The sequence below is a fragment of the Patagioenas fasciata genome, chromosome 18 (genome assembly GCF_037038585.1).
Source record: "Patagioenas fasciata isolate bPatFas1 chromosome 18, bPatFas1.hap1, whole genome shotgun sequence".
NCBI lineage: Eukaryota > Metazoa > Chordata > Aves > Columbiformes > Columbidae > Patagioenas > Patagioenas fasciata.
Genome location: NC_092537.1, coordinates 14,407,089 through 14,546,701, shown reverse-complemented (window position 1 = coordinate 14,546,701; position 139,613 = coordinate 14,407,089). Strand labels below are relative to the sequence as shown.

Genomic DNA, 139,613 nt, shown 5'->3' with positions numbered 1-139,613 from the left:
CCAAAATACCCTGGGACTGTCCCCGCGGGGCAGCCACCCCCCTTGCTCAGCACCGCCTTGTCCTCTTAGTCCCTGCAGCAGGACGAGCAGCTCAAGTGCCTCCAGGCCAGCATCATGCAGCTCCAAAAGGACTACGAGAAGTTCAGCTCGGCCCTTGCAAACCTCCAGCAGGATCGCCAGCAGGAGCAGAAGGACATCAAGGTGGGTGGCTGTAACCCGCAGGCAGAGCCCAGGCTGGGACCCCAAGGGATCTGTCCCCCTGCCACCCTGCTCGCAGCCCTGCACAGCTTCCCGATGCCTTTCCTGGAGGTTTCTGATGGGCTGGGGAGGCAGGGGGTGCTCGGCTGGCCGGGGGGCAGCTCCGACCCTGCCGTGGCGTCACGGGCTGCTGTCTGCCTTGGAAGGCTCTGTCCCAGGCCCTGGAGCGGCTCAAGAAGCAGAAAGCAGACAAGGAGCAGCTGCTGGTGCTGGAAATCGATGAGGTAGGGGCTCGAGGGACGCTGGTGCCAGCCAAGGGTGTCCCGAGCACGGTGACAAACGCCCCTTGTCCCTTGGGTGCCGGCTGGCAGAAGCATCCGGGGGGAGGGAGGATTTCCAGCCCTGCTGCGGGTCCCTTGCCAGGTCCCTCTGTGACCCCGAGTCCCTTTGGCTGGTGGGAGCAACCCCACGGGGGTGATGGGGTGAACAGGGCCACGCAGCCACTTCTCCCTCTCGCGTTGTCCCTGCATCCTGTCCCCACCGCTCTCCTGCCTTTCCCCGTTGCTAGAAAGCAGACAAAGCCGCCCTGGCTGACAAAGTCAGTCGCAGGCAGTTTGAGGCGTGCGAGGAGCGGCTGAACAAGGCGGTGGAGGAGGTGACGAGCCGGGTGACGGGCCAGGAGGAGGGCTGGCACCGGTTCCAGAAAGAGCTGCAGAGACAGATGGACTGCAAGGTGAGGGCTCGTCCCCTCCACGCAGAACTGGCACCTTGGGGGCCTGGCAGCCTGAGGCAGCATCCTTGCGAGGGTGCCCCCTCCCGGCTGTCCCCCTGGGGACCGCCATGTCCCATCGTGGGGTAGATGGCTGAGGGTGTCACCCGTCCACAGCTGGACCGCCGGGAGCTGGGGGCGTTCCGGGAGCAGCAGGAGGAGCGGTGGAAGAGCCTCAGCGGGCAGCTCCAGAAGGAGCTGCAGCCAGAGCGTGACGATGCCGCTGGGATTAGGAAGTGAGTGCGATGGGGACAGCGGTGGCTTTGGCAGTGCCGGCCCTGTTCCTGCTGGCTGTCCCAGCTCGTGCCGCTGTGGTACCCTGGCGTGGGAGCCGAGTGGGCAGCGCCCCTGGGGATGCTGAGCAAGTGGCTGTGCCTTGTGCTCCTGCCAGCTGCAGCTTCCCAGCGATGGAGGCGGCACAATGAGGGGGCACGTGTGGGAGGAGCCCTCCTGAACCAATCTTGGGGGGTGGGTGCAGAGGCTTTTTGTGGCAGGGGACGGTGTGCAGGTGGGGCTGTGCCCCCCAGGAGCTCCCCAGCCCTTTTCTCCCCCCTCCAGGCAGCTGCTGCCTGGTTTCCATTGCCTGTCCTGCGACCGGCCCCTCCACATGCTGGCGCCTGGACCGTGAGTAACTGCCCCCTGACCCCTCCCTGGCGTCGAGTGACACATGGGGTGCCACCTGCCGGGCACTGAGCACCCCGTGTCCTGTCCCACAGGGAGCGGACGGGCGAGTGCAGGTACCCCACTGTTCCGCGGAGCTGCGGGGGCCCACACACCCTCACGCCCCCGCGCTTCCAGCCCCAACCGCCCAGCACCCCACGGCCGTCCCCACCCAGCGCCCGCAGCCCCAACAAGGTAGGGATGACGGAGGTGGGGAGGGGGATGCTGAGCCTGCGGGGGGAATCCATCCGTGCCTCAGTTTCCCCAGGGAGAGCTGGCTGGGGGAGGGTTGCTGGGGGATGCGGAACGGGGCCCCGTGTTTGGCTCACACGCTCTCCCCTTCCCAGAAGGACGCGATGCAGCTGTCGGGCCAGGACGGCACTGATGGGAACCGGCAGGACGAGCAGCTCGCCATGATGGGGGGCTCTCAGCTGCCCCCAGCGCCAAGGGCCACCCCAGACACCTCGACCTCGCTGCTCTCGGCCGTGCTGCTGCACCGACCAGTCCCGTCTCCCAGACGCTTCACCCTGGCACCGAGTCTGCTGCCGCCCATCCAGCCCCCCCGCGGTGAATCACCCCCTGACAGCCGCGCAGGACAGGGGTCCCGGCCCCGGTCCCACCGCCCCGGGCGCTGAGCAGGCAGCGGCTGCAATAAACGGTGATGAGCAACCAAGCGCCGGTGTGGTCTGAGTGGGGGTCCCTGGGGCAGGATGGCAGAAAGCCCCGCCGTGTTTGCTTTTTCAGGAGAAAAATAAGAGCTCAAAAGGCACTTTGGGGGTGCCCAGGTGGATCCGGTGGTACCCGGGGCCCCCCAGAGGGAGCACGGGGAGCAAACCAGTGGGCACCAAGGCAGAGCCAGCAAAGGCCCATCCTTTGGTGCCTTTGGAATTGTCATTCAAAGGGTAGATGAGCACAGCTCGGCTTCAGCCAGAACACCTCCATGCCCTTATTTTTTGTTATACCCCCACGTTCTCTTTCCTGCCCGGCGGCCGGGGTGTGTGGGGTGTGTGTGCTTAGGGAACCCCTCGTACCCGGCAGCTGCCTGCATGCTGCTGCTGCTTCTCTCTGCATTTAAACACATTACCTAAACATATTAAAAAAAACACAGAACAAAATAACAGGGGGTCTGCGGGGCAGGAAAGGCTGGAGGCTCATGGGCTGGGGCCGGGCCCGATGCCTCCAGCCCCACGCACCTTCGCACGAGGCTCGAGCGCTGCCACGCCGCTCCCATAGGGCCCGCAGCAGCTGCCGTCTTGGACACGGGCAGCGAAGCCACCGCACTGAGGCCGCGCCTGGTACCGCCAGGGAGAAGGGGGAACGGGTTGTGGTGCGAGCCACCCTCGGGGTGCGGGTGGTGCACCCCCTGAGGAGGGAGAGTTTCCGCCCTTTGAGGCCCCCTTCTCAGGTACCAGCGCCCTTCAGGCAGTGGCTGATAGCATCTTTTGCTGTGCACAGACAGCGCGGCTGCTGTGCCTTTACCTACGATGGCAGTGGGGGTGGTCTGTGTCCCGTTGGGCCAGCTCACAGTCCCATCCCAGCTCTGGGCCGTGTTTCCAGCTGTGCCCAGGATGGCACACACTGCCCCGCGTGCCGTGGAGCTGTCCTGGATGGACACAGCTCCACGAGTTCCCCCTGCTCCTTGATCCTGCCTTCACTCCCCTTCATTTCTCCTGGTTCCAGACAAACCACCTCCTCCAGCGGAGCTGGCACAGCTGCAGGTTCAGACTTGTGCCGTCCCAATGGGGCTCAGAAGGGAATTGCAGCCCCCGTGCCTGGAGCGGTGGGCAGGGGGTGTGAGCTGGGGGTGCCCGGGGAAGGGGGCGGATGCAGCCAGGGGAGCACCAGGGACGGAGCTGTTGGGGTCTCTGCTCCCTCGGCAGCCAAAAGGCTGAATCCTGCCTTTTGCCTGCGAGGCAGGCACTGGCGCTGGGGAGGGATCTTGTCTTTCGTGGCCTCCTCGGCTTGACCGCATCGGGTGCTTTGTGCCTGCAGCCAGCTGGCCGCCTCCCCAGCAGCATCCGACTGTCGGGCAGAGCTGCTGAGCGCCCAGGCCCGTGTGGCAGAGCTGGAGAGCCAGGTGAGCCCCAGCGCCTGCTGGATGGGGCCCACGGGTGACCCAGGGGGAGCAGAAGGGGCCAGGTCTGCTCCAAAGGGCATCAGGGTGACAGCAGAGAGCAGGAACCTCCCTGTGCAGAGATGCCAGCAACGGCCACCGAGTGCTGCTGTGGGGGTTCTGTCCCCGGGGCAGCACAAGAACCTTCTCCCCGGTCCTGGCAGGGCCGGATGCTGGAGGAGGAGTGGGCGCGGCAGAAACTGTTATTGGAGAGTGCCCAGCGGCAGCACCAGGAGCACCTGGATGTCCAGGAGAGCAGCCACAGGTACCGGGCTCTGGGCTGTGCTCCCCTCCTGCGGCAGGGCCTTGCCCACAGCCCCGTCCATCTCCCCTGGGGGGACAGCGCTGGGGCGCGGCCCAAATCCAGCCCTGGGTGGGTGACAAGAGGAGGGGCCTGTCCCTTTGCCAGCACGTCCCAACCAGGGCACCGCACTGGGCAGCAGCAGAGGGCTCAGGGCTCAGAACGCAGAGAGCGAAGCGGCCCCTGCCTCAGTTTCCCCACGCACACAGCAACACCCATCTGCTGCTAAATCCCCGTGTGCTCTCTGGGCAGGACCTCAGCGAACATAACGAAGGAGAACTACGGGCAGCAGGTGCAGACGCTGCGGGCGCAGGACGAGCAGCTGGCGGCTCAGCTGCGGCAGGAGCGGCAGGACACGGCGCGGGATCGGGCAGAGCTGCTGGCGCAGCACCGGCTGGAGCTCCAGCAGCTGCGGGAGCTGCAGAGGCGAGAGCGGCACGAGCGGCACGTGGTGCCGGTGGCCCCGGTGTGGGTGAAGGAGCCAGGGAACGGTTTGGGGAGACGGTGAAAGGAGAATGGAGAGTCCAGAAGCGCTGGCTTCAGGGCAGCTCCGTGGCTTTTGGAGTGGGGATTTGCTTTGCCGGTGGAGACAGGCAGATCTGGCTGGAGACGTCATTCCGAGGGAATGCATTGCATTTTGAACGACGCTGAACCCCATGTTTTCTCTCCCCCGGATCCCTTTTATTCAGAACAATGAGTTGCTGATGTCCGCACAGTTTGGGTCAATGAGAAGTCTGTTGTTGGTAGAGAAGCCCATAACCCCCAGATGTGGTCCATCCCAGATGGGGAAGGCAGCCCGTGGGACGCCCCGTGACAGACCAGCTCCTGGGACCTGGTGCTCAGCCCCACGACCGAGCCTCTTCCACGGTGCCCGTGATGTCCCACGGGACCGTGGCACGAGGGCGGCTTTGCCATGCTTTCCTTGCTCATGATCGACACCCTGGGTTGTGACCCATTTTCTGACAACACTTCCCTCTCTTTCAGGATCCCGTCTGTCTGTCTGTCTGTCCTTCTCCAGACTACAATTGCTTTGAGGTTACGCAGTTATTTCTGGCGATCCCGGGGAAAGTGCCCTACTGCGCTTCACCTCTCCCAGCGCCCCGGCCGTCCTCCCTGCTCCCGACCACCATTTCTGAGAGGCTTTCGTAGAGAAAGGGCTTTAAAAGCCCAAGGCTCTTTCGCCTGAGAGGCCCCCAGCCTGGACTGTTTCTGTGCTGTACCTTTTAAGTTGTTTTTTATCTCCTAATTAAAGTATCTTTTTAAAGCGCAAACCTCTGAGACTCTGATACAGGAAACCTGGGGTCAAGAACGTTCCTGTGACAGTTTGCGCACGTGAATCCGCGTGTGGCACTGCTTTGCTGATGGAGCTGGGAAGGAAATACTCGTCCTTCTCTGGAGCCGAAAACCACACGCGGTGGTTGGAGAAACTGCCAGTTTGACCTGGAAGGATGGAGCCAGAATTTGAGGGCAGAAATCAGCTGCCCCGGGTCCTTGGGTCTGGAGATTGTTCCGGGATGTTCTTCTGGTTTTTAAAGGCCGTCTTCCAGAAAACAACAATCCAAGTGAAGGGTCCAGGCTGTGTTTTCCTCCCCGCGCATTTCCCTGTGTGATCTGCTCCGTGACCCCGCGTGAGCAGGGCTTGGGCTGGGGGATCTGCAGAGGTCCCTTCAGCCCCACCAGGCTGGGATTCTGTGACTCTGCCCTGCGGTTCCCCAGCACCCCCAGGATGTTCCACAGCCCACGGGCAACCGCAGCTTTTCCTTGTTGGGCCGATTTCTGAAAAGCCCCTGGCTCTGGTGCTGGGCTTCACCTCCCGCCCGGGTACCCCGGGGTGACAGCGGGGCCTCTCCGGTGCCTTCCGCGGGCTCTGCCCGGTCGGAGCAGCAAGGCCGGCGATGGGGAGGGGTTCCCGGGGAGGGCAGAGCCCGTCCCGCGGGGCTGTGGGGACGCTTCTAGGCAGGCTCCGCGCTAACCAGCCCCGTCGCTGCGGCAGCGGGGCATTCCCAGCCCGGCGCTGCGGTAGACAGACCCGTTGCTACGGCTGCGGGGCCTTGCGGGCCGGACCCCGCGCGGCGCAGCCCCCGTCGCTATGGGAACGGGGCCCTTCCAGTGCGGGCGGCGCGCAGCATGGCGGTGCCGCTGGCGAGCGCGGCGCTGAGCGGCGTCCGGAGCGGGCGGGCGTTCGGCACGGCCGGTGAGTCCCGGGCCGGGGAGCCCCGGTTCCCCTGCGCGGGCAGCGGGAGCCGCTTGCGGCGTGGCGGGGAGAGCGCTCGGGCGGCTGAATTCCTGGCGTGGCCGGCTCGGGGAGGCGGGGGTGGCTCCGGCTCTTCCCGGGCTCTCTCGGGAATTTGTGTCCAGTTGTGGCCCCTCAGCTCCAGAAGGACAGGGAACTGCTGGAGAGAGTCCAGCGCAGCACCAAGATGCTGAAGGGAGTGGAGCATCTCCCGTGTGAGGAAAGGCTGAGGGAGCTGGGGCTCTGGAGCTGGAGAAGAGGACACTGAGGGGGGACTCATTCCTGGGGATCAATATGGAAAGGGGAGTGTCAGGAGGATGGAGCCAGGCTCTTCTGGGTGACAACCAGTGACAGGACAAGGGGCAATGGGTGCAAACTGGAACGCAGGAGGTTCCACTGAAATCTGAGAAGAAACTTGTTCCTGGTGAGGGTGGCAGAGCCTGGCCCAGGCTGCCCAGGGAGGCTGTGGAGTCTCCTTCTCTGCAGCCATTCAAACCCGCCTGGACCCCTTCCTGTGGAACCTCAGCTGGGTGTTCGGCTCCATGGGGGGATTGACCTGGATGAGCTTTCCAGGGCCCTTCAACCCCTGACATTCTGGGATTCTATGGCCCATCCTCCCCTCGTTTTGCAGGTGCTCAGAAAGCATTTACCGTGTCATTGGTTAACGATGGGTGCGTGTTTTGTAAGTGAATCACGGTGTACATGAATTGAGCAGCTTCTCTTCACTCTCCATTCCCAGCGGCTGGGGCCGCTGCCCAACGAGGGCATTGACGTCGGCAACTTAGAAGTGCTGGAAAAACGCTGCAGTTTCAGTCGGTGCTGGAGGCTGGTGGAGGAGGAGAGCAGGGAGCCGCGCTGGGGGCAGACGGCCCGGCAGCACAGCAGCCCCAGCCGTGGAAATCATGACCTGGTCTTAATGGAATCTGTGGTTTCAGTGATTGACGTTCTGTTTGTGTTCCTCATTCAGGCTTCCAGTTCCCCCGCGGTGTCATCCGCGGCAGATAAAGGCTCCCTGCGGACTGTGCTGCTCACAAATCCAGGTGAGTAGCAGGTTCTTTACAAAGAACGTGTTTAAACGGGATCTTTTCCCTCTGCTGTTGGTTCGCTCCTGTTTCTTTTGGCTGCACAGGCAGAGACGATGCCGTAGCATCTGAGTAGGGATGTGTTACATATGCAGGAAAGATTGTAGCCTCCCCAAAGCTCTGGCGGTTGAGAGATGAGACAGGACCGGTGTGGCAGTGTAGTGGAAGCAATTCCCTGACTCCCGCCTTTTGTTTCCCCCCAGACTCCTCTCCCTCGGCAGTCTGCCTGGCAGGTGCATTAGCTGCCACTGCTCGCTCTGGGAAACCGAGGCACGGTGAAGCAGCTGACTGAGAAGTCCCTTTAATCTTGGAATTTCATCTGTTGAGTTCTTTGCTCCTCATTTGAAGCTCCGCTCCGTCCTATAAGAATGAGTTACTCTTGTGCTAGGAAAGGATTGCTGGGTGGTCTTGAGCTGCCCCGTTGGTTCAAAGCAGGTCTGGGGGTTCTCACTTTGGGGTTGATGCTGGGCGGTTCACGCTCTCTTGGCCAGGCTGTTCTTGCGTGTTCTGATGACAAGGTCCTTACTGCTGGAGGAGAGCAAGTTCCTTGGAGTCTGCAGCGTTGTTCAGGGCTGCTCTGAGTTTGTGTGTCGCCTGAAGCCACAATCCCAGCCCTGCAAGCACTGTGCTGTCCTGTTGCTTTAAACCAGGCTGTTAAGAAAGTGGGGTTTTTTTCCTGCCTGGAGCAGAAATGTGCAGAGGGCTGGGGAAGCTGGGAGAAGTTTTGGTGTGCCTTGGTTTTCCACCTCTGTTTCACAGACTCTGGGGTGCTGTGGGGAAGTAGCTGCCTGCCAGAGTGCTGCAAGAAAAGAGAATCGCCTCAGCTCTTGTGCTTGTGTCTTGTTTCCAGCCACAGGCTCAAGGTGTGAACCTTGAGCACGTTTGAGTTGTACAGAAAGCACGAGGATGCCGTGACCCCGGCAGGGCTGGCGTCTCAACAGTGCCAGCGGGACAGCTGCGTTACCTGGGTCTCCCATCAGCTCCTCAGTGAGAAATGGCCCGTGCGGGGGGCTGGGGGAGCCGTGACGCAGCCCTGGGCTGAGGCACAGGGCCGGTGCACGAGCTGTGCCCGTGGGCTCCTGCTTGGTCCCGGCACTTGTCTGGGAGCTGTTACAGCACAGACTGGGCGCTTCCGGAGCCATCCTCCCGCAAACTAACAGCAGCCTGAGGAGACAACCTCTTAAAAGCCCATTCTGAATGAGCATTTTAAAATAACACTGAGGGCCTTCACCAGGGCGTGCTCGACCAGCCCTGGTGGGTGGGGGGGGGCCTTGTTAGCGACGGCAGGCCCTGGGGTTCGGGTCTGCGCCATCTCGCTAACGCTCTGTGTCACCCCTTGACAGACAGGACAGAGCCCGTGGTTGAATTTGTGCGGCCGCCCGTTTACCATCCTCCCCAGGTGAAGTTCCCGCGCCACCAGCCCCTGAGGACCTGGACAGATAGCGAGACAGCAAGGAGCCCACGTACGGCATTTACTGGGGCCGGGCCTCCCCTCGAGGTGCTCTGCTCTGCACTGGTGGGAAGGGCTGGGCTTATCCTTCCGTGTTTTGACTCTGGGGACTGTGGCCCCCGCAGGGTGGCGGGACGGGTGGACGGACCCTCCTGCCTCGTGCTGGCATCTCGGGGCAGAGGCGCTTTGTGCCGAGCGTCCTTTCCGTCACCCACTTGGGATTCTCTGGTCCAGGGTGGTGGGGCGGCTCCACCTGCAGACTCTGCGCACAGCACCGTGCCAACTGCATGGCTGTAAGATCCTGGAAAAATCATTAAATGAACTCAAATCAAGGATTCAGGGTTTCTGTGTATGTGTTCCCCAGAATAAGGCTCAAAGGAGCTGCCTGGTAAAATGGCAGCCGGAGGGGATGATGTCCCAATGCCCGGCAGCCTTTTCTGTTAAGGAATTGTTCCCCACATCCAACCTCAACCTCCCCTGGCGCTACTTGAGGCCATTTCCTCTTGTCCCGTCGCTTGTTCCTGGGGAGCAGAGCCCGCCCCCCCGGCTCCAGGCTCCTTTCAGGCAGTTCAGAGATCAGAAGGTCTCCCCTCAGCTCCCATTCTCCAGCTGAACCCCCCAGGTCCTGGTGTCACCTCCAGCATTTCCCTCCTCGCAGGGCTGATCCCCCTCGACCACATCAGAGCTGAGCGGGAGAAGAGCAGCACTTGTCACTGGCCCCAGCTGGAGGTTTCCTGGTCAGCAGCCGCTGGCTCGTGCCAGCAGTCGAGAGGCAGAAGAAATCCCTTCAGAACAGCTCCCTCTCCAAAGACATCCGTCTGCCTTGACCAACCGCAGGGAAAGGCATCCTAAACCAGGCACTTTGGCCTTGTGTTCAGCCCAGGTTCCCAGGTGCTGGTGCACTCGTGAGCCAGTCACTGCACATCTGCCACGAAGGGGAATCGCCTCCGAGGCCACTGTGCCGTGGGGAAAGGAAAGGATTAAACGTCGGGAGAGTTTGATTGAGTACACAACACGGATAAAGCCACTCTCTCTGCAATTAAAACTGAGGGTATTTAATTCAGTGAAATGAGATTTCATTCCCTGTGACCTGTCCGATTGTATTTTGCATCTGGGCAGGCTCTGCAGCGACTACCACAACATTTGAGGTGTCACCAGCTGCACTGTAGGTGGTAAAGTGGGAAAGGCAGGAGGGACCCTCAGCACCTCCCATCCTGTGGATAACTTCATCACAATGGCCAGGGCGGCGCCCGCTGGCTGCTGGGGCGGCTGTTGCCGGGCAACAGAGACACTATATTGTCCCCTGTCACCTGTGCCCCTCGCCCATTTGGTCACTGGCCGTGGTGGGATCACTTGCCGTGGTGGGATCACTGTGGTGGTGGACTCATTTTGGCAGTTGGATCGCTTTTGGTGGTGGGATCGCTGTTGGTGGTTGCATCACTTTTGGTGGTGGGATCGCTATTGGTGGTTGAACCACTTCTGGTGGTTGAACCGCTTTCGGTGGTTTGATCACTTTCGGAACTTCTATCGCTTTGGTGACTGGATCACTTTCATCACTCGGATTGCTTTTGACACTTGGATCTGTTCAGTGACTGGATCACTTTCATCACTCGGATTGCTTTTGGCACTTGGATCTGTTCGGTGACTGCATCACTTTCTGTGGCAAGAAGGAGGAGGAGAAAGGCTGCTGGCTGCCATTCCCTCCAACATCACCTCCGGACAGAAAAGCTCCCGTCTTCCCACATCAGGCTCCGTGTTTTCTGTCAGAGCAGCAGCGATGGCCACACTCGGTCTGTTGGAGCTGCTGAACGCCGCCATCGGGACACCCCATTTGGGGGTTGTCGACTTGGTGGCCCTGCACAAGTTGCTCGAGGCCATCATCGGGCAGCTGGGCCAGCAGGAGCCGTCTGTCCTGGAGCCAGGGCAGAGCCCGACCCCCAGCCTGGCAAAGGAGCAGGACAGCAAGGACCAGCCTGGCCAGGAGAAGGAGGAGGACGGAGCCCTGGGCACCGCGCAGCAGCTCTGGAAACCAGCAGAGCAGCTGGATGAGAAGGACACGCTGGAGGGGACAGGGAGCGACTCCGACGTCTCCTCCATGGCCAAGGAGGCCACTGCAAAAACAAGAGAAGAGAAGGAGAGAGCTGTCTCCAAGGTAGATGCTCTTGCTGGTCCCTGGGTGCTCCCCCACGAGACGCCCCCTCCTCTGGGCTCCGCGCTGCCCTCGTGCCGCCCTCAGCCCAAGGGCTGGGTTAAGCCCGAGCTCCCGCAGCAGAGCACAGCGGGGTCCAGGTCCCCAGGGACCCTCCCCTGCGCTCACCCCCCACCCGCTCTCCCAGGAAAGGGCTTCGCTCCAGGATCTCTGGGAGGAGATCAACAAGTTTAAGGAGGTGCAGTCCGGCCTGGCAGAGGACGTGCGGGAGATGAAGGAGGAGATGCAGAAGGCGCATTCTGGCCTGGCAGAGGACATCCAGGAGATGAAGGAGGCACATGTCGGCCTGACAGAGGACATGCGGGCCATGCAGGAGGCGCATTCTGGCCTGGCAGAGGACATCCAGGAGATACAGGAGACCCTTGGCCTGGTGAGTGTCCCCTGGTGCCCCAGGAGGGAGCCGGGCCCTCGTCCCTCCCCGCTCCCGCTGCCCTGTCACACTGTGCCCGTGCCCCACGGCCATCGGTGTCACCAGCGTGAAGGGCAGCAGGAGGGAAGAGTGGGAAGGGTGTCCCAGGGGTTGCTAAGGCACTTCTGAACTAGAGAGCCATCCAAACAGAACCATGGGAGGGGAAGGAGGGGAGATAAAGCTGTGGGTTGGGGGTGCTGGGCAGTGATGCTGGGGCTCCCATCCCTGGGGGTCCAATCCCCCGGGTTCCATAGCCGGGCTGAGCCCGTGATCCCTTTGCATTTGGGCTCTCATGTTCAACACGAGTTTGGCCCCGCGAGGTGGTGGTTTGGGGACAGGGGCTGGGGACACGGCGGGGGGTTCTGGGGTCTGTCCTCACGGCTGCCCAGCTGCCAGTAACCCTGCTGCCCTTTGCCTCTTCTTCCCAGGAGGGCGCTGGGGGCCAGTCTGCCCCCGCCGAGCCCACCCAGGTGGCCACGGACACCCAGGCCAGGAAGAGCTCAGCACCGGGGCCAAAGGGACGTGGGACACAGCCTGGGATGGAGACCAGCAAGGGGGCTGCAGGGTCTGGCTCCCCGGGGATGCAAGCAGGGACACAGGGGGAACCAGTGACCCCTGTGAAGTTGTCAGGTGCTCCCGCAGATCACGCAGGATCTTGTGGTGCCGGTGCCACCACCCCGGGGCTGGAGCCAGGATCCCCGGGCACCCAGGCCACCACCTCCCTGGGGACACAGCCAGGGGCCCCTGATGCCCAGGCCAGCACCTCGGGGCTGGAGCCAGGATCCCCGGGCACCCAGGCCACCACCGCCCTGGGGACACAGCCAGGGGCCCCTGATGCCCAGGCCAGCACCTCGGGGGTGCAGCCACGATCACCTGGGACCCACACCACCACCCCTGGGGTGCAGCCTGGCTCCTCCACCTCCCAAGCCACCATCCCAGGGGATGCCCAAGAGCCGGCCAAGCCCTGGGGCACCACCAGCACCTCCAGCTACGAGTCGGAGATGCGGGAGGTTCTCTCCCAGGTTGGGCAGCTCGGCCACCTCTGCGCTGGTCTGAAGGAGCAGGTGGAGCAGCTTAAATCTACCAAAGCTGAACATGCAGATCTTGAGAACGTGCGCCGGCTCTTCCCGGAGGGAGGTGAGAGCACGGGGGGGCTGGCGGGGGTTGTTTGGCGTGGGGACACCCTGGCTCAGGGGCTCGTCATGCTCAGAGCCTGGCCCCAAGGCTGAGACCCCCTCACCGACAGCACATCCCCTTGCACCATGTCCCTCTAGGCCGGCAGAGCATCACCAGCATCCTGGCCGACCTCAAGTGCCAGATGTCGTTCCTGCAAGACATGGCCGGGGCCCTCCACGGGCAGGAGGAGAAGGTGAGCCGGCAGCAGTCCCCGAGGGGCTGCGGGGATGCCAGTTTGGGCAGGGAGGGGGCAGCCGAAGGGTCCCCTGCCGGAATGACACAGGGGGCTGTGCCCTCACCGCCCCCACTGCCGTTGGCAGATCAGGAAGGTGGAGGATGCTCCCAGAAAGATGAGGGGGGCTGGAGCCGGCAGGAAAGCAGACGGCAGCGCCCAGATGACCCAACAGCCGCGGTAAAAGGATGGGAGAGGGTTTCCTACCCCGCAGGGCTGCGAGGGAGCCTGGGGTCTGGGAGCATCCCAGTTTGGGGGCCATTGGACACCCCAACGAAGGCTAAGCCTGCCCCTGCCCCCATCTCGCTGGCCAGGCCCAAGGGACAGAAGGTCAAGGCAGAGCGGAAGGAGTTGGGGAAGCAGCAGGAGCCGACCCAGGCCGAACTGGAGAAGTTTGCGGCCGAGTACGTGAATCAGTTGGTGATGGAGACAGCACAGCAGCTGCAGGCAGAGGTGAGGCCCGGGGGCAGCGCTCCCAGCCCCCGCTGGCTCGGGGGCAGTCCTGGCGGGGTCCCGGCCACGTCCCCTGGCTGGATGGGGCCATGGAGCCTCCACGGCACCTGGGCTTGTGGGCGGCATCCAGCCCGGCTCAGAGCTGATTCCTCCTCCCCTGCCAGCAGCTGGACGAGCCGAGGGCGACGGCGCAGAGCGGGGGACACGAGCACGCGGGGTGCCCCGGCTGCAACTGGGACACCAGGGCGCTGCTGGGGAAGCTCCTCCAGCGCTGCGAGAAGCTCGAGGCGCAGCTGGAGTCCCTGGCCCAGAAGGCGGGCGGCAAGGTGGAGAGTTACCCAAAGTGGAGGAGACAGGTAAGGAGACGCGGTGTAGGGGGCTTGAGCTGCCAGGAGCCCCCAGGCATTTCTGCTTTGCTGTAACGTGGGGGAGCCCCTCACTGCCCTCCTAACCGGCTTGTGGGAGTCAGCAGCATGGAAGGGAGTTAAAGCCTTGGAGCAAATGTCCTGCTTGCCCTGAGAGCCCGCGGCCACCAGCCAAAATACCCTGGGACTGTCCCCGCGGGGCAGCCACCCCCCTTGCTCAGCACCGCCTTGTCCTCTTAGTCCCTGCAGCAGGACGAGCAGCTCAAGTGCCTCCAGGCCAGCATCATGCAGCTCCAAAAGGACTACGAGAAGTTCAGCTCGGCCCTTGCAAACCTCCAGCAGGATCGCCAGCAGGAGCAGAAGGACATCAAGGTGGGTGGCTGTAACCCGCAGGCAGAGCCCAGGCTGGGACCCCAAGGGATCTGTCCCCCTGCCACCCTGCTCGCAGCCCTGCACAGCTTCCCGATGCCTTTCCTGGAGGTTTCTGATGGGCTGGGGAGGCAGGGGGTGCTCGGCTGGCCGGGGGGCAGCTCCGACCCTGCCGTGGCGTCACGGGCTGCTGTCTGCCTTGGAAGGCTCTGTCCCAGGCCCTGGAGCGGCTCAAGAAGCAGAAAGCAGACAAGGAGCAGCTGCTGGTGCTGGAAATCGATGAGGTAGGGGCTCGAGGGACGCTGGTGCCAGCCAAGGGTGTCCCGAGCACGGTGACAAACGCCCCTTGTCCCTTGGGTGCCGGCTGGCAGAAGCATCCGGGGGGAGGGAGGATTTCCAGCCCTGCTGCGGGTCCCTTGCCAGGTCCCTCTGTGACCCCGAGTCCCTTTGGCTGGTGGGAGCAACCCCACGGGGGTGATGGGGTGAACAGGGCCACGCAGCCACTTCTCCCTCTCGCGTTGTCCCTGCATCCTGTCCCCACCGCTCTCCTGCCTTTCCCCGTTGCTAGAAAGCAGACAAAGCCGCCCTGGCTGACAAAGTCAGTCGCAGGCAGTTTGAGGCGTGCGAGGAGCGGCTGAACAAGGCGGTGGAGGAGGTGACGAGCCGGGTGACGGGCCAGGAGGAGGGCTGGCACCAGTTCCAGAAAGAGCTGCAGAGACAGATGGACTGCAAGGTGAGGGCTCGTCCCCTCCACACAGAACTGGCACCTTGGGGGCCTGGCAGCCTGAGGCAGCATCCTTGCGAGGGTGCCCCCTCCCGGCTGTCCCCCTGGGGACCGCCATGTCCCATCGTGGGGTAGATGGCTGAGGGTGTCACCCGTCCACAGCTGGACCGCCGGGAGCTGGGGGCGTTCCGGGAGCAGCAGGAGGAGCGGTGGAAGAGCCTCAGCGGGCAGCTCCAGAAGGAGCTGCAGCCAGAGCGTGACGATGCCGCTGGGATTAGGAAGTGAGTGCGATGGGGACAGCGGTGGCTTTGGCAGTGCCGGCCCTGTTCCTGCTGGCTGTCCCAGCTCGTGCTGCTGTGGTACCCTGGCGTGGGAGCCGAGTGGGCAGCGCCCCTGGGGATGCTGAGCAAGTGGCTGTGCCTTGTGCTCCTGCCAGCTGCAGCTTCCCAGCGATGGAGGCGGCACAATGAGGGGGCACGTGTGGGAGGAGCCCTCCCGAACCAATCTTGGGGGGTGGGTGCAGAGGCTTTTTGTGGCAGGGGACGGTGTGCAGGTGGGGCTGTGCCCCCCAGGAGCTCCCCAGCCCTTTTCTCCCCCCTCCAGGCAGCTGCTGCCTGGTTTCCATTGCCTGTCCTGCGACCGGCCCCTCCACATGCTGGCGCCTGGACCGTGAGTAACTGCCCCCTGACCCCTCCCTGGCGTCGAGTGACACATGGGGTGCCACCTGCCGGGCACTGAGCACCCCGTGTCCTGTCCCACAGGGAGCGGACGGGCGAGTGCAGGTACCCCACTGTTCCGCGGAGCTGCGGGGGCCCACACACCCTCACGCCCCCGCGCTTCCAGCCCCAACCGCCCAGCACCCCACGGCCGTCCCCACCCAGCGCCCGCAGCCCCAACAAGGTAGGGATGACGGAGGTGGGGAGGGGGATGCTGAGCCTGCGGGGGGAATCCATCCGTGCCTCAGTTTCCCCAGGGAGAGCTGGCTGGGGGAGGGTTGCTGGGGGATGCGGAACGGGGCCCCGTGTTTGGCTCACACGCTCTCCCCTTCCCAGAAGGACGCGATGCAGCTGTCGGGCCAGGACGGCACTGATGGGAACCAGCAGGACGAGCAGCTCGCCATGATGGGGGGCTCTCAGCTGCCCCCAGCGCCAAGGGCCACCCCAGACACCTCGACCTCGCTGCTCTCGGCCGTGCTGCTGCACCGACCAGTCCCGTCTCCCAGACGCTTCACCCTGGCACCGAGTCTGCTGCCGCCCATCCAGCCCCCCCGCGGTGAATCACCCCCTGACAGCCGCGCAGGACAGGGGTCCCGGCCCCGGTCCCACCGCCCCGGGCGCTGAGCAGGCAGCGGCTGCAATAAACGGTGATGAGCAACCAAGCGCCGGTGTGGTCTGAGTGGGGGTCCCTGGGGCAGGATGGCAGAAAGCCCCGCCGTGTTTGCTTTTTCAGGAGAAAAATAAGAGCTCAAAAGGCACTTTGGGGGTGCCCAGGTGGATCCGGTGGTACCCGGGGCCCCCCAGAGGGAGCACGGGGAGCAAACCAGTGGGCACCAAGGCAGAGCCAGCAAAGGCCCATCCTTTGGTGCCTTTGGAATTGTCATTCAAAGGGTAGATGAGCACAGCTCGGCTTCAGCCAGGACGCCTCTGTGCCCTTATTTTTTGTTATACCCCCACGTTCTCTTTCCTGCCCGGCGGCCGGGGGGTGTGGGGTGTGTGTGCTTAGGGAACCCCTCGTACCCAGCAGCTGCCTGCATGCTGCTGCTGCTTCTCTCTGCATTTAAACACATTACCCAAACATATTAAAAAAACCACAAAACAAAACAACAGGGGGTCTGTGGGGCAGGAAAGGCTGGAGGCTCATGGGCTGGGGCCGGGCCCGATGCCTCCAGCCCCACGCACCTTCGCACGAGGCTCGAGCGCTGCCACGCCGCTCCCATAGGGCCCGCAGCAGCTGCCGTCTTGGACACGGGCAGCGAAGCCACCACACTGAGGCCGCGCCTGGTACCGCCAGGGAGAAGGGGGAACGGGTTGTGGTGCGAGCCACCCTCGGGGTGCGGGTGGTGCACCCCCTGAGGAGGGAGAGTTTCCGCCCTTTGAGGCCCCCTTCTCAGGTACCAGCGCCCTTCAGGCAGTGGCTGATAGCATCTTTTGCTGTGCACAGAGAGCGTGGCTGCTGCGCCTTTACCTACGATGGTGGTGGGGGTGGTCTGTGTCCCGTTGGGCCAGCTCACAGTCCCATCCCAGCTCTGGGCCGTGTTTCCAGCTGTGCCCAGGATGGCACACACTGCCCCGCGTGCCGTGGAGCTGTCCTGGATGGACACAGCTCCACGAGTTCCCCCTGCTCCTTGATCCTGCCTTCACTCCCCTTCATTTCTCCTGGTTCCAGACAAACCACCTCCTCCAGCGGAGCTGGCACAGCTGCAGGTTCAGACTTGTGCCGTCCCAATGGGGCTCAGAAGGGAATTGCAGCCCCCGTGCCTGGAGCGGTGGGCAGGGGGTGTGAGCTGGGGGTGCCCGGGGAAGGGGGCGGATGCAGCCAGGGGAGCACCAGGGACGGAGCTGTTGGGGTCTCTGCTCCCTCGGCAGCCAAAAGGCTGAATCCTGCCTTTCGCCTGCGAGGCAGGCACTGGCGCTGGGGAGGGATCTTGTCTTTCGTGGCCTCCTCGGCTTGACCGCATCGGGTGCTTTGTGCTTGCAGCCAGCTGGCCGCCTCCCCAGCAGCATCCGACTGTCGGGCAGAGCTGCTGAGCGCCCAGGCCCGTGTGGCAGAGCTGGAGAGCCAGGTGAGCCCCAGCGCCTGCTGGATGGGGCCCACGGGTGACCCAGGGGGAGCAGAAGGGGCCAGGTCTGCTCCAAAGGGCATCAGGGTGACAGCAGAGAGCAGGAACCTCCCTGTGCAGAGATGCCAGCAACGGCCACCGAGTGCTGCTGTGGGGGTTCTGTCCCCGGGGCAGCACAAGAACCTTCTCCCCGGTCCTGGCAGGGCCGGATGCTGGAGGAGGAGTGGGCGCGGCAGAAACTGTTATTGGAGAGTGCCCAGCGGCAGCACCAGGAGCACCTGGATGTCCAGGAGAGCAGCCACAGGTACCGGGCTCTGGGCTGTGCTCCCCTCCTGCGGCAGGGCCTTGCCCACAGCCCCGTCCATCTCCCCTGGGGGGACAGCGCTGGGGCGCGGCCCAAATCCAGCCCTGGGTGGGTGACAAGAGGAGGGGCCTGTCCCTTTGCCAGCACGTCCCAACCAGGGCACCGCACTGGGCAGCAGCAGAGGGCTCAGGGCTCAGAACGCAGAGAGCGAAGCGGCCCCTGCCTCAGTTTCCCCACGCCCACAGCAACACCCATCTGCTGCTAAATCCCCGTGTGCTCTCTGGGCAGGACCTCAGCGAACATAACGAAGGAGAACTACGGGCAGCAGGTGCAGACGCTGCGGGCGCAGGACGAGCAGCTGGCGGCTCAGCTGCGGCAGGAGCGGCAGGACACGGCGCGGGATCGGGCAGAGCTGCTGGCGCAGCGCCGGCTGGAGCTGCAGCAGCTGCGGGAGCTGCAGAGGCGAGAGCGGCACGAGCGGCACGTGGTGCCGGTGGCCCCGGTGTGGGTGAAGGAGCCAGGGAACGGTTTGGGGAGACGGTGAAAGGAGAATGGAGAGTCCAGAAGCGCTGGCTTGAGGGCAGCTCCGTGGCTTTTGGAGTGGGGATTTGCTTTGCCGGTGGAGACAGGCAGATCTGGCTGGAGACGTCATTCCGAGGGAAGGCATTGCATTTTGAACGACGCTGAACCCCATGTTTTCTCTCCCCTGGATCCCTTTTATTCAGAACAATGAGTTGCTGATGTCCGCACAGTTTGGGTCAATGAGAAGTCTGTTGTTGGTAGAGAAGCCAATAACCCCCAGATGTGGTCCATCCCAGATGGGGATGGCAGCCCGTGGGACGCCCCGTGACAGACCAGCTCCTGGGACCTGGTGCTCAGCCCCACGACCGAGCCTCTTCCACGGTGCCCGTGATGTCCCACGGGACCGTGGCACGAGGGCGGCTTTGCCATGCTTTCCTTGCTCATGATCGACACCCTGGGTTGTGACCCATTTTCTGACAACACTTCCCTCTCTTTCAGGATCCCGTCTGTCTGTCTGTCTGTCCTTCTCCAGACTACAATTGCTTTGAGGTTACGCAGTTATTTCTGGCGATCCCGGGGAAAGTGCCCTACTGTGCTTCACCTCTCCCAGCGCCCCGGCCGTCCTCCCTGCTCCCGACCACCATTTCTGAGAGGCTTTCGTAGAGAAAGGGCTTTAAAAGCCCAAGGCTCTTTCGCCTGAGAGGCCCCCAGCCTGGACTGTTTCTGTGCTGTACCTTTTAAGTTGTTTTTTATCTCCTAATTAAAGTATCTTTTTAAAGCGCAAACCTCTGAGACTCTGATACAGGAAACCTGGGGTCAAGAACGTTCCTGTGACAGTTTGCGCACGTGAATCCGCGTGTGGCACTGCTTTGCTGATGGAGCTGGGAAGGAAATACTCGTCCTTCTCTGGAGCCGAAAACCACACGCGGTGGTTGGAGAAACTGCCAGTTTGACCTGGAAGGATGGAGCCAGAATTTGAGGGCAGAAATCAGCTGCCCCGGGTCCTTGGGTCTGGAGATTGTTCCGGGATGTTCTTCTGGTTTTTAAAGGCCGTCTTCCAGAAAACAACAATCCAAGTGAAGGGTCCAGGCTGTGTTTTCCTCCCCGCGCATTTCCCTGTGTGATCTGCTCCGTGACCCCGCGTGAGCAGGGCTTGGGCTGGGGGATCTGCAGAGGTCCCTTCAGCCCCACCAGGCTGGGATTCTGTGACTCTGCCCTGCGGTTCCCCAGCACCCCCAGGATGTTCCACAGCCCACGGGCAACCGCAGCTTTTCCTTGTTGGGCCGATTTCTGAAAAGCCCCTGGCTCTGGTGCTGGGCTTCACCTCCCGCCCGGGTACCCCGGGGTGACAGCGGGGCCTCTCCGGTGCCTTCCGCGGGCTCTGCCCGGTCGGAGCAGCAAGGCCGGCGATGGGGAGGGGTTCCCGGGGAGGGCAGAGCCCGTCCCGCGGGGCTGTGGGGACGCTTCTAGGCAGGCTCCGCGCTAACCAGCCCCGTCGCTGCGGCAGCGGGGCATTCCCAGCCCGGCGCTGCGGTAGACAGACCCGTTGCTACGGCTGCGGGGCCTTGCGGGCCGGACCCCGCGCGGCGCAGCCCCCGTCGCTATGGGAACGGGGCCCTTCCAGTGCGGGCGGCGCGCAGCATGGCGGTGCCGCTGGCGAGCGCGGCGCTGAGCGGCGTCCGGAGCGGGCGGGCGTTCGGCACGGCCGGTGAGTCCCGGGCCGGGGAGCCCCGGTTCCCCTGCGCGGGCAGCGGGAGCCGCTTGCGGCGTGGCGGGGAGAGCGCTCGGGCGGCTGAATTCCTGGCGTGGCCGGCTCGGGGAGGCGGGGGTGGCTCCGGCTCTTCCCGGGCTCTCTCGGGAATTTGTGTCCAGTTGTGGCCCCTCAGCTCCAGAAGGACAGGGAACTGCTGGAGAGAGTCCAGCGCAGCACCAAGATGCTGAAGGGAGTGGAGCATCTCCCGTGTGAGGAAAGGCTGAGGGAGCTGGGGCTCTGGAGCTGGAGAAGAGGACACTGAGGGGGGACTCATTCCTGGGGATCAATATGGAAAGGGGAGTGTCAGGAGGATGGAGCCAGGCTCTTCTGGGTGACAACCAGTGACAGGACAAGGGGCAATGGGTGCAAACTGGAACGCAGGAGGTTCCACTGAAATCTGAGAAGAAACTTGTTCCTGGTGAGGGTGGCAGAGCCTGGCCCAGGCTGCCCAGGGAGGCTGTGGAGTCTCCTTCTCTGCAGACATTCAAACCCGCCTGGACCCCTTCCTGTGGAACCTCAGCTGGGTGTTCGGCTCCATGGGGGGATTGCACTGGATGAGCTTTCCAGGGCCCTTCAACCTCTGACATTCTGGGATTCTATGGCCCATCCTCCCCTCGTTTTGCAGGTGCTCAGAAAGCATTTACCGTGTCATTGGTTAACGATGGGTGCGTGTTTTGTAAGTGAATCACGGTGTACATGAATTGAGCAGCTTCTCTTCACTCTCCATTCCCAGCGGCTGGGGCCGCTGCCCAACGAGGGCATTGACGTCGGCAACTTAGAAGTGCTGGAAAAACGCTGCAGTTTCAGTCGGTGCTGGAGGCTGGTGGAGGAGGAGAGCAGGGAGCCGCGCTGGGGGCAGACGGCCCGGCAGCACAGCAGCCCCAGCCGTGGAAATCATGACCTGGTCTTAATGGAATCCGTGGTTTCAGTGATTGACGTTCTGTTTGTGTTCCTCATTCAGGCTTCCAGTTCCCCCGCGGTGTCATCCGCGGCAGATAAAGGCTCCCTGCGGACTGTGCTGCTCACAAATCCAGGTGAGTAGCAGGTTCTTTACAAAGAACGTGTTTAAACGGGATCTTTTCCCTCTGCTGTTGGTTCGCTCCTGTTTCTTTTGGCTGCACAGGCAGAGACGATGCCGTAGCATCTGAGTAGGGATGTGTTACATATGCAGGAAAGATTGTAGCCTCCCCAAAGCTCTGGCGGTTGAGAGATGAGACAGGACCGGTGTGGCAGTGTAGTGGAAGCAATTCCCTGACTCCCGCCTTTTGTTTCCCCCCAGACTCCTCTCCCTCGGCAGTCTGCCTGGCAGGTGCATTAGCTGCCACTGCTCGCTCTGGGAAACCGAGGCACGGTGAAGCAGCTGACTGAGAAGTCCCTTTAATCTTGGAATTTCATCTGTTGAGTTCTTTGCTCCTCATTTGAAGCTCCGCTCCGTCCTATAAGAATGAGTTACTCTTGTGCTAGGAAAGGATTGCTGGGTGGTCTTGAGCTGCCCCGTTGGTTCAAAGCAGGTCTGGGGGTTCTCACTTTGGGGTTGATGCTGGGCGGTTCACGCTCTCTTGGCCAGGCTGTTCTTGCGTGTTCTGATGACAAGGTCCTTACTGCTGGAGGAGAGCAAGTTCCTTGGAGTCTGCAGGGTTGTTCAGGGCTGCTCTGAGTTTGTGTGTCGCCTGAAGCCACAATCCCAGCCCTGCAAGCACTGTGCTGTCCTGTTGCTTTAAACCAGGCTGTTAAGAAAGTGGGGTTTTTTTCCTGCCTGGAGCAGAAATGTGCAGAGGGCTGGGGAAGCTGGGAGAAGTTTTGGTGTGCCTTGGTTTTCCACCTCTGTTTCACAGACTCTGGGGTGCTGTGGGGAAGTAGCTGCCTGCCAGAGTGCTGCAAGAAAAGAGAATCGCCTCAGCTCTTGTGCTTGTGTCTTGTTTCCAGCCACAGGCTCAAGGTGTGAACCTTGAGCACGTTTGAGTTGTACAGAAAGCACGAGGATGCCGTGACCCCGGCAGGGCTGGCGTCTCAACAGTGCCAGCGGGACAGCTGCGTTACCTGGGTCTCCCATCAGCTCCTCAGTGAGAAATGGCCCGTGCGGGGGGCTGGGGGAGCCGTGACGCAGCCCTGGGCTGAGGCACAGGGCCGGTGCACGAGCTGTGCCCGTGGGCTCCTGCTTGGTCCCGGCACTTGTCTGGGAGCTGTTACAGCACAGACTGGGCGCTTCCGGAGCCATCCTCCCCCAAACTAACAGCAGCCTGAGGAGACAACCTCTTAAAAGCCCATTCTGAATGAGCATTTTAAAATAACACTGAGGGCCTTCACCAGGGCGTGCTCGACCAGCCCTGGTGGGTGGGGGGGGGCCTTGTTAGCGACGGCAGGCCCTGGGGTTCGGGTCTGCGCCATCTCGCTAACGCTCTGTGTCACCCCTTGACAGACAGGACAGAGCCCGTGGTTGAATTTGTGCGGCCGCCCGTTTACCATCCTCCCCAGGTGAAGTTCCCGCGCCACCAGCCCCTGAGGACCTGGACAGATAGCGAGACAGCAAGGAGCCCACGTATGGCATTTACTGGGGCCGGGCCTCCCCTCGAGGTGCTCTGCTCTGCACTGGTGGGAAGGGCTGGGCTTATCCTTCCGTGTTTTGACTCTGGGGACTGTGGCCCCCGCAGGGTGGCGGGACGGGTGGACGGACCCTCCTGCCTCGTGCTGGCATCTCGGGGCAGAGGCGCTTTGTGCCGAGCGTCCTCTCCGTCACCCGCTTGGGATTCTCTGGTCCAGGGTGGTGGGGCGGCTCCACCTGCAGACTCTGCGCACAGCACCGTGCCAACTGCATGGCTGTAAGATCCTGGAAAAATCATTAAATGAACTCAAATCAAGGATTCAGGGTTTCTGTGTATGTGTTCCCCAGAATAAGGCTCAAAGGAGCTGCCTGGTAAAATGGCAGCCGGAGGGGATGATGTCCCAATGCCCGGCAGCCTTTTCTTTTAAGGAATTGTTCCCCACATCCAACCTCAACCTCCCCTGGCGCTACTTGAGGCCATTTCCTCTTGTCCCGTCGCTTGTTCCTGGGGAGCAGAGCCCGCCCCCCCGGCTCCAGGCTCCTTTCAGGCAGTTCAGAGATCAGAAGGTCTCCCCTCAGCTCCCGTTCTCCAGCTGAACCCCCCAGGTCCTGGTGTCACCTCCAGCATTTCCCTCCTCGCAGGGCTGATCCCCCTCGACCACATCAGAGCTGAGCGGGAGAAGAGCAGCACTTGTCACTGGCCCCAGCTGGAGGTTTCCTGGTCAGCAGCCGCTGGCTCGTGCCAGCAGTCGAGAGAGGCAGAAGAAATCCCTTCAGAACAGCTCCCTCTCCAAAGACATCCGTCTGCCTTGATCAACCGCAGGGAAAGGCATCCTAAACCAGGCACTTTGGCCTTGTTTTCAGCCCAGGTTCCCAGGTGCTGGTGCACTCGTGAGCCAGTCACTGCACATCTGCCACGAAGGGGAATCGCCTCCGAGGCCACTGTGCCGTGGGGAAAGGAAAGGATTAAACGTCGGGAGAGTTTGATTGAGTACACAACACGGATAAAGCCACTCTCTCTGCAATTAAAACTGAGGGTATTTAATTCAGTGAAATGAGATTTCATTCCCTGTGACCTGTCCGATTGTATTTTGCATCTGGGCAGGCTCTGCAGCGACTACCACAACATTTGAGGTGTCACCAGCTGCACTGTAGGTGGTAAAGTGGGAAAGGCAGGAGGGACCCTCAGCACCTCCCATCCCGTGGATAACTTCATCACAATGGCCAGGGCGGCGCCCGCTGGCTGCTGGGGCGGCTGTTGCCGGGCAACAGAGACACTATATTGTCCCCTGTCACCTGTGCCCCTCGCCCATTTGGTCACTGGCCGTGGTGGGATCACTTGCCGTGGTGGGATCACTGTGGTGGTGGACTCATTTTGGCAGTTGGATCGCTTTTGGTGGTGGGATCGCTGTTGGTGGTTGCATCACTTTTGGTGGTGGGATCGCTATTGGTGGTTGAACCACTTCTGGTGGTTGAACCGCTTTCGGTGGTTTGATCACTTTCGGAACTTCTATCGCTTTGGTGACTGGATCACTTTCATCACTCGGATTGCTTTTGACACTTGGATCTGTTCGGTGACTGCATCACTTTCTGTGGCAAGAAGGAGGAGGAGAAAGGCTGCTGGCTGCCATTCCCTCCAACATCACCTCCGGACAGAAAAGCTCCCGTCTTCCCACATCAGGCTCCGTGTTTTCTGGCAGAGCAGCAGCGATGGCCACACTCGGACTGTTGGAGCTGCTGAACGCCGCCATCGGGACACCCCATTTGGGGGTTGTCGACTTGGTGGCCCTGCACAAGTTGCTCGAGGCCATCATCGGGCAGCTGGGCCAGCAGGAGCCGTCTGTCCTGGAGCCAGGGCAGAGCCCGACCCCCAGCCTGGCAAAGGAGCAGGACAGCAAGGACCAGCCTGGCCAGGAGAAGGAGGAGGATGGAGCCCTGGGCACCGGGCAGCAGCTCTGGAAACCAGCAGAGCAGCTGGATGAGAAGGACACGCTGGAGGGGACCGGGAGCGACTCCAACGTCTCCTCCATGGCCAAGGAGGCCACTGCAAAAACAAGAGAAGAGAAGGAGAGAGCTGTCTCCAAGGTAGATGCTCTTGCTGGTCCCTGGGTGCTCCCCCATGAGATGCCCCCTCCTCTGGGCTCCGCGCTGCCCTCGTGCCGCCCTCAGCCCAAGGGCTGGGTTAAGCCCGAGCTCCCGCAGCAGAGCACAGCGGGGTCCAGGTCCCCAGGGACCCTCCCCTGCGCTCACCCCCCACCCGCTCTCCCAGGAAAGGGCTTCGCTCCAGGATCTCTGGGAGGAGATCAACAAGTTTAAGGAGGTGCAGTCCGGCCTGGCAGAGGACGTGCGGGAGATGAAGGAGGAGATGCAGAAGGCGCATTCTGGCCTGGCAGAGGACATCCAGGAGATGAAGGAGGCACATGTCGGCCTGACAGAGGACATGCGGGCCATGCAGGAGGCGCATTCTGGCCTGGCAGAGGACATCCAGGAGATACAGGAGACCCTTGGCCTGGTGAGTGTCCCCTGGTGCCCCGGGAGGGAGCCGGGCCCTCGTCCCTCCCCGCTCCCGCTGCCCTGTCACACTGTGCCCGTGCCCCACGGCCATCGGTGTCACCAGCGTGAAGGGCAGCAGGAGGGAAGAGTGGGAAGGGTGTCCCAGGGGTTGCTAAGGCACTTCTGAACTAGAGAGCCATCCAAACAGAACCATGGGAGGGGAAGGAGGGGAGATAAAGCTGTGGGTTGGGGGTGCTGGGCAGTGATGCTGGGGCTCCCATCCCTGGGGGTCCAATCCCCCGGGTTCCATAGCCGGGCTGAGCCCGTGATCCCTTTGCATTTGGGCTCTCATGTTCAACACGAGTTTGGCCCCGCGAGGTGGTGGTTTGGGGACAGGGGCTGGGGACACGGCGGGGGGTTCTGGGGTCTGTCCTCACGGCTGCCCAGCTGCCAGTAACCCTGCTGCCCTTTGCCTCTTCTTCCCAGGAGGGCGCTGGGGGCCAGTCTGCCCCCGCCGAGCCCACCCAGGTGGCCACGGACACCCAGGCCAGGAAGAGCTCAGCACCGGGGCCAAAGGGACGTGGGACACAGCCTGGGATGGAGACCAGCAAGGGGGCTGCAGGGTCTGGCTCCCCGGGGATGCAAGCAGGGACACAGGGGGAACCAGTGACCCCTGTGAAGTTGTCAGGTGCTCCCGCAGATCACGCAGGATCTTGTGGTGCCGGTGCCACCACCCCGGGGCTGGAGCCAGGATCCCCGGGCACCCAGGCCACCACCTCCCTGGGGACACAGCCAGGGGCCCCTGATGCCCAGGCCAGCACCTCGGGGCTGGAGCCAGGATCCCCGGGCACCCAGGCCACCACCGCCCTGGGGACACAGCCAGGGGCCCCTGATGCCCAGGCCAGCACCTCGGGGGTGCAGCCACGATCACCTGGGACCCACACCACCACCCCTGGGGTGCAGCCTGGCTCCTCCACCTCCCAAGCCACCATCCCAGGGGATGCCCAAGAGCCGGCCAAGCCCTGGGGCACCACCAGCACCTCCAGCTACGAGTCGGAGATGCGGGAGGTTCTCTCCCAGGTTGGGCAGCTCGGCCACCTCTGCGCTGGTCTGAAGGAGCAGGTGGAGCAGCTTAAATCTACCAAAGCTGAACATGCAGATCTTGAGAACGTGCGCCGGCTCTTCCCGGAGGGAGGTGAGAGCACGGGGGGGCTGGCGGGGGTTGTTTGGCGTGGGGACACCCTGGCTCAGGGGCTCGTCATGCTCAGAGCCTGGCCCCAAGGCTGAGACCCCCTCACCGACAGCACATCCCCTTGCACCATGTCCCTCTAGGCCGGCAGAGCATCACCAGCATCCTGGCCGACCTCAAGTGCCAGATGTCGTTCCTGCAAGACATGGCCGGGGCCCTCCACGGGCAGGAGGAGAAGGTGAGCCGGCAGCAGTCCCCGAGGGGCTGCGGGGATGCCAGTTTGGGCAGGGAGGGGGCAGCCGAAGGGTCCCCTGCCGGAATGACACAGGGGGCTGTGCCCTCACCGCCCCCACTGCCGTTGGCAGATCAGGAAGGTGGAGGATGCTCCCAGAAAGATGAGGGGGGCTGGAGCCGGCAGGAAAGCAGACGGCAGCGCCCAGATGACCCAACAGCCGCGGTAAAAGGATGGGAGAGGGTTTCCTACCCCGCAGGGCTGCGAGGGAGCCTGGGGTCTGGGAGCATCCCAGTTTGGGGGCCATTGGACACCCCAACGAAGGCTAAGCCTGCCCCTGCCCCCATCTCGCTGGCCAGGCCCAAGGGACAGAAGGTCAAGGCAGAGCGGAAGGAGTTGGGGAAGCAGCAGGAGCCGACCCAGGCCGAACTGGAGAAGTTTGCGGCCGAGTACGTGAATCAGTTGGTGATGGAGACAGCACAGCAGCTGCAGGCAGAGGTGAGGCCCGGGGGCAGCGCTCCCAGCCCCCGCTGGCTCGGGGGCAGTCCTGGCGGGGTCCCGGCCACGTCCCCTGGCTGGATGGGGCCATGGAGCCTCCACGGCACCTGGGCTTGTGGGCGGCATCCAGCCCGGCTCAGAGCTGATTCCTCCTCCCCTGCCAGCAGCTGGACGAGCCGAGGGCGACGGCGCAGAGCGGGGGACACGAGCACGCGGGGTGCCCCGGCTGCAACTGGGACACCAGGGCGCTGCTGGGGAAGCTCCTCCAGCGCTGCGAGAAGCTCGAGGCGCAGCTGGAGTCCCTGGCCCAGAAGGCGGGCGGCAAGGTGGAGAGTTACCCGAAGTGGAGGAGACAGGTAAGGAGACGCGGTGTAGGGGGCTTGAGCTGCCAGGAGCCCCCAGGCATTTCTGCTTTGCTGTAACGTGGGGGAGCCCCTCACTGCCCCCCTAACCGGCTTGTGGGAGTCAGCAGCATGGAAGGGAGTTAAAGCCTTGGAGCAAATGTCCTGCTTGCCCTGAGAGCCCGCGGCCACCAGCCAAAATACCCTGGGACTGTCCCCGCGGGGCAGCCACCCCCCTTGCTCAGCACCGCCTTGTCCTCTTAGTCCCTGCAGCAGGACGAGCAGCTCAAGTGCCTCCAGGCCAGCATCATGCAGCTCCAAAAGGACTACGAGAAGTTCAGCTCGGCCCTTGCAAACCTCCAGCAGGATCGCCAGCAGGAGCAGAAGGACATCAAGGTGGGTGGCTGTAACCCGCAGGCAGAGCCCAGGCTGGGACCCCAAGGGATCTGTCCCCCTGCCACCCTGCTCGCAGCCCTGCACAGCTTCCCGATGCCTTTCCTGGAGGTTTCTGATGGGCTGGGGAGGCAGGGGGTGCTCGGCTGGCCGGGGGGCAGCTCCGACCCTGCCGTGGCGTCACGGGCTGCTGTCTGCCTTGGAAGGCTCTGTCCCAGGCCCTGGAGCGGCTCAAGAAGCAGAAAGCAGACAAGGAGCAGCTGCTGGTGCTGGAAATCGATGAGGTAGGGGCTCGAGGGACGCTGGTGCCAGCCAAGGGTGTCCCGAGCACGGTGACAAACGCCCCTTGTCCCTTGGGTGCCGGCTGGCAGAAGCATCCGGGGGGAGGGAGGATTTCCAGCCCTGCTGCGGGTCCCTTGCCAGGTCCCTCTGTGACCCCGAGTCCCTTTGGCTGGTGGGAGCAACCCCACGGGGGTGATGGGGTGAAGAGGGCCACGCAGCCACTTGTCCCTCTCGCGTTGTCCCTGCATCCTGTCCCCACCGCTCTCCTGCCTTTCCCCGTTGCTAGAAAGCAGACAAAGCCGCCCTGGCTGACAAAGTCAGTCGCAGGCAGTTTGAGGCGTGCGAGGAGCGGCTGAACAAGGCGGTGGAGGAGGTGACGAGCCGGGTGACGGGCCAGGAGGAGGGCTGGCACCGGTTCCAGAAAGAGCTGCAGAGACAGATGGACTGCAAGGTGAGGGCTCGTCCCCTCCACGCAGAACTGGCACCTTGGGGGCCTGGCAGCCTGAGGCAGCATCCTTGCGAGGGTGCCCCCTCCCGGCTGTCCCCCTGGGGACCGCCATGTCCCATCGTGGGGTAGATGGCTGAGGGTGTCACCCGTCCACAGCTGGACCGCCGGGAGCTGGGGGCGTTCCGGGAGCAGCAGGAGGAGCGGTGGAAGAGCCTCAGCGGGCAGCTCCAGAAGGAGCTGCAGCCAGAGCGTGACGATGCCGCTGGGATTAGGAAGTGAGTGCGATGGGGACAGCGGTGGCTTTGGCAGTGCCGGCCCTGTTCCTGCTGGCTGTCCCAGCTCGTGCCGCTGTGGTACCCTGGCGTGGGAGCCGAGTGGGCAGCGCCCCTGGGGATGCTGAGCAAGTGGCTGTGCCTTGTGCTCCTGCCAGCTGCAGCTTCCCAGCGATGGAGGCGGCACAATGAGGGGGCACGTGTGGGAGGAGCCCTCCTGAACCAGTCTTGGGGGGTGGGTGCAGAGGCTTTTTGTGGCAGGGGACGGTGTGCAGGTGGGGCTGTGCCCCCCAGGAGCTCCCCAGCCCTTTTCTCCCCCCTCCAGGCAGCTGCTGCCTGGTTTCCATTGCCTGTCCTGCGACCGGCCCCTCCACATGCTGGCGCCTGGACCGTGAGTAACTGCCCCCTGACCCCTCCCTGGCGTCGAGTGACACATGGGGTGCCACCTGCCGGGCACTGAGCACCCCGTGTCCTGTCCCACAGGGAGCGGACGGGCGAGTGCAGGTACCCCACTGTTCCGCGGAGCTGCGGGGGCCCACACACCCTCACGCCCCCGCGCTTCCAGCCCCAACCGCCCAGCACCCCACGGCCGTCCCCACCCAGCACCCGCAGCCCCAACAAGGTAGGGATGACGGAGGTGGGGAGGGGGATGCTGAGCCTGCGGGGGGAATCCATCCGTGCCTCAGTTTCCCCAGGGAGAGCTGCCTGGGGGAGGGTTGCTGGGGGATGCGGAACGGGGCCCCGTGTTTGGCTCACACGCTCTCCCCTTCCCAGAAGGACGCGATGCAGCTGTCGGGCCAGGACGGCACTGATGGGAACCGGCAGGACGAGCAGCTCGCCATGATGGGGGGCTCTCAGCTGCCCCCAACGCCAAGGGCCACCCCAGACACCTCGACCTCGCTGCTCTCGGCCGTGCTGCTGCACCGACCAGTCCCGTCTCCCAGACGCTTCACCCTGGCACCGAGTCTGCTGCCGCCCATCCAGCCCCCCCGCGGTGAATCACCCCCTGACAGCCGCGCAGGACAGGGGTCCCGGCCCCGGTCCCACCGCCCCGGGCGCTGAGCAGGCAGCGGCTGCAATAAACGGTGATGAGCAACCAAGCGCCGGTGTGGTCTGAGTGGGGGTCCCTGGGGCAGGATGGCAGAAAGCCCCGCCGTGTTTGCTTTTTCAGGAGAAAAATAAGAGCTCAGAAGGCACTTTGGGGGTGCCCAGGTGGATCCGGTGGTACCCGGGGCCCCCCAGAGGGAGCACGGGGAGCAAACCAGTGGGCACCAGGGCAGAGCCAGCAAAGGCCCATCCTCTGGTGCCTTTGGAATTGTCATTCAAAGGGTAGATGAGCACAGCTCGGCTTCAGCCAGAACACCTCCATGCCCTTATTTTTTGTTATACCCCCACGTTCTCTTTCCTGCCCGGCGGCCGGGGGGTGTGGGGTGTGTGTGCTTAGGGAACCCCTCGTACCCAGCAGCTGCCTGCATGCTGCTGCTGCTTCTCTCTGCATTTAAACACATTACCTAAACATATTAAAAAAAACACAGAACAAAATAACAGGGGGTCTGCGGGGCAGGAAAGGCTGGAGGCTCATGGGCTGGGGCCGGGCCCGATGCCTCCAGCCCCACGCACCTTCGCACGAGGCTCGAGCGCTGCCACGCCGCTCCCACAGGGCCCGCAGCAGCTGCCGTCTTGGACACGGGCAGCGAAGCCACCGCACTGAGGCCGCGCCTGGTACCGCCAGGGAGAAGGGGGAACGGGTTGTGGTGCGAGCCACCCTCGGGGTGCGGGTGGTGCACCCCCTGAGGAGGGAGAGTTTCCGCCCTTTGAGGCCCCCTTCTCAGGTACCAGCGCCCTTCAGGCAGTGGCTGATAGCATCTTTTGCTGTGCACAGAGAGCGTGGCTCCTGTGCCTTTACCTACGATGGCGGTGGGGGTGGTCTGTGTCCCGTTGGGCCAGCTCACAGTCCCATCCCAGCTCTGGGCCGTGTTTCCAGCTGTGCCCAGGATGGCACACACTGCCCCGCGTGCCGTGGAGCTGTCCTGGATGGACACAGCTCCACGAGTTCCCCCTGCTCCTTGATCCTGCCTTCACTCCCCTTCATTTCTCCTGGTTCCAGACAAACCACCTCCTCCAGCGGAGCTGGCACAGCTGCAGGTTCAGACTTGTGCCGTCCCAATGGGGCTCAGAAGGGAATTGCAGCCCCCGTGCCTGGAGCGGTGGGCAGGGGGTGTGAGCTGGGGGTGCCCGGGGAAGGGGGCGGATGCAGCCAGGGGAGCACCAGGGACGGAGCTGTTGGGGTCTCTGCTCCCTCGGCAGCCAAAAGGCTGAATCCTGCCTTTCGCCTGCGAGGCAGGCACTGGCGCTGGGGAGGGATCTTGTCTTTCGTGGCCTCCTCGGCTTGACCGCATCGGGTGCTTTGTGCCTGCAGCCAGCTGGCCGCCTCCCCAGCAGCATCCGACTGTCGGGCAGAGCTGCTGAGCGCCCAGGCCCGTGTGGCAGAGCTGGAGAGCCAGGTGAGCCCCAGCGCTTGCTGGATGGGGCCCACGGGTGACCCAGGGGGAGCAGAAGGGGCCAGGTCTGCTCCAAAGGGCATCAGGGTGACAGCAGAGAGCAGGAACCTCCCTGTGCAGAGATGCCAGCAACGGCCACCGAGTGCTGCTGTGGGGGTTCTGTCCCCGGGGCAGCACAAGAACCTTCTCCCCGGTCCCGGCAGGGCCGGATGCTGGAGGAGGAGCGGGCGCGGCAGAAACTGTTATTGGAGAGTGCCCAGCGGCAGCACCAGGAGCACCTGGATGTCCAGGAGAGCAGCCACAGGTACCGGGCTCTGGGCTGTGCTCCCCTCCTCCGGCAGGGCCTTGCCCACAGCCCCGTCCATCTCCCCTGGGGGGACAGCGCTGGGGCGCGGCCCAAATCCAGCCCTGGGTGGGTGACAAGAGGAGGGGCCTGTCCCTTTGCCAGCACGTCCCAACCAGGGCACCGCACTGGGCAGCAGCAGAGGGCTCAGGGCTCAGAACGCAGAGAGCGAAGCGGCCCCTGCCTCAGTTTCCCCACGCCCACAGCAACACCCATCTGCTGCTAAATCCCCGTGTGCTCTCTGGGCAGGACCTCAGCGAACATAACGAAGGAGAACTAGGGGCAGCAGGTGCAGACGCTGCGGGCGCAGGACGAGCAGCTGGCGGCTCAGCTGCGGCAGGAGCGGCAGGACACGGCGCGGGATCGGGCAGAGCTGCTGGCGCAGCGCCGGCTGGAGCTGCAGCAGCTGCGGGAGCTGCAGAGGCGAGAGCGGCACGAGCGGCACGTGGTGCCGGTGGCCCCGGTGTGGGTGAAGGAGCCAGGGAACGGTTTGGGGAGACGGTGAAAGGAGAATGGAGAGTCCAGAAGCGCTGGCTTGAGGGCAGCTCCGTGGCTTTTGGAGTGGGGATTTGCTTTGCCGGTGGAGACAGGCAGATCTGGCTGGAGACGTCATTCCGAGGGAATGCATTGCATTTTGAACGACGCTGAACCCCATGTTTTCTCTCCCCCGGATCCCTTTTATTCAGAACAATGAGTTGCTGATGTCCGCACAGTTTGGGTCAATGAGAAGTCTGTTGTTGGTAGAGAAGCCCATAACCCCCAGATATGGTCCATCCCAGATGGGGAAGGCAGCCCGTGGGACGCCCCGTGACAGACCAGCTCCTGGGACCTGGTGCTCAGCCCCACGACCGAGCCTCTTCCACGGTGCCCGTGATGTCCCACGGGACCGTGGCACGAGGGCGGCTTTGCCATGCTTTCCTTGCTCATGATCGACACCCTGGGTTGTGACCCATTTTCTGACAACACTTCCCTCTCTTTCAGGATCCCGTCTGTCTGTCTGTCTGTCCTTCTCCAGACTACAATTGCTTTGAGGTTACGCAGTTATTTCTGGCGATCCCGAGGAAAGTGCCCTACTGCGCTTCACCTCTCCCAGCGCCCCGGCCGTCCTCCCTGCTCCCGACCACCATTTCTGAGAGGCTTTCGTAGAGAAAGGGCTTTAAAAGCCCAAGGCTCTTTCGCCGGAGAGGCCCCCAGCCTGGACTGTTTCTGTGCTGTACCTTTTAAGTTGTTTTTTATCTCCTAATTAAAGTATCTTTTTAAAGCGCAAACCTCTGAGACTCTGATACAGGAAACCTGGGGTCAAGAACGTTCCTGTGACAGTTTGCGCACGTGAATCCGCGTGTGGCACTGCTTTGCTGATGGAGCTGGGAAGGAAATACTCGTCCTTCTCTGGAGCCGAAAACCACACGCGGTGGTTGGAGAAACTGCCAGTTTGACCTGGAAGGATGGAGCCAGAATTTGAGGGCAGAAATCAGCTGCCCCGGGTCCTTGGGTCTGGAGATTGTTCCGGGATGTTCTTCTGGTTTTTAAAGGCCGTCTTCCAGAAAACAACAATCCAAGTGAAGGGTCCACACTGTGTTTTCCTCCCCATGCATTTCTAAGGAGCTCTGTCTGATTCCCTTCAGTTAGTTTTTATACTGACTCGGGGCTCACGCAGGGCTGCCTGGATTAGCTGAGGAAAGCTGTTGCTTTTTTACCAGAACGGCCTGGTACCCAGTGAAACCAGTACAGCTCCTGCTTCCCTGTTTTCTGGCCCCCATTGCTCAGGGCGAGTGCCACTGGCCACCTGGCCGGCGCTACCGGGAGGCAGTTGCCCCAGCGCAACCAACCACATGAAGATTAACATGGGCAAGTGCACCTGGGACATGGCAACCTCAACTGTACAAACAGACTGGGGGACAAGATGCTGGAGAGCAGCTTAGCAGAGAGGGACCTGGGGGTTCTTGTCAGTGGCAAGTTGAACATGAGCCACCTGTGTCCCTGGAACCAAGAGGGCCCCGTGTCCCGGTGCATCCAGCACAGCACAGCCAGCCGGGCAGGGGGGGATTGTCCCGCTCCGCTCTGCGCTGGGGCGGCCTCACCTGCAGCATTCACTGTGTGCAGGGCTGGGGACACCGGAGAAAAGGAGATAAAGCTGCTGGAGAGTGTCCAGAGGAGGAACATGAACTTGGCGAAGGGTTTGGAGGGGAAGCCGGATGAGGAGAAGCTGAAGTGCCTGGGTTTGCTCAGCTGGAGCAGAGCAGACTGAGGGCAGAGCTCATGGGCTGCAGGTTCCTCAGCAGGAGCAGGAGGGGCAGGGCTGAGCTCTTCTCTGTGACAGTGACAGAGCCCAGGGAACGGCAGAAGATGTGCCAGGGAGGGTCAGTGGACATGAGGAAAAGGTTCTTCACCCAGAGGTGCTGGACACTGAACAGGCTCCCAGGGAGGGGTCACAGCCCCAACCTGACAGTGTTCAAGGAGAGACTGGACAACGTCCTCAGACACACGGGGTGACCTGTGGGGGGTCCTGTGCAGGGACAGGAGCTGGACTCCATGATCCTTGGGGGTCCCTTCCAACCTGGGACACTCTGTGGTTCTACGAGCTCAGAGTGTTCCTGGGGGGTGGTGGGAACAGCTGCGGCTGGCACTGCAGCTGCAGATCAACCCACTTGTGGTGACACTGTCAGGCAGGGATGAAGTGTTACTGCTGTTCTGAGCGAAACCTCAGAGGGCAGGCAGGACTATGCAATACTAGAGATTCATTTTTCAGCCTAGCCAAGGCAAAAATGAGGAACTACTGCAAATCTTGCAGTCCGTGTCAAAACCAGCTACGAAATGTAAGGTTCCCACAGTTTCTGTGCAGTCTGTCTGCACAGTCAAGAACCATCCTGTTTAGTTGCAAAGGACATTGTGAGCCCACCTCCACATCCAACCTATGTGTGAGAGCCATGTTTTTATGGTCAAAGCTTTGGCAGTAGGTATCTGAAACAGGTTTTTTTCTCTACCATAGATATAACTAAGCCAACTGAGAGCTGGCATAAGAGAAGAGGAGGAACCATCACCAGAAAGGCCTCCAGAAAGCAGCAAGAGTGCCAGCTCCAAGGGTTCCCAGTGGACTTGTCTCAAGCATTTTGTGCCTCCTAAAGACCATGAACAGAGGTGGCACTGGGTGTCACAGCTATGCTAGGGCTTGGAAATTTGTTGATGTTGAAGAACCAGGAGTGTAGGGCAGGCATAGTGAGTCAGGGATAAGAGCAGACTTCTTTCTTTTCCTTGCCAAGAGACTGGGATTTCAATGGAAAATTTTGTAATGGCTCAATGGTCTAGGATTAGTTTAGTATTTAAGAAGAAATTCAGTCTTTTGTGTTGTCCGGAGAACAAAAAGAGTATTAGTCAGAAAAATAGTACTGCCTTATCATTCACTGTCCATTTATGATCAAAAGTGATAATTAGTGATGGACCGAAAGTGGGCCCTTTAGAAATGCTGTATCTACCATATCCATCTACCAAACCCAAGTCCCTGTCAGATTATTTCTGCCACTGATTTCAGTAACAGCGTAATGCAGCCCCTTTGGCCCCCAACATAATTAGGTCTTGCTGAAATATTATGCAGAGAACGTGAATGTGTCCACATTTGTGCAGATCATTAATGCTCATCGTGTCCTGTCATTTTTAACTTGGTCTTTCCTTGAGCAGGTTACAAGAGATGGAATTACTGCAGAGAAAGTCACGGAGAAGAGCTCTCTTTGTAAATGGCTGCCATTGTTACAGCTCCACTGAGCAGGCTTTATGGTTCATAATAATTGTGTTCCATTGAACAACTGCTGGCAGCTGCAGTCAGAATAGCAGGCCACGCTCACGATAACTAAATCCCTCACGACATTTAAATTGATTCGCATTCCCATCCCAAAGCCCAGGAAAATGAAACCACTCTCTGCAGGTGCCCTTAAGAGTGCGACTTCCCTGCTCACAGCCGCTCTGGAAAGGGACTGCAAATGCCTAAATAAAAGCTTGGAAACTCCAGCAGCATACATACATTTTATTCTTTTCTTATTAAACCAACCTTGAAGCAAGGATTAGCAAGAGCAACAGTCCCAACATTCCTGCAGTTCCTCAGCAGGTCGCCACAGAGCTACGGGCTCTCGCTACGGCACCACGAACTGCACCAAACTCCTCACTCGGGTTTTGTAAGGAGGCACAACCTGACTGGAGGGCACCCGGTGATGTCCGTCTGTGTGGTGGGACCTCTGTCCCCAGACCTTCAGTCCCATGCTCTAGTCAGGAGCTCTGGGTGCTGGTGTGCGCCTGAAATAATCCAGCTGTTTGAAACAACAAGCAGGAAGGGAAGCAGCGGCTTGAGCCAGCCCTGTGGATAGTGCAAGATACATTTGTTTTCATGCTTCATTTCCAGGTCCAGCATAGACTTTTGGATGTATTTGCTAAGGGAGGAATGTATGTCAGGCTGAAAAACAGAATGTCAAGGATTAAAAAGTAACAGTGGTGTTAATAAGAGTAAGAGAGAAGAATGTAAGAGGCAGCATGTCTTTCATTAGAGTAATTTATATAATAGGAAAACAAAAGCAGGGAAGCTTTCCGGGCGCACCAGCTCTTCTTTGTGTGGGAAACGAAATAATGAATTACCATCCATTTTGTCCAACTGTATTAGCTGATCTTGCTCAAATAAAACTCAACTGCGATGTACTCTCATCTGTCCGGTCACAAGTTACTGTGCAAACCTGTGCAGCTCACGTGGCTCCTGTGCTGCTGTTTGCCACAACAGGGCTGCCGGGCTGGAGGAGCCCGCGGCTTGCGGAGAGCGGCTGGGAGGGACGGGTGGCGGCAGGGAGAGCGGCAGCGGGACAGGCGGCAGCCGCAGGGCGCACGGGATTTCTGCTGCAGAAAGCAGCATCTCTGGGGCACTGGGGAGAGACGGCAGTTTGGCAGCCCTGAGAGTGAGCAAAGTTCAGTGACACAAGAGCAGGAGGGGGCGAAAGGCTTGTCTGCCTCTTGTGAGGACAGGGTGGGAAAGAGGGGATTGGCTTTACCAGCTGTGGCACCTGGATCTGTCTTGTTCTTTGCTGCTCAAATTCAAAAGCAAAGCAGCTGTAGTGTGCGTTTTAGAAAGAGAAAGGATTTTTAGTGTTTGGTGTACTTACTGCAAAGAAAAGGTGGAGGCCGTTCACTTGTAAGCTTTACCAACTACCATGAGCATTTCCTACAATGACCCCCTCTCCATGGGCAGAGGAGGCTCTGCCTGAGTCTCCAGCAGTACTGCTTTCTCCCATAGGGGGAGGCCAAGAACATTTACTATCCTTGAGTATAATTTATTATATTACCATTTTGTTTAGAAGAGACCCTCAGGATCATCTAGTCCAGCCATAAACTAACTCTGGCACTAACCCATGTCCCTAAGAGTCTCATCTACACGTCTTTTAAACCCTCCAGGGCTGGTGACTCCAGCACTGCCCTGGGCAGCCTGTTCCAATGCCCCACAGCCCTTTGGGAAAGAAATTGTTCCTAAATCCAACCTCAGCCTCCCCTGGCGCAACTTGAGGCCGTTTCCTCTGCTCCTGGCGCTTGTTCCTGGGGAGCAGAGCCCGACCCCCCTGGCTCCAAGCTCCTTTCAGGCAGTTCAGAGATCAGAAGGTCTCCCCTCAGCTCCTGTTCTCCAGCTGAACCCCCCAGGTCCCTCAGCTGCTCCCATCACACTTGTGCTCCAGCCCCTCACCAGCTCCGTTCCCTTCTCTCAACTCACTCCAGCACCTCAAGTCCTTTCTTGGCGTGAGGGGCCCAGAACTGCCCCAGGATTGGCGGTTTGGCCTCCCCAGTGCCCAGCGCAGGGACAGTCACTGCCCTGGGCCTGCTGGCCACACCAGTGCTGGTCCCAGCCAGGATGCTGGTGGCCTCTTGGCCACCTGGGCACACGCTGGCTCACGTTCAGCCGCTGTCACCAACACCCCCAGGTCCTTTTCCACCGGGCACTTTCCAGCCGCTCTTCCCCAGCCTGCAGCGTTCATGGGGTTGTTGTGACCCAGGTGCAGGACCCGGCACTTGGCCTTGTTGAACCTCAGAAAATGGCCCTCAGCCCACTGATCCAGTTGGTCAGATCCCTCTGCAGAGCCTTCCTGCCCTCCAGCAGATCCTTAACATCTCTGCAGTTTGCTACTTAGCACACAGAAAAACAAGCTTGTCTTCAGTTCAGCAACGCAACTGTAAAGGGCAGAGGTTTCCGAATGAGTCCTGCAGAGACAGACCCAGCAGCCAGGCTGTGATATCAGGAGAGCCAGGCTGTTTCCCAAGAGCCTGTAGCAGAGATGTTACTGAAATCTTGCCACAGTCACCTATCCCAGTGACCTGCTCCATCATAGCACTCATCCTGGTGGATACCGATGATGCTGCCATGAATGACCACAGATTGGTTTTGATCAGACGAAAACTGGTTCAGGTGCTCCAGTTGGACAGGTGAAGGGCTTAGGGGCTTTGGTGTGCTCCTGGCCCCAGGACCTTGGCTGCCATTCAAATAGGGACACCTGGAGATAAATACATAGTTACAGAGCTGGCATCACCAAAAGGGTTTTGGTTTGAGTTGCTGTAACCAGTGGGTGAGGTGCCACAGGGCAGGATGGAGCCCACCTTGCTGAGAAGGAGAGGAGCCCCATGTTCACTGATTTACTAACTTCAGGGGACACACAGCTGAAGTGTTTGACAGATTGACCTCCTCCTTGTCCTTACTATAATCCTGCATTAACAACTTTCTTCCTACCCCATTAGTTTTATAGAGCTCATCTAAATCAATCTCATTTGTGCTTTGTCAGCTTTCTTCAGTCCTGTTTTGAAGTCCTTCTCAATTCCCAGAAAACTTCTTGAACAAGTTCTTGAACAAGGCACTTCCGTGGGTCTGGAGCACAGCCGGGGAGGGACCACAGCCGCCGCAGACGCACCAGGAGCAGACCTGGCAAACCAGACTGCTGCCCCGCCACGGCACAGTTCTTCAGGCGTAAAGTGAAAAGCAACAGATGCCATATATGTTGACTTTAGGAAGGTTTTTAACGCTGGCTGACCTGACCCTCTCTTATAATACTACACAGTGAGTGCAAAAACTCTACCTCAAGAGCCAATTACCAGTGGTTGTCAAAACGGAAGGACATGCTGAAGGGATTTTTGCAGAGGTCCATTCTGATGTCAGATCTTTTTAATGACTTCCGTTGGCCTGGATAATTAACACCCCTGAGTGCCTTATTAAACCTGCAAATTACTCTGGGCTGTGAAGGGCAGTACAATCAATAGGATTCAACACAAGACTGACAAATGGAAGAAATGTGCAAAATTCAACAGGTACAACTTGGAGCGTTACCTTTGTGAGCAGCGAGCAACACACATACCAGTGAGGGAGAACTGGGCGGATGCAGCTTTTCAAAAAAAGAGTTTGAGGTATAATGGGGAGCAAACTGACCACCACCAGAAATGGAAAAGGCAAATACCACCCTGGGGCATGCGAGCCAGCAGTGTGACCTCCAAGACAAACTGGAGTAAAATGCCTGTCTGGGGACACCACACTTCAAAAAATACAGATCAACAGGAAAAAAAAAAGTCAAAAGAGGTCAGTGAGGATGCTGGAAGGCACAGAAAACACACAAAAAAGGCTGAAAGAATCAAGATGATGAAGTCTGTAGCAAAGCAAGCCAGAGCAAGAAGGTGAAGGGGAACACTATAGTCATCAAGTGCCTAAGAGGTCATTTCAAAGAAGGTCATGGCCATAACAAACAGGACAGGATATAAAGGATTTGAGCTCAGACAAAAAAAGCCTAAGTTAGGCTTTCTGACAATGTCGGGACAGAAGCGTGCCAAACCAGATTGCTGGGGGATGGCGCAACCTCCGTCACTGGAGATCTTAAAGAACAGGTTCCACAAACATCTGTCAGGACAGGCATTGTTCATCCCCCCAGATATGCAGGGCGAGTAGGATAAACTAGGATTTTACCCATTTGTAATCAAACCACACGCAGGGGGCACAAACAGAGGCGGCAGCCAGCTGTGAGCTTCTGCCAGCGTTTGCCAGCTAGAACTGGCTTTCTGTGTCACAGGCTGCAGGACACCAGCTTTGGACCTGTGCTCCTGTTTAAGGCAGAAGAGAAGGCTTAAGCAAGAGAGGGATGAGAAATGAATGTTGTGGAACTAGCAGGAGGAATGTCTTTTGTGTCAGGACCTGGACTGCAGCCTCTCCCCAGGAGCTTAACTCTCAGCATTTAAAGTGAGTTTGCTGGTAAGAGCAAGTGGTTTAATAAGCATCAGGTGGTTTTGGAGCACTTTCAAAAAAAGCTGGAAGAAACCTGGGGGCAGGGGATAAGAAACCACTCTGCTCTTGTCTTTAGGAGATACTTTTCAGCCAAAGGTTTTACTTCGGTTCCTATCTAAGCTGTGTTGCTGCTGTGCCTGAGCATGTCCTGGGGCCATGAGCCAGACCCTGACTGGCAACTTGACTTAACCTTAGACCTGGCTCATTGCAGTAGAGTTGTCTGGAACCCAGGCTGAGCCTGGTCATCGCCATGGGCCCTGTCCTTGCTCAGGCCTGGGCTCTTGCTGCTGAGGCCACTGTTCATCCACCGTGTTCTGCTCCACTCCTGTGATGCCTTTTCCTTGCAGAGCAGCTGTCGTTGGTGAAGATATAGGGTTGGGATCCTGCTTTGTGCCAGGCAGTGAGGTGTCCCGCAGCGGGGCAGGATAAAGGTGCACCTTCACCTGGATTCGTGCGCTTGCGCTGCTGCCTGCTGTGGGGGCTGTGGCCGGTGCTTCAGGCTCTGGCACTGGTGGTCACCACCCGTGGTGGCCACACTTACCACGTTCACACTTACCACATTTCCTGTGGGAAGCTCTGGGTGACAGTGCTTCCCGCTCCTTCTCTAGCCAAGGTGGTGGAGGGGATGGACTGTCTGCAGCTTTGAAAGAGTCAGCAATGTCTCCAGAGAGAGCACAGGCCAGGGTGGGACAGCGTAGAGTGGCATCTTAAGTTCATACCCAGCAAAGAGGTTATTTGGATTCTGACCTGAGCGCGTGAGGAGGTGACACTGCTGCCCAAGGCGAAGGAAGGCTGCACCCCTGACAGGGAGGAAGATGGCTTTGGTGGCCTGGTAGGAGCTGGGAAGATAGAGCAGAAAGAGGCAGATGTTCAGGAGCAGCTATACCTTCTCCCACCTCCCGACAAAAGCGAGCACCGCTAAGAGTGCAGCACTCACTGGGCAGCAGGTTTGGGCGGAAGGTTGGGCTCCTGCTGCAACCCAGGGGTTCCTGCTTGGGTCTCAGCCCATCTGCCTGACCCCACAGGCAGCTGAGCACAGAAACCAGAACACTTTACACAGGAGGAGAGCCTTTCTCAAGGTCGAAGCACAAGAAGAAAATCTTGGCATCAGCACAAGGTGAGATGAATAAACACAAGCTGAGCTGGGGGAGGAAGAAGAAAAAAGATGGAGGCAAGAAGGGGAATGTCACAGAGGCACCGCAAAAGTCAATTTAGACAGGCAACAAGATCCAAGCAGACTTTATTCTGACCAGAACTGTTTGACAGAAAAAACAGCTAGAAACAAGGTTTATCCAAAATTCTTCAGCACTCCGACAATTATGAAACGGGTTCAGATACCACTTAGGAGTTTGACTACTACATAGCTGATTCAAACTCAAGGGATCAGATCCCAAAACACATCCAATGCATGTTCAGGGCTTGCGGTGTTTGCTGTACCACCACCTTCATGAGCAGCTTGGGCAAGGGAGGAGCACAGAGAGTCCGTGTGCTGCTGACACTTGGGTGTCCAGGTCTTTCATCCGTTGATCTCCATTCGTAAGAGAGGTCAGTATTATTTGTGTTACACAAGGAAACAAGGACTTGTAGGTGAAGGGTCTTGCCCAAGTCATGCTGGAGAGAGAGCCCGTGTCTCTGAGAGACCCATTTCAGTGCTCTGATTCTCGGCATGTGCTGCTCCTGGAACTAAGCCTGTGAGTTTGCTGGAGTTAAAGGTAGGATAAGAAACAATATGCTGGAGTGAACAGCAGAGGCTAAGGGAGGAAAGAAAATCTGGAGGAGGCTGATGGTGGCAGAAAGGGGATGATGCACTGGGCATCAAGGAAAACACAGGAAGAAGTTGTGCCCTGTGGTGGGCAGGGAAGAGGTCTCAGGGAGAGCATGAGAAGCTTGCAAGTAGCTGCTTGTGTGGGAGGAAAGGCCTTGGGTGAAGCTGAGAAATCGATAAAACTGCTCGGACCAACTGCGAGCCCCCAGGACGCCTCCCCGAGCACAAAGGTGGGAGCGGAGCAGAGCAGCTCGGGGGCTGCCGGGGCAAAACGTGCGGGACACGCATGGCGGCGCGGGGGCCCGGGGGGGCTGCGGGCGCAGGCGCTGCCCCTCCCGCCGGAGGAAGCAGGAGCGGGGCTGCGGGCACCGGGCTGCGGACAGCGGGAACGCGCAGGGCTCTGGCGGAGCCCCGGCCGAGCGCGGCCCCGGGGGGCTGCGGGCCCTCCCCCCTCCCCGCGGGAGGCAGCGCGGTTCCCGTCCCGCCGCAGCGGTGCCGCAGGGCGCGGGGCTGCGGGCGCCCCGCCTGGGAGGGGTTAAGCGGCGGCCCCAGCCCGGGGGCGGACGGGGCGGCTGCGGCTGCTATACGGCGGCGGGGCTCTAGGTGTCCTGCCTGGGAGGGTCCCTGCTGCATTGCAGCCGCCGCGCTGCTCCCTCTCCGCGCACACAATGGCGACTCCCAGCTCCAACAGCGGCTCCGGCGGCGGGAGCGGGCCGGGCCCGGGCGGCCCGCAGGCGCACGCCGCCGCCAGCAGCATGCAGGGTAAGCAGCAGCCCCGCGCTGGGCCGCCGCGACCCGGCCGCGCCTTCCGGGCCGGGCGGCGCGCCCCGCGCTAGGCCTTGGCGGGCCGGGCCGGGCTCCGGGAACGCCGTGCCCGCCGCGGGGCTCGCCTTGCCCGGGGCGCCGCTCCTGGGGGCGAACCCCCGGCCGGGGGGTGGCTGGCGGGGCCGGCCGGCCCGTGCCCCCCGCGCTGGGCCCCAGCCCCGGGCGGGCCGCGGCTCTCGGGAGCCCGCCAGGGCGCGGCCGTGCCCGCCGTCCGGAGCGGCGCTGCCCGCGGGAGACGCGCGTCCCGGCCCCTCGGGGCGGCCCCCGCGGTGCCGGCGGTGGGGGGCTCAGCCCGGCCGGGCCCCGCTCCGGGCCTGCCCCGCCGCTCCCTGCAGTGCCGCCTCCCGCCGCGCCCGGCGGGCTCCCCGGGAGCCAGCGCGGCCCTGCCCGCCGCGGTGCTGCGCCCGGTGCTGCCGAGGGGCGCGGGGCTGCCCGGAGCGCTCCCCGCGGCGGGGGCTGCGCTGCCCCGGGCGGCAGGAGGGACCCGCGGGGCGGGACAAAGGCCGCTGGACGCGGCCTCTTGCAGTCGGCGACGGTTTTGCGGCCTCCCCGGTGCCCGCGCAGGCCGCGGGCAGCAGCGTCCCGGGGGCGGCTCTGCGGGCCCGGCCGGAGCCCCGCGGCTGCGGAGCGCCCGGGCCTGCGGCAGGACGGCTGCCGTCCCTCGGCGGCCGTTTGTGTGATTGTCTCAAGGTAGATGGTGAAGTAAAAGCAGTTCAGCGCTGAACTTCTGGTTCAGTTTTCTTTTATTGTGATGGGAATGCACCGTGGTGCGGTGGGGCCGTGTTGCCGGTTTCCCGCCTGCACTTGTTGATGGTTGAGCAGTCTTGCAAAAGCAGTGGATATTTATTTTTCGGAAAAGCCACAGCAAACACCGTTGGAGTTTTTCCTTTAAAGTTCGACCACTGAAAAATGCTCTCTGCTTGGGCAACATTTTAGGCTTCATTAGGCTGAGGTGACCCAGTACTGGTTTATTTTTTTTTCCATTTGATACAGGGGTGATAATACTAAAGAAGCTGTTTGTTTGCCCTGTTTTGGGAACTCTTTGTTTTTTTTCATTAGAAGAAGGAAAGGTCACTCTTTCTGTGAGAGAGGTACAGGAGCTCTCAGCAAATAACGTTTGTCAAAGTTCTTTGCTATACTTTCTGTTCCGTCCTGCTAGGACGGGCTTGGTGAGGCTGACGGGGCCCTGTTCATGGTGATATAAACTAAGAATTTGGTAGACTTGGAAAAAAAGGTGAAGTTTTGCAGTTTGGAGCTTCTCCCGTGTGAAGCTCTCGTGTTCGCTGGATGCAGGAGTGGGTGCCTGCTGGGCCTGGGGAGGTGGTGTTACCCATGTTTGCAGTGTGTTTCAAAAAACAGAATCCCAAACCTTGTAAATCGAGTACATGGATTAAAAACTTGACTGTGATGTGCCAAAGCGGTTGCACTAAGACAAGAAAACCCTTGTTGCATTGCAGTTAGAGCTCTCCCTCTTGCCCCTCATGCTTCCACCTGGCCCATGTTTTTCACATTTATGAACTGTTTCCGTGAATCCTGTGTATCTTCAGGGCTGAGAGTTGGATTTGTGCCGGGATTCAAGAGCCTGTGATGCCCTATAAACTTGTGATGATGTACCATCTGCAACCTTTCTCCAGGCAGAGGAAGGACCATTGTTTCTGTTGTAGTTAGTTTAAAGCACCTATTTAGATATGGATTCAGGACAATAGGGCCAGCTTGATGTACAAGTGCTGGTGGTGAAAGCTGGTGTTAGGGTGTTTCTTTTTTGTCAGGCAACAGGTGAGCAGGTTGCTGTGGGCAGTGGTGCTGAGGCAGGGTCCTGCAGCCAGCGAGAAGCTCCATCCCGGGAGGACGGCATTCGGCTGGGATCTGCTGCTGCCATGCAACCGCCTGCGCAGAGCCCGGGGTCTGGGCAGGATGGGAAGGGCTGGAGGTGTCTGCAGGTTGCTGGGGCAGGTCCACGGTGGCTTTGCCCCAGCATGTGTCCTGCTGACGCCAGGCGAGCTGTCGCAAAGCAAGCCCACCAAAAAGCGGTGAGTTTTCCGCAGTTCGAGCACGCAGTGTTTGCTTGTGGTGGGGTCAGGCAAGCGTTGGTGCAGGGGAGGTGCCGGGAAGCGTTTCTGGGTGGGAAGAGAAGTAGGTAGGACTGCTTCAGTGTTGATTTAATCAGTGTGGTGAGGTGGAGCAGGGAAGTCATTAAGCTGGAAACAGGTAGTTATATTAAGAAGAAAAAAAAGTTTTGCTCAGTGAACTTTCAGCGAGAAACACTGTCTGACCTGGCTCGTGCAACCGGTGCTGCAAGGGAGGCGGTGGAGCAGGACGGCTCCCGTGCCTTCAGCCGCTGCTGCCACTGAGGGGCCGTGGCTGCGCCTCCAGACAGCCGTCCATTGTCCATCGCTGTCAGCAACAATCGGAGAAGGTCCGTATCTGGTTAGTGTCCTCTGTGGGTATGAGGTGAGGAACCTGGGCAGGGAGGTTGCTGAGGGCTGGTAGTCTGAGAGCATCAAGAGGCGAAGCAGAGTCCCGCTCTCGCCCTTGGGTGCTGTTCAGGACACGAGTGACATATTGGAGTTGGGTTTCTGCCTGTGTACGAGGAAGCTCTGCCCTGTGTCTTTCTCTGCCTGGTTGAGGAGAGCTTCTGGGGGGCTTTGAGAGAGGTCAGGAATCCTTCATGTTTGGCAGATGACGGAATTGGTGAGCACTGGTCTGTGTCAGTCATCGTGGTCAGATGAATTTGGTGTCAGTGTGCAACCTCTGCTGTGTCTTTGGGGTGATCGTAGTTACTTCAGGCAGCACTGTCAGAAGGAGAATATTACTTGAAATGTGTGGACATCGCTGTGACCAGTATGATCCTTGGTATGGGACTTAGGTAAGAGGTGCTGTGGCTGCTGTATGCTCCTCTGCTTTCTGTTGCTGTCTCTGTGAGTGCGAGCAGTGACCCGAGCAGCTCTTGTCTCACTGCCGGAGGTGCTGCTGGACCCAGAGCCGGCGGGAGGAGAACAACGAGATGTTGATGCCTCAGTGTTGAGACATTGGGTCTGCTGGGGCACAGTGTGGGCACTGTCAAAAGGCGGGTTGGTAGACTTAACACTCTGGGCAGAGGGGCATAATGGGTGGAGAAAAGCCCCAGTAAACATGGCAGTTTGGTTAGGAAGCCCCAGGGAGGGGAGTTTGGGGGACAAGAAGATGGGAGAGGTGGAAGGGTTGTGAAGCAAAGGGAGCAGCAAGCATGCAGCAGATTAGGTATGAAGCAGCATATGAATGGCCAGGTAAAATGAAACATGTGATGTAGATAAGAAAACAAGGTAAAAAAGAAGAAGATAAGAGAGGGACTGAGGGGAGAATTAATCCCTGTCCTCAGCTGGCAGTAATGTAAGTGTTATCTGTCACTGTGTATTAATTACCTGTTCTAATGTAGGCAAAGTGAATCGTATCTTCAGCGGGTGGGAACTGATTGAATGGAATTAGAAGGTGACTGCACTTACTCTTGCCCACAGTGGGATTCTAAAGCTGGTGTGTTAATGTGTGCCACTGGTGCAAGCTGACACTGGGCGATCAGACTGATGGGTGTGTTTCTACTTGGACACGTTTGCATTTATCATGGAAGGTAAAGATAGTTGTGCAGTGAACAAACAAATATATTTCAGTTTGTTTGTGCCTGCTGGTTCATTCCTGTACAGTATCTCTGCCAAGATACGGCTGACCATAGCTGCTCTGTGTTTGAGTCTTCATGTCCACGTGTGCGTGTAGGGCTGTATTTATATGTAATCATATGTTTTTTGCATTTCGGCTTTCTGTTTTGGTTTACTTGTAATCAACCAACATTCTTAATATGTCTGTTTTCCTGGTAAAAGGCCAGCCCAAGAATACTAGTTAGTGGCTGGAGGGCTTTTTCAGTGATTTTATGCTGATTCAATGGAGCCCATAGGAGTGGAAATCGCACTGTTGCCCGGCCATGCAGTGAGAGAGGTGGGTTTTGCCAGGAAGAAGAAGAAAAAAAAAAAGGAAAGAAAATTTCTATTTCCCAAACTTGATTTTGCTGAGGAGTCCCCAGGTGAAATGCATTCACCTTCTCAGCCTGCGTGCAGTGAAGTGTTACTTACAGGAGTCTTGTGTAACCACAGCAAGCTCTGCCTGGATCAAACAAACATAAACACCTTGTTAGCATCGTGCAGCCGGGACGTGATTGCTGCCTTTGAAGTCAGATGTCTTCTGTTGGTTTTAGGTTTGGTAAGATTTTATACGAGTTGAAAGAGAGAAAAGCTGGAGGTCTGCTTCCCAATGGGAGGAGCGGCTGCTGTAACAGGTGGAGGCTGGAAAGAAAACCTGGACAAAAGCAAGAACCTGCGTGGTTGGGTGTTTGTGCAGCGCTCTGCCCCGCGGGGCAGGAACCGGCAGCAGATGTCCACCCATGTTTCACCAAAGTGGTGTTTGTAAAGAAGGTACAAAAACCTTGAAATGACTGTGACACTTCTGGAGTCCCCTCGAAGGCTGGAGTGTGCTGGTCTGGACCAGCTTTCCGAAGGTGCTGGTTATGTTCCCTGACCTCACGTACTTCATTTGAAACGGGCTACGTTGTATTGACCACAGCTACAAATGCCTCCTTAGCTGTGTTGGTGCTGCTGTGGTGCTGTGTGCCGAGACAGCCCCGGCTCGGGGAGGCAGGAACGGCTGCGCTGCGCAGCAGGATGGGGAAAACCTGCGCGAGTTTGGCAGCTGGACCTTTCCCGTGTGGCTCAGGGGGGTCACTTCGGGGCATGGGCTCTTCTGTGGATAGTCTGATCTGAGTGGATGATGGGGATGGTTATTATTATTAGTAGTATTATGATTGTACAGTCTGACCTCCTGCTTTGGAGGGATGAGCAAATGTTTTGGGGATTCCTGTGTTGATCCTGGTCATTTCTGGTTGGACTGTAACAACTTCTACAATGAGAAACCCAGTCCCTGTAAAGACACCAGTTTGGGAGTGTTGAAGGTTTAAATTGCGGGGTGACAATCAAACCCTGGCAGATGTGTTGTCAACCTCCTCTCCCCGCCACTTCCCCCTTTTGCCCCTCCCTCTCCCCCTTCCCACTCAGCACAGGCGATTGGGAGGGGAAGAAGGGCAGAGAGAAGAGAGTTGGAAAATTAAAGATGTTTTACTGATGCTACTGATAAGAATAGAGAAAATAATACAAAATATACAAAACCAATCTTGAAAGTCTCAGCAACTGCAGAGCCAGCACCCAAAGTCCTGGATCAGACTCTGCAGCCAACCGGAGCTGGATTCAGTCTCTCACTGGCCTCCGTTCGCAGGGACGACCAGCAAGGTCCTCTCCTAATGTCGACCATAAGCAGAAGGGACAAGGGATGAGATCCTCGTGATCTGCCACTTTTATATGAAGTATTCACGTGAATGGGATGTTATACACAGTTGATCAGTTTGTTGGTCACCAGTTTCTCGTTGCCCCTCTCGCGAGATGTCCATCCGTGCTTATCAATAAGTTTTCATTCCGTTGCTGGGTTTACCAAACATGTGTCTGGTTCTCCAGGAAAATGCAGCTAATATGAAGGCTTTAGCTGACAGGCAAAATTCGCTAAAAGAGAAACTTGTTTTTTAACAAAACCAGGACAAGGAGAATCTGTGTCTTTAAGTCGATTGGTCCAGTACTTACTACATTTTTAAGCTGCTTTTTAATATGGGTTGGGTCAGTTTCTGGTCGTTGGGTGCTGGCAGAGGAGCCCTCCAGCAGTCTCCATGTGCGGTCACTGTGCTGCTCCCTTGGCCAATGTCCTCAGTGATGTGAATCCTGTGCTGTGTTATTCAAGTCTGCTGGTGTTCCCTGCGAAGGACTCTTCTTTGCCTTCTAGATCTTCAGATTTCTTTTTATGTTGCAGGCTTGTTTGACAGCAGCACGAATGTGTGAGCAGTGGGTTAATGATTGTTGAGCACTGAAAAATTTATTTCTTCTGCAAAGGTGTGTTGCTATACCTGGATTAATTAATGTGCAGTATTTAACTCATACTAAACCCCTAGTGAGAGATGCTTCACCTGTGTTTCTTCACTTCAGCCTGTAGGCAGGTTGAATGCTGTGTCTCTGCTAGGCTTTGACGGTGGAGCAGTTGACGCGTGTTCGTTCTCCCTCTGTATGCACATGGTGACCATGGCACTTCTGCTGGGAGGGTGTCTGAAACAACAGCTCTGAGCTTCACCCCTCTCAGTAGGCAACTGGCTTGGATGCTTGGGTGGCTGTTAAAAACATCAAAATATTTGATTATCAAAATCAGTGACAGAGTACTCTATGGTATTCTGAAGGTGCCTAGGGGTGAAGTCACTGGAAAGCACAAAATTCCAGGGGAGGTGTGTTCCGTCTCCTCCTCCTGGGTCAGGGCTGCAGGAAGGGTTTGCGCAGCCTTGGGGCCCTCTTTGGTGTGCACTTGAGATTCTTACTGTCTGAACAGGACAAAGTGATTTTCACTGTGACTCTGCGCCCCGTTTTCTATCCTCACTTGACCTCCTTGCACGATCGCTGAGTTGTTGGACAAGTTATCTCTGTTACGAATCTCTTGCTGGGGTTTACTAGGTGGGCTTGTATAAACTGTGTGTAAGATGCCTGGAAAGCTGCTACTGCAGGTGGCACCATGGATGGAAGCCTCTGAAGGGCTGTTCCTGTGTCACGAGCTTTGTCATGGCTGTGAGTGCTGGTACAGATGTACCATGAACATACATGTACCTTTAACATATATATACCTTTAACGTAGCCCTTCTGTTCTCCTTGTAGGCATCTCCGTTGCTGAGGCTGTGCCCGTCCCCTCGCCCTGTGACCTGTCCCAGCCCAGCTGTCCCCCCGAGGGGCAGAGCTCCCCGAGCTGGGTGCTGCTGGGGGGTGGGACGATGCTGCTGGGGTGGCAGGAGGGGGAACGCCCTTCCCAGGGGCATGCGGAGAACAGATTGGCTTTGCTCCCTGTCTCATCAAACCACTGGGCTTATGCTTATCCTAAATCCTGTGCCCACTAAGCTAGCCTAAGCCTAATCAGTTGCTAGCACTGGGAAGCTGGTCCTGTCGCAAACTCCTGTCTGGCACTGACCCCGTGCCGGTGTCTGAGGCCGGAGCGGCCCCACAGCTCTTGGTTCCCCCAGGACGGAGCTCTCTGAGCTGCGGGACAGCCCGGGCTCTCCCAGGACAATTTGCTGCCAGGGTCATTCGGGTGGCCTCCCCAGACGCTACCTTTGGCACGTCATTGGTGGGGGCAGTGGGCTCGATTAGTTCTTCCATCTCCTATTTTTCTGTGTGTTGTTCTTTTTCTTCTTTTTCTTTTTTTTTTTTGTCTTTGATTTGTGTGTGTATTTTTGCTTGTCAGGGATCAAGCAAATTCTCATAGTTGGATTGTGCTGGCCAGTACTAAGTGTAAGAAATGAGCACTCTGGGGTACGATAATCTTGTGAATTAGAAGAGCATCATAATGGAGCTAATGAGCTTCCTGCCTGCTTGTAATCCCGGTGTTTTTACTTCTTAGTAAGTGTGCCTGACTGGATTGGTCTTCTTTCCAAGTCACTTCTTGAAGTGGAAGGGATGGACAGACTGCAGGGAAATGTGCAGTGGGGCAGACTTGAACTAATTCATGTGATTTGATATGGTAAACAGGGAGCACCCAGAGGATGGGAAGGATTCAATTTAAAAGGATGGAAAAGAAGATGGATAAATGTTGGCAGCCAAATACATTTGGAAATTACAGTAAGGGAGGAAGGGAGAACTGAGAACTTGCTCGGTGTTGGAGTGTACCTTGGCCTCAGCAACAAAGCTTCGTGTTGGCCCAAGCGTCTGTGGTCAGGGGACGGTGTTCTGGACAGGCTGTGTTGCTGACAGGGGTTTTGAACTTTTCACTCTGCTTTATTTCAGGTTAGGTTAAGCTGTCTCTTATGGGCATCTGCAGTCTTACTGGGATTCCTTTTGTTTGAGGGCAGGCTTTAGATCTGGAAGATACCTGCTGTATGCATTTTTGGTATGCTTAGGTAGTCATTGCTTCAAGGTTAGTTCTGCAGTTTGTGCAGCTGCAGCGTGTTCGTGCCTCTCCAAGGTAAGGTGGGAAGCTGCAAGCATGACTGTTATCAGGTGTCATGGGTTTACTTAAGTTCCTGTGTGCAGAGTCTGTGAATTTTTGAGGAGACCAGACTACCAGTAAGCAAAGGTCCTGGTGGAGATCTCTGCTCTGCCCGTGGGTGCTGCACAGACCCTGTGCATGGGGACACCTCGGCCTGGGTTTGCGTGAAGACTGCATGTGGTACTGCGCAGCTTCTTCCACACTGTGTGACCATGATTCCTCGGGCCGTAAGCCTCCGTGAAGGGATCGGTGCTCTTGCTGTTTGTGAGGCAGTGCAACATGGTGTTGTCAAGCATCCGCGTGCCATCTCCCCGTGCTGCTCTCAAATGTGCTAAACTGCTCTTCATGTGAGCACGTGCAATAACTTTGCGCTTTGCAGAGTACAGCCCATTAACTTTAGTATGAGCATCAAGGGAGATGGAGAGTATGTATATCGCACAAATTGCTTATTTATTAGCTGCTAAATTGATTTCCTCTTCTGCGAATCAAAGCCTTTGTATTTGCAGAGTGAGCCCTGCAGGAAGCAAAACTGCTCGCACTGATCCTGGAGCGAACAAATAGTCCAAGTGCCAAGAACTAGTCTGTGTTTTGAATAATGCATCTGATCTTTCTGAGGTGCCCCAGGAGATGCCCTCTGGCGCAAGGGACAGCCGCGGGGAGCAGGCAGAGCTGGGCCCAGAGGAAGTCAGTCCTTCCAGCAGTTTTTGTCTTGGCTGTGCTTTGCTTTGCTATTTTTTTTTCTGTGGGGGTTTCATGGTTTGCTTTGGACCTGATTCTCCAAAGTGGCTCTCTGAACTGAATTAGCTGTTGCTTTGCTTTTGGACTGGAGAGCAAAGTGTACTTGGATGAGGTTTGTGGACGGAGATAAAACAGTTTCCTTTAAAAACACACGGCTGTGTTGCTTTGTTCTGGGAGGGGTTATGGACCAAGATAAAAGATCACATTTGGAAATACCTGCTGGGGGGTGATGGGACCATGTCTGACTTTCCCTGTAAAGACCAGTTTCCCTCCTGATCCGTGTCGGTTCAGGACCAGGTCTCCTGGAAACCTCTCCCTGCCTTTGATGTCCTCCTCTTTCCTCCTGTCCCACTCAAACGTGGATGGGCAGAGGGTAGGATGATCAGAACCACTTTGTAGGGCTGGCCAAGACTGGTGGCCCAGAGCCGTGGATGGACACGGGAGTTTTGTACTTTCTTCAAGGTATTTTTTCACCTTGGGGTAGCAGGAACAGTCAGCATGTGGGAACCAGCGTGTTCGGATGTCTGCTTTTAAAGCTGGTTTCCTGACTTATCTGGGGAGAAGTAGAGGTCAGCTCTCTCCTTTCTGATCAGTGTAGCCCAACTGTTGTAACTCGAAGGTGTGAATGTTTGGTATCTGTATGCAGCTGTAGGCAAAGGAGTTGCAATTAGCTTGAACTTCTGTTGGAAAAAGAAAGGGATGAATGTAAAGGTTTGGAGATGTGCTGCTGTAGGCAGCAGCTTGGCAGTTGAGTTCATGCTGGACCAGGGAAATGCTGAATGTCTGAACAAGCTTGCCAATGTTCTCCTGGAAATGCAAAATTAATTTTAAAATATGTTTCTAATTATTTATTTCTGAGAAAAGTTGGAGTAACATCCCAGAGCTCACCTGCCCAGGTGGTTATGCCAGAGTTGTGGCCGAAATACACTTCTGACAGGTTGAGCTTTGCCATTCTGCATCAGCACCAGACAGCCTGGGGGTGCAGAACAAGGACTCACTCTGGCCTGTTCTGTGGCCTCATCCCGGCTGATCCTGCCGGCCGGGACTGCAGCTGAGCAAACAGGAGCAGGATCTTCTCAGCAAGTGTGGAAGCGGCCAAGGCTGGGATGGGAGTGGTGGGAGCTGGTGTCTGTCTGTACGGCCACGCGGGACGGCCCTGCTGGTTTCCCCGCCAGGGGAACTTTAGTTACTCGCCAGTTCTGTAACTTGAACTGGAAATTCCGAGTCTGATTTGTCAATACGACTGTTTTTTTCCTGCCCTACAAAAATAAACTGTAAATGAAGAATGTGTGAATGCAGGGTTTATTCCAGTGAAGATATGAAATGTTTTTGGGGCTGGTCATTTGCATTAATATAGATGGGTCGTAGTCATGACTGGCTTGACCGGGAGCCCGTGACTGAACTGGCAGCGAGGAACCTGCTTCATTGCTGAGCTGCCAAAGGTCTGAGCTGCGTCCTGCTCGTGCCAGGGCCGTGCTGCTCTCACAGCACCTGGGACCAAGTCCAGGAGCCGCTTGTCCATGGCGCTATTTCCATTTAGTAAACAGAAGCTTTCTGGGAAGGTTTGTGTTGGGTTTCCCTCTCAAACCTGATTAATACTCTTGACTTCTTTGGCAGTGAAGCTCTGACTGTCCAGTGCTCATGTCTTCAGAGTAATGCTGTGCTGGCATGTCCTGAGTCTGAGAGACCTGAACGAAACACAACAAATGCTCTGTGGTGACGTTCTTCAGCTGGTTCATTGTCCAGACTGTGGAGCAATGTGCAAATGTAGTAATACTGGGGTCAAAATCTCGCTGTCTCTTCAGACATCGTGTTGAAGAGATACCGATTTAGCAACCAATATTGGTTGCTCCATGGCAGCTGAGCTGGTGAGGAAGAGGATTGGGTTGGCCTTGTCCAAACTGGCAGGAACTGCTGCTGCTTTCCTACCCAGCAGGACCATTGACTCCTGTGCCAGAAGAACAAGCGACTGCTCAGAGTTGCTTCCAGAAGAGTCCATGGGATGACTGAGCTGAGTGTCCTCATTCACCATGGGTTACAATGATCTCTGCATTTGCAGCAATTTCACAGCAATAGTTCCTTCTGAATTTCTACCCGTAGTTGCAGGCCATAAGCTGCCACTGTGATGTGCTGGAGGAAGAGGCTATTCCTGGGTATTTCGGAAATAGTAACTGTGAACAGAACTTGCAAGTGGTCCTGTGAAGTAGAACCACAGAGCATCCTGAGCTGGAAGGGACCCCCAAGGATCATGGAGTCCAGCTCCTGTCCCTGCACAGGACCCCCCACAGGTCACCCCGTGTGTCTGAGGACGTTGTCCAGTCTCTCCTTGAACACTGTCAGGTTGGGGCTGTGACCCCTCCCTGGGAGCCTGTTCAGTGTCCAGCACCTCTGGGTGAAGAACCTTTTCCTCATGTCCACTGACCCTCCCTGGCACATCTGCCATTCCCTGGGCTCTATCACTGTCACAGAGAAGAGCTCAGCCCTGCCCCTCCTGCTCCTGCTGAGGAACCTGCAGCCCCATGAGCTCTGCCCCCAGTCTGCTCTGCTCCAGCTGAGCAAACCCAGGGACTTCAGCTTCTCCTCATCCGGCTTCCCTTCCAAACCCTTCACCAAGTTCATGTTCCTCCTCTGGACACTCTCCAGCAGCTTTATCTCGTTTTCTCCGGTGTCCCCAGCCCTGCACACAGTGAATGCTGCAGGTGAGGCCGCCCCAGCGCAGAGCGGAGCGGGACAATCCCCTCCCTGCCCGGCTGGCCGTGCTGTGCTGGATGCACCAGGACACGGGTGGCCACCTCAGGACATGGTTGGCAAAGTAATTTTGCCTGGTACTTCAAAGGAACAAGGTAGCCAGTACACACTAGAAGAGGAGTTCCCTCAGTCCCAAGTATGGCAGTTACTTTAGACGATGATGAGTTTGATATGCTCTGGTCCATATTAGGACTCAAAGACCCTTGGAAATATCTTGACTTTGTCTCTTGAGTTTGCTGATGGCCTTGCATGGGGCAGAAGATGTGGGCAGCAGGACCAGTCTGGTCCATCCACCTTCCCCCTCCCCTAGGGTGTCTCCCAGGGCAGCAGCGCCAGAAGCCAACCCAGGCCATGGGCAGAGATAAGTGAGGCACTACTGGTACGTGGGTGGCATTAAACAGCTCCTACCTTCTCAGCAAAACGTCCTGAGTCCTGCTGTAGTGGAGAAGTTGCATCTCAAACCAAAGTGTGGCAGGTGGATTTTCTGTGGGGTGAGAGGCAAGGCAGGCAGCGAGCAGCGTTGGCTCTGGCTGGAGACCAGGTGGCTGTAAGTGTGGGAAACTTATATTTGTGGTGCTCTGGCACCTTGCGAGAGCCAGGAGGACCCTTTGGTGTTTTTGTGTGGGACAGTCAGATTTTGTATGCAGAACTGGTGCACGAGTTCCTTTTTTTGGTGAGTTTTGAGGAGAAGGAGTTAACGGGTGTGAAGGCAAAGGAAGAGCATAGCTGGATCTGTGCTGGGGCTGCTGGCTGATATTTTTGCGGCAGGCTTGTGTTACCGGCGTGGGGCCGTGGGGATTAGCCGGGCAGACTCCCAGGCTCCTTCCGCGCCGAGCGCTCGCCTGCCCCGCGCAGCCCTGCGGCTCTTTCCCAGGGCTGTCAGAATACAGTGGACTTGGGAATTTTTGTTGAGAGGCTCTGTGGTGCTTATTTCTTTCGCAGGAACACCTTGTGTTTGCCCCTAGTTACACGACTTCAAAAGAATTAAAGAACTTACATAACCCCCAGGAGAATTGTCTGGTATAGTGGCTTATAATAATTTGACTGAAAAGGAAAATAAGGAGATGATCAGAAAGAAAATTGTCTTTGACAATCTAAGTGTGCTCAGAGTATCTGTTTGGATTCTAAAACCTGTTTTAAGAACCACGGTGCAGCTGTGTGCGTCCCGCACCCCAGAGCCCGGGTGAAATGTTTTGAGGGGAGAGGCAGACGCAGAGCTGGGTCAGAGGGGCGGGAAGGTGTTTCGGGGCAAAACAGTGAACTTGCAGGAAAGCTGAACTGGTTTTGTAGGAGTAGAAGGAGCTCCCCTTGCTGAACGGCGTAAGGATTTTTTGTCTTTTGTCTTTCTTTTTGATTTTCATGTTTTCCTGCCAGTGACGTGGTCCTGCTGGTGACATTAGGAGACTTCTTTGGGCAATTAAAGTTACAGTTTTAGCTTGATTCTTGTCCTCTGAACATGTTGCCAGCCTGCCGTGGCAGCTTTTTGCTTATTTTGTTGTTTTTGTGTGCTACTGTAGAGAGAAAACCAATTAAAAACAAGTCACATTTAGCAGACTGTGTAGGTTGTGGCTCCTGGTGTGAGGGGACACCAGGTCTTGTGGGACTCGCGGTGAAGTCGGAGCTGGCACCGTGTCCCTGGGGAGCGGGACTGCGGGCCGGGCCGGCGCTGGGCGGGAGGCAGCAAGGCTGGCTTGTTTTCTTCCTCTTTTTTTTCTGTCTCCACAGTGTTGGGTTACATAGTTTTTGTGCACTTCTCATTCCTTACTCAAACTGAGTTCAAAATGTCCCATATTTTTGTATCCAAGGTCATGTTTAGCGCAGCATAAATTGAAATGTGTCTGTAGCATGTAGGGTAGTTTTTGAGAGCTAAAACAATTACTTGTCTGGAGCCTTCAGACTGGACAATGAGCACAGGCCTTTGTGGCAGGTGATGTTTCTCACTCCAGCTGGCTGGTGGTGCCGTGCTCGTGCTCTTCCCACCTGTGCACGTGCCAGCGTGTGCTCACCTGCGCTGGGACAGAGCCTGCCCAGAATTCTGTCTCCATGTGATTCTGAACAGCGATGGGGAAGGAAGCACCAGCCAGGTCCCCTCTGTGCATGCCTGTGTAGCTTTCCTTGCCATACGATGAGATGAGGCTCTGGAGAAAGTGGAGAAGATGGTGCATGCTCTGGTACAAAGTGTTACTGCCATACCATATGGCCATAATGTGTTGTAGAGACTTAATGTGGCTCATGCTGGCTCTGAGGTGACAATGCTGCTTCAGGTGTAAAAGTCCTAGAAAACATCAGAGGGAATGTCCATCCCTGTTGGTTGGTCAGCAGTGGTGGGGAGGGCCGGGGCTGGTCTGGTTCTGCTGGTGCCCATCCCCAGCTCCCCAGGGAGAAGCCGTTGGGCGGCTCTGCTCCAGGCGCGTCGCTGCAGGAGCCTGTGCTGCCCGTGGCTGCTGCGGCGTCGCGTCACCCGTGAGCAACGCCTGGCTTCCCCTGGCCTTAACTTGTCAGCTAGAAAGGTAAAATGGTCAGAAATAGCAGGTTGCAGCTTCCCGAGAGCGCAACAGTGCTGAATTCCCTGTGCACGTGCTTTAGTGCCTGCGCCGCCACAACCTGCGGGGTCACACGTGGCTTTGGGAGTGTTGGCGGGGTGTCCTCTGCTTCAGTGAGCTTTGCCGTGGGTCTGCCCGTTACATCAGCCAACAGGTCTGTACCCAGGCCTGAAGCGCAGTCACTCCTGTGCTGCTGGGCTGCAGAGTCGCGGGTGAGACCAGGTTAGATGGGACCTGCTGCTGGGAGCAGCTGGCGTGCGATGGTTCGTGTGAACCTGGTCAGCTTAAGAAGGTTGATTAATATTTATTGAGGACAATGACTTGCTTTTGTGTCAGTCTTTTTGCCGGTTCCTGGTTGTCAGGCACGTTAAGCAGGCTGTCAGTGCCGCTGCAGGATTTTAGTTACTCCCTCTGCAGTGCTTTCCATCTGAAGCTGGGATCTCCTGTCAGACACAGACAGCCTGTGTGTGTTGGAGGGGTTGAAATCTGCTACAAAACAAGAAAAATCCTCAGTAAATGATAGGAAGGAAAAAAAATAGGCTTTGTCATCTGAGAGTTTTGCAAAATAGTGATGTTTTCCACAGCTTGGCAGCTGGGTCTGATGGTAGGTAGCCCCTGAAGCAAACTGATGACTCGTGGGGCGAGAATTTGTTGTTCCCCCACGGCAGGAGTGGACGGGCTCTGGAGCTGCTGTTAGCCGAGCACCAAATAACCAGCGCGTCCTTTCCGAACACCTTGGTTGACTGCGTCGATTATCTGAAAGCGTAGGAAAAACGTGTGAACTGTGTTTCTGGTGGGAGAAGACTGCGCAGCACGTCTGCTGGCAGCGCAGCGCCGGGGCCGCTGCCCTCAGCAGTGAGTGGGCGCCAAAAACCCGCCAGCGTCACCATGCGCTTCTGTTGGAATTGTTGAAGTGAAAGCTTGTGAGTGTTGGCAGCTCTTGCTGCCGTAGTGCGGCGCGTCCCCTGCGCCCCGGGGGTGGGGGGGTGGTCTCCTGTGACTTCGCAGGGGCGCTGCAGGTCCGGGCTGCGGGCTCCCCGCGGTGCCACCGACCCTGCGCAGGGCTCACCAGTCAGGCTGTGAAATACCTTAGAATAGCTTGGCCGACTTCTGTGCCTGCAGGGAGGAATACAGGTAGATCAGACCCATGATGCTAAAAGGCATTAAAAAAACCTTAAACTAATGCTTTAGCCCCCGCGTGCCAGAGCACTGGAGTTTACCTTCAGAATGGAGAAAATATGTAAGAGAATTGAAAAAAGGGTGTTGTGCATGGTGTGTTTCGCTTCTGGGAGCTCCTGAAATGCGCGTAGTGCGATCTGCATCCCCAGGAGGTGCTGTGGTTCAGGTGGCAGCGAGCGGCGCTGCTGTGCGTCTGGCCGGAGAGCCCGTGGTGCTGTGGGTGCTGGCTGGGCTTACACCGCGGCGAGACCGTAACCGGTTGAATTAAGAAGTGACCTATTAGTAAAGTACTCAAGAAGATTCTTTTGCCAGAGACAATACCCAATTTCTTCCTAGCAAGAACTTTCCAGCAAAGACAGATTTTGATGTTAAGTATTTTCCATTAAAAATACTGTTGACTGTTGCAAAGTGACAGTGTGTTTGCTTGAGTTACCCTAGAGTGTATTTTAACTTTAGTTTTCTCTTTAAACAACATTTTGAAGTGCCAGGAGTGTGTTATCTGACTTTGTACGTGTCGCGTGCAAACATCGCGTTTGTTTTGAAGGAAAAGACGATGGACGTGTGAATTCTCTTACCCATTTAATGGTTTTCTGTTTCACGGGCAAATTTTGTAGGTCATGTTTACCAGCTGTTAAGGAGAATGAGAAGAGCTATTGTTTTTCAGTGGTTCATTGTTCCAAGGCGCAGTCGGTGCTCGGTATCTGCTGGCGGTGGAGCCGGTGCGGGTGCAGCGGGCAGGACGGGTCGCGCTGGCCTGGGCACTGAGTGGCGCGGGCCTCTTGCCCTCTCCCTGTAAGGGGTGGTTTCTGCTCTGCACCCACTGCTTTGCCGGAGGAGCACCATCCAGCTTCAATCTGAAGGTGTTTTTTTGTGCTGAGAAGGGAACAGGCCACTGTCGCTCTCCGTGAAGGGAGAGGAAAGGTGTGCAGTGAGGGGGAGGCTTTACAGATCCTCTCTTGTAAGTGAATCTCACTGGGATGTCTGAACTTCTCTTGTAAGCTGTCGAGTGGCAGGATTTGATCCAACTCTCTACAGCTCTTTCACGGAAAAGCAGCAGCAGGTTTCTCGGTTCAGGATGCGGCTTTGTCTCGCTGAGCAGGCTGAGGGGGCTGCGGCTGTCGGCGAGGCACCAGGCCTCTGGGTTTTCTGTTGAGCTGTAGAGAGACCATGACAGGTAAGCAAGTCGATTTATTATTATAATAAACTACGATACAAGGGGGAAGGGTGGCATTGCAACCAGCTTGCTGCTTGTCTCAAAAAGAGCAATTTTTTGCTAGTGGTGTCAGCTGTGCCTGTTGGGGTGCAGCTCCGTGAGGGAGCGGAACACAGCGCTGAGCCTCCCGGGGCTGGAATCCCCTTCCCTTTGCCGGGGCTGGAATCCCCTTCCCTTTGCCGGGGCGTCTCTTGCCCCGTGGCTGTGGGTGTAGCTGGGCTCCTGTCCCAGGGAAGGGCTGTTCCCAGGGGAGTTTCTTTCCCGTTTATTTTTTGCTGACAAGTCTGTACAACAGAAAGGAAAGGGTCAGGGCCTGTTCTTTCTTTCATACTTTTTTGTTGTTTCTTTTGTACTACTTTGTTTCTTTCGGACTTCTTACTTGTTTCTTTCAGACTTCCTTGTTGTTTCCTTCAGGGTTGCAAAAGTCGAAACTGTTGGAAGTACCTTTTCAAGACTTTGATAATAAGATCGCTTCCCAGTGTAATTTCATTTCTTCTCCTGAGCAGCTGTGCAGCGTTCAAGGAAAGCCATGAACAAGTGTATTTCTGTAGGGCAGCTGTTTCAGTGCTTTGGCTACTGTGTCAGAGCTTGGTTATAAGTACCGTGCATGTGTGCAGTGACCCTTTTTGGAGTGCCCGCCGTTCTATTTCCATGGCAGCAGGAGTTATGCTTTTATTAGGCTTCACTTCAGCTACTTCCTCTGGTTTTGTTTTTGATAGTGAATCAACTTTGTGTGACTTTTCATGCTCTTGAGCTTGCTAATCTTTCTGATCCATTATTTACCACATCATGGGTTGGTACAAAGTGCACCTCAAGGGACACATGAGACCGAAACATGGACTAAAATGTGTTGCAGACCAGCAACAGCAGCGTGCCCATAGCACCGCTTACTGCCCGGCCTGTACCCGACACGGGACACTGAGGGGGTCTAGTGGGTGCTGCATGTTTTATTCAGGAGTGTTCTGAACGGAAGAGGAGGGTGACGTGCTCCCGAGAGCTTGGAGGAGGATGAAGGAGAGGACCTGGCACGGGACACGTGAGCGCCACTGGCCCTAAACTTGGCTTTAATCATCTCGGTGGCAGGTTTTTATATCAACTGTGAATGAAGAAAGATACAGCTTTAACACAGACATTTGTCATAAGATATTCCTAATGCATATTTTCTTCACTAGTATGGATCAGAACAGACTTTTCGGGATACTGACGTGTTTTTTTAAGATCAATAATTTTCTCTTATAGTATTAATCGTAACGTAGGACACCAGAAGTTAATGTACATATGATTTTTCTTGTTTTGTAACCGGTATGTTAAACTAGAGCTGTGATGTTCCAAAAAAAACCAAATCTGCTTTATGCTTTTAATTACTGGTGAAATTACTGTACTGGATCTTCCAGGCGGAATAGATTTGGGCAGAATAAGAAGTGGGAGCAGTCCAACAATCGGATATGAGGAAGTAAAAGCAAAAATTAAAGAAAAATTAAGAACTCAAAGGAGGGTCTTATCTAATGAGCTTCATAAACAGCGGTAAAACTGAATTGTTTGAATGCAGTATCCTTTCAGTTTCAGACATGTATTTCGTACTTTGGGGGAGAGTTGCCTGCTTTAACAAGACTTTTTTTGCTAAACTGACCTTATTAAATTTTGAGACTGTTTATAAACAAAATAACACACTTTTGGGAACTTTCTTTTTAAAGTAAGGAATTTGGATTACAGTACTGTCTGCCATAGCCCAGGAAAAAGAGCACAGTGGATAAATTGAGACCTGGTGAAGTTTCAAAGTGCTTTGGACATTTGACTATGAGACGATGTGAATATTTGAATATGTGGAACAGTTTGGTGGTGTTCACCGTGCCTGCTGCTGCAAGATTTGATACTCAGCAGGTTAAAGTATCACAGGATCCCAGGCTGGTGGGGCTGAAGGGACCTCTGCAGATCCCCAGTCCAACCCCTGCTCACGCGGGGTCACAGAGCAGATCACACAGGTGGGTCCAGGGGGTTTCAATGTCTCAGAGAAGGAGACTCCACACCCGCCCTGGGCAGCCTGGGCCAGGCTCTGGCACCTCCCAGCAAACAAGTTTCTGCTCATGTTCAGATGGAGCCTCCTGTGCTTCAGTCTGTAAGTAGCAAGGAAGTAGGTTAAAAACCAACAACAATCAACCAAAACCTGAAACCAAAAACAAGGACAAAAAGGCAAAACAACCCAAAGGGCAGTGGTGTTTTGCGCAGTGGGTGGTTAAGCTGTGGAGGCCTGGACACAGTGATGTGGGTGTTAACGGGCACAGGTGGTGAAGAGGAACCAGGACCAGTTCTGGGAGGGACTGGCCCAGTGCTGGGGTGTCCAGGGAGCCTCGTCCTCAAGCCCCGAGGCAGGTTTCAGTAGAGAGGGGATGACCAGAGTGGCCATGACTTGCGTAAGTAAATGTTGATTCTTACAGGCGCTGGCTGCTTCTTATGAGAGTGTACAAAAAAGAATGAAAATCAGAATGGATCTGCACCGCCAGACAGTCCCCTGCTCCTCCCAGGAGTGTAAGAAACCTGATTGTACTAGGGGGAGATGAATGATAGTTTGATCCTACTTGGCATCATTCACGGTCACGGGACTTTCAGGTAAATACAAATTTGAGAGAGTGTGTGGCCATGGCTTGCGCCCCCCACTCTGGCTTTATAAAACACCTGGGAAGTGTTTCCCTATGGCAGAGGGAAGCCACGGGCAGTGTTCCTCCCTTTGTGCAGGCTTGTGTATCCCTGGGGCACAACCTGGACTGGTGGACAGGGGGGAAAATTCAGCAGAGAGAGGCAAGGGTAGGTCTGGCTGTAGCAGTTTCCCTTTATTTTAGAGCGATGCAGTGCCAGAAGCTGCAGGCACACAACACCTGGGCAGCCAAACTTGGGGGGCCGAGACTGCTGTGACAGTCCTGCGGCTGTAGCACCTCCACTCACAAGTGCACTTGAGCATCTGTTACTGGAGGGAGCTGTGACTTGTGGGCCAGGTGCTCCAGAGCTGTTTTGTTTCTCCGGGGATGCTGAACTCCTGCATCTCCGGAACAGCTGGAGTTCCGGGCCTTGAGCAGCAGTTCAGGCGCCCCTGCAGCGGCTGCTGCCCGCAGGGTCTGTGGGACAAAGCAACATCGCCCATCGTGAGACCGGCTGGGGAACGGTGACTATGTCAGTGAGGTCTTGAGATGAGCTGCACAGAGTGCATTTCCATGTTCAGGCTGAGCAAATCGCGTAGGGACGAGCTTTCAAGGCCGTGGGCTGTGTGGTCCCCACGAGCAGTCCAGCACTGGGGAAATGCAAAGGAAAAAACGGAACAAACAGCAATCTCGGGTGCATGGCAAAGTGGAATTCCTCACAGAGGCAGCTGGTTTGGTGGTCACAGCCGTCTGTTTGTGCACCTGATGCAATGCTCCAGTTCCAGGGTGGCTGGAAAGCAGTGGCGTTGCTGAAGGCGGCAGTGTCGCTTTTCCCACCCTTCCCTGCTCCAGCTCGTGGTGCAGGGAGGGGGTCAGGGACATGTCCGGGTTAAAACTGAACCAGGGCAAAAAGTCAGGGTCGAGCAGCTGTGGGCAGAGGCAGGACGGTGCTTCTGGGGTAACCCGGCTGTGCAGCAGCTGGAGATCCCGTTGTGCTGGTTCTTCGCAATCGCAGGTCTTCCTCGGGTGGGATGGTACATGCTGAGCACAGGGACGCCCAGGTCCGAGGGTCAGAGACTGCAGATAATGCTACTGTTTTAAGTATGATGTATTTACATGGTATTAAAAATCATTTTTTTACAGTAATAAAAAGATGTAGTAGTAAAAAGGCAACTTGTTATTGGAGTTCCTGCGCTGGGGAAGGAAGGAAGGTTTGTGTGTCAAGGAGCAGAATGGTTTCAAGTGGGTGGTAGGAGGAGACCAGAGCTCTTGACAGAAGTTACACCTCGGACTGCGGTTCGTATGCTGGAGCCAAGATGTGCAGAGGCTTGGTTTTGTCCCAGCTAGAAACACTGGGGTTTTACTCATCTGGAACCACGCAGGAAAGGGAAACCACAGAACCATCAGCTTCCAGCTTGGCAGGTTAGCGTGATGCAGCTCTTCATTGCTTTATACTTTCTGCACCGTGTTTGATCTCACTAGGAATGCCTGTGTTAAGATCAGTACTTATATTTTGTTATATCCTCTTAGATCCATCCCCCCTACACTAAACAGATGCGAGTTCTTTGTCTAGAACTGCATCCGCTGATTCCCCCAGGCCACGGTCTGTGGTGCTCCTTGCTGCAGGTCCCTCGGCCGTTGGCTTGGAGTCAGAGTTGGTTGTGTGCAGCTCTCCAGTCCTTTGAGAAGGAATTTAAATGTTGTAACACTTCCATCTGTATTATCTTTGCTAACAAAAACGAAGGTTTCTGCCACATAGGTAAATATCCCTGAAAATGATGAGTGGCCAGCTGTTGGACTGTTAGAGGCCGTCTGGGTGATCTGCTGAAATCAGCGTGTTACTGATTCATATTGAAGGCTTCAGAAGACAACATAAACCTTGAATTTTTGTCAGCACAGATGATGTTAATATTTTTTCTCTATGAAAAATGGGAATCCAAAAGCTGATCTTTGCGGTCTAGTTGTCTTGTGTTTAGTAAGGCGTCTGAGTGCCCATCAAAAGTGCATTTTTGGTACTGAGAAATAACCGGCCTTACAGATGCGTTTGACTGCCCTGCTGGAGTCTGGAAGCTCACAGGAGGTTCACAGCTTGCTTCTCCTGAAAGGTGGCAAATGGCAGTGGGGCGAGCTAAGGGCTGGAAACCTCTGTGTGGCAGCCCTTGGAAGAAAAGCAAGAGGCGAGACAGGGCGACGTGTGCAGGAAGAGTCATCAGACGCTTCCCTCCTTTCACTTGGCATCTTGGGGAACATTTTGCTTAAATGAGTCCAGATTTGCTCTGCTGACCCCACGTGAGACACCAGTGGGTCGCTGCCCTGGACCTCTCTTCTGTCACCAGCAGCTACACGCAGGAAGGGCCGAGCCACAGTGTCAGGAGATTGCTCCTGGCCGGCAGCGTGCCTTGTCCTTCCCTGCAGACATCAGGGCAGCGCTTCCCAAATCCCAGCACTGTTCTTTGCTCTCAGCAGGATCACGTTGTGGTCTCTCGGTCTTCAGAATTAAAAAACTCAATATGCTAATGGAAAGGAGGGCAAAATTGGTTGTTTCTCCCTGAGATAGTGCTTAGAAATGGAGGAAGCCCCGCGGTGCTCTGGTTCCCGCTCCCGCTGCTCCGTGGCGGTGGGGCGCTGGCTCCGGGCTGTTGGTTGCAGCGGGGGATTCTGCTGTGGTTGACGTTGGCACTTCTCTGCCGTGAGGGAGCTGGGGATGATGGAAACGTACTTGTTGCTTTATCCAAAGCAATGTTGACCTTAAGCAAAGGCCTCAAGGGCAGATGTTCTTCCCTTGCCTTTAGTGTAGTCTAGGCTCCTAAAATTGAAAAAAACCCAACCAACCAAAGCAAACAAACTCCCCCAACAAACAGAAACAAAACCACAAACCAAGCTCCCCCCAAAAACAACAAACTACCGAACCCCTCCCTGGTTTTCCTCCTTCCTGTAAATTTTATAATTCTTACTGTGCTGTTTCATAATGAAAAAGTACCTGGCACAGCTCTTTACGTAATTTATTATTGTTTGACATCAGGAAGGGCTCCAGGTGCCTCGCGGTGTGTTTCCCAGGGCAGTGTCACCGTTTCCTTCTGACAGCCGCTCTGGTACAGTCTCTGCAGGCTTGTCCTGCGGTGCCTCAGGCACAGGCAGCGTGAACACTCGGCGGTGTTTTCACTTGATACAAAGCGCTGCCTCGAGAGCAGCCCCTGTCCACAGAGCTCAGCGCTGGCAGCACCTGCCCCGTGCGGGCTGGTTGGAGGCGCCTGGTGCAGCTGGACCCTCCGGTTCTCTCCACTGCTGTTTCACCAGACTGGGTGTTTGACTGAAGGGTTTGGAGGGGAAGCCGTGTGAGGAGCGGCTGAAGTCCCTGGGTTTGTTCAGCTGGAGCAGAGCAGACTGAGGGCAGAGCTCATGGGGCTGCAGGTTCCTGAGCAGGAGGGGCAGGGCTGAGCTCTTCTCTGTGACAGTGACAGAGCCCGGGGAACGGCAGCAGATGTGCCAGGGAGGGTCAGTGGACATGAGGAAAAGGTTCTTCACCCAGAGGTGCTGGACACTGAACAGGCTCCCAGGGAGGGGTCACAGCCCAACCTGACAGTGTTCAAGGAGAGACTGGACAACGTCCTCAGACACACGGGGTGACCTGTGGGGGGTCCTGTGCAGGGACAGGAGCTGGACTCCATGATCCTTGGGGGTCCCTTCCAGCTCAGAACGCCCTGTGGTTCTATCACACGCTCAATTATGCTTTCCAGCAAGAAACTGCCTGAGCCGTGGATTGGAGCGGAGCTGCTGTCACACCCGAGAGCTCCGGGCAGAGCTGCCGGCGCAGCCTGGCATGAGCAGGCCTCTGCTTCCCCGCGCCGTTGTGTTCAGCACACAGTACTTACCAAGGCGCAGCTTTAAGCTCTTTTACCACAGCTGATCTGCTCCCAAGACTTGGGTAGTTTTAACTCTGTTCAAGGTTATTCATACAAATGCTATTTCCATGCAGAGTAGCATCAGGGATAATAAATGCTAAAGGTTAGTGGTGGATTTTGGAGGTTTTGGGGACGTCATTCTCAGGTCTTTGCTGCGGGGAGTTTCCAGTCTGAGGGAGCTAATCTTAATCTGATTGCAAATTCTTGCACTTGAAGCCTAACCTACTTTAGCCAGGCTCCGTAGTGAAGGTATTTATAGAAGCTGTTGAAAGTGCTGTTGGATGCAGCGTGAATCATGTGTTGCAGGTTGCAGAGGTGCGGGGAGCAGCTGTACAGCGAGAGCCACCTCCCAGCCTTCGGTCACCCCGACCTCCTGCTGATGTTTTGTTCAGCGCAGGCGTTCAGTCACGGCCGGTAGCGCTGCCCGAGTCCTGTCTGGTACGGGCTTCTGTGGGGCTTTTGTGCTTTTGAAGTGGAGGCACAGTTGGTGAATTACGGATAAATATTCTTTCTAATGAGATGACTTCTAAAAATGAGCACGCTTACAACGTTCCTGCAGTGCAAGTATCATCATCTTGGATTTGAAAACTGACTCTTGGATTATCCCAAATAGAAGGTTTCATTGAAGGGCAGTAAATGTCAGTAACAGGCAGACGTACTGAAAATACTTACACTCTTGAAAGTGAGTGTCTGTAGGTACGCTTCTTAAAACTAATAACTTAAACCCCAAGCCTCTTCTTGCATTCAGACTCCCCAGATTGTGCTGGATGCTGAAGCTCTTCCTGTTTTGTTTTAGATTAGACTAGTTTTTCCTTGAAAAATGTTTTTTCTTCAGGGCAAGGCTGGAACCTGCTGTGCTCAGATGGCTGCGCTGGAGCTGGAGCTGGAGCGCGCCTGACGGCGGAGCTGGCCCCGAGCAGGCTGTGGGTGGAGGGAGGCAGAGGCAGCGCTGCGCTGGCAGCAGGGACACGGAGCTGGAGTCCTGCCTGTGTTTGGGACACCGCTCTGAACACAGGAAATGTCCCTCTGCTCTCTCTACATCAAAGCAAGTGTTTTGTTAGCAGATAAGATCTAAGAATTTGGATGGTAAAAGCTGTTGGAAAAGCAGAGAGATCTGTGTGGATTTTGTGTGTTGTGTTTGGTTTCTGTGTCTCAGGTGGGAGTTGGCGCTAGCTTTGCTTTGAGATGCCCTGGGAGAGGTCAGACCTATAGTTTTGTCTTAAGAAGATAACGTCAAACATTCAAGTTGCTTTTCCAAACAGAAGCAGATCACCCAAGCTGTCTGGCTCCCCGATATCCCTTGCTTCCCCGTTTTCTCTGTCTTCTCGTTGATGCGTTTTATTTTTACAAGGGAGAGGTAAAAAGGTTGCACAGTTCATTGCAAATTCCTCGGTCGTCCCGCTTTTTGCTGCCAAAACTCATTTTTCTGTGGTTGTATTTCTTTTTTTTCTGATTATGCTCAAGAAAGGAAATCGAGCACAGACTCGGTTCCTGGCGTATTGCCGCTCCACAAGCAGCACAGAAACTTCAGCATCCAACCAGAGACAATATTCACCTTTGCACTGTGGTGCTCACACCGTGACAGCAAGAGGTTGATATTTCAGATTCGAACCAAGTAGAAGGCATTTTGGCAAGGCTCAGTTTGTATCCCTGCAAGACAGAAACCTTGGAAAAATCCATTAAGCTACTTCCATTTTGAAAGTCTTACTGCTTGCAAAGTGAGTGCTTTCTGACATGTAAGCTGAACATTGTCAGCAGCGTTGCTGTGGTCTGGTGTTCAGGGATGGGGGTGAGGAAATTCTAGGAAGAAATTAGGATTGCTTTCTCCAACGGGAGGTGGCTTGGAGGTTTAGAGAAATCCTAGATGGCCAGGCAAAGTAAAAATAGTAATACAGAAAATAACTCTGGGGGAGCACTTTGGACTGCACGTTATCTGCTAGATAGTTTTTTCTTCTTGCGTGTGGACTGGTTGCCTGTGGTTGTGATAAAGGGATTTGAACAAGAGTGATGAGAACCTAATTGCAGAGCCAGGTGCTTGGATTAATCGTAGTGCTGGATAGCAGCGCATAAATAATTATATACTTAACCATCCATTCACCAGCGCAGCAAGGCACAAATGTGTGCAGTGAGCCTGAATCCTTCATCCGTGGCCGTGGTGCAGGGCCGCAGGGGGACTTGGCAAAGCTTCCCGGGTGCTTCTCACTGCGTCGCTTCTGCCCACGATGCGTGGAGCGCCAGGGGATGTGCGTGGAGCAGCGGGGGCGGCGCGTGGAGCGCCAGGAGACGCGCGTGGAGCGCCAGGGGCGGTGCGTGGAGCAGCAGGATCGCGTCCTCCCCTCCGCAGAGCCGGGAAGCTGCCCGTTGCTCAAACAACAGCATGCTTTCAGAAATGGGGTTCAGAATAATACCACCGTTTTGAGGCTGCAGTGATTTGAAATAAGGATGGCTGTCCTTATGGACAGAAGATTAACTGATTTCTAATCAAAAAGCTATTTCAGCTGTTTTTCTCTTCTCTGAGAACAGATGAATTTAGGATACAATCCTGTTTAAATTCCCTCGAAACATAAGCAAATACTCCCCTTACCACTTCAGCTCATCCAAAACCAAGGCTGTCCTGGATTCAAATATAGTCTGGGCTTAGTGTAACCATTAACAGAAATCCACTAGCCAAAACTGGGAATACCCTGAGTCAAGAAACTTCATAGTTTCAGGTCTGGTTCTAAGGATTAACCTGATTTATGAAAAAACAATATACTGCAAAGTTAGTTTTGGTTTCTTCCAAATCATTACTTTTCCAGTAATCTTTACTTTTACAGTTCTCGGAGAAGTAGATGTTATAGTGGTCGATGATTAGAATTATGTATTAGGATAGCAAAACCTTTAAAGGGCATGTAATTTATAGAAGGTGGCTGTTTCTGCAGCACGCTTTAGGACAGCTTTGAACACACAGCTTTGGTGGTAGGGGCGTTACTGAATTTCAGAAGCTACGTTAACCCTGGGCTGCTTTATTGTGGTGGAACAGGGCGGTCTGAATTAAGTCTGTGTGCAGCAAAATCACCACCGAAACTCTGACATCTGAAGAGGCCCTTTTGCTTCCAGTTAGTTTTGGATGATGTTTCTGCAAGGAATAGGGATGTGGAGCTGTCAAAAGTCTTATTTTGGGATGAAACTCAGGACCTGTAGAGTACACAGCTCAAGTGCTTGACTTCCGAAAGGCTGCGGAGAAGACAGCTTGCTTTGGCTTCCGTCAGACCCCCAGCTCCCGTTGCTCTGTTGGTTAATTTACCGTGTGTCTCCACGTGCCTTGCGCCGGATGGAAGTCCCTGGCGTTTCTCAGGGTGCCCGTTTGTCCCCGGCCACTTTCCTCGTTCGTTGCCTGAGCAAATCAAAGCGTTCTGTTCGCTTCCCAGGGCCAGGTCATGCATCTGTATTTGTTGGATTTGTAGAAAATGTAGTTCTAGATGGTGGATTGACATAATTGAAACTTACTGAGGTAGAAATCAAAAGGCTGATGTTTAACAGTGAGTAAAAACATGTTCTGTCACAGTGTAAAAAGAGGAGGAAACTTGATGGTTGAAGTTTGCGAGTAGTAAGAGCAGGTTTTGAGAGAGGAGTTTGTGGTTACTTGTGTTGTTTTCACAGTTGAGCCACTTCAAAGAGAAACACTCTTCAAAGTTGGTCAGCGTTGCTGTCGGAAAGGGAAAACCTCACCACTCTGTGTTATTGCCCTTGAAGGAGGGGCAGTGAATAAAACAAGACTAGGAGAACGATGGACGCTGTAAACCCCGAGCGGGCAGCGCGCAGCGTGCACTGCTGTAACCGGCAGTGAGCGAGGGCTGCGTGGCCGTGGGGTTTGACCCGAGCTGGACACGGCACCGCGACAGCCGCTCGCTCGCCCCCTCCCCAGGTAAGGGAGGAACTTGGATTGAGATCAACACTGTTTAATGAAATAACAAAATACTAATATACCCCACTGGGAAAAATAAATAAATAAATACTTTTTTTTATAGATATATATGAAAAATAGAATATCACATAACACATACTCAATGCAATTTCTCATGAACAGCCCGGGCAGCAGCACCTGGTCCCAAACAGCCGATTGCGGAGAGAGAAGAGAGAAAAAGGCAGAAGGGCCCAGAGGCCTCTGCAGATGGCAGGATGGGGAAAGGCTGAACTAAAGACACCCCAAACAGGACTGCCCCAAACGGGTCTCTGTCCTGGCTCTGACAAAGAGAAGAGACCAGAAGGTCCGACTCTCCTTAAATATGAAACCTGACACTAATGGGATGGAATACTGTTATTGATTAGTCTGGATATCAGTCAAGGTCTGTCCCATCCACGTCCCCTTCTTAGCTGCCCCACACCTGTGAGCAGAGCTCAGAAAGTCTTTGGCTTCCAGAGCAGAGCAATAAGAACTTTAACTCTGTCCTGGGGTGTCATTTCTTGTTCTCAAACCAAACTCAAACAATGACGGTGCTGGCTACAAAGAAGAAAGGTTTCTAACTGATGAAGAAAGCTAACTCACTTTCAGTCAAACCAGCACAGACTGGTGTCTGCCAGCTCCTGCCCAGCTCCAGCGCCCGGCCGGGGAGGCTCCGGGTGCCGCACGGCGCTGGGAGGTGTCACCGTCCCCAGGCCCTTGGCAGCCGCGGGCTCAGTGGGGTTTGCTGTGTGAGGGGAGATGCCGAAGCGGTGTGGTCAGCAGGGGTGTCGGGGTGAGTTTGTGTGGCCGTGTGTGACACATCGTGCACTCGCAGGACCTGCCACGTTTCCTGTCCAGGAACCCTCAGGTTTCTCGGTGGTGACGGACGTGCTTTGGAAGAGCCTTGCAGGGCTTCTCAAGAGACTGATGCGAGATACCGGCTGCTCCGTGTCTCTGTTGGCTAACCGAGTCATTAGCGATAGCTTAAAATAGATTTTTACGATGAGGGTGGTGAGACCCTGAACAGATTCCCCATCATAGGCAGTGCTCAAAGTCAGGTTGGGTGAGCCTTTGGGCAACCCGATGGAGTTGAAGATGTCCCTGCCTGTGGACTAGATGGTCTTTGAATGTCCCTTCCAACCCAAACCATTCTGTGATTCTGTGAATATTGGTCGTGCAAACCTCTGGTCTTTCAGAACATTGTAGGTGATTGACATCAAATATGTGGAGAGGTGATAGGTTCTGGAGCAAGTGGCAGACTCTGATTTTGGCTTTGCTACCTTTTTGGACTTCTTCAACTCCTCCTTTGTTTCCGGGTCATACATAAGTGCAAACTGATCTCTTCAGCTTCTTTTAAGTGATTCCTCTGCAGTTCATTGAGCACATGTGCTGCTGGACCCTGAGCTCAGAAACTCTTCTTTCTGTTGCCCGCCCAAGAGCCGACCCTTCCTCCTCTGCAGGGTGTGCAACGCCGGTACGGGTGCTGTGCGTCAGGAAAGAGGGAACGGATGTGAGGACAAGTGGAGGGACAAGTACTGAAATGAGAATGAAGCGTTGCAGTTACGTGGTGCCCTTTGAAACGCGACGTTGTCGCGGTGTCGGTGCCCGTGCCCGCGGTCTGTGTGCGCTTCCGTCGCACTGCGCGCTCTGCGAGAGTTCCGACTGGCAAAGCCCAAGCAGGCGAGGAGACTCGCTTGTCCTCATGGTAGTGCTATGCGTATGAATGAGTGCTTCGTGTCATCTTGCACAAAGTGAGTACTTTTTGCATACATGTATTAATAATCTAAATAAGATACTCGTCATGCTACAGAGCGCTGGACGGCAGTAGTGAAGGGCATGGACGGAGGTTGCTCGGGGTTTAGAGATACCAGGCCATTGTGCTGAGCCTGGGGAGGGACCCTATGGCTCCAATTAGGTGCTTTTCAGGAGAAAAAATAATGTGTAATAAACATCTGGGAAATGGTCTTTATAGGAAAAACATTAAAGAAAGATTTGAATATACTAACGTTGTTCAAGGTTGGAACCTCATGCTTAAAAGTCAGTTTGTCAAACAAGATGGTTTATGGATATTTTGAGCATTCTTTGCTAAACTATGTTGTTTCTTTATATTTTTTTTCTGCAAGATGAACTTAAGAGGATGCTACCAAAGGGAAAGTGCCCCACTGAGGCTGAGCAGGAAGGAGACAGGGTCTTCTGCAGCCCAGCAGGAGGGTGGGGAAGGGACATTTCCCTTTGTAGTCCCTGATCCTGCTGTTCCTTGAGCTTCAAGCAAATGTACATAGCCAGTGGCTGGCGCGGTGACCAGGACTCCTCCCACTCTACTGTTCATTTATTTTTTCTTTCCTCGTGCTTCCCAGTGGGCTGCAGAGCAAAGCTTGGTCCCCCGCTGATGGGCTGAACTTTGCTCTTGGCAGCAGGAGCGCACAGCAGATCTTCATCCTCGCTCAGGCCTGGTTTCCCTCCATCTACCGCTGGGCTGAGAGGGTCGGGAGCCCCATCAGACATGGCCGCTGTGTCTGCCCTGATTGGGTGACATGTGCAGGCGGTGCTGAGGTGCACAGGCGGTGCTGAGCCGGGGCCCGGGTTGTGCCTGCAGGCGGTGCTGAGCCGGGGCCCGGGTTGTGCCTGCAGGCGGTGCTGAGCTGGAGCCCGGGTTGTGCCTGCAGGTGGTGCTGAGCTGGGGCCCGGGTTGTGCCTGCAGGCGGTGCTGAGCCGCGGCCCGGGTTGTGCCTGCAGGCGGTGCTGAGCTGGGGCCCGGGTTGTGCCTGCAGGTGGTGCTGAGCTGGGGCCCGGGTTGTGCCTGCAGGCGGTGCTGAGCTGGGGCCCGGGTTGTGCCTGCAGGTGGTGCTGAGCTGGGGCCCGGGTTGTGCCTGCAGGCGGTGCTGAGCCGCGGCCCGGGTTGTGCCTGCAGGCGGTGCTGAGCTGGGGCCCGGGTTGTGCCTGCAGGTGGTGCTGAGCTGGGGCCCGGGTTGTGCCTGCAGGCGGTGCTGAGCCGGGGCCCGGGTTGTGCCTGCAGGCGGTGCTGAACCGTGGCCCGAGTTGTGCCTGCAGGCGGTGCTGAGCCGTGGCCCGGGTTGTGCCTGCAGGCGGTGCTGAGCTGGGGCCCGGGTTGTGCCTGCAGGTGGTGCTGAGCTGGGGCCCGGGTTGTGCCTGCAGGCGGTGCTGAGCCGCGGCCCGGGTTGTGCCTGCAGGCGGTGCTGAGCTGGGGCCCGGGTTGTGCCTGCAGGTGGTGCTGAGCTGGGGCCCGGGTTGTGCCTGCAGGCGGTGCTGAGCCGGGGCCCGGGTTGTGCCTGCAGGCGGTGCTGAACCGTGGCCCGAGTTGTGCCTGCAGGCGGTGCTGAGCCGTGGCCCGAGTTGTGCCTGCAGCGGGGTCTGTTGGGAGGAGCGGTTGTGCGTGGAGGATGCTTAGGGCCGTGGTGTGGAGGTGTCTGAGGGTTCCCGTGACTGCTGGTGGCTCTGGCAGCTCAGGCTGGTGCTCCAGCCATCTCAGGAGGTGCTTTGGGCACCTTGTTTTGGGAATGACTTGGAATGAGACAGGAGAAGACCCTGGGGTGAGAGCTGACTCGGTTCCTCCAGCCCTGTGTCTCTAACTCGTGCTATGGTTTGCTAATGTTGTGAAAACCATTTTTCTTTTTTTGCAGTAATTCTTGTTTTGTTGTTGTTCATTTCCAGATGCTCTTAGTGTTTTGTTGCTGACAACAAGTTCACTCTGTGTCCCTTGTCTTGCAGGTAAACGCAAAGCGCTGAAGTTAAATTTTGCAAATCCACCTTTCAAGTCCACGGCAAGATTTACTCTAAACACGTCTGGAGTCCCTTTCCAAAACCCACACATGTGAGTATAAAGCCAAAGGCACAACTAGTGGAAAAACTTGGAAATCACTTAGCCAACATGCAGTGTTATTTTTAATGCAGTTTGATTACTTCAGTTATTTGTAGGTTGTTCAAATCTGTCCCTTTGAGTCACTGCAGATTTTCCCCCCCCCCCCCGCCCCCAGAATTAAAAACAAAAATTTGGGATCTTCCTGTTTTACTCTGGAGCTACTGCCTTCCAGAAGTGATTGAGAGAAATTGTAGCTGATAATGCAAAATATACCTGTAATTAATTTCCAGACCTATTCACTGTCATTTTCCTGTATCTTTATTCAGTGCTTATTACTTTTTCTTAGAGAGGAGTTCTTGTTTCTGTGTCACTTGTGAAATACATAACTGGGTTAGATTTCTTCCAGCACTACAGTGAAGGTTTGAGCGTTGTCGCTCTGCCCACACGGAGGTGTCAGGGGGCTGCACAGTGATCGGCTCTCCCCGACTTTTCTAGTTACAGGTTATCCTGTCCGAAGCTTGAGTGCAGGTGTGGCACAGAGCAGTTCCTGACGCTGCTGTTGATAAATAACCGCAGTACATCGCCACAGAAAATGTCAGCTTGGTATCCTCAGATCCACCGATCTAGACTGACGGGTGCGCAGCCTGTGCGTGTGCAGAATGCAGCTGGCGTGCGAGGGTGTCCCCAGTTTTCCTTCTCCACGTTCCCCAGAGCTCTGGGGCTCGCTCAGTGGCAGGTCCCAGAGGCTGCCCTGCAGCGTCCCCTCCTGCCGGGGCTCCCCGGGGTGTCCCTGTCTGGGGGCTGTGTCTGCTTGGCTCTGCATGTCGCTGCCTCTCTCCTTGAGCTCAGCGCCTTCTGCTTCCCCAGGTTGTACCCTCTGGGGTCTGTTCCTGTTTCTGGTAGCTTCTTTATGCTGGGGATTTTCAAGCAAGCCTTTGTCAAGTTAGAAGCATGCTTCTGATGAGTAATTACATGGTAATTACAACATGTAGAAATTTTATAGAGCACTTCAGGTGATTCTTGTTACCATCCCAAGTGACCTTTCCAGCAAGTCCTCCTCTCTCCTCTCTCTTTTTCTCCCTGAAATAGAGTGTTCTTACAGGTTGTAGAGCTAGCATTTATATATTCACTTTTTGTGTCTCATCACACCCTTGTAACGGTTTCCTGTAGAACCCCATCTGGGGCTCTTTTCTCTCTCAGACCTCCCTAGTCCACTAAATAGAGGGCTTAGTCTCAGCTAGTGAGTTGACACCATCAACTGTGTATAGGAATTGACTTTCCTGTGTTTATCTACACAGATTTCTCTCTCGGCTTCACTGGGGGTCACAGTGGCTCCTGCCTAGCACAGAAGAGCTTTTGTTGTTAGTCAGTGACATCTTGTTGCGTGTTTGTGCGAGTGACTGTCAGCTTTGTCCACTGAGAAGGTGCTGCTCTGGCTCCATGGGAGTTACAGTTGTTTGTGGGGCTTGGGTCCTGGACTGGGTGACGGTGGAACTGGTTCTGAGGGCTTGGAAGTGTTTTGGGTTGGATATGATAGCTGTTCAGGTGTCAAAAATGATGGTGATGTGTCTGTGCTAAAGAAGCCTTGGGAGGCACCAAGCCACCATTTCTGTTGGGGAGGGGTGGATGCAGTTGGTTGGATTGTGTTCTCTGTGTTGAGGCTGACTCAGCTCGGATGCAGCTCGTTCATCCTCTTGGCCGTTGTGTTGTCTGTAGTTGGTGGTGTTCCTCAAACGTGACGTTCACATCTCTTGGTTGCACGCTTCTCTCTAATGTTTGTCTCACAGCCGGTGGACTATGGTGATGTATCTGTAGCTCCTGCCTGCTTCCCAGAGAAGCTGGAATGTTTTTCCTTTGTTGTCTAGAATCCTTTCTAGACTTGAGGTTTGCATTGGATATTCCAGACCGCCTGGCTGGGCTGAGTTCCTGATGCAAGGTGTGTGTCTGTTCACTGAGTCATTTCTCCAGCCGGATGGTGCCCAGTGGCCTCCGTGCCCTTTGGAGATGAGCGCTGGCTCCACGCTGCTGCGGATTTCCTGTGTGGCCTCTCTTTGTCCAGATGGGTGGATCTGAAGATACAGAGAGGTCAATTTCTCACATGAAATTTGGGTTTCTGTGATTTGGATCCACCGATCTGGAGCTGCCCCACTGCTCCTGCCTCCAGGAGGGCAGAGTGTCCTGTCCTCACGTGTGTCACCTGCACCGCGCTCTGGCTGGGCTGCAAGAGGAGCAGCCAGCAGTGACGTCTGGCTGCCTTCAGATGTAAATTGCCTATTAGCTGTATTTTGCTTGATTAACAGGTTTTGATCAGGGAACTGATCAGGCTGGATTGGTGGATGTTCAGGTAAGAGTGTGGTTTCTTACTATGTAGACAGAAGAAGGAGCAAATGGGGCTCGTGTGCCTGTGCACGTGTTAGGAGGGAGGAAACCTCTGGGTAAACTTCACCACTGGCGTAAGGACGCTGCTGCCGAGCAGGGAAGGCACGTTGTGCCAAAGGTGGCCTTGGAATGGCAGGATCTCGGGTGGTAAAATGGGTATGGACCCCACATACCCCATCAAGGTATGAGTTCAGCTTTCTTTTTAGAGTTTGTTTCTCAGTCTGAGGGATCTCAGGACTGTTGGAAAAGAAGTTGGGGAGTGTGGAGAAACTGTTTTGGGAATCACCGTAAGCCAGGAGTGGGGTTGAGCTCCCGCGAGCAGCAGTGACGCACGCACGGGCTGCAGGGGACTCGGTCGGGTTTCCACCGGGAGGTCTCCCAGGTGATCTCTGTGCGATTTCTGGCTTCACTCATTCATGCCAGGTCCTTGGTTATGATGACGTGTTACCTGGAGAAATGTTTTCAAAGATCATGGAATCTCAATTGCAAAATGTGCTGTTGTTCAGACTGACCAGTCCTCCCAGTTGCCATACATCTTGCGGCACAGAATACCCCCCATAGCCGGTGAGCTGTGCTCCTGCCCAGAGGCACGTCCCACAGTTTTGCTGCTGTCAGGGGTAGAGACTTTTCATTAATATATAGGCTGTGGCCTGGAGTACTGTTTCCAGGAGGAGAGAGCATACATTAAACACTACTGAGTATAGAAAGCTGGGACGTGAATTTACAGATCTTTTTCCTGCCCCTCCTTGACTTTTCTTTCCCATCTGCAGTGGTTTTAGCCATTTCTCGTGGTTTGGGGCTGCATCTCTGCAGGATATGTGGGTGTGCAGGGAGAGCAGGAGGGATGGAGAGGAACGTGTAGGAACGCGAGACCACGTGCAGGAGGAGCCGGTGAGCGGTGGAGACCTCTGAGCTTTGCTGTGCCATCTCTGTGATGGCCTTGGAGCTGGTGAGGACAACAGTGGCTGAGGGGCAGTGGGTGGCACGGCCTCTGCTCCTGTCCCTGCCCAGCCCGCAGTGCCCAGGACACCTCCCTTCTTCACCCTGCCCAGTACATCCACTGCCAACTGTGTCGGGATGTCTTGAAGAACGTCACCTTTGTCCCAGATGACCAGGAAACCAAGTGAGGAGGAGACTTGCAGAGCAGAGGCTACAACTGCTCAGAGTGGAACCAGTGGCAAAACCCCTTATGTCTCCAGCACTGCCGGAGTTTTACCCTAAATATTTTCTGAATTACAACACGTTTTAAAATCAGGAGGCTTTGAAGTGCCCTTTAAATAGGAGACTGTCTCAAGGAGGCCTTGAAGGAGATCAGAAACTAGAGGTGCTTTCCCGTGGCTGGAACCTCAACTCTGGCTCCTGAAATCTCCCCTACTGGTGATGTTGAGGGTTGAGATGTCCCTTATTGCAGCTAAAAGGTGCTGTGAATGGCTTTTGTGCGTGGGTCCCGTGGGGCGGGTGGCAGAGCCCAGCAGGCTGTGTTGGGAGGAAGGTCCGTTGTGGTTCTGCGGCTGATGGAGCTGTGCAGGACGGGTGTCTTCTTCAGCTCAGCTGTGACGGCTACCATCACATCAGGTGGCGAGAAGAGATCTTGTCTAGGTGTGACCTGCTACCAGCCTGTCTGCAGGGTATCTAGTACAGTGATACATGTAACTGTCCATGAGACCTGTATGGGGTAAAGGCGGGATAGAGCCTGTATTACGGAGAGCAGCTGAGGAGTACAGTTCTCACTGGCAGGGCCGTGGCGCAGAGCGGTGTGTGCTGTGGGAGCTGTGCTGCAGCCCAGGGCCCGGGCAGAGCCCGCGCGGCCCGAGCGCCCGGCAGCTCAGAACACGCTTCTCAGCACTTCAGGCTGCATTTCTGACTTAGGCCGGATTAACAAACACTAACTTTGTTTTCCCTGCAGCAGACATTGCAGAGGCTGGAGGACACAAGCCGTGGTTAGAGTGAGCTCTTCCAACCTGTTGTTTTTCAAATGCTATTTCCAACTAACTGAAAAGCATCCCACCTTTTACCTCATCTCTTCTGTGTCCAAGTAGGATTTAGGTCACAAACAGAATTAGACTGCTCCGTTATCTGTGTGTAAGCTCTACAGAGCTACTTGCAGCTGGCAGCCTTTGCTGAAAGGAAGTTTAAATCACAGCAGCACAGGGATGATGTGGCGAGATGCGGCTGCAGGGCTGTGCAGGGCAGGTTTGCCTGGCACCTGTCTGTGCTGTGCTGGCCATCGGTGACATCCGTTGAACCAAGGTGTTCAGCTGGCTGTAGATTACTTCTGTTTCGTTTCCTGGAAAGCGCTGTGCTCTTCCGGTCCAGTAGTGCCTTGACCTTGACTTGAGACTACAGAATTCAGATCCACCAGCCAAGAAATGAGCATGGACAATTTTGTTTAGCATCTGGTTCACAGCACGTTGATGCTGGAGGGTTCTGTCTGCTGGCTGGAAGTCTCTTGACCGTCGGAGGTGCCACCTCTCTAGAACCTGAACACCAGAACACTGCAGTCTTATCTGGAAAGGTGACAAAATGAAATGACCTCTTTTAATGCTCACAAACCCAGCTTCTGAGCTGTCTGGTGGCCTCTTGGTGTCCATACCCTCCCTGTAGCATGTGGGTGTCTTCGTGGATTCATGGTGACTTAAAATTCCAGAGGTGCCCTGCGTGGACTCCCTTCTCCTTGTGACACCTGGCAGAGCAGCATGTTTTCCAGATAGGTGCCCCAGGAGTGTGTTGGCAGATGTTTAACAGACCTTTGGGGCTGGATTCCTCAACAGCAGATAGAGATCCAGTTGCATGTTGGGCTCTGGTGCTTCCTTTTTTTACTGCGTACTTCAGGGATTGTCGTTATTCCTGGAAAGGATTTTTCTGGCTGTCCCTGAGTCTCTCTCAAGTGTCCACTTCTCTTTTGATTTCCTCTTACACTTTTCCAAACCCTTCTGGCATGTGGTTTCAGGCGCTGGCTGCATAGCCTGCAGCTGGATGAGTTCACTCGGAAATAACCTGTGGGAGTTACTACCATTTATCTAAAAAATACTAAAATAACAAGTGGAATATCTTAAATTGGCATAATCACAATTACTTGGGTGAATTTTGCTGTAAATGTTTCTCTCTCGGTTCCCCATTTCTATCACAGTCATTTTATGTCTTACTGATCTCTGATGCCTTTCTGCTGCATGGTACCGTCACATCGCAGGCTGTGATGCCTGGAAGCCTCAGAGGGTTCAGTGTCAAACATATCAGTTCAGAACTTGAATTTTATTCTGTGACCATTTTGCAACATTTCCTGAAAGTTGCAGTATCTGAACACATCTGGGAAACTTGACTGTGTTTTCAAGTAAGCATAAGTAAAACGGATACCTGAAAGGACTCAGCAAATATATTTAATTGTTTGAGTGAGCCTGTGGAAAACAGGCTTTCCCTTTAATACAAACGTCACCAGTGTTTCAGCGCTAGAGCAATGTTTCTTGTGCACTTTGTTCAGGAGCTTTCTTGACGAATTTCTAAGTTTTGCCCTGTATTTAATGTTCGTGTTTCTCCCAGAAGTTCACGAGTTTGTTTGGGCAGCGTTCTCTGTGGCCCAGGTGACAAAGATGCGGTTTGTGAGACACCCGTGCTCAGTGGCTCAGGCCTTGAGCAGGTTGCCTCTTCAGAGGAGGTGCTACCAAAGTTCGTGTGAGATTTTGGCTGAACATGCTGCATTAAGGTCTTTATTTTTCCTTCTAAGTTTTGGTGTTTCTCTAAGGTGCTGATCCTGCTCTGCAGAGGAACTGTTTGGTATCTGCTCCCTCTAAAATAAATTTCTCTAACAGCTTCCATGTCCCATTGAGCAGCCCTAGTGGGACTGTTCATTCTGCAAGGGTTTTGAGATCTTGGCACTGTGCTGTTGAATTTAGGCTTTTTGTGTCTGGAGCCAAAATTTGGAGCTCGTGTTTCAACATTAAGCTCATTCCTATTGATTTTTCAAAGGTGCCGAGCACCCAGCTTCCTGCCACACTGGTGGGACCTGGGCTCCTCAGGACTTCGGGAAGCCTGGTCGCCTACCTACCGTTGCGTGTCTAAATGAAATACAAGCCGATGTTATATACTAATTGGCTCCCGTGGGTTCTGAGTCCTTCACGTGTGCTGAGTGATTTAGCTTTGTAAACCCAAATGGCTGGCACAAACTGTGTTCCGCATTTTGCAGATGGGAAACTGGGATGTGCTGCAATTTGGAAGAGGTGAAGGTTATACCAGAGCTAGTGATGGGGTAGAGAGTTGGACAAGGATCCCTGACGATCGTGGTCCGCAGGCTGGCTCTGTGTTGCCCATCACGGGCACAGGTAGGAGCTGTTGTCCTGACCGGTGTGTGCACACAGCTGTGGGCCCAGCCGCAGATTTGGGAGCAGCATTTTGAGCTGGCAGCTGTGACCCTTCCTGGTGTGCAAGGGGGACCCGCCCCTCCTGCTGTGGGGAAGAGCGACCGAGGTGTCGTGTCCTTGGTGGCAGTTACCTACCAAAGAACCAAGGCCTGGCTTGTCCTGCCCAGCTGGGGACAGCAGCGCTGGGTGCTGGGAGCCGAAGAGGAGCCCGTGGTGGCAGCAGGGTCACCCAAGCAGGGCAGGCTGCAGGTTTGGAGCTGCCCATGGCACCCCTGCCTCTGCAGGCCCCAGCGGGACGTGACTGTCCTCGGTGGCTCGCAGGCCCTGGCAGCTGGCACACACATGCCCAGGACATGCCGAGGTGTGAATGTGGAACATTGTTCAAGGCGCGATGTCCGATGCTCGTGCTGCCTCCTTGGGCTTGTTTTCACCATCGTGTTGGGTGAGGGAAGGTGGGATGGGGCAGAGGCAGAGCTGCCGCCCTGTGTTCGCTGTGAGGCTGTTTTTAGTGATGCTGTCCATGGTTTTCCTCCTGTGGAAACACTAAGGTGGTGTCCAAGGGGAGTCTCTGAAGAGCAGTAGATTTGAGTTGGCTACCATATTTTTTTCTGCTGAGTTGCATGGTGTTTGGAGGGAGGTGAAGCATTCTGGCTGGATGGAAACTGGAAAATCATCAGGTAGAGCAATGAGGTGGAAATGTTCATTTTCAAACCAAATCTGACGTCATTCACCATCAAATCTGCATCGGCGCGGCTGCGTGTTGGGACAGAGAGGCCATGCGGAAGAGCAGAGCTGTCAGCCTTGGACAGAAGGATCCTGTAGACTTTCCTTCTAACGCCTGGCTTGCAGTGAGATGTGCTGCCTACCCTTTATTGAGTAGCATGGCTCTGGGGGTGACCTGTAGATGACCAGATCCCCCCCTGAGACCCACAGGTGAGGAGTCATTGTCCTTGACTCCATCCACTCTCATGGCAAAGCCAGGTGCCCGCAGCCTGCTCAGGACAGGGCTTCTGCTGGGGAGGTACCTGTCAGGCTCAAGCCTGGAGGAGAGCCAGGGGGTGACTGTGGTTTTAGCTTAGTCAGTGTAGTTTAAAAGACCAGGTTTATAAACCTGAGTGTGAGATCAACACTTTAGGAATATTTTGGAAGGTCTAACAAGGAAAGAATGTTTGTGAAACGTCTGTTGTCCTGGCCATTGGAGAGCTGGAAATTTCCCCCAGTCTCCTTGCTGTGTTTGAGATGGGGGATCACAGGATCCCAGCCTGGTGGGGCTGAAGGGACCTCTGCAGATCCCCAGTCCAAGCCCTGCTCACGCAGGGTCACAGAGCAGATCACACAGGTGGGTCCAGGCGGGTTTCAGTGTCTCAGAGAAGGAGACTCCACACCCGCTCTGGGCAGCCTGGGCCAGGCTCTGGCACCTCCCAGCAAACAAGTTTCTGCTCATGTTCAGATGGAGCCTCCTGTGCTTCAGTCTGTGCCCGTTGCCCCTCACCCTGGTGCTGGGCACCACTGAACAGAGTCTGCTCCATCCTCTGACACCCACCCTGAGATATTGATCCATTGATCAGATCCCTCTCAGCTTCTCTTCTCCAGCTCAACAGCCCCAGCTCTCTCAGTGTCTCCTCAGCACAAAGATGCTCCAGACCCCTCAGCATCTTTGTAGCCTGTAGGCTGGTGCTGCTTTAGTTTGAAAGCAGTTCAGTTTCAGACTACAGAGGGTTCAGTGGTTTCAGCATTTCAGTCCCGGTGGTTGCGGGGCGGCGCTGGGCCTGCAGGAGCAGAGCGGGCGCGCTGGTCTTCAGCAGCACCTGGGGTTTTGGGTCACAGCCCCTGCGCGGCAGCAGGGACACGGCTGGTCCTGCCATAGCTGCCTAATCCACACTGAGTTGTAACTACCGCAGCGCTTATTTCACAGAAGTGAAAGTAGGTCAAGTAGTTTCAGTGTCAACATCAGCTCTTCTCTTCCCTCCTTACTGTTGTGATAACAGAAGCACAGTTTTATCTTCTTTTTTTCCCTTTTATTTCTAGATGCTGCATGCCCTAGCGAGGTCAGCGGTGTACGTGCTCGTGTGCAGACTGGTTGTAAATCTTGGTGTGTGGAGATTTTGAAAGTTTCCAGGACACCAGAATACCCTGATCTTCTCTGAAGGGTCAGAGAGAATGGGAGGGCACAGCTCCATTCATGTTGGGCTTTTCAATAACATTTGAATCTCTTGGTGTGTTTTTCAGAGTACTTTAAGACCTATGTGTCTGTGCTTTACCATTTAATCTGTTAAATTCTGTGAGCCGTTCTAAAACTCGTATTTCATGCTTTACAGAGAAGGTGTGATGCGTTGCCACCTCTGAGCCTTCAGAAGGTCTGATTATCTACACGCAACAGTAACCTGTTGTGGTTAAGAAGTCCAGGGTGTTGCAAAAAGATGGGCTCAGTTTCCAAGCAGTGTATTTCAGATAGCAAAGTGTTACAATTACACAAAAAATTTACAAACAGTTTAATGAGTTACCAGGCTTTAGTCACCTTTTAATAATAGTTTGCAACTCCATGCCCCACCCTTTCAAGTGGTTTCATTCATTGGTGGTTTGTGGTTGCAGTGATTTCAAATTGGGTCCATCTTTTTGAAACACCCTGTACAGATGAGATCCAGAATTACATTTGGGAACTGGGAGGTGCCAAAACTTCTCCCGTCCTCCTTCCAACAATGAACAGTCTTTAGGTCTTGAGCCCTTGGAGCAAAATTATCTTGTGGCCCCTGTGTATTAACTGCGTCCCAAGGTGCCCCAGGGACCCAGCGAGCTGTGCATGTTGCTGCTGTCCCGCCAAAGAGGGGACACGGAGCGTCCCATATCTGAACCCATCAGTTTGGAAAACATGCTCTGGTAACCTATGAGATGGTACCGATTTCAGGTAAAGCTTATTGAGGGAGCAGGAGATGCTGTTGATCATCTTTATATAACATCTGGGATCGCGGACCGCCCTCGTGGCCTTTCTCCTTTAGCTTTTTTTCTTCTCGACCCATGAATCTGCCTTTCTGAGCTGGGGATCGACCTGAGCTCGGCAGGAGCAACAGTGTCCTGTGCTCTTTGTCTTCGGGACTGGTGTCCTGGGATGTGGGTGAGGTCCTGAGGATGAAGAGGAGCCTGTGTCCCCACCTGCCCTCTTTGAGCAAATCACTGCCTTAATATGCAAACCCTGCTGGTGTTCAGAGAGGAAAATGGGATGAAGCAGATTATTACGTGTAATGTCTCTGGATATATATGTGTGTGCACAGAGGTTTGGCCTCTACCCTTTTTTTGATAAATACGTTGTTCAATAATTATTTATAACAAACAGGTTAGGACACGGCTTACACATCGGTCTGAGCTTGGTGCCTGAGTGGTCTCTGCTCTGTTGTACAGATGTTGTATGTGATTTCTGACCCTAAGTGCCTGTCACTGTTGGACTCCAATTAATCTGAGATGGTCAGGCACAGACCTTTCTGGTTGTGTGGCATACAGAAATGTCAGAAAGGGTTTCATATGGACCACCACTGTTCCTGTCTGTGATTTAAGTTGGACTCGAACCCTCCATTTCCAGATGAGGACGTTGTAAACCACAGTTCTGCAGGAAACCCCAGTGCGCAGCTGCCGTTGCCAGCCGTAGGAACAAGCCGCTCACTGCTGTGCTGTGTTCTCAGCATCTCAGGGGATCATCAGAACAGGAGCACATCCTTTATCTCTTCAGATGTTAATCACCAACTCATAGTCAATTATCTTGCATTTTACCCCGGCTGCAGAGAAGTGAGCCAACTCTTCTGCTTTGTGGGTTCAGACTGAAGGAATCCGTCACCCCTTTTGTCATCTGTACACATTGAGAAACAGAGAGGCTGCAGATTTGGAGACTGCTTTGCCCCACAGGTCATTGTCAACGACTTCTGGCTTTGTCCTTTGCATAAACAAGTGACTTCTAACATGTACCGTGGAGGACATCTGGACTGAATGAACAGACCGCACCCAAGAAAAACAGCCCCTGGAGAAGGAGCTCGTGGGACGGATGTTGTGGTGGACGGGGTGGATGTGGTGGAGGTGGGGGTTGGCCTGCGGGGCTGACGTGGTTTTGCCATTCTGCTTCTCTGAGGAACTGACTTCTGGAAAGGACTTAAATTAACTGGGTTCACGGTACATTGCATCGGTGAAAACTGCAGACATCATCTTGGAGATGCAGGTGGATGTCCTTGCCTCCCGTCATGAAGGTCCATCCATTTTGGGAAACCTCAGAAAAGTGAGAGCAAATGGCCAAGCCAGTCTGCAGTACATTATGGCGACCCTAAACAGCCTTCTCTTTGAGCCCGTTTTAATTCTTTCTTTTGTAAAATGTGCTTGACGTAAATCTGGATGAGCAGTTGGTCCTTCATGCGTGACGTGACCGATGCCGTTGCAGAGACCAGCGTGACCTGTTGGAAGGGGTTGTTCCAAAGAGCCCTGGGGCAGCAGCGGGAGCGCGGTCTCCTCTCTGAGGAGTGGGGGCGCTGCTCTATAGTCCAGCTGAGTTTCTTCTGTCTCTCTGTTCTAGGTGGGTATTTCATACCAGTGAAAGTTGGGAAAGGTGATTTTCTTGGGCCACTGGCCTAACTCCTTACAGCATCCGTAGTGCAGAAAACTGTGCCCTAGGCAGCCGTCTGGGCCGAGAACAGCGTGAACACCTCACCACGGTGGAGCACGGTGACCTTCAACAGGCAGCTGCTTTCACTGGCCTGTGGGAGTCTTCTCTCTTAGAGAAGGGACACTTTACAAATACAGGTCACCTTTGGTCTGCGTAGCCTTGCTATGAGCTCTTTTCTGGTCACCATGCTTGTGACAGCCGCGTGTCTCTGGAAAAGCAATCCCTGCCTTGCAGTTCGGTAATGCTTTGTCTCCCATCTGTCCTTGTCTGCCATGGGAAGAAAAATGCTGCCAGGTGCATTCATGGCACTGAGTGGCAGGTTATTTAAGGCTGTGATACAGCCCAAAGTGGTCTATTTTTTTTTTTTTTTTGGTGTTGTTTTGTTTTTGTTTTGTTTGTTTAATCCCAAATAGAAAATAAATCCCAAAGGAGAAGTTGGAGAGCTTTTAGCTTTCACAGGCTAGGGCTGGAACTTTCCGACATACAGAAGTTTCAATTAGAAAAATTGCTTGTTAGAGTAGTTGCAACAAGAATGTTTAATCCAGTGCTGTCTGTTATCTGCCTCCCTCGAGTGTTTCCAGCACTGAGCTGAGCAAACCCATCAGCTGGCATTGCTGACTGTTGGTAGCTGGCTGCCTCAGTCATTGTACGTGTGTCCCGGTGCTCGTTTTCCATGTGTCCCCATGAAGGGCTGAGCGGGGGCCCATCCAGCCTGAGCTACTCGAACCGTTCAGAGGTCACAGTTCCTCATGGTGGGAAAGGAGATTTCCAGAGCCGGACAGCTTGAGGGACTCGCGGATCCAGAACCAAACTGACTTCTGTTCCTGGGAAGTCCGGTCACACAGAGGGGTAATTGACCTTCATTGATCTGTCGGTTGCGTGGCTCTGGAGGTACAGGAAAGGATGTAGTTGTGCGAGACATGCAAACCTGTTCATTCAGAGAGGGGATAAGGTGGATGGCGAGCTCACCCGAGAGACATCCCCAGTGCTGGTCTGGGGGTTCGGGATGGAAGCTTGATTTAAAAAAACCAAAAAATTGAAGTTCTACTTTAGAGACCACAAGAAAAAGAGAGCGGTGATGGTCAGTGCACGTTGGGGAAACAGCTTGTCACCAGCGTGCCAGTGGTTGGTTAGTAAGTTGAATGTAGTTACTCGTGTTCCTAATCATAGTGAGAATATAGTTGGAAATAATAATTGCCATTGCTGTAAGAAAACAGATTTCTCACAGCGTTAAACTACAGCTCGAATCATCAGATGCTGCATTGCTCCCGGGAAGGGGAGGCTGCTTAGGTGAAATTTGGCAGACAAATATGCTATATAGCTCAGTAATTTCTGACGCGAGGCACTCATGTTGGTGTGACAAGCTGAGTGTTGTGTCGTACGTTATTGTGTTGTGTGATAGCAGCACCGCGTTTTCCTGTCGTTTTTACAACTTCTCCTGGCTGGAGTGACACACGAGCAACCCTGGGCAGTAATCACAGTGTCCCGTTGGGTTTCCAAAGGAGAAAAGCGGATCTCATCCAGAAGCTGTCCAGCAGGCTACAGTATGCTCCGCTCTCTCTTGACCATTGGCATATGCTTTCTGTACCCACAAAAATGGCATCTACTTCAGTGATGGAATTTGTCTCAGAAATAGTGTGGTTCCATTGAGTTACTTTTGTGTAATAATAATGATATTGCATCTCAGTATCATTTTGCAAAGGATTTCAAGTACAAATCGGGAGTTCTTTTATTGCTGCTCACGACTGTGCCCGTGTCCCGGTGTCCTGCTCTCTCCGGTGGCTCAGGAGATGGGCTGCTTCGGAACAGGAGTCAGCATTCTCAGGAGGGTTATTTAAATTACTTAGCTCAGAGTTTTCTGGTATTATTCTGAAATGCTTGAATGCAGTGTAAGTTTGAATACTCAGCTGTGATGGGTTCAGCGAATGTGCTGCAGTCTGGCCCAGGTCCAAATCAAAATGGGTTTGAGATTAATGCGCTCAGTTAAATTGGGTACAGGCTCCACCGCAGTGAATTGAGAGGTTTCCTCCGTGTCAAGGGCAGGATTAATCAAAATCCGGTGTAACTAAGCAGTTTGCCAGGGGAGTTTAACATGGAATATCGATATTTTACAAGCCTCAACCAAACCACACTGAGGTCAGGGAGGCTCTGCAGCCTCGGCAGCGGGCTGGACCGAGCCTCGGGGCTGTGGAAGGGGCCGCGCCATCTTCCGCACATTGCTCGTGTTGTTGAAGTTTTGGAGAAGCATGGAAAAGCAGAGCAATGCTGGGGAGACTCTGCCACTTAGTCACGGTGGGAAAGAGCAAGTGTGCTTTTGCTTTCAGTCTGAGTGGGAAAGAGGTGCAAAACTAAATAATTCTCCTTCTTTGACACGTATTCTGTATCTCTTCATGTCTGGGAATCTGTTATTAAACATATCTACACCTTAGGTTAGAGCAAAACCAGTGTAATTCTGCCGCTCTTGCCAGGACACTGTTGCCCATAAACTTATTGGAAGCAGAGATTTCTTCTCACAAGAATCTGGAAGATTTGTGAGAGCACCAACGTTTTCAGCCCCCTAGAAGAAACATAGAACATTTCTTTCGGAGACTGCAGTGAAATTTAAACTAGGATTGCAGTTTTATTAGTTTTGACCTGCAAGGTCTGAAAACTGTTCTGTAAGTAACGTAGACACTGAGATAGAAGCATGCCAGCCTCTAGAGGCTATCCGGAAGTCTTGCTAGAAGCGCGTTAGCCAAAGCCGTAAGCCACGTTTCTGTTCTGAAGTTACGAACAGTGCGCAGTGTTACTAGAACCCCGCAGTTTGCGTGGAGGGTTTGGAGTTAGGGTTTATATTTTAGCGTCCCTTTGGCTGATTGTCCACAAATCAGTTTCTAAAATCCCATTGTGTTGCGCAGCTTTTTTACTGAACCCGTGGACAAGTACAATGTGTTTTCATGAACCGTGGTGTAAACAGGAGCTTGAAGAGTGGATGTGCTAGCAGAACCCAGCACCAGGCAGCTTGCGAAGCACCACTGGTTTTCTTGGACCTTTTTGACTCTGCACATTTGTTTTATTTGTGTCAACTGTTATGTCAAATACCTCAGGTTCTTTGAGTCCTGCACACCTCCTGACAAGTAAAATAAAGAGGTGACAGGTACCTACTGCAGCATCTTTCTGGCCTTGTCTTGTGTCTGGGAACTTTTTGCTTCAAAAAGTCGCAAACCTTCCTCTGCTTTTTCCAGTGGTCCTTCTGTTTCATGCCGAGGACACGATTGTTTCCCAGAGTTGTGGCATCCGGGCAGCTGGGTGCTGGCAGCGGGACTCAGGGAACCATGGCGGCTCAGCCGAGAGCTCCCGATGGCTCTCCCGGGGGGTCATGGAGCTGCGGGAGCTCGAGTCCCGCATGCGTGTCCCAGGCCGGACAGGGCCGTGGTGCCTGCCCCCGCCTGCCCCTGCCACGCTGCACCCACGGCCGTTTCCATTGCGGACAAAGGGCCGCTGTTGGGGGGTTGTTGTCTTGCTGGGTGCTCCCGAGCCCCGGGAGAGCGGCTGTGACGAGCACAGCGACCAGCTGCAGTGGGACCGGCACACCGGGGCCTTTCGGTGTGCTGATCCCAGTGGCCTCCTCAGCCTGTCATCTCTCTCTCTCTTTTTTCCAGCACTTTTAAGACTTCTCAAAAGCAAGATGAAGAGTTGGAAACTCAGTTCCTGGACATCAGGAGCCAGAGTTCCCAATGAGCATTTGAAAATTCTACTTGTAACTGTCTGAGAACTATCTAGTACTCTTTGGCTATTTATTTGTTTTTCAGTCATACATTAAGCCCCAGAAGTCCATTTTATGCATCCTGACCACCTGGAGAAAATATACCCGATTTTGCCCACTGTTCCCAGCCTTAGACACATTTGGTTTCTACAGCTTAAAACCGAAATGGTATGAGGAGACAGATGTCTGATCACATTTGTGCAAAGTGATGAGCACCGAACACAGGGACTGAAGTCTGAGCGGCTGCCGGAGCAGGGACAGGGCGCTTATCACTTCTCAGCGTCACTGGACGCTGTTCACGTGGTTGCCCTTCTGTGGTCTGAAGCGAGCTGTTGTACGTTCAGTGCAACAGGGTGTAGTGCGGGCTTTCGGCTTTTTTGTGTTTTGGGAGCTTATCTGCCCAGTAGATTTACATCCTCATGTAGCCGCAGCAGTGCCAATCTAGTAACAGTTGTGCTGCATTGATGATTTATTTCTTCTTATTACCTGACTCAGTTTTACATCGGAAATTTCCCATGTTATTTCAATACAGAGAGTCTGTGTTCTAGATTTGCATTCTTGGCATGGAAATCCTTTGGGATTTTGATTTAGCTGGAAAAATTCCTGATATAAAGCATGTTATTTGATGCTAAAAGTAATCGTTGTGTTCTAGTTACTGACTCAAGATAGGCCATGCTGCTTAAAGGAAAACTGCATTACTAACTTGTGACAAATTAGCTGAATGAGCAATGTCTACATCAAAGTGACTGTCGCTCTGTCAAACTTGTCATTTGATTATTTGACATCCCCTGGGTTTTTGAAATGGAGGCCAGCGGGAGCAGTCGTTGCGTTCCGAGGCACCGTGAGCACAGGGAGGCGATGGGGCGGGTACCGGAGGCGATGGGGCGGGTGGTGGCGGCGATGGGGCGGGTGGCGGCGGCGATGGGGCGGGTGGCGGCGGCTCGTCCCCATCCAGCCCCAGCTCGGCTCCAGCAGGGCGCAGCTGGGGACAAACAGGCGCCGTGTGTCACGAGGACGTGATGAATTCAGACTTGCTTTCTCCTCTAATGTAGGGTAAGAAAAGCGGAGTTTCTTGGGGAGAAAAACGGACAGAGGGAAGAGCAGAAATGGGTTTATTTGGGCTTTATTTGAATAAACCACATCAACTTTTAATTTTTTCAACTCTTTGAGGACTTCAATATGAAATAGTGTTTTGAAACAAGGAATGGAAAGGGTTTGCTCAGAAAATGCAATCTCACATTTCGCCCTCCTGGTGACACCTTTGTGGCTTTTTGTTGCCGTCTCTTTGAAGCAGCCCCGGTGCTGTGTGTCTGCTGGCAGGGCAGGCAGGACGTGCCTGTTCGCCGGTGCTGTCTGGGCATGGTGCTTGTCACCTATGTTGTACCATCAAAAAACCCCTCTTTTTATGGTACTGACAAAATAGGGTGGTCAAGCAGTTAGATTTACGCATCTTCCAACACAGGCTACTCGCAGGACAGCTGGAAAGGCTGGAGGTCACGTTTCTTTTCCTTTCATTTTTTTAGTTTCTTTTTTTCTTCTGTTATTTTCTTATTTGTCATTTTACTGCCTTATTTTCATTCCTTGCCTTTTAGTAAGCAACTTCCATGGAGAGCCCCCTCAGTGCAGTGTGTTATTACGCACAGAAGCTCGAAGATAAGCAGGAGTGCTAAGGAAGGGCTGCCACCCCTGCTGTGTCCTCGTGTCTGCGCTGTGTTGTAGCACATCAGTAGGTTCTCCGAATTATCGCCGGGGCAGTGGAGGGACCGCGTGTGGAGCAGCGGGTTGGAAACCTCCAGCTGGGCAGGTTGGAGAGCAGGAAGGCGCAGAGCTGGGACGGGAGGGTGAGCGAGGTTCTTCCTGCAGCGGGTCAGGGGTTCAGGACGCGCAGCTGCTCCAAGCCCGGAAAGCGCTGAACTGAAGTGTCACAGAGACGCTGGGCTGCAGCAGAGGAGCCATGGGAACTGTAGCTGCTCCAGTGAGTTGACCTTTGGAGCTGACCTCAATGCCCTCGCAAAACCCAGGTGCCGGATACAACCTGGTGGAGGTCGTGGCCGGGTCCACCACCGCACCCCCAGGGGAGCGTTAGCAACTGCTGGTTGACAAACGGTTGCGCTTGTCAACGTGGAGTCGGCTGTAACGTGTTTATTTCTCTGGCTGATAAACTCCATGAGCTTTATGCGTTTGGTCAAATGCTTCCTGTGTGTTCTGCTTGTTCGGCTGGACCCTGGGTGAGCGAGTGGTGACTCGATCAAACGCCCGAGAGAAGTGATCGGAATCTCCCTTGTACCCAGGGTGGGCACAAGTACCTGTTTGCTTTAATATCTGCGCAACAATGGCGTGCCCTGCAGTGGGAGCGGTCTTTAGTGCTGTTAATGCCCCTTGAAGTGGGGAACTCAGGCTTTTGGCTTACTTTACAACCCAAGAAGTGTGAATCAGCTGATCAATTAATGAAAACCTGAAAATTTGCATGGCATTTTGAGATGAAAAGTGTTGAAAATACTTGTGCATTTCCTACTAATTCAGTGATAGCATTGCTGCATTTAAACACATAATTGGGGGCACCTTAGGACAACGTGGAACTCTTCTCTCCTCCAAATTTTGGGCGTTATTCTGCTTCTTACCTGGGCAAATCCTGGTGGCTTTGGTAGGATTGATGTTCAACCAAGAACCTTAACATAGGCGTTTGGTAAAGACACACTTGAACAGTCAGGTTTTGTTTTCATATGTCACAAGAAGCTTGTGTTGTTTTTTATAAATATGAATTATTGGCTCTTCATTTTGTTTTGGATAAATTGAATGATTACCTAATTTATTTATTTTGATTAATTGCAGTTTTACGTTCAGAGCAAACTCTTTCTGGAGCCCCCTGGCTGGCGCAGGCGGCCCTGCCCGTGGTGCAGCCGCAGGGGCGGGCGGGGGGCGCGGGGGCACAGCAGCAGCTTTGGGGAGATGGGGCGGGGAGGGCTCTTCAGGCTCGGTTCTGCATGTTACCAGGTCCTGCTTGAAGCCTGATGTATTTTGTGCAAATCAGAAAGAACTGTGTAAATGAGTGATTAGAATGACTCTGCTTGATGAGACACATTGAATTTTACACCGCAGCTGGAGAAACTTGATTGAAGCTGCGGGCAAGTGTATGTCATTTCTGATTTAACATTTTCCCTCACCCCTGCACCCCCTACCCCAACCAAAACCCTTTGTGGAGTCAGATTGTTACTGTAGCCTTTGTGAACCCCTCTCTTCTAATGTTTAATCAAGTGCTGAAAAGAGAAATTTACAGACTATTTAAAATGTGGAAAAATTGCTTCCCAATATTTTTGACAGAGAGAGACTGAGAACACACAGCATTGAATCATCAGGAAAATTGAAGATTTCCCCTGAACAACATTGGGATTTTACAGCAGAGGACTTGAAAGACCTTGGAGAAATTGGACGAGGCGCTTATGGTTCTGTCAACAAAATGGTCCACAAACCAAGTGGGCAAATTATGGCAGTTAAAGTAGGTGATGCCCATACTTACATTTGTACTTCAGTCAATTAGGGATGAAATGCGATGGAGAATTAATGTTCCTCCGTCTAGCACCCATCTACTGCTCTTTTCTATTTATTTCCAGTGTAAAGGCTGCTATTTGCTGAAAACGCATTGTATCGTGGGCATATTGTGATTTGTGAAGCTCTCGTAATTGCTTGTGCCCTTTTGAAAATGTATATCGGAAACCTGCTGTTTGAGGGGATCACATGTCTCTGGAGATGGATAATGGGCCGTGGGATGTTCACCTCTGGGTCACTGGTTCAGATACAGCCTGGGTTGGTGGTAGGGACACGGTGACAGTTCACAGCTTCCTGCTGTCTGCTGTGACTTAAAATTTGGTGCAGCCTCACCAGGAGCTGGAATGGAGTGGACGTCTCCTCGGGAGCGTTTTGCGCTTTCCGATGTTTGGTGGCGAGTCTTTGCTTTGTGCTTACCGTGCCAGGCCTGCTCTGGAGATGGAAACTGCAGCAGTTTTCTGAACTGTCTATTTTCTGCCTTATGCTACCCAAAAACTCACCTGGCAACCAGAGCTAATACGCAGCCTCATTTCCCAGCAGGGTGACGCGGCGGTGTTTGTCGTGGCACGGCGGCGCTGCCCGCGGGCGTCTGCGAGGAGCCCTGGAGCTGGGGGAGGCGGGCAGCAGCCGTTCCCCCTCTCTCTTCTCCTTTCCTTCGCTTGCTGCTGGCTGGTAGCTGGTGACATTGGTCTTTAACCGTCAGTGCTCCCGCCAGAGAGTCAGGTGAGCTGTGTAGGAGTCTGGGTTGCCTCTTTTCCAGCTCTTTGTTTCCTTTGGAGTATTCCCTGGTCTGATCTGGAAATGTTCACTTCTGCTGGTCTCACGTGCCGAGTAGACATGTCTCAGCCTCAGCTCTAGCTGCTGTGAATATGATTCATACTTGTCTATAGTGTGTCAGGTTACCGGAGTAACTCTTCCAGTAACTACCGATTTCCTCACAGCAGTGGGATCCCCGGCCAGGCCTCTGAGTGTTCTGAGTATTTCAGCCTGGTTTTGAATCCCTAAAAGTCTCCAGTGTAGCTAAAGGCTACTTGTAGCTAAAGGCTTGTTTCTCTGAGTTGCCTTTGGTGGAACTCATAGATGGAGTTTGCAGATGATGGGTTAAAAACTGCTGATGTAGTGAAATGATGCCTGGACACCCCCAGCTTCTCAAACCCAGGGTGTGTGACCTGGGTAACTGTAGTTTTGCTCCTATAATCACGATAGCCATGGGTAAGAAGAAAGCATCCGTATAGCTGAGCGGCTTTGTTACAGAAGCTCTGCAGCGGGTGCAGCTGTGCTGAGATTGCTTTGTTGGATCAGGCAGCTTCATCTGCTGGCACAGAAATTCTGCTGTCCCAGGCTGTGTTTGCTCAAGGGCTGTTCAGCATTGCAGGATAATCTTGTTGGTGTTGAGGGTCTGTGATGCAGGTACAGCTCCCACCTGGGTGGCAGGAGGCACCAGTGCCATACTCTTGAAGTGCACAGATGACTTGCATGGCCTGTTGGATGGGCTTTGCCAAGGGAGGAGAGGTGGTCTGAGCCGGGGGGGTGCTGGGCTTGGGGGCTCACTTTTGAACAAACACAACCCGAAATGTCAAAGTTGTGGGCTGAGGTGGTACTGCCTTCATTTCTCTGAACCCACTCCCCGCGGGTGGGCATGGCCGGGCCTGCAGGAGGAGGAGGCTGGATGGTCTGAGCACCACATCAGTTCTAAAACTGAGCAAATGAGACCTGTGGGTGGAAGAGTAAGCAAGGTCTCCAAGGCAGCAGCAGCTATTCCACAGCTTGGATGGGGCAGTTATTGGAGATGAGATTTCAGGACAGGGCTGAGCCTGGACCAGCAACTAGTTCATTCCAAACTACTCCTCAGGTTGCTGTTGCTTTTGCGGCAGCCAGGGCTGTGCATTAATCTCCCTTCTCCTGCTCTATCTAAATGTGCCCTGTGGGCCACCTGTGTTGGGGACTGTCCACCTCCTGCTCTGTGTCCCCGTGCCTGCGCTGTCCCGGCAGCTTGCAGAGCTCTTGCCTTCTGAGCCCCCAGCTCCCCACCCGCGGTCAGGGAAACCAGCTGCTCCCCGTGGCCTCACCTTCTTCTACAGGCAGGAACTTGATTGCTTCTCCTTCAGCATAATGCCCTTCTGTCAGAGAAGGTTTAGAAGGGGGGATGGTGGTTTGAGAAGGTGTCAGTCTGGTGATGTGGTGTCTTGGCTACATTCTCAGTGGCACTTGCAGCTCCGTGGTGTGGCATCGTGCTGCAGGCAGGGTGACAGCTGGGCTGTGATCCCCCTGTCTCTGGACACCACCAGGTACCGGTGCTGCTGCTGTCCCTCTCCTGTGCTTCCCCGAGAGCCACATCAGTGCCTCAGGTGTGTCATCCTCGGAAGCACGTTCAGCAGTAGGAAATAGGTTTATGGAGACTGCAAGCCAAAAGTCATTGGCTGTTCTGTACTGATGAGTGAAACAGAGACATTGCTTCTGAAGCTGGTAATTAGATGCAAAGAAAATTGGTACAAGGGCCTCCCCCAGCTGCTCCTTCATCTTTCTCCACCTTTACCCAAATTTCCACTACCACTGCTGCAAATTTTCTGCATGCTCAGGTATCTTCCTACCCCACTTCTGGAAGGGCCAAGTCCTGTTTGCAGCTCCCATGACCAGGCTGCAGCCCTTGGGGCTGGTCAGCCCCTTCTGCCATGGACAGATTCAAATCCTCTTTGTTCTACAAGCGTGCTGCAGTTATATTGTAAAGTGAGTGAAACGTTGCTGTTTCCCTGGAGCTGGAGCCTGTCTCTGGCTGGTCCTGCAGTGCCGAGGAGCCTCCGGACACTCATCCTGTTCACCTCGGCCTCCACAGACACAGTTGCCGGAGTGCACCCCCAGGTCCTACTTCCAGCTCCTTCCTCTGGCTTTTTATGGCCTGTCATGCCTTTGCACAAGGAACAGTGCTTCATGCAATCACAGAATCCCAGGCTGGTGGGGCTGAAGGGACCTCTGCAGATCCCCCAGTCCAAGCCCTGCTCACGCAGGGTCACAGAGCAGATCACACAGGTGGATCCAGGGGGTTTCAGTGTCTCAGAGAAGGAGACTCCACACCCGCTCTGGGCAGCCTGGGCCAGGCTCTGGCACCTCCCAGCAAACAAGTTTCTGCTCATGTTCACATGGAGCCTCCTGTGCTTCAGTCTGTGCCCGTTGCCCCTCACCCTGGCGTTGGGCACCACTGAACAGAGTCTGCTCCATCCTCTGACACCCACCCTGAGATAATGATCCCATTGATCAGATCCCTCTCAGCTTCTCTTCTCCAGCTCAACAGCCCCAGCTCTCTCAGTGTCTCCTCAGCACGAGGATGCTCCAGACCCCTCAGCATCCTCGTAGCCACCGCTGGACTCTCCCCGGTACTTCCTTGTCCTTCTTAAACTGGGGTGCCCACAACTGGACACACAACTCCGGTGGGGCCTCATGAGGGCAGAGCAGAGGGGGAGGATTCACCTCCCTTGACCTGCTGGCCACACTCCTCCTCACGCAGCCCAGGTACCATCGACCTTCTTGGCCACGGGAGACAGTGCTGGCTCGTGGTCAACCTCTTGTCAACCAGAGCTCCCAAGTCTTTCTCTGCAAAGCTGCTTTCCAGCAGGTCCACCCCCAGCCTGTACTGGTGTCTGGGGTTATTCCTCCCCAGGTGCAGGACCCTACAGTTGCCCTTATTACACTTCATCAGGTTCTTCTCTGCCTTGAAGTGTTGTTCAGCTTCACCCTCTGCTTGGTTCCCCAAATCGCCGGGCTCCGAGTGCAGCCCTTTTCCTGCACTTCCTCTCCGCATTTTTTACCATCACAGGAAAATAATTTCTGAGTGCTGAAATATTACTGAAATAACTTGAGATCTGCAGTGGAGGCACCATTTTCTTACATTTTTCCATTCTGTACACTTTGGCCTCATCAGCCAACATACGGATCCCGGCGGACATGATCGTGGTACCCTTGTTGAGGGTGCCCAGCTGCCCGCGCGGGCAGAGCTGCCGGGTCCCTGTATGAGTCAGAGAACTTTCATCTGTGCTTGAGCATCAGCGGCGAAGAAAGAAAATGAACCTCATCGTGTGGCTGCTGTGAAATCACCGCAGCAAGGCTCCGGCTGGCAGAGCGGTGCTGGGGAGAGGCTGGGATGATGAGCTTTTGTCCCTGTCCTGCCTTGCTCCTTCCTCTCCTTCAACCTTTGTCATTCTGTGCCTCTATGGATATCTATTTGAATAACAAAAAGACACAGGGCTCTTCAGGAGCAGGCTGCCAGAGCCGGGACCCAGTGATTGCGAGGCTGCAGGTTGTTTTTGCAGGCAGCCCAGCCAGCTGTGTCTTGGGCACGATGCGTTGGGATCCCTGCCCAGCTCTGCCGTGGAGAGCCTCGTGCCTCTTCCTGCAGCCGTCAGGAAGAGCGGGAGAGGACAGAGGAAAGAGGAATCCAGCTCTGAGGATTTGTATTCAAACCTTCCTCGTTTTTCCCCCCTGGAAAACGCTGTATTATGTAAGTCCCTGTTTGCTCTGGGTCAGCTGGCATTGCAGTCTACCTCAGTAGACTGAAAAAACCCTACTAATTTTCTAGAGAATTTATTGGCATGTGAGGTCAATCAAGACTCTTCCAGACTGGAAAGAGAACAGTCCAGTTTTGTCCTGTGCCAGCTCTGTCTGTGCAAATTCACAGTTGCAAGACCCGTTTTATGTTGAATCCTCACCTCCTTGGCAGGTTTCTCTTCTGGGCTCCTTGCTTTCCTCGACGAAGTCCTTGCCCTGGCCAGTATTTCCCTGCAGCACCAGCTCTCTGCGACATTGCCTGGTCTGCCTCCCAGTTCCATCCACTGTCCTTCGCTTCTGGTTTCTTGTTTTCTCTTTAGTCTGTTTTTGTCCAGTCTGTGGCCATTCATAAGTGGCTTGTGAATAATCTCCCCAGCTTCTTGGCTCTGCGGAGAGCCCTGATCCCTTCTCAGGATCTGTGCCGCTGTCGTCACTCCTGGCGTTAACCCAGAGGCTTCGCGGCATCTGCTGTTCTCCATCCCCCTTTGTGTTTGCCCTCCAGCATCACCACATGTTGTTGTCCCAGCTGCTCTGCATCTTGTTTCATGGGAGCACCATAAACTGGAGGAACAGGACTGTCTTGGGCACATCAGAGGAGCTGTTGAGAAGCTCCATTTTATGTGGGTGAATCTTGAGAAGCTCACCCAGCAACCGGGGGGTTTCCTTCTGTCCCGAGGTTTCCTCTGGCACTGGTGACAGTTCACACAAGAAGAGTACTTCAAAAGATCTTCGGCTGGTATAAAAACAGGTAAATGGAAAAAGATTAAAATGGAACAGAAGCTGGGGAGGGGAGTGTTCTCCCTGTCGGAGCAGGATGCCCTGCTTTTTACTTAAAATACTGCGTGTAATACCTGGGTACTTAAACAGGCTTCTTGAAGGCAGGAAGGTTTCTTGTTTGAAGAGTGACTATTTAAAACAGCCAACCTTTAATGCGTTAGGCGCTGGCTGTGCGGGTCGGGAGCTCGAGCACGGCAGCGGCGTCCTGGGCTCGCGAGGACCTTCCACCTCCCGCCCCGCTGTTCCCGGGCGCCCGTGGCAGGGAGCACCCCCCACTTTTGGGGTTCAGCTTTAGCAGCTTCTGCCAGTTTCTGTTGAGCTAGTTCAGCTGGCTGAAAAACACAGTATCAAGAGACAAGTCGAATGGTTCATGCTTCGGTTGACCTTCAGGCCTCTTGTCCCATAGGAACATCTTGCACCTCTTCTTAATGGAATTACTTTTCTTGTCAGAAATGGTTACAGCTGGGAGAGTAAGCCAGCTGGGGAGAGCACATTGTTGTCCACAATCCTCATGTTCAGTTTTCCCCCACCCCAAAAGGTGTAGTCATTTTCAGCTGTACACCAGAATCTTCCTCTCTCTCCCGTACAGGTCAGCCTAGCTGACTTAGTCTCACTCTGCAGTACTGTGTCTTCCAGTTCCAGCCAGTGTCCTCAGATATTGTTGCTGGTTTCTGGTATTCTCTTTAGTCTGGCAGTATTTCTGACCAGACTACAGATGTTATTCCACTTCTGCTCTAAACTTGTCCTAAGAAAATCAGAAGCAATCTCAAGATCAGCTGGGTAAGGGGAGAGGCTGGCGGAGGCGCTGTTCAGAGGTGGAGTTCAGGAGGATGCCAGGGCGCTGGGGTGGCTGGAGTAGATCGCAGTTCTTCCCGGAGAAGCCCCTGAGCTGTGGAGCCGTGTCTTGGTCACAGCTCAGCGCCTCTTTCCCAGAATTGTGCTCGTAGTCAGTGCTCACTCATCACGGCTCTAACGCACACGTTTCTGGCTTTGGCTCACCCCGGTGTTCTCTGGGGGCAGCCCCACAGCTCCAACAGGTTGCTGAGTGTCAGATACCCCTGAAAGCAGAATTTAACATGTTTATAGCTCTCATAATCTCTCCATCCTTACTGTGATGCCCATAGAAACCCACCAAAATGACACGTTAGTGTATGTAGCTCAGCCAAGGGCTGAATTTCTCTGTCCTTCCCAATTTCCCGTATGGCTTCTGAAGAGAAGTCTTGGGACTTCTTGCAATCTGGCTTTATTGCAAATCTTCATTTCCATTCTTCGCACTATTAGGTACCCTCTCCCAGGTTGCTTCCTTATGGTTTATCAAGCAGAGTTTTCTGCTTCACTTATCTGTTTGGGCAGATGGTTGAGGGTCAGAGTTAGTACGCTGGGACGGGAGTGAACACGTGAGGGCTGAAAGGACACGGGGAGAGGGAGCGAGAACTGGTGACAGGAGATGGGAAAGTGGTTGTGATCACTGCAAGATCCGACGTGCCTCTGTCAGCCCTGAATGTGTTTCAGATGGGGAGGTAAATGTTCTTGTCCTCAGGAGTGGGTGGCAAACCCATCTTCTGGTTCAGTGTCCCCAGTCCCTGCCGCCCCGGGAGCAGCAGCCCCGGTGACACTGCCAAGCGCAACCGTGCTCTGTGTGGGACACAGGACAGCCCCGGGGTGTCTCGCAGCCCAAGGAGTTGCTTTTCAGTTTGGAGTTTAAAGCTGCTTTTTTCTTTTCTTTCCTTTTTATAACTGGTCACCACCCACTGCACCCAAATCCTTTTGTGTGCATATTGGGGCTGGGTGATGTCTCTTCTGTTTTGGGTCCAGTTTCTGGGATCTGTCTGATTTTAGGTTTCAGAGTGGTCCAATCCGCAGTGTAGTTTATCTTTCTGCTGTTGATGCTGCCCAAGGCATAGCTTTTGGATCTCTTGCTTGTGATCTCAGAAGGCTTTGTCCTAACCCATGTTTGTATTAGAACGGCTGGAGAATTTTCTCCTGGAGGATTTGCTACCAACAAGCAACCATTAAAAAGGAGATTTCCCACCAGCCTCTACTACAAACCCCACTTTTTCCACGTGTGGCTTGTTTGGCATGTCAGTGACTACGTGCAGTAGAGTGACCAGGCTGAGAGTAAGACCTGAAGCCAGGTCAGACCTGTCCTTCTCTGTCTTAAATGGTGTCTCCAGGTTGTTACTTCACTTTGTGTCTTGCTTCCCTCCCATCTGCCCTGTTCTCAGGTCTCTGTGGTAGCTGCTGCCGTGTCTTGCGCTCTGCCTTGGAGCTCAGTAGCAGATGGTCGCTGTGGCTCCCGTGCTGTCTGCGTAGTGGCTGCTGGTGACTTCAGTCACCTTTTGCTGTTTCTCCTGTGTTTCTCTGGTGGACACTCATTCCATAACTGGTGCTTTGGGACCACTGGTGTGTTCCAGCTTAGCAAAACCATCTTTTCCAGCCAGAGCTGACCCCAGCTCAGCACTGTGCTGCGATGCTGCTCCTTTCCGAGTCTCTAGCGCTCTTGTGTGACCTCCCAATCCTGCACCATGTCGTTACCTTCATGCTCTGAAGCGGTGGTTGTTGGGTCCATGCTGGCTTCTCAAGGTGTCCCGTGGCTCCTGTGTCTACCGGGATGCTCTGTCCTGTAGCTGACCCACCGTCCGCCCTCTGCCTGCCCTTTCTCCCTAGGGAAATGGCATTTGGGAAGAGGAAGAATCTTTGGGTTCCGTATTGTTCTGGGGTGCCGTTAAAATTGCCTTCTCCATACAAGTTCTATTTCACACACTTTCCAGTGTTAGAGAAGTTGTAGCAGGGAAGCCAGTGTCAGAGGTGGGAGGAGGTGCGGTCAGGGGACAGTGTTGAGCTTGAGGAGCACATGGCTGTGGCAGGATGGTACCGATGCAGAGCTGGGCTGGGGAGGCTCCCAGATCACCAGGAAAGAGGCTTTTTGTGGACAGCTCCAGACCTGGTATAGAGGGGAGATGTGACAGTATGGAGAAAAACTCCTTCTGGTGTTGCTCCTCACCGAAGAGGTGGACTGTTCAGAGCAGTGGGTAGCATCTTGGTGAGAGACTAAACTGTTTCTTATAGGTCCCACCATGGTGGCTTTGGCATGTCAAGGTCTTCTGTCAAGGTCAGGGCAATGGCATTATTATTTCACACGGTGCTGATGGTGTCCCACCTGGACAGAGACATTCCGTTGGCCCAGCCTTTGGTACCTCGGTGGCCTGTAGAGCTTTAGATGGTGTAGGCACAAGGCAAAAAACCAGTCCAACTCATCAGGCTTCCTTTAGTGATGTGTCTGAACTTCTGTGGCACAGACTTGAACCAGTGACCTAGAGGTGAAGATTTTAGTTTCTTGATTAGTCCATTGAGCCATCTTCTCAGTGTTTGTGACTCCAGAGCCGCACCTGCTGGGTGGCCCCGCGGGGGGGACGCGCAGACAGCGGCTGTGCGGGCAGGGCTCTAGAGCTCACTGGGAGGGAAAGGGGCAGCGCAAACGTGACGGTTACTGGTCTAGGCCAAACTAGAGCTACTAGAACATTAAGAACAAGTGGTGAAATACCAAAATATCAGGATACATCAAAGGTAAGGAAAATTAGAGTGTTGGTACTGTCCTCATTTTGTGTGGGTCATCCAAAATAGCCTCAAGGTACAGAATCATGCACTGTTTCTCAAATGGTGTGTTAAGAATGGCCAACCTCCAAAGTACCTTCAGGTACTCCAGCCTTGTGCTTGCTGACGTGCGTGGTCCTGGTGCCACCCGCAGCTGCTCCCAGGGCAGCGGGTCCTGCTGTCCTGCAGATTCCTCCCACAACCTTGAATACCAGTTTTTTCTCATCAGGGAAGGTCCAGGCTCCCTCTGCTGCTTTGGACTTCTTGCCAAATACCTTTTTTTTTAATAATTTTTGCACGTGAGTCACACCTTCAGGATCACGGTTTTCCTCACCTGTGATTTAGGGAATGCATTAATCAGTGCAAGATGTTAAATATGTCTGTAAAATCACATGAAAAACTCTGGATGGTCTTCTCCATCCTTCATTTATCAAGCTTCATATTTTTACGTGTAGAGATATCTATTTTCAAACTTCCAAGTCCAAATGAGACTTTATATATAATGTATATATATAGTGTGTGTATCCGTATCCATATGGTTACGTACACATAGTATATATATTTTTACATATATATAGTATCTTTTATATAGTGTCCATGTTCCTTAGGGAAGCACGAGGTAAAGAATTGCTAGTTTTAAGAAAAGAGCTCAGGGGCTGTTGCCCCCATCAGCGTCCCCAGAGCGAACGTCCCCGGGCGCGCTGGTCCTGCCCGCCCCGCCAGCCCTGCCGAGGGAGCCGCTTTGTCTCCTCTGCTGGGCTGAGAGCTTTGAAACGTAACGTCCCTTCATTAAATTTCATGACAGCCTTCAAGCCCCATCCAACATGGCTGAGAACTGTGTGAGAATTTGTTTTGAAATGAAAGCCTGAATATGTTTGGGGTTTGTTTGGTTTTGGGCTTTTTTCTGTAGTTTTCAATGAACTTTCTGCTCTTTCATTTCATTCTGACATTTCATCTGAAAACGCTGATGTTCATGAGAAGACCGGGGATTTTATAGTCTGAATTAAGGTGTAGGGGTTTTCAGTTCTGTTTCCTGTTTGAGAACACCGGTGAGGTCTCTGGAGCGTGTTTGCGCATGTGGGGGTGCCTGCTCAGCGGTGGGTTGGGGTCCTGGCGCGTTGCTCTGAAGTGGGTCTGAGGATACAGTCATGGCTTGTAAGTGATAAAGTCTCTGCCACTCTTCCTCTTTCAGAGAATTCGGTCGACAGTGGATGAAAAAGAACAGAAGCAGCTTCTGATGGACCTTGATGTAGTAATGCGAAGCAGTGACTGCCCGTATATTGTTCAGTTTTATGGCGCACTCTTCAGAGAGGTGGGCACTCCAAACTTGCTTCATTTGTAGCGGAGTTTGGTTTTTACCTTTTTTTTCTTTGCAGTTGCCAACTTGCAGTATGGAGGAGAAGGTTAATTTACGTTAGGTTTCTTAGCTCTCAACTTTTAACCAAGGGTATTTAAGCAGGAGTCCCAGCCACCCGGGTGCTGTGGAGCACACACCTGCTGTTCCCCTTCATTACGTCTCTCTGCGGATTTCAGTCTCTCCCTCTTTCCCGCTTTTCTGCTCTCTTGACGCGCTCTGGGTCCGTGTGTGCTGCCGGGCTGGCACAGCGCTCGGGTGCAAATGGGCTTTATGTGCGTGGTTGCAAAAGGCGACCGCGTTGACAGCCTGTGTCCCTGTAAGGAAGGTGGCTACTGGGATGGGTCACAGCTCCCCGTAGGGTGTCTGATGGGTGTACGGATGTGGCCAGGCTGGGTCAGAGCTTCTGCCTTGTGGTGGTTTGTACCTGCAGATACATAGGGAAACAAGGGCAACCATGTGGGGTCAGCCCAAAGCCCATGGCCCTTGGGATCTGCTTGTGGAAGGGTGTGTGATACCTCACCATGGCCTTCGGTCACGTGCAGCTTGATCGTCTCCTGTGCTAGACGTGCTCTCTTTGTGCTGAGTGACTCTTACTGGATTTCTTTTCCATGAAGGTGTTCAGTTTCCCTTTGAATACATGTACGTTTATTTCATCCATGGTGCTCCCTGAGAGGCACTTCCCTTGGTTGTCCATCCCTCATTTGAAAGCCCATCAACTTGATTTGTTTGAGTTTTCATCCTGATGTTTTGAGTGGTGGCCCCAGTGGTTTCTCTGGTTTTTGTGTTTGAAGAGGCAGTAAACGGTTTGTCTTTATTCACCCTCTCCAGGCCAGTGAGGATTATATGGACAGTTGCTATATTCCCCCTCTGTCACATCCTACCTAGTCATACATGGAGCCCCTTCCAGACCTTTGGTCATCTTTCTTGCTTTTCTCTGCATCTTTTTTGGGACAGAGACTGAAATAGCATGACTGTTCTTGAAAGGAGCAATATCTGCAATAGCCAGCCTAGGGGCTGTGATTTTGCTTTGCTCTTTTATGCACATAGACTCTGTGTGCTGTGGAGTGGGTTATTCAATGTGCTGCTTCCCTGAGTGCTTCCAAGTGAAGAACAGAGCTTGAGCACTGGAAGCTGTGAAAGCAACCACAGTTAGTCCTGACGTACTTTAGCTGCTCATGGGCAGCAATATGGTGTTAATCACTGCATGTTTGTGACTGTTGTAACATCTGCTTATCGTCATTCTGCATCCCTTTCTCCAGAGCGCAGCGACTCCTGCAGCTCTTGTGCAGGTGTGGATAATTCCTCCTGCTGTAATTGCTCTGGTGGTGAAGCTGGCACAGTATAGAGGGATGGACATGCAGCCTTGCATGTTTTCCACTGCTTCACCACAAATCCAATAGATCTACTCAAGGAAAGAAGGAAAATAAAGACCCACTGGCTGCTCGTCATCCTTGCATATTATTGGGTGTAGCAGCCAGTGCAGAGTCTAGTGGGGCTTTACCAGCGAAATGTTGGAGAAGGAAAGTCAATGTTGTAGTTAAAGCCTGAAACTAAGACTGGATTTTCAATTCCTGCTTCTAGAGTGTCTGCCTCTGTAATTTCGCCAGGTCACTGCTCTGGCTTCAAGTCTGTCTCTGAAATAAGGGTAACAATTCTTCCTTTTCCCATGCTCTGTTTTTTCTTGTCTGTTTAAACACGGAACCTTTCTGGGCCGGGGGGCATTGTCCATGTTCACACAGTACTCGCTCCTGCCAAGTGCGGAGCCTCAGCCTTGGCTTAAAATTTCCAGCTTTGCTGAAACATGAATGATAAGGCTGTCAGCTGGTGTGAAGAAAAGTCTTTGGGCAAGACAGTGCCTTGCCAGATGCTGATGAGCAGCGTGCTCAGAGCTGTGCGAGCCTGTCACTTCTGTGCAGCTCTGGGCACGTCCCAAAATGGAAGTATAAATACATAAATAGCATAAAAACCTACCTTGATCAGCCGCCAGTTGTCAGCCTGGCTTAGGGTGTGCCCCTGGTCTTTTCCAAGCCTCCTGTCCCACAGCCAGGCAGGGCTCCTTGGGTCTGGGAGAGGTGTCAGTCAGGTCACTCTCGTTACATCATCGTGACCCCTGGAGCCCCGTTCTCCCTGCTCAGCAGCAGTGGTATTTGCTTCTGAGACGAGAGCAGCCTTTCCCCGGCCCCTGCCTGCCAGGGTGGTGGTCCAAGCCGCCTACCTTGGGGGTGCACAGCGCTGAGCCAGTGTGCTTGGTTAAGGTGTTCTGTCTTGTCATATTAATTACATGTTCTAGTATCATTTGCATCTTTCAAAGCTAGGAAATTAAGACAGCACAAAAAGGGGAAAAAAATAATTCACCAGTATGTTTGAAGCCATCCCACGCGCTCGGCCTCCTTAGCAGATGTGTTCCCAAATAACTGTGAATGATCCAGGTCGCTGCCGCACCATCACCTGGAACGTAAGAGCACACGGGACGTCTCTAAAGACTGAGCGTCTCTCAGGAAGTCCTACAACAAAACTTGTATAAACAAAGCTCTTTGTTCCAGCATTTTAAGGTGAAAAGTAAGAAAATTGGGTCTAAAAAGGCAGATCCTCTTGGGACTGCCTGCTCTGAGCCAGGAATGCAGCTCTCCAGGGCAGGACGAAGCTACAGGTGGGAGATATTCTGTCTGCTCCTCAAAGGTGAAGGGCTCCAATTCGAGCCTCTTTAGAGGACCTTAAACATTGAGTAGGAGTCTTTGGCAATCAGTTGATTTCAAGAGGCACCAGCAGGTTCCGAACAGCAGCGAGGCAGCTCCGGGGGGCAGGTCACCTCAGGGGGACAGCTCTGGGGGGCAGGTCACCTCAGGGGGGCAGCTCTGGGGGGCAGGTCACCTCAGGGGGCAGCTCTGGGGGGCAGGTCACCTCAGGGGGCAGCTCTGGGGGGCAGGTCACCTCAGGGGGGCAGCTCTGGGGGGCAGGTCACCTCAGCGGGGCAGCTCTGGGGGGCAGGTCACCTCAGGGGGGCAGCTCTGGGGGGCAGGTCACCTCAGGGGGGCAGCTCTGGGGGGCAGGTCACCTCAGGGGGGCAGCTCTGGGGGGCAGGGCACCTCAGGGGGGCAGCTCTGGGGGGCAGGGCACCTCAGCGGGACAGCTCTGGGGGGCAGGGCACCTCAGGGGGGCAGCTCTGGGGGGCAGGTCACCTCAGGGGGGCAGCTCTGGGGGGCAGGTCACCTCAGGGGGACAGCTCTGGGGGGCAGGGCACCTCAGGGGGACAGCTCTGGGGGGCAGGGCACCTCAGCGGGACAGCTCTGGGGGGCAGGGCACCTCAGGGGGACAGCTCTGGGGGGCAGGGCACCTCAGGGGGCAGCTCTGGGGGGCAGGGCACCTCAGCGGGACAGCTCTGGGGGGCAGGTCACCTCAGGGGGGCAGCTCTGGGGGGCAGGTCACCTCAGGGGGGCAGCTCTGGGGGGCAGGGCACCTCAGGGGGGCAGCTCTGGGGGGCAGGGCACCTCAGGGGGGCAGCTCTGGGACGCAGGTCACCTCTCTGGAGTGTGAGCTGTTGGTGCGGAGAGCCAGAGCTGAGCTCTTGGGCCCTGACAGGTGTGGAGCGCGAGTACTGAAGCAGTTTGGGTCAGGGACTTTTTTTGAAGGCAGATGAGCTTTCAGTCAGACAGGTGACTGTAAACAGGGAGGTTACTGTGCCAGGCTCTATTAGTATGAAAAGTTTAATTTTGAAAGGCAAAAAAATACTACAGGAACATTTTCTGCTAGTCCTATTCTGTCTGACTTGTTCAGCAAGCAGTTTTTGGTAGGGAACGTCTTCTCTGGCAACCGCTCCCGCTTGTCCATCAGCAGACAGCATCTTCACACGTATTATTTACTTTTTGTTCTTTAATCATATGGGACTTCTGATATTATGTATGTCTGTGTATATAATGTCATGTGTAACAATGCAAAAACTACAAGTTGATTGCTGGGTGTGGGACTTTGCTTGAGTTTATTGGTACCCACTAGGTCAGATTAAATTGCCTGCTTAACGAAACGGGAACAAAGCTGAAGAAGTGGAAGACAGCGTTTGGCTGGAGGAAGGGGCTTGGCGGCACCGAGCAGACAGCGCACGCGCTGGGCTCCGCTCCTCCCGGGGGCTCCTGCTCGCTCCTGCTCTCACCAATGGAGCTGTGACCTTCTCATTGGGCCTCCCCGTGATCTTACAGCATCCTGCGTTCTGCTAGTGCAGCTGTTGAGCAGACTGCTGTATTGCTTGGTTCTGCTCTATTACTTGGTTCTCTAATGATCCTAGGTAGAAAAAGTAAACCTTGTTTTCAATAACAGAAAGAATCTCTGAGCACTGACGTTGCAATGTGTGGCAGTTGAAGTGCTTTTCATGTCCATGGACTGACTTCTGAACAGAAGAGAGAAGAAAGTGGCATCTGATAAAGGCTGGAGGATGAAGAGAATCAGAAAGAGAAAGGCCTGGAGCAAAGGGTGGAAGAAGTAGTTATGCTGCTGTCTGTATTCCTGGGTGCACTGCCTATAGGAGGGATTCATTCCCTAATGAATCATCAAGTCACGGAATGGTTTGGATTAGAATGGACTTTTGAAGATCATGGAGTCCACCCCCCTGCCATGGGCAGGGACATCTTCAACTAGATCAGGTTGCCCAAAGCTTAGTCCAGCCTGACCTTCAACACTTCCAGCGATGGGACATCCATCCACAGCTTCTCCAGACAAACTGTTCCAGCATTTCACCACACTCGTAGAAGATTTCTTCCTCATGTCCAGTCTGAACCTGCCCTCTTTCAGCTGAAAGCCATATAGAAAGCGTTTTTCCGTCTTCCTTATAAGCCACCTTCATACATTGGAAGGCTGTGAGAAGATCTCCCTAGAGCCTTCTCGTCTCCAGCTGGACACGCAGCTCTCTCAGCCCATCCTCCCTGCAGAGCTGTTGCAGCTGTTGCAGCGTTTCCATGGCCAGGAGCTCCCTGTCTGTTCTGGGGAGCCCAGAGCTGGGTGAGTTCTCCAGGTGGGCTCTCACCAGACCGAAGCAGAGGGGGATATGTATTATACCTCCCTTGACCTGCTGGCCATGCCCCTTTTGATGCAGCCCAGGATACAGTTGGCTTTTTGGTCTGCAAACACATTACCAGCTCAGGCCAAATTTTTCATTCACTGGCACCCCTAAGTCCTTCTCCGCAGGGCTGCTCTCAATCCCTTCATCCCCCGGCTGGCTGCCCCGACCCATGTGAAGGATCTTGCACTTGGCCTTGTTGAACTTGCTGAGTTTTGCCCTGGCCCCACGAAGCCAGTTGGTTTCTCCATCCCATGCCAGCAAGAACCCTGACTCTGCAAACACGCGCAGGGCTTTCCACGCCAGAGATGCCGCGTTGAAGAGGCTCTGGTCACTTGGCTCCTTTTGTTACCTCTCCAAGCATTACTTGCTAAGTGGGGGAGGAAAAAAAAGACAATTGCTAGGATTTCTGCAAAGATATCGGTAAAGTCACTTTGTTCTAGTGAGAAGAGGAGTGTTGAGCTGAGCCACAGGACCACACTGGACAACCCTGAGACTTCCGCTCTTAGTGCTGCTGTTTGGAGGGGTTTTAAGACTGAGAAAAAATAGAAACTTCTTTTCTTGTCTGCTGGAAACTTTACAGCTAATCTAGTTGGAGACAGTACCTGCAAGGCTGGGAGTGTGTGGTTCATTATCGTAACCGCACTAATTGCTCTTTCAAAGGAACTGTTCCTGTTACTTCTCTTCTCAAGAGGGGAAGAGGAAAAAAGCCTTGTCTGACTTGGGATCTCAGCAGTGACTCCTACCCAGTGCAAGCGTAGCCAAGCCAAGTTTAAACCAACAAACTCAATAGTTGATAAAATTATTCCATGAAAAAGTCATTGCAAGTTGCAAAACATGCCTGGGAAAGTGGGTAAAATAGCTGGTGGGGAGCTGGAGCTGGTGCGAGAAAAGAGCTGGTGGGGATGCATTGGTAGCACAGTGCTGACAGTGGTGTGAATCGTGAACATATCCTTGGCCAGATGATACAAGGACTTTGCTGTCTTTGCTGTTGGGGCACAACATATTTCTATGAAAATCTTTCGCTGCATTGGCATTATTCAAGGTGTCTGTGCCCGTGGCCAGCCGGGCAGGGAGGGGATCGTCCCGCTCCGCTCTGCGCTGGGGCGGCCTCACCTGCAGCATTCACTGTGTGCAGGGCTGGGGACACCGGAGAAAAGGAGAGAAAGCTGCTGGAGAGTGTCCAGAGGAGGGACATGAACTTGGTGAAGGGTTTGGAGGGGAAGCCGGATGAACAGCGGCTGAAGTCCCTGGGTTTGTTCAGCTGGAGCAGAGCAGACTGGGGGCAGAGCTCATGGGCTGCAGGTTCCTCAGCAGGAGCAGGAGGGGCAGGGTGAGCTCTGCTCTGTGACAGTGACAGAGCCCAGGGAACGGCAGAAGATGTGCCAGGGAGGGTCAGTGGACATGAGGAAAAGGTTCTTCACCCAGAGGTGCTGGACACTGAACAGGCTCCCAGGGAGGTGTCACAGCCCAACCTGACAGTGTTCAAGGAGAGACTGGACAACGTCCTCAGACACACGGGGTGACCTGTGGGGTGTCCTGTGCAGGGACAGGAGCTGGACTCCATGAGCCTTGGGGGTCCCTTCCAGCTCAGGGCATTCTATGGTTCTATGATTTTACGATTCATGGTTAGTCCCCAGTCCATAGGAAAAGTATCCTCTGTGTCACATAAGGATATGTAGGGGTGATGATATTCTTCATTCTCTCTCGCCAGTGTAGATATAGCTTGCATAAAAGGTTCACAACTCCCTGCTGTGCGCTGATGTGATAAAGTGTCGGTATAACAGTGTCACAGAACGATGGATGTTGGAAGGGACCTCTGGAGGTCACCTTGTCCAATGCCCATGCTCCAGTGGAGCCACATAGGGCCACTTGCCCAGGACCATGTCCACATAGCTTTTAAATTTCTCCAGGAATGGAGGTTCCACAGCCTCCTTGGGCAGCCTGTGCCAGTGCTCAGGCACCTTCACAATGAAAAAGTGTTTCCTGATTTTCAGAGGGAACGTCCTGTGTTTCAGTTCGAACCCTCTGTCTTTGTCTTGTCACTGGGCACCACTGGTTTCATCCTCTGTTCCCTCTCCCTTCAGGTGTTCGTGTACATTTAAAGAATCGTAGAATCATTTGGCTGGAAGAGATCCTCAAGATCATCGGGTCCCGCCATAACCCAACTCTGGCACTAACCCATGTCCCTAAGAGTCTCATCTTGAATTGTGCCACCAGCCTTAATGACACTGCATGGTTTCAGAGATCTGCCATTTTTTTATTTGATCTTGCTGACATAAATTCTTGTTGATCAGATAGATTTTTATATTGCCAGATCAATAAATGCAGACATCCGGGATTTCTGTATAGCATATTCTTCAGGAGACCAAGTAAACCACGTCTTTCCAGGTGCTTAGAATCATGTACAGGCTTTTTTTTGTGCTTAAATTAACAATGGATAACAATTTATTGTACTTGTTCAGTAACACTTCCCACCCCACAGATGCACAACGAATATTGTGAAGCTTTTGTTACCATAATGGCTCTGATCAGGTTGCCTGTTGCTTCACTTCAGTTTGCTTTTGCCGTATGAACATGAGCTGTTGTAACGTGGGCGACTGAAGATTCTCTCACAGCGTTGGTGCGATTGGACATGAAACAAGGCTGCGGGCGCTCGGAAGTATTCGCGTTCTTGGAGGAACCTACCCTCCTGCGGTCTCATTACCGTAACATAGCCAGACAGTACAGTACCAGTTTTTATATGGAGCTACTCAAAACAAGCAGTGTTTTGAATGATCCTGCAGCCAGTAGAACAAGTCCACGCTTGCTTTTACTACAGATTGTGAGGGTCTGGTGTGTCTCCAGTGTCACTTCATGTACGCACGTCACTAGTGCTGGATCCGCATTGCTTTCTCTGAGCCACTCTCAGTACTACACAAGTGCCTCAACTGCACTTTGCTTTTGTTGCCAGTGCTGAAAAGGGAATTTTTCTGTGTGTGTTGCCTAATTTCACTCGTGCAGTTCAAATCTGAACAGGTCCTCAGCCACATCAATCCATAGCCAGTCTCAGCTTCTCCAGCAGCCTGGACTCCCCTTTCCCTGGCCATGTCCCCTTCCTGCTGCACTGTGCTTGCCCCTTTGCTATGGTATCTGCTTTTGTGTCCTCTGTGATCAGTCCCTTCTGCTTTGTTTTTGGTGACATGGTGTTTTCTGGGCTCAGGCTTGTAGCAGCGATTTCTCTTGGGTGGATGATATGAGCTCCCACTCTGCCTTGTACTGATGTAAAAACCCTGGTGCCAGAGGAGCAACATAAAATGGGGCTGCCCGTGGCTCTGAACCCACAGTTGTCTTCTCCAGCCAGCCCACCAGTGGCTTGGTCCTTCCTAGGAGAGCAGATCCCCTCTGCTCAGAAGGGAGAGGCTTTCGGAGGCAGAATCCCTCCCTTGGCAGGAGACAGTGATGGATCCACTGTCATTAAAGCAGCAGCACCTGTAATGCAGGTGGTACGTGGGACACTTTGGCAGTTTGCAGTCTGTTTTCATAGCATTTCATAGAATGTCCTGAGCTGGAAGGGACCCCCAAGGATCATGGAGTCCAGCTCCTGTCCCTGCACAGGACACCCCACAGGTCACCCCGTGTGTCTGAGGACGTTGTCCAGTCTCTCCTTGAACACTGTCAGGTTGGGCCGTGACACCTCCCTGGGAGCCTGTTCAGTGTCCAGCACCTCTGGGTGAAGAACCTTTTCCTCATGTCCACTGACCCTCCCTGGCACATCTGCTGCCGTTCCCTGGGCTCTGTCACTGTCACAGAGAAGAGCTCAGCCCTGCCCCTCCTGCTCCTGCTGAGGAACCTGCAGCCCATGAGCTCTGCCCTCAGTCTGCTCTGCTCCAGCTGAGCAAACCCAGGGACTTCAGCCGCTGTTCATCCGGCTTCCCCTCCAAACCCTTCACCAAGTTCATGTTCCTCCTCTGGACACTCTCCAGTAGCTTTCTCTCCTTTTCTCCGGTGTCCCCAGCCCTGCACACAGTGAATGCTGCAGGTGAGGCCGCCCCAGCGCAGAGCGGAGCGGGACAATCCCCTCCCTGACCGGCTGGCCGTGCTGTGCTGGATGCACCGGGACATGGGGCCCTCTTGGTTCCAGGGACACAGGTGGCTCATGTTCAACTTGCCACTGACCAGAACCCTCAGATCCCTCTGTTTTGCTGAAGCAGCCTGGCACGTATGTGTGTGAGCAGCTCGGGACCTGGCTGGGTGGCTCTGCTGTCTGTGGATAGCGGTGCGCAGTGTTTGACAGCACCTTTGCTGGAAATTCTATTCCCACTAAACCAAGCATTTGGAATGGAGGCATCCTGGCAGATGCAGTTCCTCGGCTCGTGTCTCCCAGGAGGTCATTCTGAAAGGCAGAAAAGCCCTTTTGACCTTAGAACCGACGGCTCTACAAACTTTTCCATCAGCTAAATGTAACTTGAGAACTGCTCCTGCTCTCACGAGCAGATTGCTCCAAGCAGAATGACGTGTGCGTGCAGGACGGTAGCGCGGGGCTTCACCACACCTCCAGTGTGTCCGTGCCCTCAGTGCTTGTCCCTAATTCATTTCCATGTATTAACGTAGAGTTTGGTTGGTTTGTGTTTTGTGGCATTGGGAGAAATCTGCCTTCTGTAGGACAGTTACTTATGGGGGTTTCTCCTCTGTTGCTTCTCACATCCCAGGAGCGCGCAGCTCTGATGTAACCAGACAGGCAACCCCTGCTCTGAACACCAGTGGGTTTGTATTGCTAGCAGTGCAGAGTTGTCTGAAGTACGTGAGTCTACGGAAGTGGCTCACTCAGAGCCTTCTGTCACCATCAACTGGAGGTAAAACGTTCAAAAGAAATCACCAAGATCAGTCCCTGGCTGAGCTGTCCGTCACCACGAGGCGTATATCGTATATACGCTAAAGCAAAAGATGCAGTCCTTCTGTATTGTGGGGACCCATTTCTGATACCCGGCAAATCTGTTGTGAGCAGGTCAATTTACAGATCTCAGCAGAGAGTTTGATAAAAAGATGTGTAATTCCACTATGATAGTTCAGCTTAGCTTGGTTTGATGCAGAGTAGGAGTACGTGTTACAATTTTCTGCATTTAAATTGTTTAACTGTAAGATGCAAATGAACAAAACCCCCCACATGCTTGGGTGTATTTTCATTTTCTCTTGCTTAGATGATATCTCCGAACGTTGTGTGCAGCATCTTCTGTCCCCTGCAGGGCACTCATAGAATGAAGGGGTTTTTTAGTGTTACTGTGCATGCAGGTGTTTTACCGTGTATGCTGGTGTTTTACCGTGTATGCTGGTGTTTTACCGTGTCTGCCGCCTTCTGGAGAGCCAAACAGTTTGTGGAACTTGGATTCATTGTAGATTCAGGCATCTAAAATGTAATGCCAGGCCTGAGCTGGTCATACGGATTCCTCTACTGGGGTGGGGGAGAAGTGCATATGGGGCAAGTCTTCCATTGCTAAGATTAATCAAGATGGCTCCATCCTTCCTGTCAAATGCATGTTGCTGTTAGTGTATTTTATTGGATTCAAGTGATCTCTTTATGCTCTCTGTATTTTTTTTTCTCGTTTTTATCTTGACAGTAACGCAGATTCTTTTCTCTTTTCAGGGTGACTGTTGGATCTGTATGGAGCTCATGTCTACCTCGTTTGATAAGTTTTACAAATATGTATATAGTGTATTAGATGATGTTATTCCAGAAGAAATCCTAGGCAAAATCACTTTAGCTGTGAGTATTTTGTTAAACGTTTTTGTGTATGTTTTTGAAGCTAATGTGGACAACTGAACTCTCCTTCATTCCCATGTGAGAAAGCTGGTTGATTTGCTGTTGTATTGCCCCACAGTTTTAACGATCCTTGACTATGCTCTGGCGTTCTCGTAGCATGTTGCATGATGGAAAAGCAGGTCCTGGGGTCTGCACTCCCTCCTCAGGGATCGCTTGGTGGTGGTGGTGTCAGTGGCAGCTGGGTGCAGGTCATCTCATCCCAAGGAAGGTGCCTAAAATAGATGAACTGTTCCTCTTCTTGTTGTAAAGGGTGTTGAAAGGTTTCCTGAAACTTCTGTCCTGCTGCTGCCCATAAAAAGCTGTCGGATCCACAGCCGGGGATGCTGTGCCAGTCCAGTCCAGAGGAACCTCTGGTGGCCTTTTGCAAAAGGCTCCCAAAAGTACATGTGGGTCTTGGCAAGTGGAGAACCTGGTTGATGTTTTCTTGACTTAACTAGAAGTCCTGGCCCAATAAAAGAAGTCAAGGCCAAGCCAAATGAATTAGTTCAGTGAGGCTGCTGGGAAATGAAGGTCTGCAGAGGGGAAGCACCATTCAGGAGTAATGGGGAAAAATGTGAGTGGACGCTGGAGCTGTGCCGTGTTGTTGACAGATGGACAAACTGCCTCTCTGCAGAATCATAGCAACATAGAGTGGTTTGGGTTGGAAGAGACCTTAAAGATCATCTGCTTCCAGCACCCTGCCGTGGGCAGGGACACCTTCCAGTAGAACAGGTTCTCAGAATTCTGTCCAGCCTGGCCTTGAACACGGCCAGGGATGGGGCGTCCCCAGCTCTCCGGGCAGCCTGGGCCAGTGCCTCACAGTGAAGAACATGAGGACGTGAAGGCGGCACTGAGCTGGTGTCCTGAGCTGTCAGCGTGACAGGAAGGTGCTCAGCAAGTCACAAACTGTGACCTCTTGGAAGTGCGTGGTCAGATTCTGCTCAGTGCCTGGTCTTGGGAGAAAACCATCTTCGCTCTTCTTAGGGGCATCTTTAGAAAATGTTGGCCCTCCCTGGACCTGTTGCTGTTTCTCACAGCTAACAGGCTGCCCTGGTGGCTCGTGTACTGTCACATATTTAGATGTTTATAGCCAAGAATGAAAATGAACTAAATGTCTTACTGTCCAAAGCAAGCCTTGAGACCTGGACAAGAGACGTCTGGAATAAGGTCTGTCCTTCCGTAGTAGTCTGCTTAGAGTTATATCTTAATTCTGCAGGAGAAAGAAAAGGAGATCCTTTTAGGGTTTGCAGGTGTTAGAGACATGCTGACACATATTTTGGCTGAGACAGATCTTGCAAGGTGTTTTCCTGATGAAGATAGTTTGGACAGAGATTTGAGATGGGGTTTGAAGGCATTTCTCTCCTTACCCCGTGCAGACGGCACACGCTGTGCGAGCGCGCCGAAGCTTTCAGTCCTAGCCAGGGAAGTGACCACTTGGGTTGTTCCTGACCTGGGAGTGAGGGGTGGATGTGCTGAATGATGTGAAACTTTCCATACCCGGTACCCACAACAGGTGTGTGGTGTGGGCAGCTGTGGGCTGCTCACGGAACACCACTGTCCTTCCCTCCCGCTGCAGCTGGAGCCAGCCCAGCCCCAGCAGCTCCCGAGCGACGTCCTCTGCACAGACCCGCTGTAGGACCTGAGACAGGTTCTTGTTAGATCCTGTGGTCTGTCCACCTTTTTCTAGAAAACAAATGAGAAATGATGTGTTTTAACTCTGGTATGAGAATACTGACCCTAAGTATCTTAGACCCTGCTGGCTCCAGGTGCAGAAGGTCTGTGTGTGCCTGCTCTGGCATCCCCATCGCGTGCAGGTGAGGTTTGTGCTGCAGCTCGATGTCCCAACAACCTTTTGTGTCATGTTAGAGCTGGTTTAGTCCAGGTTAAAGAGCTGTGAGCTTCTGCTTCACCTGCCTGAGGGCTGGAACAGAAGCTTCTGACAGCATCAGCTGGGAATTAAACCAAAGTTCAGTCATTAAGTCCAGCAGACTTTCTCTTGCTGAAGCTTAAGTCTAAGGAGACCATTCAGTCTCATTCCACTGCGGACTTGCCTAAAATCAGTCGATGCTCTGTTGTTCAGAGACAACAGGTTTCTCCTGCACTGGAGGAGCAAGGTGGGCACGAGGAGGAGACACTGGAGCTGCCCCAGAGCCTGCCTGAGCTTTATTCCCTGAGCCCTCGTACGCGGGGTTGGGCCAGCACAAAGCACCAGTGTTTCGGGAGGCGTTCCCCAGTGACAGGCTTCGTTCTCAGTCATGCAGCTTCAGAGGACTTTGCAGCGGAGCGTGAACTCTTACCATCAGCTTCAAGGTAGTCTTTTGGCCATGGTTTTCAATGATCTTTTGAACAGAAGCGAAGTTAATTAAAATGGTGAATTTTCAAGGTTTTTGTTAAGTCACCCTGTGAAATCAGGCTCCACAAGTGTCTCTTCCATTTGATGGTGAGTGGTTAAATCAGAACAGGCTCCTCTGCTGCTCCTCACGCTGCTGCCCAGCCAGTGGAATGGGAAGTGGTTACCTACTGCAAAAGTACAGCAGAGTGCTTGAAATAAGTTGTTATTCAAGATAACTAACATCAGAAATCGCCTGACTTCACTTCTTGCTCTCCTCTCCAAGAGTGGGATCTTTCCAGGTTGTAACAAGTGATATGTGTTTACTGAAGCACCTGCCCCCTCTTGTATCACCTTTTGTTTGCAGGAAAGATTGCGAGAAAAATGCTTTCATTACCTGACACATTACAGCGCTGAGGTATCAATATATTAAATGTTTTTCCCCCAGTTCTTGGATGTCCAGAAGTTTAATAATCACAAGAATCTTATGATATTTGCTTATTTTTCATCTGTTTCTCTTTCCTAGACTGTGAAAGCACTAAACCACTTAAAAGAAAACTTGAAAATCATTCACAGAGGTGAGTTCATGTCTTCTTGCCTAGAAAAACAGTAACAAGGATTTTAAGCAACCTTTGCTTCAAGACCAATTGTAATTAGCATGTGTGCTACCGCGGGTGTGAGTACAGGTTTTGCTCAGGTGTGTCCCCAGCGACCGTTTCATTCCTCCTTTGGTCAGTGGTTTTCCATTAAGTGAGATTTCCAGCTGGCTGGGTGTCTTCCTCTGCCCGTGGGCGTGTGGCATGTTGGGGTCGGCTCCGTGTCCCCGTGCAGCAGTGGGGACACGTCCCGTGGCCGCCTGCCCCACGCCGAGGGGCGACGGCCATGGCCAGCACTGCCGGTGTTGATTCTCTGCAGCTGCTGCTCTCGAAATTGAAACCTCCAGCTGTGACTTATTGGTTTAAATTTCTTTCCCTTGCAGACATCAAACCTTCCAATATTCTTCTGGACAGAAATGGAAATATTAAACTCTGTGACTTCGGCATTAGCGGACAGCTTGTGGACTCCATTGCCAAGACGCGGGACGCCGGGTGCCGGCCGTACATGGCGGTGAGTGGGATGCGCTGGGCGGCGGGAGCCGCGTGTCTGTGGGCTCTGTCGGACCGTGCCCCGTTCTGTGCAGCTGTGGCTGAAGTGCCAGCCCGTTGCCCGTGGGATCAGCGACCCCTTCCCAGATGAAGCCGACTTCTGGATTGAGCACTGCTCCAGCCGCATCGGCGAAGCCATCCAGGCTGTGGCAAAGTGAACAAAATCCCCTTTTTTTCTCTGGGTTCCCGTGCTACGGCGCTGGAGCAGAGAACTGCTCCGAGCCTTCCAGCAGCGCCCGCTCGCTCCGAACCGAAGAGGCAGCGCCGTCTGGGCGCAGGGTTTCCTTAGTATGCAAGAAATCCATTTGCTGTGGTAAGATTATGTCACAGGAGTTACTACAGAGCAGCATTATAGTGATTTTTGCAAACCGCTTCAACTCCAAAGTGTGCCGTAACTTAATTCCAGGAGAATGCGATTCTGGAGAGCGACGGGAGCAGAGCAGCTGGTGGAAATCGCTCGGGCTGAGCTGTGGCTCCGGGGAGTCTGTCCCGCTTGTTTGCTTCCCTCCCCGCCAAAGGGGAAGGCTGTGGTGGTGACTGTCAGAGCTGTCTGAGGGTTTGAAACCTTTCCGTGCATTGAATTGCTTTGAAAATGCACCTCTTGGTTTCACGTGAGCTGAGGTACCTTGCACAGGAAGCTGTGTGTCTGCCGCTGTCGATGTAGCTTTAATTTCAGTGGCGTATTTAACTCTCGTGGCTTATCTTATGGCTCTGCATGGTGAAAAATACCAGGTTTTGAGCTGTGTTACCTACCACCAAGGGAACAAAAGAGGAAAGTCTCTTTTAAGGTACAGTGCCCATCTGGTCCAAATGACAGCTCTCATACGGCTTTTGTCTGACTGTGGTGTCCAAGGCAAAACCTGTCTGCCCCGATCCTGATCTGTGCAGCACAAAGTCTGAATTTCGGAGCATTTGACCTTTTCACTGTCCTCATGTAGCAGAGCCAGTAACTCAGTGAGCCAGACAGAATAGTACAGATGAAATCTGTTACTGGAGACCGGTGCTGTTGTGCAGCAAAGTCTGTGCAAGCTCTAGACTTCCATAACGTGCTGAAATGAGGCGGTTTGTTTCAATAAAGACCTTTTGAGGCTGGAGAGAGGGCACGGGCTTGTCTGCTTTGAGCGCTTTGGGCGTGTGCGTGGAGCTCCCTGCAGGGCAGAGGATCGGCCCCGCTGCCCTGTTTGTGCTGGTGGTTGGTGGGACGCTGGGCGCAGGTGCCCAGGGGCTGGAGCCAGCGCAGGCTGAGCTGGGCTGACCCCAGGCTGGGTATTTGTGTCCCAGACCGCAGGCACCGGGGAGTTATTGTTGACTTTTCCCTGTCCTCTGAGCTGGGTGTCAGGTCTGTAAATAGGGCTCTTGAAAAATTACTCACTCCTGTGCCCTCCCGCCTTCAGTGGGCTATAATTACAGGAATTCGTGTTCCCACTTTTTCTTACAACTAGGGGTAGATGGTCAGCTTTGCACAGGCTGCTGGCTGAGTTGCGACATGAGTGTTGCGGGTATGTCTGTAAATCGCTTTGCTGCTTCACTCCCCTGGGACTGGGGTGGCTGGGAGCTTCCAGTAGCCCCTTGTCCTTCCTCGCTGTCTGTGCGTGTCCACTCTGCTCTTTGGGCATCTCCACCACCAGCTCCAGACTGTCTGATTTTTAAGCAAGCAAAAGTGTTTCAGCTCAGTTCTTGGTTTTAAGAGCCTTGGCACGGTCTGTGGTTTGTGGGGCGAGCCAGCCGCTGGCAAGTGCTGTGGGAGACAGCTGGCCTCTTCCTCCCGTGCTCCGCGCTCAGGGACCTTGCTCCAAGTACGAGCGTTTCCACGTACTGAGAAGCCTGGGAAATGGGGAGATGTCCGCAGCATGCAGGCACATCTGCCAGCTCCTCCTCCGAGCCAGCAGAGGCTCATGGCTCTAGTGATGCTGTGGTCAAACCTGAGTGTACCTGAGAGGCAGTCAGGCCAGTCACGCTCCTTTGAAAAGGAGGGTTTTTTTTGGTGCAAAATAGGCAACTTTATGGTGCAAAATACTGTGACTGTTCAGCCAGGGCAGGCTGCTGGAGGATGCTCCTGTCAATGGGAGCACGTTGCTCTGCAAGGACGGCTTGCCCCGTGGCGCTTTCAGTAATTCTTGTAGCATGAGCACTTGCCCACCAAAGAAACCCGATAACACCACGTTCATTAGAGCTGAGTCCCCAAATAGCTGTTGATAACAATAACATTGGCTGTTGGCCAGTTTGAGCGGGAGCAGTGTGATCAGGCAGCAGGAGCCACATCCAGCTGCTGAGCAAGTGCCGTTCGGTTTAACCAAGATTGTTAGAGCTGTCACAGAAAGCAGCGTTACCATTCTTGGAGCTGCCAGTGCGGGAGAAGTTGTTTTCGTTTTGAATTCCTCTGTGATCATCATATTGAAGTAAAGGTGTGTGTGTTGGTGTCTTGTCTTCTGTTGTAGACAGAAAGGAAGGATTGAGCTGCCGCGCTTCCCGGACACAGCCAGCCCCAGCGCAGCTCCAGCCCTCGCTGAGCCCTCCCGACACAGGGCCGTGCTGGTGCCAGCGCTGGGGCTGCTCAGGGGCAGGCTCCACGACCTGCAGCCCTCAGCCGGCAATGGGGTGAGGTTGCTCCGGACCGTCCCCCGCTGCCCCCATCCCCTCCCAGCCTCCCGCTGTGGCGGGTTCTGCCGATTTGGGTGGGAGAGGAGGCCCCGCATGCGACACGGGAGCTCGTGCTCTCTGTGGCTTTACTGCCTTTGCCTTCTTAATGCTCAGATGAACCCAGTTTCTGTGTCCAAGAGAAGGGAGGAAAATGGAAGTGCCTGGTAAGGGAAGATGCAGCCCACGTGAGGATAGATGTCCTCCCCTGCCCTGCCCTGCCCTGCCCTGCCCCTCTGGGACCTCTCCAGGGGCAGAGTTTGGTGCCATAAGCGTCCTTGATCCCTCCTGTCCTTTTCCCAGGTCACCTGGGAGCTGTGGCTGTGCCCCAGTGCCAGTGCCCTGTGGCACCTGGACCTTCCTCCCCGGGCTGTCCCTGAAGAGCTGTCGAGAGGAGTGGGCAGGGGGATGTGCGGTGCCCTCGTGGTGCCAATGCACAACCCGTGTCCCGCAAACACCCTCCTGCTCGCCCTGCTGGTGCACAGACAGAGCCAGCGCAGCCCTGTCACTACGGTGCCACTGCGGACTGGAACTCGGGATGCGTTTCCTGCTCCTCATTTATCCCCAGTGAAGATGGGCAGTTGGTGCTGGCAGCAGCGTTGCGCGGGGTGGAGGTTGTGTCCTCGTGCTTGGATGGCTCATGCATGGAAAAGGAAAAATGTCGCGGGCCGGTGGTGGCTCCGAGCCCGCTCCCCGCCTGCCCACGCGTGCCCGGAGACGCCCAGGGTGCAGGAGCTCTCCAAATCCTTTACCCCAGCACAGCTGCAGCAAGACCCTCTGTTTCAGCTTCACACTCTTCACCCAGTGCCCAGGTTTTCACTGGGCTGAGTAGTTCATTTATCTGAACAGCCAGGCTGTGGGTTTGCATTCGTGCAGCTGAGTCCTCTTGGGTGCTCCTGAATATTGCTGTGTGTCAGGCTGCCTTTTTTTTTTCTTTGCCCTCTGAAACTTGGCACCCAGCCATCATTTTTATGACTGAGAAAACGAATTTAGGAGGAGACTGGCAGACAAGTGGCACCGTCCTCCTGTGAGGACGGGCTCCTGGCTCTGCCACCCGCGGCGCAGCAAATGCCAGGGAGATGCCTGAGCTCTGAGCGCAGCCCTCCCGGCTCCTGTGCTGCTGCTGTCACCCACGTGCTTCAGGGGTTTCAGCGGAGAGCATCATCTCTGTTTGCTCATTCATCTGCTAAAATCGTCCATGAGGTTTGCGCTGTGCGGGACTCTCGTGTCCAGACTGGTCTCCATGGATCGTGCAGCACAGAGCTGGTGCGGAGCGGCTCCGCTGCAAGGCTGAGCTCGTCTCTGCGTCGGTGCTTCCAACCCATCCTGCTGGGGACACAGCAAGACGCGATTTTCCTCCGCGCCCATTTAGAAGTTTGTCTGCGGATGCAGTTTGTATAAACCTGGGGAAACGTGTGAGCAGATTGCTTGGCCAGAAGTATTGCAGACAAGACTTGAGGTTTGCGGAGGGGTGAATATGAAAAGGTGGAAAGAAGTCATTTTGGAAACAGAGATTTACATTGGGAGGTGCCTAAAAGTCAGGTTTGGCGATAGTTGTCCTGGGGACGCGTTGGAGACGGAGCTGGAAACAGCAGCGTGCTCCTGCTTGCCGTGGGTTAGCTCTGGTGCGGCACGGCTGGCCGGGCTGGGGTGGCCCAGAGCAGCCCCCACGGCCCTGCTGAGCTGCACAAGGGCTGATGGAGAGCCACAGATAGCAGGACATGGTCATCAGGGCGGTGAATCACACAGAGCCATTTTGATTGGAAAAGACCATTCAGATCATAGAGTCCAACCATAACCCAACTCCGGCACTAACCCATGTCCTGAGAACCTCATCTCCGTCTGTCCAACCCCAGACTGGGTGGACCTGCCGCTTTCCGTGCTCCTCAGTCCACCACCTCTGGCACAGCAGCAGTAACACCATCTGTGTGTGACCACGTCTACACCTTCTGAAGGACAACACTAAATAGGAGATCAGAGTATTATAATTGTCAAAATTCAGCCAAAACATTAATCCCTGCATGGGCTTTTGCATTCAGATATTCCTTCCAAAATCCCCTGTTCTTTGATTTCCTGTCCCTCCCCGAGGTCAGCCACGACACCCGTGGCTGCATGGAGATTATCAGCAGAGATCATGTTTCTAGAGAATGGCCTTTCCTCCCCTCCTATTTCCTTTACATATTTATTCTGAGAGAATGTTTCATTTAAAAACTTCTCCCCCAGTATTTTCCAGGTGGAGACGCTGGTTTCCGTTCACATGGGATTAGCATCCCCTCCCAGCTGCTGTTCCCAACAGTATCTCAATTCTTCCGTCTCAATAGCAGGAAGATCCCAGGAAAGTGGTGGGCTGGGGGACAAGGGGACGCCTGCCAGGCACAGAAAGGCTGGCAGGAACGTTAATGAAGGCAACGAGGTTCCATTTGGCTTGGCACAGCATATTCTCAGTGACCGTATACCTCTCGTTAAAAGAGGTAAATGTATTGCTGTAATAAAACTCCACTAGTGCAGTCTGGGCTGCAACCAAATCAAACATCAACCATTTGCATTAGTAAATGGCTTCACTGATAGAATTCAGAGTGTAGCTGTTTAAAGGACTTTATTGAATGGGAAAGAGGATTTACAATGGGACATCAGTGTTACTTTTTCTTGGCTTAAATCTAATAATATCCAAGAAAATATAAAATCAGTGTTGCTAAATTTTGTATTATAAAAACATTTACAGTGTGATTTAAATGTTTGATAAACTGGACCGTGACTCAGGCAGCGAGGCACGGAAAAGCAGCACTCTGGGGTGACAGACGGGCTCCTGGAAGCCACAGGAGAGCGCGCAGTCCCAAAGCAGCATCACGGTTGTAACCAGGTGTGCAGCCAGGGGGACGCACCAGGACCACTGCTCCTACTGCGTGCTTTGCAGGAGAGGGAAACACTGCAAGTTTGTTCCATTTCAGACTCTGAGTTTGTAAAGAGATGCTAAAAACCTGGGGGGCTTATAGCATAGCCATAGAATAGAATCCAAACCATATTAAAAGCATAAGCTGTTCAGTTGCTAATCTCGAAGAAAACCTTAAGAGGTGACTTCATTGGAGTCAGAAAGTACCTACTGGGGAAAGAGGCTGTGGCAAGGACAGGATTCCTTAATCCTGCAAAGTAGAAACAAGAGCCCATGGGCATCTCTTAGAACAAGACTTACTTGTATTAAAAATACGGTATTAGGAGCATAATTAATGGCCAGGACAACTTCATGGGCACTTATGGTAGATTCTCCAGCACTTGAAGAGGCACCTGTCACGTAGGACTTTGGAGGTCGTCTCCATCTGGCCATGTTTTGGAAGGACACCCTCCAGTACCCCAGAGCTGGACCCAGCCCCTCAGTGCCACCCCCACCGCTGTTTCCAGAGCCTGGGTTAGATTAACAGGGCCAGGCTCTGGAGAGGGAGCAGTTTTAGAGAGCTGGAAGATACCGTTCCAGCTCTGCTAAGTCACTCTGTCACAGAACCTCACTGAGAGCCTGCAAATTCTGTGGGCAAGTCCTTGGAGCAGGTAGTTACCAAAACTGCAGGGAGCCCAGTTAATTTTTCCACAGCCTTAATGCCTGGGCAACACACAAGATTCCATAGAATCACTTTGGTTGGAAGAGACCCGTAAGATCATGGAGTCCAACCACAGCCCACCCCTGGCACTGCCCCATGTCCTGAGAACCTCATGTCCGTCTGTCCAACCCTCCAGGGATGGTGACTCCAGCACTGCCCTGGGCAGCCTGTTCCAATGCCCCACAGCCCTTTGGGGAAGAAATTGTTCCGAAATCCAACCTCAACCTCCCCTGGCGCAACTTGAGGCCGTTTCCCCTGCTCCTGGCGCTTGTTCCTGGGGAGCAGAGCCCGACCCCCCTGGCTCCAGGCTCCTTTCAGGCAGTTCAGAGATCAGAAGGTCTCCCCTCAGCTCCTGTTCTCCAGCTGAACCCCCCAGGTCCCTCAGCCGCTCCCATCACACTTGTGCTCCAGCCCCTCACCAGCTCCGTTCCCTTCTCTCAACTCGCTCCAGCACCTCAAGGCCTTTCTTGGCGTGAGGGGCCCAAAACTGCCCCCAGGATTCGAGGTTTGGCCTCTCCAGCACCAAGTACAGTAGGAGAAGCAGCCAGTAGAAGATTTGGTGTCACCAAAAGAGGTTGTCATGACCTAAGAGGGAACCTCTGAAACTTCCCATGGAGCAGAGCAGCTAACACCGACCAGGAGGAGTGGATGGATGTTCACATCTCTTTGTAGCTCTGGCACCTACCATAGGGCTGTGTCTTGGGCACTGAGGTCTCCTTGAGAACCAGAATGGTGAGTCCCCCTGAGGACAGTCACCTCCCAGAGCTGCACTGCCTCTTTTCTGGGGGGTGGTGTCCGCGGGGCTGGTGATGAGCACCTCCTGGGGACGAGAGCACTCAGGCTCTTCCTCAGCCTTACAGGGTCTGAACTGCCGGCCCCGCCCTGTGGAGAAGTCAAGGAAGGGGCTCGTGGGAATAAAACATTTGGAGGTCTGGGCAAGCAGGTGAGAGGGAGCTGCACACAGCGTCCCGCTGCTCTGGAGGAGGAGGAGACGGAAGCAGCAGATCTGAGCCCAGTGAGTTGGTGCCTCCTCATCTTCCCTCTCTGCCCATTGCTCGTGTCCCAGCCTGGGCTGTGCTGTGACACTAACACTGGCCCTCGTTCCACCCTCTGGCTGAGTGTGCAAGAAGCCTGTGCAGCTGGAGCGCCCTGAAGAAACAACTAGCTTTTCACCATAGAAATATTCTTGAGAAATGCAGCAGTGTGCAAAGCGAGTGACAATGTTTTCCTTCACTGAGCAGCAGGAGAATTTCCCAAACCAGTTATTTGTGGTCTTGAGGATGGTTTCCATGGCTGTTCCACAGCCCTTCTGGCAGCTGTTCAGATATGTCACTCCCTCCTTGCTGTGGCTTCTCTTTGGAGTTGCCCTGAGGGCCGAGTCACTTGCACAGCGGCGGATTCTCCCATCTGCAAGCACCTGCCGAGCGCCTTGCAGGACGCCAGATGAGAAAACTACGGTAACCAGGTCACCACTGCGGGGGAGACAGCATTTTTGTCTTGAGCATCCTTGAACAAATACATGTGTGGTGTTGCGGTTAACACAGCTGCGGAACAGCGTGCGAGGGAGCCGCGGCTCCTGGGTGCCAGGCTGGTATCCAGCCTGTATCAGAGCAGTGAGGGTCTCTCAGCTCCGGCTGGTCCTGTTCAGAGCTCACGCTCTGGTTGGCAGCTGAACTTGGCACAGATGACACCACGGCTGCAGCCCCTCTGCTTCCAGATGTGCAGGGCTTTACCTTGCTGCTGCCGTCACCCAGAGCTCAGGGAGGTCCCTGGACTTCATTTCACACGTTTTTTAGTGCAAGAAGAGAGTCTCCAACGGAGGCTGGCAGCTTCCACCTCGCATCCATTTATTCCTGTGGTTGGAGCAGCAGGAGAGTTTGTGTTGTGTAGATTTTGTTCTGCTTTTCTGTATTGCAAAAATTCAGCTCTTTCTGGTTGTTCTTTGCTCCTGGTAACATTTTATTTTCGTTTAGGGATGCACTGGCCTAAGTAGCAAATAAGAGTTTGTTATATACATTTTAATGCCATGTAGGCAGTTTGGACTTTGCAGTGCATGTGGGATAAAAGTCACTGGTTATATTACCAGTGAAAATCCAGATCTGGGCTTCAAGAACTGAGTTTTCCCAGAAATGCTACTTTGCTCTTTGGGATACAAGAAGCAGCAGCTGAAGACTACAGGTACTCGTGTGCCTGGTGTCACAGTGTCCTTGTGTCACAGCTCAAATTGCGTGTGTTTGCTCAGCTGGGGATTTGCAGGAGAGGGAGGATCCATGCTGCCCACTGCCACTGGTTTTCCAGTCGGGATGCTGGTGCTCAGGCGGGCAGTGCAGAGGAGAGGACCCCGTGGCAGCCCGCGCCGTTCCTTGGCGCATCTGTCCCCCGCCTCCCCGCTGCAGCAGCGCAGCCAGCGGCGGGTCTCCATCTCAGCCGTTCTCCTTCCTCGTTTGCACTTGGCGTTAGGATACCTGGCACAAGCTGGGCTTTGTCTGCAGCTCTGATTCCAGGTCCCCAGAGTGTGACGTGCTGACTCTTCCTTCGGTGGTGTTAATCGCTTCCATGTCATCTACGTGGAAAATTCCCAGGATTCCTTCTGCTCTTCATTTAGATGGGATTTATTTTGGTCTGTCCTGCTTTCAGTCTAGGGCCAAGTCCCTGTTGCTCCATCTGTGCTCTGCCATGCTGCCCCCTGTGCTCTGTCTCACCAGTGCCACCCACCTCACCAGTCCCTGTCACACGTAGTCCTTTCTGTCCTGCCCACAAAACCTGCTCTGCATGTCATCCTGTAATTCATTGTGCTGCACGGACAGCAGGTCCTCCTGCGGCTCCTGAGCGTCTCCGCTGCGGCACATCCCTATGGACCTGCGGTGTGGGAGTCCTGGCACCAGCAAGACCAGCACTCCCCTCATTTTGTGTGACCCTGTGCTGGCTGTTCACTGGTGGCAGCCTCCAGACACCGTGATGTGTCCCCAGCAGCGCGCAGGGTCCGGCCACCCACTGCTGTTCCAGCACACCAGCGTCTATCGCATGGGTGGCATGTCTTACATGGAGCATGGTGGGACTAAAGGGCCAGTCTCTTGTCACAGGGTTGTCATTGTTCCTGTAAAGTGACTCTGATTTTCATGCTGGGAAGGCACGTGTCAGCAAGGGAATCAGTCTTGCATTGCTAAAATGCTTATGGCCTGACATAGACAGTGACCACGGCCCTGGAGAGCTGCCTTGCTGTGAGACAGTGGTCTGTAGTGGCCGGCAGCACAGGTGGCATTGATACAGTCATCACACCTCAGAATGGTTTTGCTTGCAAGGGACCTTCAAAGATCATGCAATCTAAACCCCATTCTGTTCACTAGGTCAGGTTGCTCCAAGTCTTGTCCAGTCTGACCTTGATCACTTCTGATGTTGGGGCATCCACAGCTTCTCTGGTCAACCTGGTCCAGTGTCTCACCATCTCACTCTAAAATATTTCTTCCTTATGTCCAGACTAAACGTGTCCTTTTTCAGTTTAAAGCTATTGTCCTTTGTCCTGTCGCTACAAGCCCTGGTAAAAAGCCTTTCTTACAGGTCCCTTTTAAGTCCAGAAAGGCCGCACTAAGGTCTCCCTGGAGCTTCTCTTCTCCAGCTGAACACCCCAACTCTCTCAGCCTGTCCCCCAGCAGAGCTGTTCCAGCCTCAGATCATTTCTGGGGCTCCTCTGAACCTGCTCTACCAGCTCCATGTCTTCCTTGTGCTGGGGACCCCAGAGCTGGACGCAGTGCTCCAGGAGGGATCTCACAGAAGTGGAACAGAGATGGAGAATCACCTCCCTCGTCCTGCTGGCCACCACGCCGTTGTGTCTGGGGGACAGGGAAGGTCTTGGTCTGCTTCACATCCACTCTTGCTGCTGGGAACCAAGGAGGCAGGAGGAGCCACCAGTGCCCGGCAGGAGCGTTTGGAGGCGGGAGGACGCCAGGGAGCTGTGCAGGGAGGGCCGGCAGGACGGGCTGGTGCCGCGGCCACAGCGGGGGACTGGGCGCTGCTGGCGTTGGAGTCCGGCTGTACTGGGGGTGCTGCATGGGGGCCGTAGGCAAACACAGCTGTTGGGGAGGGACACGTCCTTTGTGCTGCCTCTGGCACTGGTAGAGGGCAGGGTAGACACAGCATCGCTCCTGAGCGTGACTGGTGAGAGTCCCTGGCAACTCCTTTTCAGTCCATAACCTTCTGGACAAGGGAACAGAGGAGGTGCCTACTGGACCACCTCTAATGATGATCTGTTGTTGATCCCATGTTCTTCTGTCCACCTTCCTACTGCTGGCATTTTGTGTTTGCTTTCTCATGCATATTTTGTTCAAAGAAATACATCACTGAGAGCATTCAGAGGTCTTTTTGTACCCATTAGGTGATGTTATTCCATCTGTTACTTCCAAGCAGAGAACAGCTTTGATTTAGAAGTCTGACCTCCTGTTGTCCTTCCTAAGCTCAAGTGTGAGCCAATGCTCATCCACAGGATCCTCCCTGAGATGTTTTGCTTCTTACTGAAATGTCCAGTAACCTCCTGAAACATCCCAAAGCATCCAGATCCTCCATGTTTGCTGCTTATCAGTCCTTTCTCCCCTCAAGTAAGCAAGTAGCAGGGACTGGGAATAGATGTTTTCCATTCAGATCCTCACCCCTCTTGTTGTTTTCACATACATTGCCCACTGTCAGCTATAAAATTGTGCAGAAATTGTCATTGTATTTCTTTTCCCTGCATTAAAAAAAAATGGATGGTTATATTAGCAATTAATTTGGTGTTAACTGATTTGATACCTGTTGATACGGTGTACCCGATCTGGAAAGACTGAACTCCTCCAGCAAAGAGGACGCTGGTTGAGAGCAGTTGGGAACCCGGGTTTACCTGCAGAGTGTGGTTGGTTTTGACTGAGGTACAGGATGAGCATGTGAAGGGCTGATGGCAGGTTTCAGCTTAATTTCGATAACTTTTATTATTTTGCATGCCCTCCCACCAGAATCATTGAAAAGTCCATCCAAGTCATGAGAAAAATAATTAATACATGAGCTTAAGATGAATAGGGGATAAGAAAGCCAAGCAAAGGGCAGCCCTGGGAGGGCGGGAAGGGAGCGTGTTTGGGACATGGCCCTTGAAGCCAGCATGTTCGAAGGCAAATGCCGTCACTGGAAGTAAGGGTGATGGAACACCAGTGGCACTGGAGGGCAATAAACCCTCTGCTGAGGACTGGTGGAGACAAGAAGGTTGTAGGAGAAGCCACATGAAGAACCACTGAAACTTGGTGGAGGAAACTTCTCTGTTCTTTATGTGGGCACGCGTGGGTGGTGGCCGGGCAGGACTCCATTCGTCGTGTGGCAGTCTTCCGCTGGCATCTGACGTGAAATTGTATTAAAATGTAGTTTACAAAGCAACCAAGGATGCCATAGTATTTCCTGTACTTGGTAATTTAGTGTTTTATTGCCAGTTCAGGTCTCTGTTATTGTTGTAGTCAAAACTGAAAGAGACCCTCTTTCTTTTGACATTTTATTAATTACACTTTCAACAAAAGAAGGCAGAATTGATGTTTCTCATAAAGATGAGGTGCAAAGTATAAAGTTGTTTTATGCTGGTTCACCTCTGGATAACTCGCTCTTAGGTGCAAATCACACGTGTGTCTTGATACCGTTTTCTGTGGAAAACTTTTTGGATGCTGAAGACCTTGTAACAACATAGTTACCTTCAAGAGTTGCCCTAAGCCTTGTAAAGAAGAGCTGTTCTTAAAATCCATTGTTTTTAGTACCTCCTGAGGTTTAGCAACCAGCAGACAGTTGGGAAGAAGAGTTCTGCTAAACCTCAGTTCCCTGGCCTGGTGGGGGAGATGGTGTTTATTCCAGTTCTTGTGATCCCTAGGGACAACTTTGCTGTAAAAACAGAGAAAGCAAGACTTTGTATTAAAGAGATCTCAAAGTTAAACCAAACTAAGTAAATAGTAAAAATGATTCTAACTCCTTGTACAGAAGGAAAGCAAAGCAAAACTAAACAAAACAGGAAAGGATTGGACTGTGCTGAACTGCTGTTCCAGATCACCTTGCGCACTATACGTCCATAAAATCACTGATTCCTTCAGGTGCTTCTCTGTTGGGCTGGTACGTCTGCCCGAGCAGCGTGTCGGGCACAAGCAGAGCTGTGCCAGGCTCTGCCCAGCGGGACAAACTGAAGAGTTTTGTCTAAGTTGGTAGATGCCTCTCATTCCTTCCTGCATGGCACAGCATTTGACTGGTCCTTCCTCCCATTTCAGCCTGAAAGGATAGATCCGAGCGCGTCCAGGCAAGGCTACGATGTCCGCTCAGATGTCTGGAGCTTGGGGATTACATTGGTAAGTGCACGGGTTCAGCCTTCGCTGCGCGGGACCTTCCCAGCGGGTGGCCGTGGCTTTGCAGTGTGGTGGAGTTGGTTGGTGTCAAACATGCTTGGAGCAAAGCCCAGCTCCTCTGCTGGGAAGCATTTGCATGTTGTGATGGAAGTGGGCTCCTCCTGGCTCAGAAACTATAGAACTCCTTTCAAGGCAGATGGCTCTCCTGAACCCCTGAGGATACGTTGAGCTGAGCGATGTTTTACGGAGAAAGAGATGTGAACAGGGAAGAGATGTTGGATCATACACAAACTTTGTCTTCAAAATCTCAAACGAGAAGGGATGGTGAGCATGGTGGTGCAGAACAGAGCATCCAGCCTGTGTCAGTCGGCCGCTCACAGCCCTGGCACCTGGTGTGCTTTGGCTGTGCAGAAGGCTTCAGTTAATCCTCAGTCCTGGTTGCCAATTCCTCCCCGGCTTAACCCGGGGTGCACACACTGATAAATGGAGAAAGGTTTTCCTTTCTCAAGGCTCAAGTAGAAGAGGAAGCAGAAGCAATAAGTATGAACCAATAGCTTCTGTCTTCCCCACTGCTGTTTTAAAATGCTCATTTTCATTGTCCTGCGAGAAGCAGGGGGTTGGAGTCGATCCCTACAGGAGGATCTTGAGACATTCTACAGTTGTGTGATTCTCATTATGCACTTTCTCTAGTGGTTGTTAGGATGCTTGGGAAGGGACTGGAGGAGTTTACTCTCCTGCATTTGAACACCTTAGTAAGAGCATTGGTCCTTTTTATAGTCAGTGGGGGAGAAGATATTGTCAACGTGAAAGTAGCGCAGCCAGGTGAGACCTGGAGGCGCTAACGCAGGCAGTAGAACTTGCTGGTGGGTACAGCTTCCCCTCCTCTTCTCTCAGCTGAGCTCTGCATGGGGAATGGGATGAAGAATTTCATCTTAGTCTTCCTTTCGGGAGGTTCAGGGTCCCTGCAGACGTTTCCGTGCCCTGACTGAACTGTCTCTCTGCAGTATGAGCTGGCCACGGGGCGATTCCCCTACCCCAAGTGGAACAGCGTGTTTGACCAGTTGACACAAGTAGTAAAAGGAGACCCACCACAGCTGAGCAACTCAGAGGAAAGGGAGTTCTCCCCGAGCTTCATCAACTTCGTCAACTTGTGGTAAGTGTTTCCTACTGAAAGCATTTTGGGTTGTCTTGTTTTGTTGTTGCTCAATATTTGGCAGGGGTCACACGCCAAGCGCTTCCTCGGTTTCCCACTCCTGCGCTAACGTGACAGTGAGGACCTTTCGCATTTCGCTCTTTAGGAGGTGATGGGACACTTGGCTGGGTGGGGGCTAAAGAGCAGACATTTGGAAACTGCCCTTCAGGGAGGGGATGAGGAGAAAACCTCTGAGAGTCTGTGCTTGGGAGAGATGTGACGAGCCCCATGGCAGGAGGTTTGTGTGACCAGGTAAGGGCCTGGCCTGTGCATCCCATTCCTTGGTATGACACGGCTGTGACAGACTTGCTGTTTGTCCCTTGTCCTGCGGGCAGAAGCCTGAGACACGGGCACTGTGGTCTCGTGGCTGGGCAGAGGGTCTGCACTGGTCCTGCCTGGCAAGACCCAGAGCCGTCCCACCCAGCTCTGCTCAGCACAGGGACCGGGAGCGGGTTGCTGGCTTGGTTGTTCGTGTGTCAAGATGAAGACTAGAGATGGTTTTGGGTAGGGCAGGGCCTCTGCAGCAGTCACCTGGGATGGAGGGGCCATCTGCCACATCTGCGTGGGTCTGCTCAGGTTAAGGGCTGATTGTGAAGTGTTTTTCTATCAAAATGTGAAAGGTGATCAACATAATGTCATTAACCTAATACCAAGCCACAAGACATCCATCAGCATGACGTGTGTTTCTCTTCTGGGACCTCCTGCCCTGTGCAGACCCAGGTGCTGGACATGCCCAGCACAGGGGTGTCCATCTCAGAGCTCTGTGACATGGGAAGACCCAGCTGTAGACAGCTTTTCAAGAGGTTTTCTTTCAGGGTTCCCATCTGCTGGAGACGATTTTTGGGTTTGGATTTTACCCCGTTTCAGAATTATAGATTTTTATGGAGCACAGGTCCCGCTTTCCAGCTGGCTGTAGGGAAGGCCTGGTTGTCTTGAGCATCCTTTGGGCTGCGGAAAACAGAGCAGCGAAATGGTTTGCTGCTCAAAAGAAGTTGCCATTTTTCAGTGAAAAATGGTGTGGTAGTTTGTTTGAAAGTCAGAGTTGCTTTCCTGATGTACAGTACAGGCGATAGTTTGTTTCCCACATAGTTATCCATCTCGTCATTACAGAGTTTTCAAAGGCAGAGCTTGCTCTGTGTGCACTGGTGAGTTGGGCCCCAGATCACCCAGCAGAGCCCATGGGGCTTCTGTGGGTCTGATTGGGTCAATTCACATTTCCAGCCAATTTATGCCTCCCAGGGCCTGCTGCCACCATGCAGGGAGCACGGGGCTCTTTTCGGTCTAATCCCGTTTTTTTGTTTAATCTGGCTTTGTAAATAACCTGAGTTCTGCCTGGAATATTTATGATGTCTTCATAGCAACACTGTAATAAATATTTATCTGAATAACCATAAGTTAAGTGCAAACAGTAATCTTTGTGCTACTAAGCAGGCAGGTGAGTCTCCAAAACACTGTGATTGTAGGTGGTAGCATAAATGTCCTGGGTGTTATCCTACAAATGTGAGTCTAATAATCTTCTGGTTTTGCGCATTTGAGAGAGTCCTGCAGTGTCGCTGCCTGCTGGCTGTGCTGAATCAGTGAGGAAATGATACTTTCAATAATGTTAAAGTTTCTGGGATTTGTTTTGTTTTGGGTTGGGTTGTTTTGTTTTGCTTTGGATCCCAACGGCACTGGGACTGCCCGGGTGGAACATTTCCCTCCAGCCCGTGTCGGTCCCTGTCTGCAGTCACACGCCAGCCGAAGCGCTCGCAGCGGTTCAGGTTCCTGCTCCAGCGCTCGCAGGGTCTCCAGGGCGAGTCTGGTTCCGGAGCCTGCGCTGGCAGCTGGGAGCTGCGGGTGCCCCGGGCGGAGCCGCGCGCTCCGGGCTGCCCGCGGTCGGGCTGTTCTGCAACGGAGCCCTGAGGCACCTGGTGCTGCAGACGGCCTGGCCTGGCCTGCAGCTCCACGGAGAGCTGGAAAAGGAGTGGAAGATTTCTAGGGCTGCTTTCTGAAAGCCTGCATGGAAATTTCAGAGCAAAACACGGTCTGTGGGCTGAAGTTCCAACTGGTTGCCTTAAAGGAGTTGCAGAGAGCATATGTGAACCCCAAGACTCGCTGAGGTTAGAAAACAAATTGCTGTTGGGTAGGAAAAGCCTGAAGCGAGCATGTTTGCGCAGCAGCCGTGGGATTTCTCTGCCCCTGCAGCTCCGGAGGCAGGTGCAGAAAAGAGCAGCGTTAATGACCTTCTGCTTCTCTGGATAATTTGGGGCCACACAGTAGTGGTGCTGGAGCTTGAGAAAGGTCCAGCCAGAGCCCACAGGGGTGGGAATGCAGCTGTTGGCAACTGGAGTGAGCTCACCTTCTTTGGACAAGATGCTGCATCTGCCACTTTCCTTCCCAGCGGTGCAGCTCTGGCTCTCGGGACATTGCCAAACCCTGTCCTGCTGCCCCTCTGCCTCCCATCGCCATCGCTTCTCCTGTCCCCTGCCATGTCCCCTGCCACGGGGGCTTTGGTGGCCTTTGCTGTCACGTGCCATCCCTCTGCGCTGGGGCCGGGTGGCTGGCAGGTGGCTGGGGTGCTGAGGAGCCCCACGGGAGGGGACGCTTTCCAGCCATGGCCCCCTGGCCTGTGGGCAGCCCTGTCACCTCCCCTGTCCCTTCGCGGTGGTGGTGACGGTGGCCCACTCAGCACTGCATGTGCCACCAGTGCCGGGGATGAGCCGGGAGGGCTGAGGAGCCCTGAGCGGGCCCTGCGGAGCAGTTTGGCCGTCTGCTGCAGCCCGGGCCTGCAGAGATGGTGGCGTGGTGCCTGTGTCCCCTGCCTGCGCCCTGGCGGCAGTGCTGGCTCCCCACTGCCCTCCTGGTTGCAGGACAGGCTGGTCGCTGCTCCCAAAACTTGTGGTTATACTGCAGCCAAACCCGTCTCCATGTGGAAGCAGCGGCGGTCAGGGTGATGTTCCCATCGCGGCTCCCTCGGGCTCTGCCCCAGCAGCATTTGTTGGTTGCCACTCTCGCTGCTCACCCATGTGGGGACGGAGGGAGACCCTGTGGTCAGAAAACGAATTGCTGGGCTTGGCTGGCAGGGGAGGCAGTGAATGCAACAGCGTGTTCTGTAAAAATGTGTGTTTGATGTCTGTAACATTTCCCCAATCCTACCTTCTCCTAATTATCTTTCTGCTTTTCTTTAGCCTTACAAAGGACGAGTCCAAAAGGCCAAAGTATAAAGAGCTTCTGGTGAGTGTGAAGTGGGGCTGCCTGTGCCGGTCACACAGTGGAGCTGGGTCACACGTCCGAGGTCACTCCTTGTCTTCTCGGCCCATCCAAGGCAGGGCGTTCAGCTCCGTGGCCTGCAGAAGGTCACCACCTCCCTGTCACTGTCTCCGGCCTGTGGTCACGGCGATGGCCGAGATCATTAGTGCCTGTACATAGATGCAGGACATCAGCGTGGGGCAGTGCCCCGTTGCGGAGGGGCAGTGAGCTGGGAGGCGGGCAGGCCCGGGCAGAGCGCGCTGGCCGTGCTGTGAACGCTGCCGGTGCCTGGGGGCTGGTGAACAGCTCACCAGCACCGTCACCAGTGCCTCCCGCGCACCGGCCGCACGGCGAGGTTGAGAGCGCTCAGAAAAAAGCGAGACGTGCGAGAGCACGGCTCTGGAGTGAGACAGCAGCAGAGGATGGGGGTCCTAAAGCAGGGAACGCTGTGAGGGTTTGAGTTGGATAAAGTCACACTTGGCAACCGTGCCCCTTCAAGGAGCCCTGGGTGTCAGGGGATGTGTGAAGCTGTGCCCTGGTCCCTGATGTTGGTGGTGGGATACAAAGGGAGTTTGCCTGGAGCCCCGACCAAGTCACTGTGTTGTTACTTCCCTGCTTCTCTTGAGTTGGGTCCCACCAGTAGCAGGGTCTGCGGCAATAGGACAAGGGGTGATGGTTTTAAACTGAAGGAGGGAGATTCAGACCGGACATGAGGAAGAAATTGTTGGCCCTGAGGGTGGTGAGAGCCTGGCCCAGGTTGGCCAGAGAGGTGGTGGATGAACCATCCCTGGAGACATCCCAGGCCAGGCTGGACGGGGCTCTGAGCAACCTGAGCTGGTGAAGATGTCCCTGCTCGTGGCGGAGGGGGCACTGGGGGAGCTGGGGAGGTCCCTTCACCCCAGACGGTTCTGTCATTCTGTGTATGGCCTCCGGGTAGAGCAGAGGGTCCAAGTTCAGAACTGGGCTTGCATCCTCACCTGTCTGACCTCTGCACGCCGTGTCTCCTGTCACTCCTGCCTCCCTGCTGCTGACAACGCTGACGATGAAACTTCTCTTGAGAGTATTTCAGCGCATGTCGAGGCTGCGAAGGAGCCAGGTGCTGCTGCTGCTGCGCCCTCGCTGCCTCCTGCCCAGCAGTTCCTGACCCCCAGAGTCCCTCCCCACCTCTGTACTGCACCTTATGCATTCACCTTATGTCAAAGCCATGGACCCGGTGGTGTCCTGCTGCCCCACAACCGCCACACAGCCCTGGGTTCTTGAATCAGGAAAATCCATATGCTTTTATCTGGGGTAGCCAGCATGTCGGAAGGGGGACCGTAACCTTGTTGTCTCTTTATCTGATTCCAGAAACATCCCTTCATCCTGATGTATGAGGAACGCACAGTGGATGTTGCATGCTATGTTTGTAAAATCCTGGATCAAATGCCAGCAACTCCCAGCTCTCCAATGTACGTCGATTGATACTGCTGCTACGTCAAACTCGAGAAAAAGGGCTGAGAGAAAACAAGCTGTAAAGAATTTTCATCACATATTGCAGTGTTTTTAATGCTCGCCCAGACACCATGTGCAATAATATTGGTGTTATTTCCATCCTGTCTGTATACTGTTGTCACATATAAAGTGCATCCCTGTAATACCTGATCACACAGTGTTCGTGTTGGTCAAAGAGAGACCTCATCTTGCTCTTTTGTGGACATATTCATGAAATGTGGAAATAAGTACATTTATTTGTTGACTGTGATTGGATAGCACCTAAAATTCATTTCTAGACTCGAAACTTGGAGACTTCTCAGCAGCTACTGGAAAGATTTTTCTCTCAAACTCTTCCAATTGTTGTTTCAAGTAATAATAAAAAGCAAACAAACAAAATGTAGGCGTTGTCTGTCTGAACATTAAGAGACTTTGCCTGGAGGGAGAAGAACTTGCTTAACCAACGAGATGCTTTGCCTTCTGGAACTAGAAAGGCAAAGGAGAATTTTATTCTTCACAAAGTGCAATAGATATACTGCTATGAAATCCTGTTGCTTTACAGTCGCAGTGTACTTTCTGGGGACAGTGTGCTCAGCTGAACTTCTGTTAAAGAGAGATCATGTTAAATATAGTGAGTATGTCTTTACCAAAAATATGTTGCGTTGAAAGAGGCTAACATTAAACTATTCAGAGATGGGACATAATGTATTCTTTCTCCTTTTACCAAGCCAGCCACTCTTCGCTCTTAACTAGGTGTCCTGTAAATTGTTACCTGGTAAGATAAGACCTTTGACCTGAAGAATTATTAAACTACTCGATTGAATTTAACCTGCTTGTGACCTGATTTATAGCAGCACAGCGCTCACCACCGGCTGGCTTTGCTTTGACTTCGACCGGCACCTTTCAGAGTCTGCAGCTGTTTTAATGAGCCGCAAATGAATGTCTGTGATTTCTGGCCAGTGCCTCTCGTGTTCCTCCCTGTCCCCAGCGCTGACACTGGCGCCTTTTCACTGACCAGCCCGGCGGTGCTGTCACCTCCGTGTTTCCCCACCGCCCCAGGGTCTGTGGTGCCCAGCTGCTGCATCACCTCTGCTCAGCTCATGGAGACCTTGGTCACCACCTTCGTGGCTTTACACCTCTTTTGTGACCCTCTGGTTACTGCAGCCTAGGGCCAACCTCACCAACAGTGTCTGGTGCAGATAGAGATGAGGTGGAGATGAAAGAACGTCTCATGTCGTGTGGGCTTTCAGCTGACGCGGCAAGGCCAGGTGAGCTGCCGTCTTCCGGAGTTCTGCTGGGCAAAAAAGGGATCAGTTTGGGTTTGTTGGTTTTTTGGTTTTTTTTCATGATTGGCATAGTTTTAAAAAAATCAATTTTTCCTAGAAAATTATCTTTTTCAAAACTTTGCAGTTTCGGGCACTTTAGTAGTATACCGGGGATACAATGGAGGCTGCAGAGTTGCTGATTTACATTTTGAGTTGTCTAGTTTAGGCACTTGGTAGGACTTCATCGCTGTTAGAGCAACCCGCTGTCACAGCTCGGTGGCGAAACCGGACCCGGGATGCAGAGGGCTAAAGATGCAATGGGAGCGAAAACACGGCGGTACTGGCAGGATTGCTGAGGAAGGGGCTTCCCACGTCAAGCCAAAGCTGGTGAGCGCAAACTGGGCTGATGAGGGAGCACTGGAGACCAGCGCGTCCCTGCCTGGCTGCGGGGCTGGGACAGGAGAGAGCCGAGCCTGTGGTTCTGTGGACACCTGGTGTTTGTGAAGCTGGGCAGCTCCACGTGTCCCACTGCCCGTGGGAGCTGGTCCCTCCGGCGCCGCGGCCGACGGTGATACCATCGCTTGGGCATGGGGAGGTTCCATTCTCCAGCCCCCCGTGGACTGTGTTCCTCAGGCGAGGCGGCCGCTAAAGTCTTCCCCAAACGGACAAGGCAGAGCTTGCTGAAGTCACTAGTCATTCCCAACAGCTCTGACGGATCACGTGGATCAGTTGAACAAGATATGTAGCGTATCTAAAGCCGTAATTCCACCTTCCAGCCCTGTAGCCTTGGAAACTTGGCTTTTCTCAGGCTTGGTGAGTCCCTGCAGCTGTGATTCATCTCACCAGCCTTCAGCCACCACAACGGGACCTGGGCCGCGCCGGGTCTGGCGGGCGCTGTCTGGGGACCGAGGAGACACATCCAGGAGCGACAGAGGTGTGCGGAGGGGCTCTGAGTCACCTCCTCGCTCACAGGGAGCCCAAAACCCTTTTCGGGGTCTGGCACTGACATGGAGCCTCCCAAAAAACAACTTCCCTCCAAAGCAACTGCCTCACTCGCTCTTCCAGCAGGGCTGGGGCCGCTGTGCTGCCCGCCCCGTCCCGAGCTCCTTGTTACCAGCACAACCTGTTTGTTTTTGACGGATGGGAAATGGAAACGTGAAGCTTTGAGCTTGAGGAACAAATTCGGGTTGAGGTGCTGTGGCACGGGTGACAGTACAGAAGGACAGGTTTAGCTTATTAAACACAGATTATTATAAACTACTAAGGGTGCACCATTTATTGCAATGTATCTTTATTAAAAAAAGAAAGAAGGTATATAGTGTCCAGAAGCTGTGAAAATAGTGTAAGAACTGTACATTGTGAACTCTGGTTATTTTTTTTCTTGTACCATAGAAAAATGTATAAAAACTATAAAAAAGCTGATGTGCAGGGATGTTGCCTTATTGTCTGTAAAGTGGAGCTCAGGAACACAACTGTTCCAAAGAGCTTCAGAATATTTTATCTGGTATCCTGGTTTGACTTCCTCCTCTATTTAACACATTACACACGGACCGGAGTGTTTCTGTAATAGTTCTGTCCTTCTGCCTGCAGGTCAGTTGTAATAAAACTAGGATGCGACTGTGACCTTGTTATTTTTGTTTTGTAAAAGGTCAGATGTGACTGGGAAGAGTCATTAAAAGCTGCTGGAACACTTGGATTCCAGGCCCTTCCAGGGGCAGCTGTAGGAGAGGAAAACAGCTTTGGAAACTGCTCATGCTAAATTTAAAATAAAAAAGTGCATGGAGGCCTGGGGATATTTTATTTCCCTGGCAGCTGCTGAGCCCTGTGCTGCGGGGCTGACCCCAGGAGAGCCCGGTTTGCTGCACGGGCAGGTTCAAATCCAGTTGGTGGCTGGTCTGGAGTGGTGCCCCCAGGGCTCAGTACTGGGGCCAGTTCTGTTTAATCTCTTTATCAATGATCTGGACAAGGGGATCGAGTGAACCCTCAGTAAGTTTGCACACAACACCAAGCTGGGTGGGAGTGTTGATCTGCTGAAGGGTGAGATGGCCATAGAGGGATATGGACCAACTGGATCAGTGGGCTGAGGCCAGTTCTCTGAGGTGCAACAAGGCCAAGTGCCGGGTCCTGCACCTGGGTCACAACAACCCCATGAACGCTGCAGGCTGGGGAAGAGCGGCTGGAAAGAGCCCGGTGGAAAAGGCCCTGGGGGTGTTGGTGACAGCGGCTGAACGTGAGCCAGCGTGTGCCCAGGTGGCCAAGAGGCCACCAGCATCCTGGCTGGGACCAGCACTGGTGTGGCCAGCAGGCCCAGGGCAGTGACCGAACCTGTGCTGGGACCTGGGGAGGCCAAACCGCAAATCCAGGGGCAGTTCTGGGCCCTTCACACCAAGAAAGGACTTGAGGTGCTGGAGCGAGTTGGAAGAAGGGAATGGAGCTGGTGAGGGGCTGGAGCACAAGTGTGATGGGAGCGGCTGAGGGACCTGGGGGGTTCAGCTGGAGAACAGGAGCTGAGGGGAGACCTTCTGATCTCTGAACTGCCTGAAAGGAGCTTGGAGCCAGGGGGGGTCAGGCTCTGCTCCCCAGGAACAAGCGGGTGACGGAGAGGACGCTCGGCACAAAGCGCCTCTGCCCCGAGATGCCAGCACGAGGCAGGAGGGTCCGTCCTCCCGTCCCGCCACCCTGCGGGGGCCACAGTCCCCAGAGTCAAAACACGGAAGGATAAGCCCAGCCCTTCCCACCAGTGCAGAGCAAAGCACCTCGAGGGGAGGCCCGGCCCCAGTAAATGCCGTACGTGGGCTCCTTGCTGTCTCGCTATCTGTCCAGGTCCTCAGGGGCTGGTGGCGCGGGAACTTCACCTGGGGAGGATGGTAAACGGGCGGCCGCACAAATTCAACCACGGGCTCTGTCCTGTCTGTCAAGGGGTGACACAGAGCGTTAGCGAGATGGCGCAGACCCGAACCCCAGGGCCTGCCGTCGCTAACAAGGCCATGGTCCGATGGGACTTCACGGGCACCGCGGAAGAGGCTCGGTCGCTGAGGTCCTGCCCAGAGAGCACACGGGGATTTAGCAGCAGATGGGTGTTGCTGTGTGCGTGGGGAAACTGAGGCAGGGGCCGCTTCGCTCTCTGCGTTCTGAGCCCTGAGCCCTCTGCTGCTGCCCAGTGCGGTGCCCTGGTTGGGACGTGCTGGCAAAGGGACAGGCCCCTCCTCTTGTCACCCACCCAGGGCTGGATTTGGGCCGCGCCCCAGCGCTGTCCCCCCAGGGGAGATGGACGGGGCTGTGGGCAAGGCCCTGCCGGAGGAGGGGAGCACAGCCCAGAGCCCGGTACCTGTGGCTGCTCTCCTGGGCATCCAGGTGCTCCTGGTGCTGCCGCTGGGCACTCTCC

General features: G+C 54.3%; 1 protein-coding gene across 2 annotated transcripts; it reads left to right on the top strand.

Moving 5' to 3' along the window:
• Positions 1 to 42,159: 42,159 nt before the first annotated feature.
• Positions 42,160 to 135,791, top strand: MAP2K4 (mitogen-activated protein kinase kinase 4). Of its 2 annotated transcripts, none has more exons than XM_065852231.2 (11): positions 42,160 to 42,437; positions 73,190 to 73,292; positions 91,720 to 91,894; positions 102,047 to 102,166; positions 112,882 to 113,001; positions 115,893 to 115,944; positions 116,346 to 116,473; positions 128,999 to 129,076; positions 130,078 to 130,226; positions 133,433 to 133,478; positions 134,841 to 135,791. In XM_065852231.2, the coding sequence occupies exons 1-11, from the start codon at positions 42,344 to 42,346 to the stop codon at positions 134,952 to 134,954; spliced, it is 1,179 nt and encodes a 392-aa protein (XP_065708303.1). In that variant the 5' UTR covers positions 42,160 to 42,343; the 3' UTR covers positions 134,955 to 135,791. The 2 variants fall into 2 exon arrangements, with proteins under 2 accessions (XP_065708303.1, XP_071672742.1); XM_071816641.1 differs by lacking the exon at positions 42,160 to 42,437 and adding an exon at positions 58,940 to 58,961.
• Positions 135,792 to 139,613: the final 3,822 nt, after the last annotated feature.

What these genes read in the sequence shown, in the direction of transcription:
- MAP2K4 (XM_065852231.2), top strand. Translation starts at nt 42,344, where the DNA reads ATGGCGACTCCCAGCTCCAACAGCGGCTCCGGCGGCGGGAGCGGGCCG. An exon ending in ATGGCGCACTCTTCAGAGAG is followed by an intron (nt 102,167 to 112,881) that starts GTGGGCACTCCA and finishes TTCTCTTTTCAG; the next exon opens with GGTGACTGTTGGATCTGTAT. An exon ending in ATCAACTTCGTCAACTTGTG is followed by an intron (nt 130,227 to 133,432) that starts GTAAGTGTTTCC and finishes GCTTTTCTTTAG; the next exon opens with CCTTACAAAGGACGAGTCCA.